The sequence below is a fragment of the Lycium barbarum genome, chromosome 11 (genome assembly GCF_019175385.1).
Source record: "Lycium barbarum isolate Lr01 chromosome 11, ASM1917538v2, whole genome shotgun sequence".
Taxonomy (NCBI): Eukaryota; Viridiplantae; Streptophyta; class Magnoliopsida; order Solanales; family Solanaceae; genus Lycium; species Lycium barbarum.
In genome coordinates, this window is record NC_083347.1 from 12,773,735 (window position 1) to 12,917,913 (window position 144,179).

Here is a 144,179-nt window from a genome sequence, read left to right on the forward strand (position 1 = left end):
TTTATTTTGAATATAAATCTAATTCAATTAGATAAAAACATAGTTAAAAAATATAGGAGAAAGAGTAGTTATAAATTGGTGAAAGAGTAGTTGTAAATTGGTGAAACTTTAAACAGTCATAACTTTGCGCTCGGATATCCGATTTATGCAATTTTTTTTTTGATTTTGCATATTTTTCCGAGATCTAGCAGCGCAAACCGCCATGGCCGGGCCGATTTTCTAGAAAACCTCTTTTTTCCCTTCCAATTTTAATTTTTCCCCAAATTGGAGGGAAATTTTCAGTTTTCTTTACTTATGATGATGTGCAATAGACTTCAACATAAAAATTTCGGAGTAATGTAGCTGTGAATGTCAATTTCACTTATGTGGTTTCAATTTTTGAAAATAAAGCGGACTAATTTTCTCGACATATAGGATAAAACTAATTTTTTTTATCCTATATCGTTTTTTAATACACGAAATGCAAAAAATAATAATTATATATATATATATATATATATATATATATATTGTATTTCGTTGATCTACCAACGAAATGCAAAAAAAAAAAAAAAAATATATATATATATATATATATATATATATATTTATTTTTTTTTTCCAATTTCGTTTTTAGATGAACGAAATAAAATAAAATAAAACTATTTCGTTCATTGATTCACGAAATGCAAAAAAAAAAAAAGAAGGTATATTTCTTATTGGTCAACGAAATAAAAAAAACAGTTTCTTTCATTAATTTCACGAAATGCAAAAAAAAAAAAAAAAAGTCTATTTCTTATTGGTCAACGAAAAAAAATAAGTCTATTTCGTTCATTGATTCACGAAATGCAAAAAAATAAAAACAATTTTTTTCATTAGTTTCACGAATTGCAAAAAAAAAAAAAGGGAATATTTCGTGAATTGCACAACGAAATGCAATTCACTAAAAAAAAATGAGGTCAATTGCATGCACACACAGTTTCTTTCACGAATTGCAAAAAAAAAAAAAATTGTCGCATTTCGCTACATGTGTAGCGAAATGCAACAATTTATTCGGCACGGAACAGTGTATGTGTGGGTATTTCGTTGGTTATCCAACGAAATACCCATTTTAGTCTAAAAAAAAAGCATACTATTTTGGACTAATGGCTGCAAAAATACGTCATTTTGGCTCCGGACTCTATTCTACTTGGCTATTACAACCTGTGAAGATTTGTTGAACATTGTTTGATTGTGAAAAGAAATAAGGAAATGATATTCCCCGATTTCAATAGTACAAAATATTGATGATATTGTTTTAATTAAGTTAATCGTTTTGCCTTCATTTTCAATAAACTAAAATCTTTCTTTTCTCTAAAGGTCCGCCTTTGTCTCTTCTTTGAGAGTTGATTGTTTGACTTGAGCTTTACTCTCAAATTTGAAGAGATGTCACGACTGATGTCGTCCTTTTTTATCTGGACTTGTCCCAAAAGTGTTGTCCAGGACGTCTTTTTTTGTTTTTTTCTCTTCTATATATGATGATTTTCTATATATGTTAAGTGTTTTATTTCTCTTTATGGATCCCTTTGTATATGAACTCCAAATAGGCGTTTGGTCATTCAATTTGGATCTTAAATTTGACATTTAGCTTTTTATGACATTTGAACAAATATTCAACTTTAATTGACAAGTCATGATATATTTCAAATCTCAAATTCTCCTAAAAGTAGGATTTCAATTCTAATTTAGTGATTTCGATTTTTCAAAAATTTAAAACTTGATTCATAAGTTTATAATTTGCAAAAAGGGATTCATAAGTTTAAATTTAGCAAAAAAGACTCAAGACGTGAAGAGATTGTCTGTATCATATGGGAAAATTATATTAAAGAATAACTAGTTGATATTATTACTGATTCATTGGACCAATGGATCTTTGTAAAATTATGTGTATTTAAAAATTTCTAATAACATGCAATTGCAAGCATTACATTTTATAAAAGGAACATGAAGATACGTAATTTATTAATGTGCCGCATTAAAATATCTCGGTGTCTTGTTTATGAACTATGATTTGCTCATTTAGAAAGATTATATAAGAGTTGGAAAAGTTTTGATAGTTTTCACAAATTGTGGGGTTTTATGTTTATGTGAACTTTTTGAGATCCAAATTGCAGATTCAAACAAAATTTCAACTTCAACTGAATCTGATTTCAAATCATGATCAAACGGATCATAAATGATATTAAATTGAAAATTTTATTTTCTTAAACCTAATACAGATTATACTACAGTAATGGCCAGGGATTGAGTTAAACGGACTCAAAGATTCAATTGAATTTCCTTCACCGAAAAATTAAATTGCACAAATAGAATAAAAATTCTCTTGATATAGAGGAGATTCTAGTAAAGTGACAAAGGAGTTCAAAAATTATCATAAATTCAAATTGTATGACACCCTATTATTTATTTTGAATTTTATTGTATGAATTTTCAACTCCTCCACTGACAGTTGCCACAATCATATTTGAGCCGTGCATTAATAAGTTACTTAAATCATAAGGAAATGAAGTTTAAATCATACATTTTGATATAATACACCTATTACAGCTAGTTTTCTCATACGAATAAAGTTGAGTAGTAGCTTTCATAGTAGCAGGAAAACTGTATGAAAGAGTTGCAGTGGAATCTACGACTCGCTTTTTACGTGTGAACCGTTACAGAAATAAATGTTGTGTTCCACGGCCACTCAATCATGAAAAGTAAATTACCATGTGAAAGGTTTTGTAATCACCTACCTAACTGATTAGTAATTAAAGAGCACCCACGCGAAAAAGTGCTTCTCTTTTTCAAATTAGTGTTCATCTTTTTCACTTTTCAAGATATATGGTTGGTGCACTAGCAATTTATAGATGCTTTATATCATTAGGTTAATTTAGTTTACAATAACATGTAGTAATTCTTAAAAATTCATTGTATGTTTGGTGCACTATTAGTGAAAAAATCTCAAATGAATTAATATTGCCACCTCTGTATACTATGCATTTTCACACAAATTGCCGATTGAATATACTATTTATTTTTTCTAGCCGATATACATAAATTATATATGGTAATACACATATATAATAATTATGCACCCATCGGCTATTTTTATTATTTAAGCGGTTGGGTGAATAACTATTTAGATTAACTCCTCATTTTTCTTATTTAGTAACCAAACCAAATTTAAATGAGTTGGATTGTGATTCAACAAATTGAACCTGATATGACTTACTAAGCGTTCTATATACAAAATCAAGTTTGAAAATTAAGAATAAAGTAAAATTTGAAAAGCTTAAGAACTTAGGAAAAACACAAAAGTTAACTTTTTTCCCCAAGAAGCAAAACAACAAAAGGAGGGGGAGATAAGGTTATATTGGGTTATGACTTATTATTTGATGCAACTTATTTTGTTCCGACCAAACTTTGTATGTGTAGTGTCAATAATTTATTCATTGATTTGATCCGTTTTACCACGTCACATTTATACCATCCTCATATAGTATCCAATAATAATAACAACATACCCAGTGGACCAACGTAATCTCACAAATGGGGTTTGGAGAGAGTAGAGTGTAAGCAAATCTTGCCCCTATTTGAAAGGTAGAGAGGTTGCTTCCGATAGACCCTCTTCTCAAAGAAAAGTAAACAGAAGTATTTCGGACAAAGAAATAACAAAAATAAAGAAACAACATATAATAACGAAAATCAGTATGAACGGAGGAATAGTAGCACAACTGTCACCAAATCATATGATAATCGAAGGACAGAAAACACCGGATAATATCCAGAAAATAAAATAACAATCTATTATCTTCGACTAAATTAAAAACGTTCTAATTTTTTTTAGTGCATAACTTATATTCATTAGGGAAGTATACCAAATCCATACACACACTGATACAAGATGTCATAATTATATGCTGACTTGTCTACATATTATGGTACATTGTGGCTTTCACCATGTGCTACTTGTTCCTCCCTCTCTGCTTTCCCCTGCTCTCCCAAACCCCCACCCCGACCCCCCACCCCCGCCACTCCCTCCCTTTATATATACACTGTATTAGTACTTCCATTTGAATTTCAAGGCACAAGCTGAAAATGGGGTTTCTATTTCTCTCCCTGTTATTCCTATTTTCAGTAGAAACAAAAGCAAAAGCAGAGCATTATTATCCAAACAACACAAGTAGCAACTCCATAGATGGCAGAGAGTTACTAGGTATTAGAAGTAGTTGTAATGTTTACAGAGGAAAATGGGTTTATGATTCATCTTATCCTCTCTATGATTCCTCAAAATGTCCTTTTATTGATGATGAATTCAACTGCCAGAAGTACAAAAGGCCTGATAACTTGTACCTCAAATACAGATGGCAACCTTTTTCTTGTAACTTGCCAAGGTATGTAGAGATATTATGCTTGATCCCTTTTTTGACTCATTCTGTTATTATTAGCACATAGTACATTTTTTTTTGTCTTTTCTTTAATTGTTTTGAAAAATGTTGTTTGCAGGTTTAATGGACTGGTTTTCTTGGAGAAATACAGGGGGAAGAAGATAATGTTTGTGGGCGATTCACTAAGTTTGAATATGTGGGAATCGTTAGCTTGTATGATTCATTCATGGGTTCCAAGGGCCAGAACTGCCGTCATTAGGAAAGAGGGACTTCGTGAAATTGCATTTCTGGTAAGTCAATTTTAATTAGTTCTAACCATGCTTGTATTTTTTTTAATGTTTTTTTTGGGTATCATAGTAATTCACATATTGTTCAGTTTAACTTAAACGTGCTAAAAAATATGTAAAATTAAGTAACAATATGTTAAGTTAAAACCTCATTCTAATCTTGTTCTTCTGGTTCAACTATATTTTCTTTTAATATTTGGCGAAAATGTTGGAGTAGCTTTATTTAAGACATGCTTGTCTTGTCCTTATCTCTATGTAAAGTTCTGAGTGCCAGTGAAATTTTAGCTAGAGAAAGATACACGGCATAAGTTAAAATTAATGACAAAGATTTAATTTACTAAAGTATGGCCCTAATCTTAGTTTAGATAATTAATAACTTGTCCATAAATATATTAAAAGTTTTTTCTCTCTCTTCCTACTTATTTTCCGACGATACTAGTGTTGGAATTTTTTAATATTTAGTATTCTTGAATTTAATATAATATCACAAAAACCAAAAATAAAAACTATTATAGTAATACCTATATAAACTAATAGTTGTTGAATTTTTGTCTGCAATATTTCATAAGTAAATACTTTCTCAATTTCGTTTAGTATTTTAAAAGTAATAGTTTTTCTCATTTTTTCATTAGACTTAGACCTTAATCCAAAAAAATTCCAAGCACCAAAGAGAGGAAGAGAACGCCAAAGAAACAAAAAAAAAAAAGTAGGAAGAGAGAGAAACTTTTAACATATTTATGGACAAGTTATTAATTATCTAAACCATGGTTGAGGCCTTATTTTAGTAAATTAAATTTTAACCATTAATTTTAACATATGTCATGTGTCCGTAATCTAAGCTACAAATGGAGAGAAGAGAAATGAAGAGGAGCTCAATCCGAAAAAGATGAGAGTAATTTTTGCAACATGCATGCATTCAAGTTATGCTTTGTTTCTTTTATCAATTTTAGTAATGCCTTGTGATATTTTTGGAAACATGAAGTTTTGAGTAATCAAAATTTAATATGACATAGGGTGTATTTGTTACAGAGGAAAACACCAAATGTATTTTTCAATATCTCATATTTGATTGATCAAACTGTTTTAGAAAATGCTTCTTTAGAAAAAACGTTTTTCAAGAACCACGAAAATGACTTCCCTTGAGGAAATAGGGAAAACAAGTCCTTAAATGCCATCGAGGTCACCGCCACTACTTAACCCCATCTTCACCCTAATAATATATTTTTAGATATATATATACATGCTTTTGAAATATTATTTTTTGCTTATTTTCTAAACATCGGTATAAGTAAGAAATTGTTTTTAATTTTTTTTAATGAAAACATACGCTATGAAAAATATAAAACGCACCCATAGTCATTACTCATTCGGATAAAATTATATCCTTTTTTTCAGAGAAAAAGTGTTGCTTCTACCACATAGGATGCTTATTCATAATAATATGAGTAATTATGGACTTATGGTGCATGCTTTAGCCTTTAATTACAACATGGGAATATGTTCTTTCCGACTGTATTTTATTTCACAACTTAAATAACCAAGTGGTTGGATTTAGGAACACTTGTTTATGATAAATTGGTGTTTCAAGCATTGAAATTGAATGGCCAGTTGTAATAGAGCTTTTAGGAATTATCGTGAACTTTTTTATTTTGCAACTATTAAGAGGTGACAATATATCATAATTGTGGAAAAATAAGGCCCAGCGTGTTTCAAGTTTCACTTTATTTGCTGTTTGGCATAATAAGGGCAATGTGATTGCCGCTCCATATTTTATTGCTTTCTCATTTTTCACACAGAGGTGAGAAGTTTAATTTAAAAAAAAAATGAATAAATATATCTAGCAAATCACTGAAGCATTTATGAGAATTGAATTTTTTTGTCGGAATTTAAATTCTACTGCCTGTTTTTTTGTTTGTCGCTTTTCTTTGAGTCTTTAAAATCGTCAAACATTCTCATTTTTCACACAGAGGTGAGAAGTTTAATTTTAAGAAAATGAATAAATATATCTAGCAAATGACTGAAGCATTTATGAGAATTGAATTTTTTTTGTCGGAATTTAAATTCTACCGCCTGTTTTTTTGTTTGTCGCTTTTCTTTGAATCTTTAAAATAGTCAAACATTTCTAAAGCTGGATTTGACAAAGTAAGAAAAAAGAACACACGGCAATCATGACTAAATTTGAACACAATTTTCTCTTCGGATCTAAAAGCTATTGATTTGTCATCTATTTTGCCGGAGATCACGTCGAAATTGAGTTTGTATCTAGTGACACAAATACATATTGACTTTTGTATGATGTAAGATTTATGAGCTCAATCTTTAAGTTTTTAGGGGTTGTTTGGTAGCTGATTAGGATTATGCATGTATTAGTAACGCAAGAATTGATATTGCAGGTATTTGTAACACAGATATTAGTTATGCAAATATTAATAATGCAGGTTTAGTAATGCAGATATTAGTTATGCAGGGTTTATTTATGCACAAATTATTTCTTTAGATGTTGGTTTGCCAAGTTAAAATTTTTGTTTAACTTCATAATATTTAAAGTTATAAAATAGTTAATTGTATAAAAATATTTATATAATCAAGTCATTTCTAGGTAATTATATTTAAATTTCTTGATAAATATTAATCTATAGTCCGATAAAAATGATAACTTACAAATTATGTCAAGTTAAATTTTGACTGATAATGTAAAAAATTTACGCCCTAAGTTTTATATAATTTGGAGTATATGGACTAAATTATGCAGAGGAGGTCCTACACCTTAGTAGTTGGACTGTCCTTGTTTGAAACAGACCAAGACAATATGTAGGTTTGGTAACCCATTAATTACGTACTTCATAGTCTTCTCTAATGTCTAAAGTTTATGGCCAACAACACACTTGGACCACTTCTTTACTTTTGCTAACTATTTAATTGCATTGTTTTTTTGTGTGTGAAAAAACATCACACTTCCTCTTGCCAGGTTAACTTTTTTCCATGGTAAAAAAGATATTTGCATGTGCAGTGTAGTTTTTTGACAAACTAACGATTTTATTTTCTAGATCTTACTAATGTTATTTACTTTGGCCATGTGTAACGCAGGATTATGGAGTTAGATTGCTATTGTACCGCACGCCTTATTTGGTGGACATGGTGAGAGAAAATGTTGGAACTGTTCTAAAACTGGACTCTATTCGAAGTGGCCGCGCTTGGAGAGGAATGGACGTCTTGATTTTCAACAGCTGGCATTGGTGGACCCACACCAAAAGTTCTCAGCCGTAAGATCATTTCTTTTTTGGTGATGCATTTAACGACTCTCAATTCAAATATTTTCGAGATATAGTCGAATTAAACCGGTCAAATGGTTCGAGGGAAGGTCAATTAATGATTGATAGGCTATTTCCTCCCTATCTCAATTACCAAAAATTATTTCATATACACGAACATTCTTCTATATTGTCCCCTAATACAACATATTTAAGAGAGCGATTTCCAGGAGCGACATCCTCACAATTTAACCCCATTAAATTAAATTGACCAATTTTCTAGTGCAACCCCTTTAAAGCATGGGTTGGTCCGACTATCTTAAATAAAGGAACAGGACCGGTTCTGCAATCTTAAACCATGTTGGATCCGGCCCGAGACCTGTTGATGGCCCATAAATGCAAAAATCCTTAAAAACAAATGATGGACCCCCAGTTCATAAAAGCTATAGTAATTTTTGTCCTAGAAAATTTCTTTCTCAGTTGTAAATATTTGAAATCTTGGGTAACTAATTGTGGAGGCGGGTGTTTTAATTTCCATATGAAAATCATGAGGAGAATTGTAAATTCGAGAAGTTAGAGAGTGCCAAGTAGACTACCGAACGATTTACTTGTCAAGTAAAAGAAGCAAACAAGTGCTTGATAGCTTACAAACTTACAATTTGGTTGGAGTTGTAACTAATTTGCTTCGAGGATGATATTTGACCACACCTCTCTCCCCTGAGATCCCCAACTTTAAGTCATACATTTTCAAGCTTTTAAATCATAACGATTGTGAAATAACATGATATGTGTGGTTTACTTTTTCACCCATATTTCCTTACTATTATACGTATCACGATACCTCATAACTTTTCCAATCATTGTAGTTTACGAGATTGAATTTTAATAACTAGCTTCTTTATCATCTATTACATCATAATCTTATATATTTGCAGGTGGGATTACATGCAAGAAGGGAACAAAGTATTCAAAGATATGAACCGTTTGGTAGCTTATTACAAAGGGATGTACACGTGGGCAAAATGGGTTGACCGAAATGTTGACCCAACTAAAACCAAAGTGATCTTCCAGGGAATTTCCCCAACTCATTACGAGTAAGCAACTCTCTATATAATAATTCCAATTCACTAATTAGTAGGAGTATAATTTTTTTTGAGGGTATTTTCTTCGGTCGCTTTCCAAATTATAGATAATTACATTTAAGGGTGTCAAATCAGGGAATTAAGTTGAATTTGAACGGTTAAACTGAGATAAGTTAGTAAATGGGTGGATCATTAACCACCTAAATGTTAGTTGGGCTAAAATGAAGTGGACCAAGATTGACTAAACAATAGGGTCTAGAACACCCCATCCAACTCTTACTAGGTTTTAATTTCCCTGTTTATTTTTTTTATAATTTGTTTAATTACCTAATAATTTTTTTTTTTTGACTTTATTGTGGCTCTATATAAGATATATCAAACAAAATTTAAAAAATATTATTAAAAATATTTTGACAAAGTTTTTCATGGGTCAATTTGTCACATATTTAGCCCAGGCCAACTTTTAGATGACTTGAATTTGATAGGTCAAATGTCCGCCCAAACTTAAACGGAGCGGACGAATCATGTTTTTATTAATTGATTTTACCAGTTCTTATTACATGACTTTCCTTTTTTAACATCTTATCATTGTAAACATATCAGGGGAAAAGATTGGAATGAACCAACAAAATCATGCAAAGCAGAAACACAACCATTCTTTGGCATGAGGTATCCAGCAGGGACAACTGCAGGAGCCATTGTGGTTAACAAAGTACTAAGCAGAATAAAAAAGCCAGTTCATTTATTGGACCTTACAACACTTTCTCAATATAGAAAAGATGCACATCCAACCTATTACAGTGATCACAATACTTTGGATTGCAGCCATTGGTGTCTCCCTGGATTGCCTGATACTTGGAACCTTCTTCTTTACAAATCACTCATCGGTTGAAACACAACAAACACAGAAAAAAAATGGTCTCTTCTTGATTTGTGATGTTGTGTTTAGGAATTTGTTTGACTTTAAATTGCTCAATTGGTAGTCACAAAATAAGAAGGGTGAGTGAGTGATGAGGGTAATATAGAAAAATGATTTTTAGGCATGAGAGGATGCCTTAGTTAGTTGAATTGATGAGGCATATTGCCTCTTGAATTTGTACTTTAATTGTGTAGATTCAACAGATGTTGTAAGATTATTTTTATGCTAATTTAAATTGAAAATTATAAATTTGTTTTATTTATGGCTTAGCAGTTTTTGGACATTTATGTTTACACAATTTTTTATGGCTTTCTTCTATTCTATTATACACATGAATCACTAAGTGGTCAAGAGATTGCAATTCAAATCACCACTTTCAAATTTGAAATTTCTTGCAGATGCTATCCAGTTAAGTCCTGTATCTATAAAATGGTGAACTTTGTAATAGAAGACTTTCCCATAGTTAATGTTGATGTTTCCACTATTTTTATTTAAAAATATGTGGATGATGAAACGTGCAGCTTAATTATATTTGTAAGAGTCTCGACACGAAGGTTGAAGGTGCATGACCACCAAAGACTGTAAGACATTTTGCATCAACAATCATCTCTAATTAAATATAATTATGAATAATAATTTTTAACAGAGAACTAGAACTAATCAGTCAATGAGTAGAGACAGAGAATAATTGAACAAGAGAACAGATGCAACCGTGCAAGGTTTCTTTCCTATTGCTAAATTAAAGTAATGTGACGAGGAGAAAAGGTTATTCGTTAATAGTTTCATTCCTTACACATCAGTTGATGAGGAAAATACGTGGCGTATGTACGAGGTTCTAAATATATAAATACAATGGGCTGGCCTCCTCAATCCAAAATCCAAATGCTCAGTAAGGCCAAAAACTTCAAACTCCATTGTTGTTGTCTGTTGTGGATAGACTTGATAACACAATTAGAACTCTCTGGTAGTTGGGCAAGTGATTGCATTAGCGGTGGTGGGTTAGCGTTATCTTGTGTCTCGCAAGAAATTTAACAGTTGACATGGAATTGATATAATCAATTCGAAACATATGTTGCATTTATTTGCTTTTTTTCCTTTCTATTTGATGACCCCTCTAATAAATTTCATTGTTCATGATATTTTGTTGAACACATCTACAAATTGCCTATTGTGCATAGTGATGTTGGATCCAATGATTCATATATACAGCTCTTATTTGTATCAACATTAGTACTTTCGGTTTTTTTTTGTTTTTTTGTTTTTTGCTTTTTTTTTTTTTGGCGCCTCTACTTGGTAGCCGATCGAAGCCAATCATCTCTACTGTATAAGTCTAGAACGAGTTTTCTATTATATATCAACTGAATTCTTGTCGACGAAAAATTGTACTGTTATAGGAATGTTTCCTTCGAAAAGAGGGCAATCCAAAGAGTTGGCTTGAGTGCCAATTATCTAAAAGCGTCTCAATTCATGTGACACGTTTCGCTTTTAGAAATTTAATTTATGTAAATTTTAATTAATATATTAGAATAATATTTTTATTTTATATGAATGTATTTTATTTATTAAAAAATTGTAATTTATAATATTTTTATACGGAGTATAATTTTTGCTTAAATATGAAATTAAATTACTCTCGGGAAGCAACAATCTGAGACAAAGGACTAGTTCCATCTAAAACTTTGAATCCACCTACGATAACCATTGGACTAAGCTATTGCAGTACAGATAGAGTCAAACGCGACCGCATAATGACACGTTAGCATGTAGCTGCTGAGTCATCCACAAATCAGCCACCTTGATCACCACGTTGCATGAGAAATTGCTCACCTATAGCCAAAACCGAACCACCTGTCAATTCTCATGAAATACTTATCCCATTCTTAAAGCGTAACCGTTTACAATCTCAAGAGTTGAGTCTTTCTTATAAATGCATCGTGTGTTATTAATTCATCATCATCAAACTCGCAGTCACATACTTCAAACAAACATCTTGTAGAACCAAAACTCAACTAATCCAACAGAATTACTACTTTTATTAACAATGGCTTCACAGCAAGCGAGAAGAGAGAATGTTACTGATGAGCGCAAAATCGAAGTTGAGAAAGCTAGAGTTCCCAAAATGGCTAGCCATTTTGAGTCTCTAGCTGACCAAGTTCAGGGCGCAACTGATGTTCATCCTGGTGCTGTTCATGTCAAGAGTACTGTTACTACTGTTCCTGATCAGGGCACACATCAAACGAAATCCCGTCATCATGATCAAAAATCTCAACCAATACAACAAGCTCAAAGGGAGAAACAACAATCTTCTGATGTTGTTACTCAGGGGAGAAAACAACAGGGATTTGAAGAAAAACCTGGAGGTGTCAAGTTTGATGTTCATGGACAAGAACACAAAAATTTAGACACAACCAGAGGAACCCAAATGCAAAAACAAGGAGTTGGTGCAGGTGGCCAACATGAGAGAACTACAGAAGCACAAGCAAGAGGCCAAGGTGAAAACGTAGCACATCATGAAGGTGGTGGTACTAAAGGTCCATCTTTGGACGAAATTTCTCAATACAGGCAAACAGCACAGCAAAATTCAATGGACACCATAAGAGCAGCTGAAGAGCGTTATGAAAAAGCCAAAGAAAAGGGTGCTTCAACATTGCAAAATGTTAAAGAATCAGCAACTCATGGACTTGGTGCTGCAACAGAAAAGGGTGCACAAGCTAAAGACACTCTCACTCATAGCCTTCAAAAGGCTAAAGACACTGCACTTGAGAAAGGTCAACAAGCTTATGAAGCAACCAAAGATAACCTTTCAGGTGCTGGACAAACAGCAGCCCAATCAGCACAACAAGCTAAAGATTACACTATGCAAAAGACAGGGGAAGCAAAAGATTATGCTGCACCAAAAACAGGGGAGGTTCAAGAACAGGGCAAGGGTGCAGCAAGTTATGTAGGGGAAAAAGCTGCTCAAGTAAAAGATGCTACAGTTGAAACTGGGAAAGGTGCAGTGGGATATGCAGGGAAAGTAGCTGGAGCAGTTAAGGATACAGCAGTAGTGGCTGGTTTAGGAGCTGCACATTTAACTGCAAAAGCAGCAGCAGAGGCCACAAAAGCTACGGCTAGTGCTGTTTCTACTGTTGCAGGTAAGGGTTTTCAAAATTAGCTCATGAAAAATCACCTCCACTGATTTATTAACTTAAGCCTATTTCATATTTCAGTTTAATTTATTACAATATGTAATGCAATTTGACTCATACATATCTTGTCAAAATATTTTTAAAAATTGAAGGCATAATTTTTTGATTTGATATACTCCGTCCAGTCCTAATTTATGCCACAATTTATGTGGCGTGGCACAAAGTTGCCCTTTGACTTGTGCGGACTTGGCACAAAGATGAAAGAAATGGCTATCTATTATTTCATTAGAGGTGGTAAAAAGGAAAATTTGAAGTTACGTGACATTCCTTTTGAACAGAGGCTAAACAGGAAATGTGCGAGCCACATTCTTTTTGGACAGAGAAGGTGCCACATAAAACAAAAAATTAATACTTTGTGAAAAACTGGGCAGGTCATGTTATACTTAACACGTATCTTAACCCATTTTATATCAACTCATTTCAACCCCCATTTTAGTCCCATCCAAATTCAACCAATCCAATCATTTGAAACCTGACACCGGGCCATTTGACACATCTGGTTACAGGGTATGCGGGAGAGAAAACAGTGGCCGCGAAGGATTTAGTTGCTGATGCTGGGAAGAAAACAGCGGGATATGCAGGGGACAAGTTGGCAGCAGCAAAGGATTATGTTGTTTCAGCTGAAGAAAGTGCAGCAGAGTATGCAGCTAGGAAAAAGGCTGAAGCAGAGAGAGAAATAGAGGCTAGAAAATCACAAGACACGACCAAGGTAAATACACGGTAATTGGTTTTCCTTAAATAAATATCTAGTGTCCAATCAATGGATCATTTATGTTCAATCATGTTTGTAACCAATATTTATCAGCGTGTATGTTGTATATTAAATGATTTGGCTAACTTATAGTAACTAATAAGTAATTAGAGATGAGTCTTTCTATTGATAGCCTAGTATATGGAGCCAAGTGACGTCAGAGATAAATCTTTCCATTTGTAACCTAGTATATGGAGGAGTCAAGTGATTAGAGATAAATCTTTCTATTGGTAACCTAGTATGTGGAGCAAGTGATTAGGGGTAATCTTTCTATTGGTAACCTAGTTTATAAGTTATTAAGGATGGATCTTTCTATTTGTGATCTAGTAAAAAAGTGCAACTAACTTATTACTCAAATCAGTTTTAATTTGCGTGCCACGCTTCGAGGAGGAGCGGAGTTTGGGATGGGAAGGAAGAACGAGATACTTGAAACGTAGACTAAAACATGTCTTATGTACAAGTTATTTGGGTAAGATGAAAATTTTGTAAATATAAATATATAGGAGTGAGACATTTTTTAGGACAAAAATAAATAAGAGTGTGTCACGTAAATTGGTATATTGAAAGATGAAGTATACACCTTGACCTACACTATATAGGAAAGTAGGAAACATAAATTGGTATACAGATGAAATATGAAGTATACACCTTGACCTACACTCATATCTTTTATCCTTAAAACTGTACTCAATAGGTTAAAGGTTGAAATCTCTTTACTGTCCGTCATGTTCCACTTAGATTGTGATTTTATTCCACTATGTTTTGGTTAATTTGCACCTGAAAATATGTTTTACAGGGAGAAAGCAGAGGAGGAGATGTCAGCGGAGAAACACGAGAATCAAAGGTGGAAGGAAAAGAGAGTGGATTCCAACCAAAGAAAGTGGAAGAAACCTTCCAGGAAGAAACAGGAGGAGGAAAGGAAAGCAAGCAGCCGGAGGAAGGAGCGGCGGTGGTGCTGCATGCCATTGGCGAAACTATAATGGAGATTGGCAAAACAACCACTGATCTTGTTGCTGGTCCCCGCGGGTCTCAAACTGGAGATGAACCTGCAGTAGTGACCAAGAAAGAGTCCACCACAATAAAGAAAGCTTGAGATGAACATATTCTGAGCCACTTCACTTTGTTTTTTGGAAATATTAGAATTTTGAAGTTGGTTTGTTTATTTTGGAAGGGTGGTTTGCAGGATGTGAGATTGTCTAATAATTAGCGTAAATAGCGTAAATCGCAAAGACTTGGCTTTCTATGTATGTTCGCGTCGATAATATGTTTTTGAAACTTCCTTTGGTGTGACGTTTAGCTATTGTTTGTTCCAATGTCGTGTATGACTAGTAGATGCAGGTATTAGAATACAAGAGAGGTGAATGTTAATCTTTGTTCTTCTTTCAAGTTCGTACTTCCCAAGAATTGGCTAACGCCCAATAGCTAAAGTAAGCTCAGCGAAGAAAGGCTAACTATAGATGTAAGGAAGCCCAAAAGAAAGGCTTAAGGTATGCATTTACACAGCTGAGGCTCATATAACAACTGTATATATACCGCCGTTTCAGGTTAAATAAGCTTATTAAACATTTTAATAACAACCTTTTCAGGATATGAAATGTTAAGTCTTAACTTATAGTCTTCCGAAGCCCATTTTTTTCTTATTTACAAACACCTTGGAACTCGATCTCGAACTTTGTTTGAGCCTGTCCTAATGCTTTTGCCCGTTTATGGGTCGATTTGCTATAATTACTCACAGATTTGAAGATGCACACATAAAATGAAGCCAGTGAGATCTTGTGGCTGTTAATATTAAGATGATATAGGCGGCAGACGATGAGTCTTCAGATTAACCCATAAATTTTAGTGATGGACATGTGAATCGAGTGAGAGTGTTAGATGTTCGGACGAGTTCCATTTTTTGGGTATTTTATCCCAAGACATAAATAAAAAGGAAGAGAGACAAATCTACTCCTCAGCACGATATATAGTAACACGCAATCACAATTCGTCAGTTTGTTTGGGCAGTTATTAAAGGAAAAAACATTTTAAAGTATAGATAAAGTTTTTGAAAATGGACCATGTGCCTTTTATCCTCTGACGATCGATGTATACCTTTAGCGTGGATTTTTCGTAGGATTCACGCATTTGAGGGCTTTTAGTGCCTAATTTTTAATTCCTAAACATTACTTTAATCTATCCTTGACTAGGGCAACGTATAAGGATACCTAGTGACGTGCTAACTTTCATTTGGTGTCACTGTCACAGGATCTTTGTATCCATCGTTGTTTTATCCACAAATTAAAATTGTCGTACAATGTGGTTCCTTTTTATTCTTTTCCCTTAGTGACGATACCCTTTTTTTTGGGCAGTGTAGCTTGTAACTCTACATGAATGACTTGGATAATGTTAGTACACTAAACAATATAGTATAGCTTAATTGCTCATTGAATTAACCAGTTCTACTTACCTGTTATAACTTGTAACGTAGAATTACCTAGATAGTTACTGTTATAACTTGTAACGTAGAATTACCTAGATAGTTACTGTTTGGGTCAAAAATCGTACTTTGCCCAAATAGTTAAAGTCTTGTTAAAAGTTAAATAAGGTTAATCACAGTTGATAGTAATTTGATAAAGATGATTTAACTCGTACAAGATAAATGATATGAATGAATGAATAATTGAACTAAATAATAAAGATGAAGGAAACTTATGCTATCTTCTAATGAAATGTAGCCAAATCTCCTTTGAGTGAATTTCTCCCAGATATATTGATCTCCCAAAATATAAGAACAATAAAAAATACAAGTAAGAATTCTTTCTTTTTCAGTGAATATTCGATGCCTCTACAATACTATTCATTTGGTATTTATAGGCCATGGGGTGAGTCTTCCCGTTATGGTGTAACGGTTCTCATTAAAGGTGCATTTAATGAGATGTAGTTAATGCCTTTATCTCCGCTTTTCGTTTTGGTAATAATTAGCATTTATTCCTTCTTTCCGCGTATCACGTTCCTGTTGGATTCTTCTAAGTTGACTTCTTCTCGTCATGGCATCACGTTAACGTCGTAATATCGGCGTTGTGCTGATGCCGTTAGGTCGGCATCACCATTAATCTTCTTTTGCGACTTACCATGCTATTCTTGCAATTTTAGATTTCTACCCATACAGATAGTCCCTCAATTTTTCCGGTTCATCAAAAAGATGTTCCCGAGGAATTGTCTTGCCGATTTTCATCAATCTTTCTTTGATCAAACATTTGAATTGTTTCATTGTGGAATAGAAAACGTCGTAACTGATGTTAGATCGTGGCCCATTAACGTGATGGGTACGTGGCGTAACCGCAGAAGTTGAAAAGACTCGCCTTAATGACGAAGTTAGACGTAGGGCACGTGGCCGTTACCACGCCCTTTATTTTCTCGCCAGTTCCCAAGGCAATGATGACTCCTCTGTAAAAGCGAATTTTTACCCTCTCATTTTTCATTTCCAATTCACGCTCCAATTTTCGAATCTCTTTGCTGCTTCTTCTTCTTCTTCTTCTTCTTCTTCTTCTTCTTCTTCTTCTTCTTCTTCTTCTTCTTCTTCTTCTTCTTCTTCTTCGATTTTCAACCATGTCTTCTCCTTCATCTTCTCGAAATATCTCACCAGAAAAGACTGCCATTGTTGATGCTCTTCCTCCCAGTGTGGGTGTTGAAAAACCTAAGAACAGATTGCCTCTTAAAAAAATTATGGGTGTCGCTATTGCTGCTATTGCTATTTCCAGGCTTTCATCTTCACCAACTTCTGATGTTGATGATGATGAAACTGATATGGTGAATGTGAATCTCCCTTCTGTTGATAGTGTGATTCCGAAGAATCCTTCTCATACTATAGATTTGAAGATTGTCCTTCCGAAAGGCGATAACCGTGATGTTTCAGAGCTAGACGGGGAAAGGATGGTCTTAGTTTATTCAATTACTTCTCATGTCACTGAGGAGTCTCTTAATTCTATTCGAGAAAGGTGCCACTGGACAAATCGTGATCTCGACATCATGGTTCGCAGAAAGGATATGTCCGCAACTACTCATCTTTTCGGATATTCTGCGGTGTACATCTATCCTTTCACTATCGGCTCTACTTTGCCTCTTTCGCCTTTGATAGATGAATTTTGCCGCCGTTTGAAAATTTGTGTGGCACAAATTACTCTCGGGGTTTGGCGATATCTGCTCATCTTGCCGGGGTAAATATTACTCTTGACCATATTTTATATCTGAATTCAATCCGTTTTATCTGAGGCTCTATGATTATGTTTAGAGCTCGGGAATCCAGTAAATTGTTTGAAGATCCGAGGATGGTCATGATCAGCGTTGGTTTGACGAATTCGTATTTATTCCTACTGCTCAACTGGTGAGCGGGGATGCTAGCACCTTCCCGGAGAAGTGGAACGCGAGAGGTAATGTTATTTTTATTAATTTTCTTCATTCCCTCATTCTTCTCTTCTTAAACTTCTCCTTTGTTCAACAACTTTTAACCCTGAATTGGTTAAATCTTCAAACATAAGGGAGTTCACTGAAGCCGTGATTCAAGCTTCGGCGAGTGTTCGGACTTGGGGGGCGTATGCCATTTCGAAAGGTATTCGTACCCTTAAAGACATGAAGCCGGATGGAGCCTCTGCGAAGGGTAGATGTAAAGATACCGAAGAATTACCTTGCTTTGTAATGGTGAAAGAGTTTATCTTACATCCATTTTATTTTTCTCATGTCCTTCGAAAAAGGTGAAACACATAGCAAAGAAATGACTGACTCTTCCGAGTGATAAAGGGTCGGCATTAGAAAACATAAGATCTCTTACCGGTAAGAGATCTAATGCCGAAGTTAAAGATTCCAAGGATGCTAACGAGCCTGGCTTGAAGAACAAAAGATTGAGAAAACAATTTGTTGCGGGATCGTCAGATGCTGTTCTCGAGAAGACAGGAAGTATGCCAAGTGAGTTCAGGCTAATTGATGAGAGTACTGATTCTGAAGAAGAATCCTCTTTAGTTTTATGTCGTAAAAGGCGGGTTGAGTTTCCAACTTCCTCTGATATTGTTGTCGTTTCAGATGAGTCTCCGATGAAGGAGATGGAGAAATTAACTACTGCAATTAAGAGTCATAATGAAGGTGATATTGTGGTTCTCGGGGTGGATATCATCGATAATATTATTTCTGGAGTTGCCGATGAGCTTAAAACCTGTCATCCTGGTGGCGTTGGTGAAGCTGAAGTTGAAATTGAAGGTAATCTTTTGGCCAATCCTCACGTGATGAGTCGTTTTGCTCATAACTATATTGGTCCCAAGGAGAATATGATTTTGAAAGATATACGACATGGTTTCCCTCAGGCTCACGATTCAGGTATATGTTTTCCCTTCCCTTCTTCTCTTTTCTTGTTACTTCTCTTCATTGTATACTCTGACCCCTATTAATTTTGATATAGGCTCAAACATACTTATGTGGGAGTCTTGAACGTTCCAAAGGTGAGGCTAAGCTCATTCAGAAGCTTCGTGAGAAGAATGTCGTACTCACTCAGGAAGTGAAGATTTTGAAGGCGGAGCGCCATTCTTCCGTCGAGGAGTTGGAGAGGGCCAAAGCCAAAATTATGGCGCATCGGGCTGATAAAAGAAATTTTCGGAAGCAAATTGTTGATCTCGAAAAAGAAAAAGCTGAAGCTTTTCGCATAGACAAGCAGGAAGAGTTGGCCATCGGTGATCTGAAGCAGAAATTAGTGGAGTCGAATCAACTAAAAGATGATTTCATAAATAAATTTTAGGATCAAAGTGCCAAACTCAAAAAAATTGAATCTGACTTCAATGTTTTAAAATTGAACAACGTCAAAGACTCCGGAGAGCTTGCATAGGCTTTGATTGATCTAAATTAAAGTAAACATGACATTCAAGCTCTCCAAAAAGAGTTGACGGATAAAGATCGGGATCCCAAAAAGAAAAATGTTATGTTGGAGGAAAGCCACAAAAAGTTCTCGGAGGTTCTGGATTGTGCTAAGAAATTGCGTGAATTTGCAAAGCAACTTTGGGGTCGGAAAGGAAAGTACAAATAGAAGATTGAAGATATGGAGAAGGGTTTTGAAGATGAAAAACAGAAGATTCTCAGTTGGGCTGTTATCAAAGCTCGATATGAGTTTTTGAAGAATTTCAACCCTTCTTCTTTTTATCATGCTCAGGCTCTCGCCGTTGCTGAGTAGAACATCAAAGAATCCAATGAAATCCTCGAATATGAATCCATGGCGGAGGAAGAAATGACTGAAGAGGAAGATGACGTTGGCACCTTAGATGAAGTAGATATGTTATCCGGAGATGTAGCTCTCCTGCCCCTGAGGATGCCATAATGGGGGAGGATTTAAATGTTGATTCCAATGCCGGGGATGTTCCCGAGAATACTTCTGAGCAAATTGCCAAAGATGTCCCCTTTCCTCCTTCATCGACAGTCCCTTCTTCTCATGTTTAAATGTTTGTACGTTGTGTCTTTATTTTGTAAGGCTTTACTTTTATGAATAAAATTTCTTTCATTCATGTTTTGCCTTCATTATAAACATTCTCTTGGAAAATTTCTTCAATTAAAACCTTTCACGGTTGATCAATCCGATTAAGAATTTTAATATCAGAGTTCTCATAAGTAGACTTTTGTCTTTTCGGGAAGCTTACTATAGTTTCCCGAGTAATTCAAATGACTTATCGGATTATGAACAAGTCATCTAAACAGGTAATTGAGAGGTACTATTCAAAGATGACTTTGAATTTCCACATTAAACAGGTAATTGAGAGATACTATTCAAAAATGACTTTGAATTTCCACACAAACAAGAAATCTTAATCACTTAGATTTCAACATAAATAAGAAATCTTAACTGATGGGTTTTTTCGTCAACAAGAAGTCTCAGTTAGTGGATTTCCACACAAACAAGAAATCTTAGTTTGAAATACTAAGACAAGAATATAAGATGTTACAAACAGACTTATATGTCAAATTCTGCCGTTATTAATCCAGAGAGGTTCCTAACGGAATCGGAATTAGTGAAATTCCATTGTTGTTAACCCGGAGATGTTCCTAATGGAATTGGAATCTTCATCATGTGTATATAACCGACATTACAAATTTAACTTAGATATGCATTACTATTATGTATATATGATCGGAATCATGGATACATCATTTGTACAATTGGAAAAGGTGATATGTGTATGATCAGAATCATGAATATATCATACAAACTTATAAAACACAAAGATGACGTAATAATCAATCTCATTGCTAATATTATTATAAGTTTACAAATTGAGCCCAAAGGCCTTTTCCATACATTTTTGGGGTGATAATCTCTATTGTCAGTCCCTAGTGATAGTCCCCCATTGTTTTGTTGTGAAGTATAAAGAACTAAGCAATGATGCCCGTAATTCATTCCTGTACATTCTACTTACTGCCTCGTTAAAAACCTTCCCGGTAAAACCCAAACGGGATAAAACTCGAGTAAGGTAAAAAGAGTACAGCTTGTCGAATGCAACTAGATGTTAGAAATGGAAGAGCTTTAAATTGCTTATGTTGTAGTTGCTGGAGACCACCTTCCCAACCAAAGTTTCTAATTGAAATGCTCCTTTTCCTGCATCAGCTATAACTCTATAAGGTCCTTCCCAATTTAGTTTGCCCTCGTTCGGTATCTTGGTGGATGGAGTTACCATTTGCATGACCAAATCTCCAAGTTTAATTTGACGCAATTTGGTCTTATTGTTATAGTATTTTTCCACTTGTTGTTTCTGTGCCATTAACTTGATCAGAGTCAATTCTCAGTGTTCTTCCAATAGATCAAGTCCATCCGTCATTGCTTCTATGTTCTCCGTATCTATAGCATGTGCATATCTTATGCTCGGATCCATTACTTCAATTGGAACCAATGCCTCTGCTCCATAGACTAATGAAAAAGGCGTTTCTCCGGTACTAGTCTTGTGCGTAACACAATAAGACTAAAGAACTTCGGGGAGGACATCAGGCTAACTTCCTTTAGCATTTCCGATTCGTCTTGTTTGTTGATTCTGCTTATCTGTTGCAGGACGAATGATATGGTGAAGATTTTTTCCTTTTGATACCAAGATTCTGGAGAAAATTTGTTAACTTCGCTCCAACAAATTGCTTCATGTTATCGCAACTTATTTCCTTAGGGATACCGAATCGACATATGATGTCTTTCCAAAGGAAATTAATAACTTGCTCTTGTCCAATTTTTGTGTATGCCTTTGCTTCAACCTACTTAGAAAAATAATCAGTTGCAACAAGCAAAAACTTAAATTTACCTTTGGTTTGTGGGAACGGTCCCATAATGTCGAGTCCCCATTTCATGAATGGCCATGGGGTAATGACTGAATGAAGAGGCTCTACAGGTTCATGTATTGTAGATGCATACGTTTGACACTCTTTGCATCGTCGTACAAAGTTTTGTGAATCTTTGCCCATTGTATTCCAATAATAACCTGCACGCAATAAACACCGGGCTAGTGATCTCCAACCGGAATGATTTCCACAATATCCACTATGTACGTGTTGCAGAGTGGGTTCTGTGTCCGTTGGGCCTAAACACTTGGCGAGCAGCCCTCCAAATGTTCTTCGATATAGCTCCCCGTATACCAAGCAATATCTAGTTGCTTTTACTCGTAACTTTCGTGCTTCTTTCTTATCTGTAGGTAGAGTCCCTTGTTGCAAATAATCAAGTATCTCATTTCTCCAATCATGTGTTAAACCGTTGCACGTACTTCAATTTCGCAACTAATTGGATGCAATAAATGGATCACACTTCTGCTTCCTGGCTCTCCGGGATCAGTAGCTGATGCCAATTTTGCTAAGCCATCGACCTCTGCATTGCTTTCCCATGGAATCTGCTCCAGTCCCCAGTCTTTGTTTTTGGCAAAAAGGTCTGATATCTGCGTTTGATATTTCTGCATTTGTGGTTCTTTTATACTGAAAATTCCATTCACTTGATTAACCATCAATTGCGAATCACAATGTACCTTGATGCTCCCTACTCCATATTCCAAAGCAAGTTTTAAACCTGTAATAACAGCCTCATAATCGGCTTCATTGTTAGTAATTTTCGGGCATTTAATGGCTTGGCGGATAATTTCTCCGCCAAGTACTTTAAGTACTAAGCCTAATCCCGACCCACTTTCATCTGATGCCCCATCCGTGTATAGGGTCCACATCCCGGAGGATGACCCTGAAGTTGTGATGGTTTCTTTTTCTGCCGCCGAAGTTAATTTTGAACAAAAGGCTGCTACAAAATCGGCAAGAACTTGCGATTTTATAGCATTTCTAGGTTGATAAGTAATATCAAATTCACTAAGTTCAATTGCCCATTTAGCCAATCTAGCTGATAATTCCGGCCTGTGGAGAATACTCCGTAAGGGGAATGTTGTTACCACGGCAATTGGATGACTTTGAAAATAATGTTTTAATTTTCTAGCAGCATGCATTAAAGCTAAAGCCAATTTTTCTAAGTGCGGGTATCTTTCTTCAGCATCTAAAAGTGTTTTACTAACATAATGAATTGGAGATTGTTTACCTTCTTCTTCCCGTACTGGAACTGCGCTTGCCGATACCTTTGAAACGGAAAGCTATAGAAATAGCTTTTCCTCGGGGTTGGGTTTTGACAGCAATGGCGGACTTGAAAGATACCTTTTGTGCTCCTGCAATGCTTGTTTACATTCCGACGTCCACTCAAAATCTTACTGCTTTTTTAGTACCGTGAAGAATTTGTGGCACCTCTCCGATAACCTTGAAATAAATCAGGATAGCGCTGCTACTCGATCAGTCAAACTTTGAACCTCCTTTTTGCTATTGAGATCATCGATAATGTTTTCTATCGCCTTTATCTGGTCTGAATTTACCTCTATTTCTCGCTTTGAAACCATGAATCCCAAGAACTTTCTTGAGGCCACGCCAAATGCGCATTTCTCGGGGTTCAGCTTCATGTTGAATTGTCTTAATATTGCAACGACTTTTTTTAAATGAATCAAGTGATCTTCAGCCCTTTCCGACTTCACAACCATATCGTCAATGTACACCTCCATTGTTTTTCCCAATTGATTTTTGAACATTGCTGTCACTAACCGTTGATATGTTGCACCGGCGTTGTTGAGTCCAAACGGCATCACATTATAACAATGTAAACTCCTCGGTTTTATAAATGTTATTTTTGTTTGATCCGCAGGATTCATCTTGATTTGATTGTATCTTGCTCCAACCGACGATCAATGTGGCGAACATGCTCCTTAATTTTGTCCTGCTCTTTCCTAATATCTGTGATCGCCTGAGTGTAGGGTGCCATGGCTGCCTCAATTGCCTCTTTCACAAAATTGGGAAGCCTCTCAAACAACCAATTAACTTTAGCATCTGGTGCTCGGAGTACTCGTAGACCCTCGGTAGACACTCCACGGGCTGCTGTGGTGGATGGCGGAACCGTGTCAATGGGAACTGTAGTGGAAGAACTTGGAGGGTCAGACCTCGGTGCTTGAGGGGCAGTGCTGGGAGCTGTCTCCTCATCATCGGTGGCCAAGTCTTCGGGCTCAAGAATATGAGCATCAAGTGTTGTTCCCGAAGCTCTTGGCTCTGTGCTCACCCGCTTTCGCGTCCTAGTCCCCGGTTCTAATTTGGTGTAATCAATCATTTGATCAGCCGGTAAATTCCTGTCCACCCGAGGAATATCACAAACCTCTTTCCGGTGGCATAATGTAGTGATCACACAAGGAAAAGGGAGCGATGTGTTCTTTTGAGTGGACCTATTCTTGATCTCGTCTCGGATAATTACCCCCACGTTGACAAGGTATCCGGACATGAGTGATGCAATGAGAATACACTTTGTAATGGGTATGTCAGTGCTATGCTTGGAAGGGATCATCTGCGATGATACTAGGGATAGCCAAAACTTGGCTTCGCGGTTGAAAGTGTTCTTCTCAATCGGGACAGATGGATCCAGCCATGGTGGAGTCCCTGAGGCGATCACTGAAGCAACCCAGTGTCGGTGTTCCTCCGGGTTTTCCATCTTCAAATCATATTCCGAACTGACCGGAGGCCAACCTTCAACAAGGTCTGTTTCGCTGCGTTGCTCATATAGGATAGATGTTATGGTGTCTGCAGCACAATCAATCTCCTTCCCCCGAACTGGAACCCAACAGAGGTGCTCCATGTTTTTCTTTAGTGTGCGGCGCGTCCTCTTTGCATTCAATGTGGCCGCATAAGCTGCATAGAATTCCATTACCAGGGTCGGACAGTATTCAGCAGGTTGCATGAAATAGGTCCATCTCAAGGCCTCAAGCTTGCGAATGATGCCCGGGCATTGATCTTGCAGCCCCTGTAGAGTGACTCTCTTTTCGACAATGAGGCCCCGGACTGGATTCCCATCAGGTTTAATTGTATTCCAAGCCTTATACAGTTCCCTGGATCCAGGCACGGTGAACCATTGCTCCATTGCCTCCCTTCGTTGACCTCTGGTGATGGCATCCTCGGGCTCAGGAGAGGAATCTCCATGTGTCCCCTCTTCAGACTAGGGGACGGGATCAGCCGATGCCTTTTCTGTTCTTCTAGAGGTGGAGGTTTGTCGTGTTGTTCGTCTTCCTCCACTTTGAGGTTTATTTGATCGAACCATCCTGCACAACGTACAAAAATATACTCATTATTTATGGTGTTCATTTAGCAACAATAAGGAGGTATATATAAGAAAAACAAAAACAAAGCATTTAAGGATGGCACCACCCGCGAAACATCACATGTGAGTCGCATGTGTGACCTACGACTCACAGGTAGTGTCGCGGATGATGCCAGGAAACTTGTTCTTCATTGTTAACACCTGCTGCAGCGGGTGCGATTCACATGTCAAACATGCGAATCGCGGATGCTGCTTGCAGGTGAGACACTTGATTTCATCATTTTTTTTTACACAACACAGATGACCACACACCAAAACATATTTACGTAACTTTTTCCCTTAAGAGCATTGTCACCCCGTCAATCATTAGGAGAATCTATTCAATTACCCACACCTATGTTCGATGGTTGTCCCTCACAAAAGACAATGACACTTCGTAACTCAGAAGGCATCACGGGTCCTATTTTACAGGTAATGTGCCAAGGGTACTCAAGAATTCCCCATGTTGGCGAATGATCCTATTTCCACAACATTTAAACACTCACATAGTCTTTTAGGCATTTCGTCAAACACGTGGCGAGCGTGCGTCAACTATTAGTTCTTACCACAAATGGATACCCAAGAATTCCCTAGTTGCTATCTAATTTAGCATCAACAACCACTTCCTAGAAGGACTACACTAGCATGGGTACTCAAGACTTCCCCATTTTCCATCAATTTCCAACAACCCACTCATTACATAAGGGAAATCTAGTCAACTAACTAATTACATCAAGTGTTAAGGCATGATAATACATGGGATTGAGCAGTTCGAAAGTTCCACATAATGTAAAGAAAAGCAAAGTTGACATACCTTGAGAATTAATGGAAGTTGGAAACCTTGAAATCTTTTTTTTTTCAGGGTAAAAGGAATGGGATCACTATATAAGATTTGGTGATGTGAATTAGAGTGATTGAAGTAAAATGGAATAATGGGATGATATAGGAGAGAAGAGGGAAAAAGGGGGAGAGGGAAACTGAAGGTCGTAATTGATGTTTTCAATCAGTTACGATTCCTTTATTTAAAATTGAACCGATTCGAGTCGAGTCGGGCAACTCGCGAATCTCACTTACCTGCACAACATGTGACTCGCGGATGATGTCGCATGTTGTGCCATTCCATCGCAGATGCTGACAGAGAGTTTGGCTCTCATGAACTGAATTTTGGCATCACCTGCGATTCGCAGGTGAATTCGCGGACATGACCTGCGAATCGCAGGTGATGTCGCATGTCATGCCTATTGGCATTTTTCAAACTCTTCTTCTTTGTACACACATTTTATTCCTACACACTTGGACACACATCAAAAACATCACAAAAGTAAAAACAACAATACATGAAAATGAAACTTGGGTTGCCTCCCAAAAAGCGCTTGATTTTACGTCGCAGCACGACGTTGATACCTGTTCAGCCCTTTCATGGCTCATTGAGGAGGAAGACCTCAATAATCTTTGCTTCATTCTGAGATCCCAAGTAATGTTTCACCCTTTGCCCATTCACTTTGATTTTATTACCACTTGGGCAAACCAGTTCAATTGCTCCAGATGGGAACACTTGTGTGATTTTAAACGGGCCGAACCATTTGGATTTCAACTTTCCGGGAAACAACCGGAGCCTGGAGTTAAACAACAATACGCGATCCCCGATGCTGAACTCTCTTAGCAAGATCTTCTTGTCATGGAAATGTTTCATGCGGGCCTTGTAGAGTGCAGAACTCGCATATGCTTTCAGTCGAAATTCATCGAGCTCGTTAATCTGCTCCAACGTCAAGTTTGAGGCATCACCCCATTCAAGATTCAACTTTTTCAAGGCCCACAATGCCTTATGTTTGAGTTTCACCGAAAGATGACAAGCTTTTCCAAATACGAATTGATATGGAGACATGCCAATTGGGGTCTTATAGGCTGTTCGGTATGCCTATAGAGCATCATCCAATTTCTTTGACCAATCAGTCCGGTTAGCATTCACTGTTTTGGAAAGTATGCTCTTGATCTGCCTATTTGAAACCTCAACTTGGCCACTTGTTTGGGGATGATACGGGGTGGCAACTTTATGCTTGACCCCATACTTCTCAAGAAGAGTCTTGAATAATCGATTGCAGAAATGAGAGCCCCCGTCACTAATGATTGCCCTTGGAGTTCCGAACATTGAGAAGATAACCCTTTTTAAAAATGCAGTGACACTTCTTTCTTTGTTGTTGGGGAGTGCTACAGCTTCCACCCATTTGGACACGTAGTCTACTACCAAGAGAATGTACTTGTTGCTGTAGGAGCTTACAAATGGACCCATAAAATCAATGCCCCATACATCGAACAATTCAACTTCGAGAATCGGTGTCATTGGTAGCTCATGCCTTCTCGATATGCCCCCATGCCTTTGACATTGATTACAAGCTTTTACAAAGTCATGAGCATCTTGATAGATTGTCGGCCAATAAAAACCACTTTGAAGCACCTTGGCTGCCGTTCTTGAGCTACTATGATGTCCACCAACCGGTGATGAGTGACAAGCTTCGATGATGGGCATCATTTCTACTTCGGGTATGCACCTCCTTATGATGTTGTTGGCGCAAACCCTAAATAGATATGGCTCGTCCCAATAGAATTTCCGGGCACACTCAAAAACCTTTTCTTTTGGTGGAAGTTCAAATCCACCGGCATAATGCTACTTGCATGGAAGTTAGCAAAATCGGCATACCACGGGATCATGTCATGCGACCTCGCCATTACTTGCTCATCCGGAAATGACTCATTGATTTCTAGGCCATCCAATGGACGCCCCCCCTCTTCAAGACGAGACAAGTGGTCCGCCACTTGATTTTCACACCCTTTTCTATCTTTGACTTCAAAGTCAAAATCTTGCAGGAGAAGGACCCAACGTATTAACCTCGGTTTTGCATCTTTCTTTGTCATGAGGTAACGTAAGGTTGCATGATCGGTGTGAACAATCACATGGGTGCCCAACAAATAAGCCCGAAACTTCTCGAAGGCAAACACAATAGCTAGCAACTCTTGTTTTGTGACAGTGTAATTTATTTGGGCACTGTTCAGAGTCTTGCTTGCGTAGTAAATTGGGGGAAAGATCTTATCACGCTTCTGGCCAATAACAACCCCCATGGAAAAGCCACTTGCATCACACATCAGCTCAAAGGGTTGAGACCAGTCTGGTGCAATGATGATAGGAGCCGATGTGCGTCTCTCTTTCAAAGCCTCAAATGCCTTCAAACAAGCATCATCAAATACAAACTTCGACTCCTTCTCCAACAACTTGCATAGAGAGTTGGCTATTTTCGAGAAATTCTTGATAAATATTCTATAAAACCCAGCATGCCCAAGGAAGCTACGAACACCTTTAACGGAAATTGGAGGGGGGAGCTTAACAATAACCTCAATTTTAACTTGATTGACTTCAAGCCCCTTTTCCGAAATCTTGTGCCCAAGACGATTCCTTCTCTAACCATGATGAGGCACTTCTCCCAATTTAGAACCAAATTTGTCTCTTCACATCGTTTCAATACTTGGGCAAGATTCTGCAAGCATTCATCAAAGGAATCCCCAGTTACGGAAAAGTCATCCATGAAGATTTCAATGGACTCCTCAACCATATCGAAGAAAATAGACATCATGCAACGTTGAAATGTTGCGGGTGCATTACATAACCCAAAAGACATTCTCTTGAAAGCAAAAGTCCCATAAGGACAAGTGAAGGTAGTTTTCTCTTGGTCCTCGGGGGCAATGGTGATTTGGTTGTACCCGGAATACCCATCAAGAAAACAATAATAATCTCTGCCCGCAAGCCTATCAAGCATTTGATCCATGAATGGCATTGGGAAGTGGTCTTTTTTGGTCCACTTATTCAGCTTCCGATAATCCATGCAAACACGCCATACGGTAACCTTGCGAGTGGGAATCAACTCATTTTTATCATTCGCAACCACGGTGATCCCACCTTTTTTTGGTACGCATTGAATCGGACTCACCCATGAGCTATCCGAAATGGGGTACACAACCCCGACATCTAACCACTTGATTATCTCAACCTTTACAACCTCTTGCATGGGAGGATTTAACCTCCTTTGATGTTCAACGCTTGGCTCACAGTCTTCATCAAGCTGAATTTTATGCGTACAAATACCGGGTGGAATCCCTTGAATATCCGCAATACTCCACCCGATAGCTTTTTTGTATCTTCTCAAGATCACCATCAACCTCTATCTTTGCTCATCCGTCAACCGAGCAGATATAATCACGGGCATTGTATTGTTGAGTCCAAGAAACTCATACCTCAAATGTAAAGGAAGAGGTTTGAGTTCAAAAGTAGGAGGCTCAATAATTGAAGGTTTTGCAGGAGGAGTTGCTCGGTTTTCCAAGTCAAGATCGAGTCTCTTTGGATTGAGGTGGTAAGACCCCATTCCAATCAATGCATTGACCATCTTCTCAAATTCTTTTTCGTCATCCCATTCATAGTTCATTATCACCGCAGCCAACATATCCCCTATATGCTCATATTCTATGGTTGTCTCCATTGCTTCATCAATTGTGTCAATAACCGACACAACACTCATATCCGCTGGTTGCTTCATTGACTTGCAAATATGGAAAGTGATCTCTTCATCATTCATTCTAAATTTTAGATCACCTCTTTCCACATCCACGAGGGCACGCCCCGTGGCTAGGAATGGTCTTCCCAAGATTATGGGAACTTCAAAGTCAACTTCACAATCCAAGATCACAAAATGGGCCGGGAAAATAAATTGATCCACTCTTACAAGCATATCATAAAGAATACCAATGGGTCTCTTTACGGTTCTATCCGCCATAAGTAATCTCATTGTGGTAGGACGGGGGGTGCCCAATCCCAACTTGTTGAATATAGAAAGCGGCATCAAATTGATGCTTGCTCCAAGATCACATCAAAACTTTAGCAAACTTGTATTTACCGATGGTGCATGGAATTGTGAATGCTCCGGGGTCTTCTTTTTTGTGCACCAAAGCTTTTGTGACTATTGCACTACAATGATGAGTGCCCCCCAATGTTTCAATGCCAGGACTCCTTCTTTTGGTCACGAGATCTTTCATGAACTTCGCATAACCGGGCATTTGTTCAAGTGCCTCAACCAATGGAATATTTATTGAGAGCCCCTTTAATCGATCGATGAACTTGAGGAATTTTCCATTTTCCGCTTGGTTTGCCAATCGTTGGGGAAAAGGAGAGGAATGCCTCATAACGGGCGGTGAAGCCCTTGGTACCTCCTCCGCCGCTTCCTTACTTTCCGAGGCATCATTGATTTCTGGAAGGTCCTCGTTAACGATGGGATTTTCAACAACAACCCGCATATTCTTTGGGTTTGCTTCTTCTTCAATAATCATGGGTTCTTCAACCATTTCCTCTTCATCACCCAACACATTCTCTTTGGCCAACACCTTTTCCCCAATTGTTTTGCCACTCCTCGTAGTAATTGCATTGCATTTATGTTCACCATCGTTCCTTGGATTTGCAACTGTGTCACTAGGGAGTGAGCCTTTCTGCCTTTGGTTTAGGATTACCGAGATTTGGCCAAGTTGAGACTCCAATTGTTTAATGGAGGTGGAGTGTGAACTTACAACTTGACCCATAGATTTGACCTCATCTCTAGTCTCCTTGCAAAAGGTGTTGGTGGACTCCACTTTCCTCAATACCTTTGACAACATATCTTCAATTTTTGAACTAGCGGGGTCGCTATTGGGCGGTTGACCAGAGCTTGGTTGATTTCCCTCTGGAGGGACGGATTTGTGCTCCGATGATTGTTGTAATTGCTATTGTAACCCTCTTGATTGTTGTCACGATTATCTCTCCAATTAGAGTGACCTTGTTCTTTGTTCCAACCTTGATTCCCTTGACCTTGCCGCCAAGATCCTTGACCCGGACCTTGGTAGTTCGGACAGGAACCCTCCCTTAGATTGTTGACATAACTCGCTTCCTCGTCATACATTTGGAAACAATGCTAATCCGGATGACCCCCTTCACAGTATTCTACCGCGTTCACCTTTTTGCTTCCGCCACCCATGACATGTTTTGTCAGAAGGTCCATTTGGGTGACAAGTTTGGCCATGGACACATCTCTCTCTTCCTCCTTCTTAATCATCTCACGAGTGAACACATGTTTGGAGGAACTTCCGCCACCCACTTCCAAATCCCTAGTGTGCCATGCTTCATTAGTTTCGGTTAATTTATCCAACAATTCACAAACGGTGGCATAAGAGTTATCCATAATAGACCCCTCTACAATGTTGTTTGCTACTGATTTGTTGACCGAATCCAGAGACCTATAAAATGTTTGTAGAAGCACACCATCGGGAAACCCATACTTGGGACAACTTTTGACTTTCTTTTTAAAACGAATCCAAGTTTCATGGAGAGCCTCATCAGGAAGTTGACGAAAGTTGTTGATTTCGTCACGGAGTTGTAACATCCACGATGGAGGGAAGAACTTCTTGAGGACTGCTTCAGTCAGTTCCTCCCAAGTAGTGATGGACTCGGAAGGTAGATCATCTAACCAAGTTGTGGCTTCCCCCGTTAGGGAGTACGGGAAGAGCCTTAGCTTGACTGCTTCAATTGAGACGCCCGGGTGCACATTGGTAGAACAGACCCCAAGAAAGTTCCTAAGGTGCCTATTCGGGTCATCTTTGGGTAGACCACCGAACAGACCCTTAGTGTTGAGCAGGTGAAGCATTGTGTTGGTTATATGGAAACTCGAGTTTCCAATTAAAGGCGGGGGCTGAATTGCAGCTGAATAGCCTGCCCCCGCAGCTTCTTCACCGATTGCTACTGCTGGATTTTGGACTTGGATCCTTCCTCATCCATATTGCCCGCACAACACACAACAACAAAAAGGAAATAAGAAATGAAATAAAGACTACGAGTAAAGTTTTACATTAGTTAGTAAATTTCTAGACCGTAATCCCCGGCAACTGCGCCAAAATTTGATACGCTCAAATTACACCTTTGAGATCAGGAGTAAGCGGTCGTTGTCAAGTATAGAACCCAACAAGGTTGGGGTCGAATCCCACAGGGAATACAATGAAGAAATGTACTCAATAAGTGTAACACCCGACTATTAGTCTATATTTCAAGGGGGAAAGAAATATAATAGGAGTTTGATTGTTGTTTGTTCATTAAAAACTGAGAATGGTTATAGGATGTAAATAATTGGTAAATGGGACTAAGTTTGTGGTTCCCATGGAGAGTAATGCGTTTGGGTATCAATTCAACTTATTTATATGCCTAGGTGCATTAAGCCAAGGGTCACGCGATTCTTGCCAAAAGTTTTCCAACCAAATCAGCAAATTTCATCCTAAGCTTTTCCAAGCCCTAGGATGTTTTATAAGAGAGCACCCATGTAGCCTCAACTAGCTTTCCTATTCCTAGCTCAAGCTATTAGATGGATTTAATGACCCAAATTGTTGCTATTAACTCTTTTCCTAACCTCTACTTTCTTTTCCAAGCAAAGTAATGGTATTAAGGCACAAGTAATGTTGTACACCATCACAAGATATTGATGCTTGAAGAGTTAATAGAAAACACCATTAGCATATAAATGTAGTATGAATATGAAACCCAATAACATAACTAACACATTGGATCCCACAACCTTAGCTGAAAGATTAGCTACTAATATTCATTAAAAGTAAATCAATCAAGTAAAGTGTATTCATAAATCTTACAAAAGTGTTGGATGGAGAAGATGACAAAGCCAAAAGAAATCTCTTAAATGATTCACCAATCAACTGTAAATGACTCCACAAGAGCCTATGCCAAAAACTGCAGAATAATCCAATCCAAAACCCTAGAAAATCTATTTATAGCATGTCCAAAATGGGAACAATTTTCAGACGAAAATGCCCCTGCGCATAGGGTGCGATTCGCACATAGTATCGCATGTTCAACCCGCGAGTCGCAGGTTTCACCAGACCATCGCAGGTGTCGCATCTTCAGTTATTTGTTGATCAGCATCTGCGACACCAGACGCGATTCACATGTGCCACCTGCGACTCGCAGGTGGTGTCGCATGTGGTGTCTTATTTGGTCCTCTCTGTCAACAGGTGCTGCACCACCTGCGACTCGCATGTAGTACCCGTGATTCGCAGGTGGTGCCCTTGTTCAGTTTTGCTGGGTTTTCACTTCATTTTGCTTCGTTTTGCTTCAAGTTGCTTCAGGCACATGTTATTCTACAAATTGACTAAAAAACACGAGAAACGACATCAAAAGTACTTGGGGATTTACAAAATACTAAGTAGTTGGCGTCGAATGAGCCGTAATTTCACGACTCATCACCAACCCTTCGTCATTGACGTTTTTATTTTCGTCAATGGGTGTAGGTGTGACTCCTATCATATCTGAATGCAAAAACAGAAGAAAATGCCAATGTAGTAACACTTGTGTGAAGTAAACCAAAATACAAGGCCAACTGTAGAATTCCCACAGACGGCACCAAACTGTTTGGGTAAAAAATCGTATTTTGCCCAAATATTTAAATTCGTGTTAAAAGTTAACTAAGGTTAACCATAGTTGGTAGTAATTTGATAAAGATGATTTAACTCGTACAAGATAAATGATATGAATAAATGAATAATTGAACTAAATAATAAAAGATGAAGGAAACTTATGCTATCTTCTAATGAAATGTAGCCAAATCTCCTTTGATAGTGAATTTCTTCCAATCTGATATATTGATCTCTCAAAATATAAGAACAATAAAAAATACAAGTAAGAATTCTTTCTTTTTCGATGGATATTCGATGCCTCTACTATACTATTCATTTGGTATTTATAGGCCATGGGGTGAGTCTTCCCATTATGGTGTAACGGTTCTCATTAAAGGTGCATTTTAATGAGATGTAGTTAATTCCTTGATCTCCGCTGTCCGTTTTGATAATAATTAGCATATATTCCTTCTTTCCGTGTATCGCGTTCCTGTTGGATTCTTCTAAGTTGACTTCTTCTCGTCACGGCATCACGTTAACGCCGTAATATCGGCGTTGTGCTGATGCCGTTAGGTCGACATCACCATTAATCTTCTTTTGCGACTTACCATGCTATTTTTGCAATTTTAGCTTTCTACCCATAGAATTATCCTAACTTTAATAGACTCTTATTTGTAGTTATCATTTAGATGTCACTAACTAGTAATCGTATCAGCCTAAAAAAATTCATAAGAATTTAACTAATATCCATGGTTGGCGTGCACTTCTTTTTATCCTGTCAGGTAATTTTGACGGATAATAACCAGAGATCTATCATTCTTGATATATCCAAATCATAGGACCCGACACCTATTTTTCTTAGAGGACCTTCTTAAAATATGAAGCTAGTTAGGGGATTGAGCTCCTCTCCATTTCCCTTCTTTTCAGTTTTTCCAAGTTCTATCTTGGATTAGAGACACATGACATGTATTAGAATTAATGGCTAAGATTTAATTGACTAAAACAAGGTCCTAACCATGATTACATAATTAATAACTTATCCATAAATATATTAGAATATTTTTCTCTCTCTTCCTAGTTTTTTTGTTTTTGAATAAAGTCCACTAGGCTTTTGGCCTAGGGCTGATTTTATATATTTTTTTTCAAAAACAAATCCCAAAAGTCTTTACAAATGTAGCCAAAGGCTAATATGAAATGAAGAATTAAACTAATGATCAACTTAGGATTTATAGATATCCTAAGTTGATATTACAAATAACTAACCAATAATCTAAATAATAAAGCAACTAGAACTGCTCCAAAGATTGTGTGAACTGCTCTAATGTCTTGTGAAGATGTAACTTGCATAAGCCCAATACATTTTCCAAGTACTGTCTCGCCCTCAGTGGAATGAGTACCATAGAGTACTAATACCACCACTGAGGAAGATTCAATAAGTAGATCATTTATGACCTTATAAAATTCTGCAAATTTGCAAAGTTTACCAATTACACCACCAAATGTATCATGTATATCATTAATATATTTGTGTATATCAGTCTCAGAACTCCTGCAAAGATTCATGTGTGTAATAATGACGCCCTTACAGACCATCAGTGTGAAAGATACCGGTCCTATCCGACAGTATACAGATGATATACTGCAATATACATGAAGTATATTGCAGCATATCCCCAACCTGCAAACTCTAGTAGTACCAGCAGTAACACGAGCAACACTAATCTGGCATATTTTCTTGCAGTGTTGCTCATCATGCTAGTACTCTACACTGCATTAGTAGAACTGCAGTGTATCTCAGCAATGTAGTTAGTAAAAATACAGCAGCCTATGTCATGTGTCCTGTGATTCCAACTGCTGCATATTCATTGTTAACCTTATTGTCTTTAATGATGCCAGGTCCCAGTTTTACTTCAAAATGCAACCTGCAAAAAAAAAAAAAGGAAACTAGGTTAGTAGAAAAATACACCACCATACTCTCCTCTATAAAGATTTGAGTACGATGGCAAGTGCTCCTCCCCTTCAAATCACCACCAGGTCTCAACATTGTCATGTATTGCTTATTTCGACCTGCTATTAACACCAGCAAATTCCATCTTAAGCAGATTTATAGAAATTCTACAATTGCCTTCATCACCCATATTTCACACCTTCCTCTACATGAAACACTATTTTCTTCATCCATTGTCATTTCCACAGTGGAATGAGCACTAGGTGCTAATGCCACACACTGTGGATTAGTCAATGGACAGGTCCAATATGCCTTTGTATCAGGTCTGTGACTTCTCAAACTCCCAGCAGCTGCTGTAAATATCCTCCTGAAGCCTGCACTATATATTTCATCACCCACAGCAGGTAACTCCATACAGCAGTACCAGACTACACAAAAGTACCAAACCAGTATCCCTGCATGTTCTTCCAAAAGTAATTCCCCTCCTGGTGCACATCAGCAGCTAAATTCTGCATTTATGCCCACCAACAGCAAAGCAACTTGTGCAGCAACAACAACCAAAAAGGCTGCAATGACAGTACCAAGTTGTTCCTGTGATGCATATTTGAAAAAAAGGCCAGCAGTAGAAAATTCTACTGCTGCTGCCCTATTGTAACTCCCGTACCTTAGGAAGCCAAAATTCCACCTGAAAATCAGTGACAAATAGTCCCCTTTCTTGTAGTTCCTTCTTGTAATTTCCTCTAGTTGTACACTCAACTGAGGAACTAACAGCAGGTGCCATAATTCATCTGAGCAGAAGGCACCATCAGCAGCCATTTGTTCACAAAATTCTAACTATAGCCTATTTTTCTGGTGTTTCTAGGCTGATGTTCCTTCATGTATTCCTTGTTGGCCTTCCTTGCTCCAAACCAGCTTGTCCCCAAATGTCCTTATGAGTTCCCTTGAAGCCATATATGCACCATCTTATTTCCCATGCATAAAGACATGATAGTGCACTATCACCGAAAACACCAGGTCTGAGCCACCAAGCTTACTGATGTCTTTGTTGTTCCATCTATTAAGTGTTGCAATTGCCTAAAAACTTCCTTCTATCCAGTACCAAGCAAATTTGCACCTCAGCATGACTTGTTAGTCTGCTAGTGTACTTGATCAGTACATCTGAATTGCCCCAGTATTCTTCAACATATACCAGGTCATGTCCAACCTGTATCATGAGTTGGCATTATCCTGAGACAACTCAATTCTTGTTTTGATCCCATGCCATATTTGTTGTAAACCAGCATTGCACCAGAGAAAACAGACCAGAATTCCCCGTTGGTTGTAACTTCAATGCATCAGACTTCATCTGTGCTAGTTTCTTCATGTGACCAACTGCCCTCATCTATCAGTCATGATCTGCAGATTGTGTACACCAGAACCACCCCTTATGCCTACAACTCTAAATTCCAGTTGCACCAAATTAGCTATAAAGAGTGAGCTGCTACTTACACAGCCAGCAACCAATTCCAACCCCACAACCTCCCATATACCTAGAATCCAGGTTCTCCACCCAAACCAGTTGTGAATGAATGGTTCCTTCAATCTGTATCTTCCCATCAACCGTTTCCAACCAAAAAACCATATTTCCTATTTTGCCCCTGATCATGAAAAAACCAGTCTTGATATTCCAAACCATCAGGTTCTCCAACAACATATTTTAAATGAGTGTAAACATCTTTATCCATCATCCGAACAGATTTTCGGCCTAAAAAAATCATATTTCCCATTTTGCCCCTCATTAAGAAATACTAATGAACTCCACCCTCCTTCTACTTATTGTCAAATATCAGTAGAATGGGCAAACAACACACTGATATTCTGTCAATAAGCACTCCAGCATTCATCAATATCTCTTTTGAGTTCTAATTCTCAAATAGGGACAATGCAACTTGTCACTATTGAGAATCTTTCTTCCCACTGGATCCAAATCTATAAAGGAATTCGCAATCACTTCCCCATGATCGAGGGCATAATTAGCCAAGTGATCAACTAATTGATTGCCCTCTCTCATGATATGCAACACCTGGACATCAGCATTATCAATAATCTCCAAAATCTCCTCTACAGCAAAGGATATATTCCAAGGAGGTTTCCACTGCCTCTCCAAAATGTTTTTCAATAAGAGTGAATCAGTCTCTAGTATGAAAGAATACACATGTTGAGAAAGACAGTATCTTGCAGCTTCAAGAAGTGCCATAGTTACTTTTCCTACCCAGTAAAATATCTTTTCTGATTTACCCGATTATTTTTTGCCACTTAATTTTCTTCCCTAATAGACCCATTATTCAATTGGTGATATTTTCCATTTTTTCAATTATGATGCTTACTAATTCACATAATATAGACCTCATTATTCAATTGATAATTGTATATTTCTGAAAGAGTTGTCTATATTCTGGAAAATATCACCATTAAAGAGTTGTCCTGATTGAAAAAAAGATGGAAAATTAAAATAGGAAGAGAGAGAAAATATTTTAATATATTTATGGATAAGTTATTAATTATATAAACTATGGTTAGGGCCTTGTTTTAGTCAATTAAATCTTAGTCATTTATTCTTACCCATGCCATGTGTCTCTAATCTAAGATAGAAATTGGGGAAAATGGAGAGATGGGAAATGGAGAGGAGCCCAATCCCTAGTTAGGCATTACACTAAAATTTGTCGTATAAATTATGGATGCAATTTTAATTTGTGGCTACTGAAAAACAAAAGTTTCTCATGATCAACTTGATAATGAAATTATGATTATACTCCTCATGTCTCAATTTATGTAGCACAATTCGAACTTCGAGAGTCATTGTAACATCTCGGTCTTCGGGCTACGGTTTAACGCATAATATGGGGGGTATAATGGAACCAATATGAGAGATATAGAAAGTGTTTTGAAAACTAATCAAGTCATAAGAAGAGTCTTTGGGCAAAACAAAGTTGGAAGCCAGTTTACGGGGCATGTTTTCAAGTGAGTTTGTAGAAGGTCTTACTTGCAACGACCATAACCCCTTTATTATTTGGGAATTTGGGAAAACTTCCTTGATAAAAATTGTAGAGCTTTGAAATACCTTTCCAACGATATATTATGGAGGTCAAGCAGACATCTGTACAAAAAGTTATGGCTATTTTACTGAAGAGTCGCAGAGCAGTCCAGAAAATACGACCCATATTATGAAATACGGACCGTATTTAGTGGCCATATAATTTACGACCCAGAACAGTATATATTCGTCTATATCAGTCCAAATTATTATTTTTCTTTCCTTCAAGCCCTAGAATGACCTCCTACCCTCTCCTATCATCAAGAACACCAAGGTAAGCCTATTATAAGCCTTCTAAGTCAATTCTAACATGTATCCATGGATTCTAAACAAGAATTCATCATTCTTAACCTAGGGTTTTCAAGAAAACCCAATTAAAGGGAATTCAAGAGTGGGCTTTGGGATTCTTCTTTCAAGTTCAGATTTTTAATACAAGTTGGAGCATTACCAGGTATGTAGAGTTTCTATCCACGTGTGGGAATATCTTTGTTCTTCCCCACACCACGTTTTTCCATGATTATACGCAATTCATCCAAAAACTAGGGTTTTAGCCATGTTCATGATAACCCTAGGTCCATGTACTATATTATATTAAGCTTTGTGATATAATCTCGTTGTTGTGTTCTTGATATTTCATTTTGATTATTGAGAATCTGTCTGTAATCCATGAACACCCATATCTCGTATTCCATGGGTTCTTGTATGCATGTTTTTAAATAAAAATGCTTATTTCATGAATATCCTACATGTCTACAAGTTTTCATGCAATTGTATTATATAATTACCTTTCTTCCATGATTCAAGATACATACATGCTAAATACAAGTTATTTCATGAAACCATGTTTACAAGTTATTTTCGTGAAATCATGATTACAAGTCATTTACAAGTTAATTCACGAAAATCATGGGCTTCTTAGCCAACTATATCATGTTCATATTTTTGGGAGTTGCACAAGTTACCAAGAAGGCTCAGATAGCCTGAAACTACGTAGCCACCGTAGGACAAGGATCGCTCCACCCAGTTAGGACGATTCCTTAATTTTACACTGACTGGATCCATCAGGCACGTTACACCTCATACCCTGGCAAGGTATGGGGGCTCTTGTCACGCCCCAAAACCCACCCTAGACGTGACCGGCATCCGACGTCATGAACAACATCGGAAGAACCTAAACAACACAATAATTACTTGAACCCGCCAGGTTCAACATTCGCCTCCAACAGTTTATAAATTAAATGTAACACATCATGAATTTATGAATTAAGTCAGCAGAAGTCTTTATAAGTAAATAGCCATAAACGTGGCAAACACCCATTAAGTCGTACGAGACTTTGACAATCTACTCACAATTCTGACAACTATCTATGGAGCTTCTAAGAGATAAAACAGTCATCTAACTTCGGGACGCAGCCCGGAAATTTGGAATAGTAAATGAAACAGGAAGTGTCCCACGAACAAGGATGTGGGCTCGCCAATTCAACAGCAGCAGCAAGTTCTCCTCAGCGTCGAGAGTATCACGAACCTGCTCTTCTTTGTTACCTAACATACCATCAAAAACAACAATGGTATGCCTGAGTACTTTCATACTCAGTGAGTGTCTCGGGAACAACAAGTAATATGAACATAAATTCTAATAATATATAAAGAAATCAGTCCAGAAAAGATAGTATAAAAACAGTTATTCCACCTTGTGATTCTTAATATCATTTGCTAAACAGTTTATAAGCCATTTCAAAATCCCAATTCCTTTTAATTATGCTTTCCAAATTGATCATGATTGTCAACAACAGACCCATGAGAGAATAAGAATATCACACATGTCAATATAGGCCCAAGAATCAATCACATCGAAGGGATGACCGTAGAGGTTCCCTAAACACTGCGCAATACACCGAAATATGAAATCCTCGGTGACCACTCATCCTCCCGAATGGCTAGGCATAGATACGCCGGACTATGAAATCCTCGGTGACCACTCATCTTCCCGAATGGCTAGGCATAAATACACCGGACTGTGAAATCCTCGGTGACCACTCATTCCCGAATGGCTAGGTATAAATACACCAGAATATGAAATCCTCGGTGACCACTCATCCTCCCGAATGGCCAAGCATAAATACACCGGAATATGAAATCCTCGGTGACCACTCATCCTCCCGAATGGCTAGGCATAAATACACCGGAATATGAAATCCTCGGTGACCACTCATCCTCCCGAATGGCTAGGTATAAATCACATCAACAGAGTTCATAGCTTAAAAGTCGAATTACAATTTTTCTCAAAGTAGTCACACCATCAAATAGCATCAAAGCTCATTATGACATTACGAAAATGCATAATTTCATAGATAATCATGAAAACGTTTCCACTTCTTTAAACAAGATTACTTTGTCATAGTTCCCTTGTAAAATCATCAATACCAAAAATTAACCATCACTATTAAGCATCTCGCATAGAGGAAAAAATTCATAATATCTTATACATATATAGGGTTTGTACAATCTAGGTTTAATGTGGGTTTGTCCCCTCACACACATTAACCACCATTTAGACATGAATTAGAGTTCAAGAAACATGAAAAGATTACGTTTCCTTTCATTCACCAAAGAATCTTGAATAAAATTTATACTTCCAACAATAGGTTCAAAAGTGATTTTCATTCCAAAATAAGTTTCCAAAAAGAGAAACATACAAACCATCCTTATAGCCAAAATAGGATTTTTAAAAGAGACATACATCCAAAATAAGGTTTTTAAAAGGCAGACATACCTTAATATGCTAAACAAAGTTTAACAATTTACTTTCCTAATGAAGAACACCCAAACCCTAGCTTGAATCACTTTAGGAAGAATTATGCTGCAAACCCTAGGTTTTGATCACAAGAATCATGGTAAGAATCATGGGTTTGATGTTAGAATAGATTACTAATGTTAAGGGTGTTCTTACCTTTGATTTGAAGACTTGGAGAGATGATTTGCGTGCTTAGGGTTTGGAAGGATGAAAAAAAATGGGAACAAAATAAGACCATACCCATGTTAAACCCAATTTTCTGCCAGAAACGGAGAAAATACGGCCTACAAAGTACGTCCCATACTTTGAAGTACGTCACGTACATGTAGCCCGTATTTAGGCTGCCCAGACCAGTGAGTAACGGAAGAAGTACGTCCAAAAGGACGTCCCGTACTTTAAAGTACGGCCCGTACTTTCCGGGCGTACTTTGGGCGAATTCTCCAGCTATTGTGCCCTTCAGTAAAACGGGCATAACTTTTTGTACATAGCTTTGCTCGGGATGGACGACCTACCGTTGGAAATCTATTTCAAATATCTAAAACTTTCATCAAGGAAGGTTTTACAAATTTGCAACATATTTTCGTGAAAATCGCCCAGAAGACAGACCTACCAAAACTTAGGCGAAGTTAAGAGCCCTTAAGAACTTCAATTGTTGGTTTGACTTCAAAACGACCATCTTCCACCCGAATTCATCAAGAATGGATTCATATAGATATAATATCATGTTAACACTAGATTTTTACACATTCACACCTAACTCGGATTTACGGGATGTTACAGCTCTGCTGGTCCGGCGAGGTACCAGACTCCACGTACTCACATGGTGATATCATGATGCCGGTTTATGAAATGCTTTCCCTACTTACCATGTTTTATATATATGTGTGTGTATATATATATATATATATATATATATATATATGTGTGTGTGTGTGTGTGTGTGTGTATACATGTATATATGTATTCATGCTCATGTCCATGACCAGGTTTTCAGTTTCACTTCTTATCGTGTTATTCCATGTCCCATGTTATTTCCTCCAGTTGCTTTACATACCAGTACATTCAATGTGTTGACGTCTCCTTTTATCGCCCGGGGCCTGCATTTCACGATGCAGGTACAGATTTACAGGACGACGCATTTTCTTAGTAGGACTCTACACGTATCAGCTTATTAGTGAGCCTAATCTCTTTCGAGGTGTTAGTCAGTTATCTTTATTTTATTAGTCATGCATTTAAAGGTATGCTGGAGGCCTTGTCCTAGCGAGTACATTTTCCAGTCAAGACTCATGATTAAAGGTTTCATAGATTAGTTAGTCAGTTATGTCAAATACTCAGAGTCGTGTAGCCATCTTTGGCTCAATATTATGATATTTCTGCATTCATGATTTAAACAAGTATTTCATTAAATTATTATGATATCTCATGTTTTATAAAAGCTTATCACATTTCATGTTATATTCCGCTCATGTTATGCCTCATGATGATTCAGCAAACCATGTGGTTCGCTCGGTCACATACAGTAAGGCACCGAGTGCCGTGTTTCGCCCATGCCATGGTTCGGGGCGTGACAGTCATACTTTTAAATTTTGAACATGAAATTTTTAATTTTTTTTGAAATAAAATTTACATATTTGGAAACTACGTGAACAGTACATAAGTTACAATAATTGATGATTCAAAATATGTAAAATGTATGTGAAAAAACTGTGGTCAAAGGAAAACTCATTTGACTCTCAAAATCCGAAAGGTTCCACGTAAATTGAGACGAGGGGAGTATCTTTTTTCAACCGAGAGAAAACTGTTGTGGCGTTACTATGATGAAAACTTGGTCAAAAGTTGCCCTAGCTAGAAGTTTAGGTGCAGTTTTAATGGCTATCTAATTGATCACATAAAACTGATGTGATCAATTAGATATGCAGTTTTATGTGATCAATTAGATAGCCATTAAAACTGCATCCAAATTTACATTCCTCCTTTTATGTCGCTAAGTTGCTACTGCAAGATTTTATTCAAGACATTAAACTTCCCAGGAATATCCCTCAATATACTGTGCACACTATCATTAATATATTGAGTTTAATTTGTATATATTGATAGTTTAAAGAATTTTTGTACTATCAGGTCATCTCTACCTGTAGTAGAAGGTAACCTGTGGTATTTCAAGATTATAAGACCACCTTTATGAAGGTCTTTGGAATCTAGATGACTTGCAGATAGCGTAAAATTATTTGAAGTGTTATGTATTTATGTTCCATTACATTTTGTGTGATCTTTCACAACAACAAAAAAAAGGAGGTCCAGATGAGCCTCTAAGGCTCAAACATGGACAAAGACTCATTTCATAACGGACAATTCTCATTAAAAGATCATCTCTCATCTGATTAGTTACAGAAGATGGATGCAGGATGCATTTTTGTCAATATTACATCACAGGATCATGCAAAAAAGCACTGATTCTCACTGATGCCTTCCTAGCACAAAGGAAATAAGACAAAAAAAACTGAAAAAAACACACACACAGGAACTGCCCTAGAACAAAGTCCCTTATCCATTTTCAACAAGATAACCAGTACTGCATGATTGGATCTTCCAAAAATATCATGTCAGTTCACAAAAAAATTATATGTTTTTGGATGATTTGAACACGAATAATGTGACAAGCATTTTTAGAGGATCCGAGCAGTATATGTTGGCATGCTAGTTAGCCACCGGAGGCAATGAGTGATGGTGAGGGTCAGGTCCACCAGGTGCAACTCTATCCGAACCGCCTTTTAGAGACCGCCTTGTATACTCCTCAATCTCTTTTCGGCTAAATCCTGCCTTACTAAGAACAAAATGGCTATCATATTTGTTCTTAGCATCTTGAATATTACAAAGTATGCGAGCCTCCGTAGTCATGAAGTGGCAAAAAAAGAACAAGATGAAGAGAAGTACTAGCATTAATGATTTTGAAGAAATTGATGAATTAGCCGTGATAATGGAAGATTAATTAATTAAGCAAAGGATAATGAGGGGCTTTGGCTAGGTTGAGTTGCAAGAGGATACAAGTGTTATTGTGTGAGGTCCAGTCCCCTATCCCATATTTTAAGGAAGGAAGATTTTTCTTCCTTTGACAAAATCACATTTGTAGCAATTGTGGAATTGGCCAACAAGCCAATTCTTTTGTTCACATTTTCGTGATGTAAGCGCTTACCTCATCATAGTCGTGACGTAAGCGCTTACCTCATCATAGTCGTGATGTAAGCGCTTACCTCATCATAGTCGTGATGTAAGCGCTTACCTCATCATAGGAAATTCATTCCTATAAATAGGCAGCTTATGGTTCATTTGTAACATACGAAGATCATTTGCTATACACATCAAAATCTCAGACAATACATCTGAGTGAGAGCAAAGTGAGGTGTTCCATAGACTGTAAGAAAATAGTCTGTGAAGAAAAATAGAGTGTGAGTGATATTATAGTGAGGTGGGAAAATCAAATCAGTTTTTCTTTTGAGGGTGTAGTGGTCTTAGGAGTATTTGTACTCGTTACTACACAGTGTAAAATTCCTTACTATAGTGATATCAGCTGTTCCTCTTGGCCGTGGTTTTTCCCTTATTCAGAAGGGTTTCCACGTAAAATCTTGGTGACGTTATTGCTGCATTTTATTCTTGCTGATTTAACCATAACTCAGTGTGCCGCGTTTATCACTAATACCGTGAATATTATTTTTGCGGGTCTATTTTATTCCCATCAAGTGGTATCAGAGCCAAGGTTCTGTCTGAGTATGCTCTGTGGTTGCAGCACAGTCTGAACTTCCACATCAGAAAAGAATTACTTTGGTCTTCGAATAAAATAGTATTTGTATTTGTGATAAACGATGGAAGCCAACACTAGTAGAATGGTTACTTTGAGTGGCGTAAATTATGCCATTTGGAAGGGCAAAATGGAAGATTTGCTCTATGTCAAGAATTTTCATCAACCTGTCTTTGGAAATAAAAAGCCTGATAATAAATCAGATGAAGAGTGGAATTTGTTGCATCGGCAGGTTTGCGGCTTTATTAGACAGTGGGTTGACGATAATGTGTTGAACCATATTTCTGGAGAGACACATGCTCGGACCTTATGGGAGCATCTTGAAAGTTTGTATGCTCGAAAAACTGGTAACAACAAGATGTTTCTGATAAAGCAAATGCTGGGTTTAAAATACCACGATGGTTTCGCAATGACAGATCATCTGAATATTTTTCAGGGGATCATGAACCAGTTATCTGCTATGGGCATTAATTTTGACGAAGAAATTCAAGGCTTGTTTCTACTTGGTTCCCTACCAGATTCTTGGGAAATTATTAGAACTTCATTATCAAATTCTGCTCCGGATGGTGTGATCTCTATGGATCTTGCCAAGAGCAGTCTTTTAAATGAAGAGATGAGAAGAAAATCTCAAGGTTCCTCCTCATCAGATGTCTTGGTGACTGACACTAGGGGGAGAGGCAAGAATCGTGGTTCTCAAAATAGAGAACATCATAGAAGCAAATCCAGAAGCAGACTTAAAGATATTGAGTGCTATCATTGCGGGAAGAAAGGGCACACAAAGAAGTTCTGCCGGATTTTGAAAAAAGAGAATAGAGAAAAGGAGGAAAAGAAAGAAGATGGCAATCGTGTTGCCGCTGTCACTACAGAAGATCTTGTTACTGTCCTTGATGCGGATCTGATAAATATTGCTTGTGATGAGTCAAGCTGGGTTGTGGACAGTGGTGCCGCATCTCATGTGACATCAAGGAAGGAACTTTTCTCATCCTATACTCCGGGTGACTTTGGAACTTTGAGTATGGGTAATGAGACTGTATCTAGGGTGGCTGGTGTTGGAACGATTTGTTTGAAAACTAGTATTGAAACTAAACTAGTTTTAAACAATGTAAAGCATGCACCTGATGTTCGTTTGCACTTGATCTCTGTTGGTGTTTTGGATGATGAGGGATATGTCAGTACCAATGGTGCTGGAAGGTGGAAGCTTACTAAAGGTTCCATGATTGTGGCTCGTGGCGAAACGCGTCGTGGTCTATACTGGACTACGACCTCTACTTGTGTTGATATGGTGAATGCAGTTGAGAGCAATAGCTCTTCAACGTTATGGCATAAGAGGCTTAGCCACATTAGCGAGAAAGGACTAAATGTTCTGGCCAAAAAGAAATTATTGTCAAATTTCGAAAGTGCTAAATTAGAAAAGTGTGAGCACTGCTTAGCTGGAAAACAAAATAAAGTTTCTTTCAAGTCTCATCCTCCTTCAAGAAAGACAGAGTTGCTTGAGTTGGTGCATTCAGATTTATGTGGTCCAATGAATACAAGGACCTTGGGTGGTGCTATTTATTTTGCTACCTTTATTGATGATTGCTCAAGGAAACTTTGGGTCTACGTCTTAAAGACTAAAGACCAAGTGTTTGGTGTCTTTAAGCAGTTTCAGGCCTCAGTTGAAAGGGAAACTGGAAAGAAGCTGAAGTGTATTCGTACTGATAACGGTGGTGAATATTGTGGACCGTTTGATGAATACTGCAAGCAACAGGGTATCAGACACCAGAAGACTCCTCCTAAGACTCCCCAGCTTAATGGTTTAGCAGAGAGGATGAACAGGACCTTGATGGAAAGAGTCAGATGTTTGCTTTCTGAAGCAAAGTTGCCGAATTCCTTTTGGGGTGAGGCTTTATTGACCGCCGCACATGTTATTAATCTATCCCCTGCGGTTGTTTTGCAAAGTGATGTTCCAAACAGAGTTTGGTATGGCAAGGATGTTTCCTATGACCACTTGAAGGTGTTTGGTTGCAAAGCTTTTGTACATGTGCCTAAATATGAGAGGTCAAAATTAACTGCCAAGACAAGGCAGTGCATCTTCATTGGTTATGGCCTTGATGAGTTTGGTTACAGGCTATATGATCCAATTGAGAAGAAGGTCGTGAGAAGCCCTGATGTTATCTTTGTGGAGGATCAAACCATTGAAGATATTAACAAAGCAGAGAAGATAAAATCTTCAAGTTCTGAAGGTTTAGTTAATCTTGATCAAGTCCCTCATACAAATGTTGATGACGTTGGTGGGCTCGATGACGATAGTGATGCCCAGAATCATGTTCCAGATCAGCATGTTGATGATGATAATGATGCTGATATTGATGAGGTAGATGCTCCTACTCATGAAGTCGTGGATGAGTCAGATATTCCACTTAGAAGGTCTACTAGACAGCATGTTCCTTCTTCCCGTTATTCACCTAATGAGTATGTATTACTCACTGATGGGGGAGAACCTGAATGTTATGAGGAGGCCATGGAAGATGAGCACAAGGATCAATGGATTGAAGCCATGCAAGATGAGATGAAATCTCTGCGTGAGAACCATACTTATGAGTTGGTGAAATTGCCTAAGGGCATGAGAGCTTTGAAGAACAAGTGGGTGTTCAAATTTAAAGCCGAAGAACACAGCTTGAAGCCCAGATACAAAGCTAGATTGGTTGTTAAGGGATTTGGTCAAAGGAAAGGTATTGACTTTGACGAAATATTTTCGCCTGTCGTGAAAATGTCCTCCATTCGGACAGTTCTTGGTTTGACTGCTAGTCTTGATTTGGAGATTGAGCAGATGGATGTGAAGACTGCTTTTCTTCACGGTGACTTAGAAGAGGAGATTTATATGGAACAACCTGAGGGCTTCAAGGCAAAAGGTAAAGAAAATCTTGTATGCAAACTCAAGAAGAGTCTATATGGATTGAAGCAAGCTCCCAGACAGTGGTACAAGAAGTTTGAGTCTGTTATGGAGGAGCAAGGCTATAAGAAGACTTCTTCATATCACTGTGTGATTGTACAAAGATTTTCTGATTATGACTTTATCATCCTTCTGCTATATGTGGATGATATGTTGATTGTAGGCAAAAATGCTTCCAGGATTGACGAGTTGAAGAAACAGTTGAGTAAGTCTTTTGCAATGAAAGACTTGGGTCATGCTAAGCAGATTTTGGGCATGAGAATTACTCGTTCGAGAGATGAAAACAAGCTTTATTTGTCGCAGAAAAAGTACATAGAACGTGTACTAGAGCGCTTCAATATGAAGAGTGCTAAGTGGGTTAGCACACCTCTTCCTGGTCATCTGAAATTGAGCAAAAAGATGTGTCCTACAAAAACAGAGGAAAAAGAGAGAATGGCCAAGATTCCTTATTCCTCTGCCGTCGGAAGTTTAATGTATGCAATGGTATGCACTCGACCAGATATTGCTCATGCAGTCGGTGTTGTTAGCAGATTTCTCGAAAATCCAGGGAAAGAGCATTGGGAAGCTGTGAAGTGGATACTCAGGTATCTAAGAGGAAGCTCAGATGAATGCTTGTGTTTTGGAGAATCAAATCCAATTTTGAAGGGCTATACAGATTCTGATATGGCAGGTGACCTTGATAACAGAAAATCCACTACTGGATATTTGTTTACTTTTTCAGGGGGAGCTATATCATGGCAGTCTAAGTTACAGAAGTGTGTCGCACTGTCTACAACGGAAGCAGAGTATATTGCGGCTACTGAAGCTGGCAAAGAGATGATATGGCTCAAGAGATTCCTTCAAGAACTTGGATTGCAGCAAATGGAGTATGTTGTCTATTGTGACAGTCAGAGTGCAATAGACTTGAGCAAGAACTCCATGTACCATGCGAGAACAAAACACATCGATGTCAGATATCATTGGATTCGTGAGCAATTGCAAAGCGAATTGTTCCAAGTCAAGAAGATTCACACGAATGAAAATCCTGCAGATATGCTGACCAAGGCGGTACCGAAAGACAAGTTCGAATCGTGCAAAGAACTTGTCGGTATGCACTCAAATTAGAAGCCAGTGTACCCTCCTTCAGGTGAATGGGACTGGAGGGGGAGATTTGTGAGGTCCAGTCCCCTATCCCATATTTTAAGGAAGGAAGATTTTTCTTCCTTTGACAAAATCACATTTGTAGCAATTGTGGAATTGGCCAACAAGCCAATTCTTTTGTTCACATTTTCGTGATGTAAGCGCTTACCTCATCATAGTCGTGACGTAAGCGCTTACCTCATCATAGTCGTGATGTAAGCGCTTACCTCATCATAGTCGTGATGTAAGCGCTTACCTCATCATAGGAAATTCATTCCTATAAATAGGCAGCTTATGGTTCATTTGTAACATACGAAGATCATTTGCTATACACATCAAAATCTCAGACAATACATCTGAGTGAGAGCAAAGTGAGGTGTTCCATAGACTGTAAGAAAATAGTCTGTGAAGAAAAATAGAGTGTGAGTGATATTATAGTGAGGTGGGAAAATCAAATCAGTTTTTCTTTTGAGGGTGTAGTGGTCTTAGGAGTATTTGTACTCGTTACTACACAGTGTAAAATTCCTTACTATAGTGATATCAGCTGTTCCTCTTGGCCGTGGTTTTTCCCTTATTCAGAAGGGTTTCCACGTAAAATCTTGGTGTCATTATTGCTGCATTTTATTCTTGCTGATTTAACCATAACTCAGTGTTCCGCGTTTATCACTAATACCGTGAATATTATTTTTGCGGGTCTATTTTATTCCCATCATATTGTTGTTGCATGGAGTTTATTATCGAGAAGACTATTTATAAGGAAGCAATAGTGAAGAAAAAGGGCTATATGATGGTGATGATAATGGAGAGAACAAGATCAAATTTTATAGTTAAGTGACTAAACCGACAAAGCTCCAGCATGGATTCTCCATCATCATAAAGATTTTAATCTTTTCTCATTTTTTAATGTGTCTAAAAAAGGGTGTCTTTTAGGTATAAGGATGTTTGTAATATTCATTGGAGAATAAGTTCATCCTCAACCTCCCACTTCTGCTCCACCAAATGAAAAAACATAACCTAGGATACATGGAAGCTTTGTCAATTCAGAAGGAGGAACCTATATGACATTATGTGATTATATAGACCAGTGGTGGAGCTAGCTTGTGGCAAGGTGGTTCCATTGAAATATCGAATTCGTTGATTGAAAAATTATATTGTACGTGCAAATGAAGTAAAAATAAATGTATTTTTGAAATATAAATTGTTGAATCTCTTTGATATAAGGGAAGATACTAATTTAGTGGCAAAGGAGGTTCAAAATTGCTTTTGGTTACTAGTTTAAATTCTAGGTGTGACATTTTAGTAATTTTTTGAATCTCATATGAAATTCTGAATCCATCACGGACCTAGGCTTTTCTTTTTTTCTTCTTTTTCTATTTTGTGTATGTGAAAAAGGTATAGTAATACCTAAATGCTCTATCTAGTGCAAGTAATATTCACTTAGCCTAGCTAATCTCATAGGAGTAAATATATGTTAGCTCGTTCAACCTATTTTCTTGACTACCATGCATGTTAAGTCATTCGGGGTTAGTCGATCGAATGGATTTCACAATCTGAATCGATTAATCTTTTCGTGTCAAAGTTCATTCAAACAAAACAAACGTATAATACTCATGTTTGATGCTTCAACATATATATAGCTTGTCGGAGTACCACATTGATTGAGGGATGAGCCGTTATCTTCTTATATGTTTTGGAAAAATTTCAGCTCATTAATTAACTAGGTTTCGGAGTATAATTAGTCTTAATATTATTTTCTTAAAATAGTATACGAGTCAGGTTAATCCTTATTATTCATTGACCCAAATTTTAGGCCCCTATTCGAGTCCCATATTGGTGGACTGTTAAACATTCCTCATCTCATGAACTCAACATTTTGATTAAACTCAAGGTCCATTTTCTTAACAGACTTAGACGACCTTTTTTTTCTTCCTTGCTATGGCATATATATAGAGATTCGCCAACTTATATCAACGCTAATACTTTTCTCTTCAGTATGGGTATATTAATGACTCAGTCTCTTCTTGTGCTGCGATACCACATCCTTGATATGCATATCCAACTTGAGGATGAGGATGACAAACCTATATGGAAACTCTCCACCTCTGGCACTTTCTTTGTTGGTAGTGCTTGGAGATCTATTAGAGCTACCAGACCGGAGAGACCTCTCTTAACCAAGATTTGGGTTAAAAAGATCCCTTTCAAAGTTTCTTTCCTGACATGGAGGGTAATTCACAAGAAAGTTCCTATTGGTGATATTTTATCCAAGTTTGGCATCGATAGTTCTCTATTATGTATCTGCTGCAGAAATCAACAAACTAAGAGCATTAAGCATGTTTTTTACGATGGTACTTTGGCCAATGCACTTTGGAATTTCTTTTGTCCTATTTTTGGGATCAGAAGGAATGACAATTCCCTTATCACCATGCTCTCCAACTGGTGGAATCAAAAACCTGTTAACAGCATCATAGCGTTTATAATCAAGATTGCTCCAAATTTTATTATTTGGGAACTTTGGAAAAGCAGATGCCGTGGAAGGTATGGCACTTCAAAACCTTACACTCCTAAGCTCATTTTCCAATTTTGCCAAAGTATTCTTATGTCTGTTAGGCTACAGTTTCCCAATTTCAAAGAATCTCTTTCTTGGAATGATATTGTTGGTTTAACGGACAAAAAGTTGGTTAACAAAGTCTGTAAAGTAGTATGTTGGACTATGCCCCCTCCCAATGTTTATAAGCTCAATTGTGATGGTAGTTTTAGGGAGGGGAAATGTGGTTGGGGAGGCATTGTTAGAGACTGGGAAGGAAACTTTATCATGGCCTTCACTGTCCAGTTCATGGGAAATTCTAGCTTAATTGCTGAAACTAAAGCCCTTCTATATGGTCTATATTGATGCAAGATCAATGGTGTTACTCACCTCAATCTGGAGACTGACTCATTGGTACTCTTGTCATGCATTAGAGAGGTCTACAAAATCCCATGGAAAGTGGCACCTTTGATTACGATCCAGAACATCCTTCATGGTATTCATTGGAGTATTAATCATTGCTATAGGGAAGCAAATCAAGTTGCGGACAAGCTGGCTGCTCTGAGCTTCACCTATCAAAGAGATAAATTATTCTTAACTAGACGTGAATTACCCCTCCAGGTGAGAGGCTTAATGAATATGGATAAATGGAAGATTCCTAACTTTCGAGTTAGGACAAAAAGGCACCACGAATTATCTCATGCTGATATTGATTAAGTTGTACATTTGTGGTCTTTTGTATAGGACTTTAAACAGTTATCAGAGGTGGAATACTCCCTTAATTTTCTCTAAACCCCCCTGTAAAGTTCCTCCTAGTACCACTGGTTATCGTTTGCTCTTAAATTGTAAAGACATGTGCATGTCCATAGTCTTCTATCTTTTTGGAGAGGTTGGGTTTTACATCCCTCTCGCCCATGTATTTTGCTACGTATTATTAATATATGAGGTAGGGGTCATGCCTAACCCCCACCACGAAGGTGGCTATGAATATATATATATATATATATATATATATATATATATAAGGGAATGTTAGGTCTGATACTGTGAATTCTAAATTCTAGTCAGCCTTTTGCTCAGTTTTAACTTGACTGTTATAATGACTTTTAAAGCTATATCAAGTTGTTGGCCTGCAAGAAACCCTAGTACTCTAGCTAGCTCCTACTCCCACAAAAGCTAAGTATGCAGCTAGAATCACGGACTAATTAAACTCATGTTTCTATAATCAATTGGATCCCTTTATTGACTAGCCTCGCTCTATATATCCCAAATAAGTTTGAATCGGATATATAAATCCTTATTTGTCTTTTTTTTTTTTTTTTAATTCTCACTAGTCATGTTAATTACTCCAATTAATCTCATCTAGTAGTAGTAATATATCATCGATATATCCAGTCCCATGTGTGAATGATCTACCATTAGTTATACCTCCCTCATAATTTTATTTCATCCTTCCTCTAATAGAATCAACATACTGTTTAGTTCTTTTATTAGTGTAAGTTATGTGCGTGCACTGAGAATGTTTAAATTTCTTACAAGACCACCAGGTTAAGTTAGCTATAATTATATGTTAAAATTTGTGATTATCTCATCTAAGAAAATTAAATATATTTCTTCTATTCTTTTATTATCTAATCTGATACCACGTTAAAATATGAGATCATAGCATATAAGAAACTTAAATTATTAGATAAAATACAGTACAGGCAAAGACTCGCCTAAACTTGATGCATTTTATCCACATCCCTCCTAAACTATCAGAAGCCAAGTTCAGGGGGTAATTAAAACTACTGATGGTATAGGGGGATCTGATTAAAACGCAACAAATTAAAAAGGGTCTTTAGGTACTACCTACAATATAAAGATATATACTTTTCATAGAAAATCTGATATGATAAATCTGGAAATGGTTAAAACCCTGCTTTACATTGTTTATAACATATTCGGATCATGTAGAAATTATTTACATTGTCAAATGTATGAACGTAATTAATCAGGTATATCTACCTAAGATATCCTATGATAAAAGCTCCTATCTAGTGGTTGGACGGCTGGTATTGGCAGTTGGCTAGGCCAACGTTCACCTGACAAGCAGTTGCAAAATGGACAATTTTACTGTCTGTTGGTCGTAAAGTTCTCTCCATTGTTTATGCATTATTATTCGTCCTAATTTGGACTGTTGCATTATCCTCAAAATTACAATTAAATGTTAATTTATTCTAAAACAGAATTGAAAATTTCGCCCTTGGGGAAGGTTAAGGTTTTTATATTTTTCTGCTACTCAATTTAAGCATAATGGGGCACCACCATTTGTAGTTTGTACACATGGTCCTGGAGAAAATGCTAATTTGTTGATATACTAACATATGTTTAAAAGAAAACATTGTATCATGCGTTGGCGGCGCCATTATTTTTTAAAGTTTCAAAGCATCATTCGATTAGCCTATATACTTCAATTTTAGTGAATTTATACTAGATCATAGGCTTTGAGCAACATAAAACTATCTACCTTTAATGAAATAGGCGTGGCGCCACGTCCTTTTAGATTTGAGGTAGTGAGTTTCACATGAGATGTTGGCATCTTTTAGTGATCATACATTAATACTTGCATCAGCAGAAACAAGCAAATGATAAAGGTTCCATTTTTTTTTTTTTTTGTTATTAATCATCTCCTATCTGAAATTCAGTGACCGACTAGTTTAAATCCGCGTCGCATAAACCATTTAAGAGGAAAAATGTTTTTTTTATCAAGAATTTTTCCATTTCAAAGCTCGAATTCGAGATCTTTAATTAAGGGCGGAGGATCTCATCCATCTCACCATACTTGTTGAGGCATGGTAGCAACAGATAAAGGTGCATCATTGTTATGTGGACGTGTTTGATGTGCAACAAGGTTACATGTGTTGGTAGTTGAAACGATTGGAAAGTCATGTATAAAGTGTAGGTATATTCTTAATTAATGATGTGATGACTTTTGGAAGAATCTGGTAGGCTTGACTCAAATCAAATAATATTATGGGTACCATGTTAAGAGTATTAAGGCCTCATTTGTTTTCATTAAGATTAAGACGTCTGAATCTGAATGCACATCTGAATCATTAAGATGTTGTCTCTTGGTCTGAACACTGAATGATTAAGACTGTTTGTTTTTCAATATCTGAATGTGCATAATGTATTTATTTAAACATAATAAATATACAATTCAAATTAAAAAGTAATTAAATAGTAGAAAATAAATACAAATTTAATAAAATAAAATACTATTTGATAAAAAATATATATTTATGTTCACTAGTAATGGCGGAGATGTTGTGTAGTCGTGGTAGGGTGGTGAGTGGGGGTGGAAGGGTGAGTGGGTGGTTGGGGCGAGGGGTAGGAGGTAGTGGGTGTGGCGGGGAGTGGGGGTGGGGTTAGTGGTGGGAGGTGGGGGTAGTAGGGAGTGGGGGTGGGTGATGTGGGGTAGGGGTTGATGGTGGGGTTGGTGGGGAGCGAGGGTTGGGTTGGTGGTGGGAGGTGGGGGTGGTACTGGGGTTGGCGAGGAGTGGGGGTGGGTGGTGTGGGGTGGGATTGGGGTTGGTTGTGAGGTGGGGGTGGTGGGGAGTGGGGGTTGGAGTGGAGAGTGGGTAGTTGGTGGGGTGGGGTTCAGGTGGATGGGTGGGGTTGGAGTGGAGAGTGGGTGGGGGTGGGGTTGAGGTGGAGGGTTGGGTTTGGGGTTGGAGCTGGTGATAAAAAAGTACATACAAAAGTACCTCTTAATGGTATTAAGATTTGGTTCAAGATCTTAATGATTAAGACTTATTCAGACTCAATAAGTGCTTAGATCTTAATGTAATCAAATGCACTTAATGGCTTAAGATTTGAACCATTCAGATTCAGACCTCCAATAAGTGCAAACAAATGAGGCCTAAATATATTTGGGCTAACTTAACTGATCAATAACTGATATCAAAGCTAATGATTCAACTATAGACGTATAGAAATGACATAATAATGGCATGGGGCTCAGTTTATACCTGCCAAAGATAGCATGAGACGCATGTGCACAAGATGAAAAGTTAGTATAAATATGTATTCTAAAGGGTTCAAAATAATGTATAGGCGTGTGCATGTGTCCGAATAAAATGCAGTAGGCAGGTGAAACCACACCATTTATGAGTTAAAATTTTATTTGCACTCATTAAATCAATGAATGGTGTCTTGGTCAAGTAATATGTTTTTTATATGTTAAAATTAAATTATTTGATTAGATATGAATAAGGGAAAATTCAGAGACCTCCCCTCACGTTTTACTTCGTTTCACTGATCTCCCCTCACGTTTACAATATTACGGCTACCTCCCCTATTTTAACTTTTTTGTAACAACTATTTTATTCTATTTAGCACTAATAGAATAAAATAGTATATATGGACTGATTTGCCCTGCCAAAGATAAAGTTCTTTTGATTAAATCTTATTTTATCAATCTCCTTGAAAAAGTTATTTCCCAGGAATATTAAAATTGAATACCATGGTTTATTCTCATGTTCCCAGCGTTTTACCTTTTTTCCTCTTCATCAACCATGTTTTGACTTTTTGAAACTAAATTTTGTATATTAAAAATATAAATGCATGACGTATTGCCAGCAATTTATGTCATTCTCCATCCCTGTTCATCCGCTTTCATTTTTGCTTCAAAAAAGAAAAATGGTAAAGCTCCATTCTGATTCTTTTTCTCCATTGGCGATAGCTCAACTATTTATTTGAGAAAATAAGACAAATTAAAGTGCAAAAATCTGAAAGGCTTTATTATTATAGATTTGTGTAATTAACGATATGAGCATGAATTAGCTTTCAGCTAGCTCGTGTAGTGTCAACAAATAGGTTTAAATGTAGTTCATACAAACCGAGTTCCTTATCGAGTATTGGTGCAACTGAAAATTCATATTTATTTAATTGGGTATTGAAAGGATTCCTTGTTGTTCTCTCCTTCTTGCACATCGTTACATAGTCGTGTATTGTAATGTGATTGCATAAGTGGAATTTGATTAATTTTAGCGTCTGTGGAATCTGATTTCTCTCCAATGTAGATTTTATATTGTAGAAGTAAGATTTGATTATAATGTTGGGAACTGATGAATAACCCATTGCATTCCTTTTAATATTCCTAGGAAATAACTTTTTCAAGGAGATATTGATAAAATAAAATTTAACCAAAAGAGCATGTTGTTAGGGAGGGCAAATAAGTCCATATATACTACTTTTTTATTAGTAATAAATAGAATAAAATAGATGTTACATAAAAGTTAAAATAAGTGAGGTAGCCGTAATATTGCAAACGTGAGGGAGGTCATTGAAACGAAGTAAAACGTGAGGGGGGGTCTCTGAAATTTTCCCTATCAATAAATATTTACCTGTTACCGTCAGGTTGAATGTGCTCAGATAACTAATCATACAGGGACCTCAGACGGTTGAATGTGCTCAGATAACTAATCATACAGGGACCTCACTCGGTCGTACTTAGATGACTGTTGACTCAAATGTAACTAGAAACGACCAGAAAATATGAATTTGCTTTTGTTAGATGCCAAAATTGATTTTAAAAAAAATGGTCGAAAGGGTTGATAAATTTCTAAGTAGATAATATTAGGCATCTTTTAAAAATTAATGATATGAAAAAATATTTGCTGGAGAATGAAAGTCTGTCAAGTGGGCCGGGCCATATAAATGCGGGTCACATGGGGCCAGGCCGGGGGCCGGCCGGGCCATAGTTAGTGGGCCTGGTTGGGGGCCGGGTTGGAGGAGGAAAAGGGGTGTCCAGCCCAGCCCCCTGCTCGGGTAGGGGTACATAGTGGGCTAAGTGAGCCGGGCCGGATTTTAATTATTTTTAAGAAAATTCTAATACTAAAATTTATTAAGTTTGATACTTTAAAATTTAGTTGTTGTCAACTTTATTTTAACCATCAAGTTCCTTAAATTATACTTTGGCCCTACTTTCGATCTATAAATACCCTTCATTATTCTCCATATTATCTCACAATTCCCTACTCTCCTCTTTCCCTAAATTTTCTAATCATATAAATCTCTCTCTCTCTCTCTCTCTCTCTCTCTCTCTCTCTCTCTCTCTCTCTCTCTCTTCCAACTTCCAAGTTCAAATTTCAAAATTTAAATTTAATGGATAATGATAATCCTCCACCTCCTTCTTCAGTCCAAAGATCAATTTTAAGTCCGGTGTGGTTGCATTTTGAACGAGTAGACGAGGAACATGTTAAATGTCAACATTGTGTTCAGATATATCTCCATAAGTACGAACCGGTTTTTGGGGGTACCGGTCTGTTACGTAGGCACTTGGACAAAAGGCACAAAATTGAACTTTGAAGTTTATCTCTTTAAATTTCTCCATCGATGCTAGCGTTTTGAACTTTTCATTTGTAATAAGTTAACCGTTCAACTTTGTATGTTTTAAATTTGCAATGTTAACAATTTAAGTTTGAAGTTTTATTTTAAATTACTTATGTAGTCTTGTATCACATTCTCAACTTTTTATAATTTTTAGCACTTAAATATCCGTTGGGAGTCTTCATTCCAACAACATATTCAAGATATACACAAATATACCATTAACATATACAAGATATACATAAATTAGGATTTTTTTTTGCTATAAATAAGCTAATCTTTTTAACCCAAAAAAAGAAGAAGGTTGAAATGAAATCACACAGTAACTAAATGGGAACAATGCACATGAGTTTTGATACTAAACCAAAGTTCTTAATTTAATTATCTCATCTGATCCTAAGTCCTAATGTCATGTGCAGATTGTCACCTCTCCATCATCAGTGGAGACATTTCAAATACGCAAAAAAATATTTAATTATTATTATATATAAAATATTTGAAACTAATAAGATCTTAGACATTGGTTGTTCTACATTTTCGTACTTCATCACAATCTATCTTCCAATTTCTCTGTGAGTTGATCCTTTTATTTCATTTTAACGATTCTATAAACTCAACTATCAGTAGGGATGACTGATGACACATGATTTTGAAATAACTATCTTCCTTTTAATTATGCTAATTGATTATTTTTATAATAATATTTATGATGCTCAATAGTGTTATTATATTAATTTGCTTGAATCATGTTCACAAAAAGATATTTTCTCTGCCGCCATAATTTTTGGTGTTACCAACTTATTTTTTACAGCAAATAGGAGAAAAAAGAAGAAATGGTGGAAATTACGAAATCTGTCATATATATGTAAAAATGCCTATTTATGTTTTTTTTTAAAAAAAAATTAATTCGAAGTGGGCCGGGCAGGGACGAGCCCCCGGCGGGCCAGAACCCGGGCTGTTGGTGGGCGGGGATGCCGGGCTAAATGGCATGTCCGGCCCAGCCGTCTAATTTTTTTCACTAGCCCAGCCCACCACCCTCTTACTGGGTTGGGGGCTGGGCCGAGTTAGGTGAGCGGTCCCGGGCCAACCCGGCCCAATTGACAGGCTTAGCATGAAAGCACCGACTTTCACGTCTTGTGCATGTGGATTTTGTTCTAGGTTAGATGTTCCCATTTCTTCATTTCTTGACAATGAGCGCTAATTTTCACGTCTTTTGGTCGCGTATTTGAAAAATAATTAAATATGTAGTTTCATAAATATATTTATGGATTAATCCGTAGGGATTAGGGGCTGTAACCATGCCGTAGGGATTATGGTTTAAAGCCGTTAACACTGCTGGTGCTGTTACACCTCAGAAAAAAAAAAAATTGAGTCCATGAAATAATTCTGCGGGTGAACAGTAGACGCGGATGAACAGTAGACGCGGAGGAACAGTACCGATGAACAGTAAAAATCAGAGATTAAAAAAACGAAAAAAAATCTGATTTTTTTTCATTTTCTACCCCTCTCTCTCACTCTAAACTCTCTCTAAACCCTCCCAAAACCCTCCTAAAAGCTCTCTAAATCTTTCAAGTTGAACTCCTCCAAATCAAAGCAAGATTTCATCTTAGGAAATTGGAAACTAGTTAGGAAAGGATTATAGTATTTGGTGCTTGATGTGTGGCTGATTATTGAAGCTTGGAGCTAGGATTTTAGTTAAGTTTTCTGGGCAATAAGGTATGTAATATACTCTATTCTTGTTAATTAAGTTATTCATGGGAGAATTCCCTAGTTTAAAGTGAAGGGAATTATGTTATGAAGTCATAGATTAGTTGGTTCATATGGTTGCCTTGAGGGTTGTTTTTTTTATTGGAACTTTGAGAGATTTCTAGGTGCTTATATTGCTATATGAGGTTGTTGATATTGTTGTTGATGTTGTTGATAAGTTGTTGTTCTTGAATTTGGGAGAATAAAGTGTATAAAGATATTGTATACAAAGCGTATACCGGGCTATTTTGTGCCGATATTTGGGGCTATTTTATGTAATTTTCGTGGCTGTTTTGTGACAATATTTTGGAGCGGTTTTATGTAATTTTCGTGGTTATTTTGTGACTATATTTTGGAGCTGTTTGGTATAATATTTGTGGTTGTTTTGCGATGATATTTTGGGGACTGTTTTATAGTCGTTATGGACTGTTTTGTGGGCTGGAATATTGGGGGATTGGCTGTAGTTGTTGTTGTTATATTATGGATATACAGAAATAAGGAAGTGTATACAAGCATTGGCATCCAAATGCATGTTGGGTTGTTTTGGGAGTAATTTAAGAATGGATTTAATCCTAGTTTGATATGAAATTGTTGGTATTGTTGTTGTTGGTATTTTGATTGATGTTTGGCTAAGTTGGAATTTCGAGGATTGTTAAGTTTACAGGGGAAATGCTGCCCAATTTTCTCTAGAATTTACGACCCGTTCTTATAGTCGATTAACTAATGTTAATACAAATTCTCCCGTGAAGGTAACGACGTGACATTGGGGGAGAGCAAGTGAACGATAACATAGCTAAACGACAAAGGTATGTGAGGCTAGTCCTTTCTTTCTAATGGCATGAATCCTATAGCATAAGTTCTTTTCCTCTTCATGAGTTCCTATTTTCCGGAAAGCTAGAAGCCTAAGTCCATAAATGTCTATATAAGATAAGAGATAAGAGATATGATATGATGATGCCATATTGATAATGATGCTATTTATTTCTTACACTCACCTTATGTACTAATTCCTTCAAGGTGAGGCAGAATGTCAATAATTGCTCCATAATGAAATCGGGGGATCACGACCTTACGCCACCCCGACAGAGTATAGTTGATCTTGAGTCTTATGCATGTACTATGATAAGCATACTATGATAAGCATATTATTACAAGTATTTTTTTATGAGCATGCATGATCATATTACACCGCGCCTAGTTGGCCGGGCAGTCACCGCCAAGGCGGGCAGCTATGCGGATACACCATGACCTTTTGGCATGGGCAGACACCACTAGTGGGCGGCATGAGATGGTACCCCGGACGCGGGCTAATGTTATTGATTATTACACCGTTCCGATATGGACCGGCAGCTTGCATATTATGCATACATGAAATTATGATGAGTATGAGTAAGACAGCATGCATTACATCTTTTATGATTGTCATTCAGATTTAGATGTTTCATATTGATGTTCACATTATATTAACACTGTCTTTCTTTATTATTTATGCCTCTCATACTCAGTACAATGTTCGTACTGACGTCCGTTTTCTTTGGACGCTGTGTTCATGCCCACAGGTAGACAGGGAGGTGAGCTTGGTCCAGACCCTTAGTAGCTGTCAGCTGATTGAGAGCACTCCATTGTCCGGAGATGCTTATGATTCTTCTTTTGGTATATATGCATATTTTGGGCACGACGGAGTCTTGTGCCGTCTATATGTTTAGTATGTCAGTAGAGGCTCGTAGATACGCAGTGTGGGTCAGATGGTCTCACAAGATGTTATTATTATGTATATATTATTTTGATGACCGAGAGGCAAATGTATATAAGTATTTATGTTTCTATATAAAATATGATTTTCCTACAATTCGTGTATAAAATTGGTAAAAGGGCATTAAATGAGTAAGATGAGTATTAGAATGAGTGGTGCTCGGTGGCTAGCCCCAGGTACCCGTCACGGCCCCTAGCTGGGTCGTGACAGGTGCGGGGGGGGGGGGGGGGGGGGGGTTCTGATCCCATCAGCAAGGGTGTCATGAGAGGCGGATCCAGGATTTGAAAGTTTCGGGTGCCATACCGCTTTAACGTATGTACTCCCTCCGTCTCAATTTGTTTTACAGTTTTCGCTTTTTGAGAGTCAAACGAGTTGTTCTTTTACCGTAATTATCTCATATGTCTTTTAAATATTTTAAATTATTAATTATGGTGACTTATAGTACTTATTACGTAGTTTCCAAATATGTAAATTTTATTTTGAAAAATTTTAAAATTAACACACGATCAAAATTAAAAAGTCTGATTCACGAAAAGCGAAAAATGTCAAACAAATTGGGACAGAAGGAGTAGCATTTTGCGTAAACGATGTTAGTATTTACAGAGGTTTATAATAACATATCACATCTTCCGTTTATTCATGAATGAGCTTTGGTTCGTTGGTTTGGGTCAGTCTAAAGTTCGGGACGTCCAGGATTCAACCTACTTTAACCACGAATTTTTATTAACGGGTCACTGAAAGTATTTACCGAGATAATTGGGTTAGAACCTTTGACCACCATAGATAAAGTCAAACTACTAACCAGCTCGCCAGGAGGCACTAAGCTGGTGTGTATCATAGCTGGAGTGGGCTAAAGTTCTATATGCAGCTAGCTAAAATAATTTAAAATAATTTAAAAAAATTGTATCGAAAGGGCTTCGAACTAGCGACCTTAAGACAGGAATATCCGACCTCTTACCACGGGCACAGAGCAGTCACTTGTAAGTTAGGGTGGCAGGACCAATATATATACGAGTTCTTATATATATATATATATAGAATTTCACCCAAGATATTCGGGTGGCGTGGCATCCCCACGCTTCTACATGGATCCACCCCTGCGTGTCATAGATCATAATCGCATTCAGAATTTAGATTGTAATTAAGGTTAAATTACAATAAACACTTTTATAAAATTTAATTGCAAATATACCTCTGTTGTTTCTTTACTTTTGTTACTTCTTTTTCCAGACTGCTTTGGTTTGCTTTCTCTGAGCCGAAGGTCTATCAGAAACAATTACATCTCTACCTTTTAAGGTAGGGGTAAGGTCTGTGTACACTCTACCTCTCCAGACTTCACTTGTGGATTACATCGGATATGTTGTTATTGTTGCAAATAAACATTTGTATTTAAAGATTAAAAAGTTAATCATGTAAAGGTAAAACCAACGTTACTTTCATTGATCATATATGAGGTATTTATACAATAGTTGATACATATACAATTACATAAATAACCCTTAATAGATACATTAACTAATACTTAAATACCATACTTATCACTCCCCCTCAAGTCGAATTAGGTATAAGGTTTAACTTGCCACGTAAATCACAAAAACGATCCTTCAAGAGAGGTTTGGTAAGAATATCCGGGAGCCGGTCATGTGAAGAAATATACTGAATCCGAAATTCCTTTTTGTGCACAAGATCCCAAATAAACCGAAAATCGTTCTCCATATGTTTGATGCGAGAGTGGAACATCGGGTTAACGGTAAAATAGGTCGCACATAAATTGTCACACCGCAAGGAAGACATGGAACCAGAAGAAAAAGACCAACTTCTTTCAACAATTGACGAATTCATGGTGGCATGATGTTCGGCCAAAAATGTATATATTTATCCATTGTTGTCTCACATTCTAGTATTTTTAATTGTCTTATGAATATTAATTATAATGATTTGTGCTAATATTATATTTTTATTATTTAAGAATAAAGCAGTGTGAAGATGAAGAGATTTGGAGCAAAATTGAATAAAACGCTGGAAGAGAAGAAAAGAAAAAAAGAGGGGAGATGACCAAAGAGACATAATGATTACTATATGATGTTGGGTTATGATGTAATGATTACCCCCTTTGAAGACACAAGAAAAGTGTACAATTGAAATTTAAGTTGACAAGCAGAATGAAAGAAAACGTACCTGGAGCTTCGGCGTGCAATCAAGCAGGCGATCAACACGCGTCGTGGCTGTGCTGCAAGCAAAGAGGCTCTTTGAATAAATATTGGTTGTGCGCGTGCGCAGGTGGTGCAGCCCCCAAGTTTTTTCGGTCCGAATTGGATTTGATTTTTAAAAGCCCAGGCCTTTTAGTACTCAATAAAGGGCAATTTGCAGGATTGTCCTTCGCTGGGGTGATCTTTAATTTTTACCCCTCAAAATGGTGGTCTTTAAATTCTACCCTTCAGGCAGAATTTGGCCTGCACAGGCAGAACTTCTACCCGTGCAAATTCTGCCTTAAGGCAGAAATTGGCAGAATTTGCATGGGCAGAAATTCTGCCTGTGCAGGCAGAAATTTGCAAAATCTGTCTTGCGAAATTTTGCCTTGCGATTTTTTTTTTAACTGAGCTGGGGTTCGAACCCACAACCTTGGGGTGTTAGGCGAGGGGTAAAATTTAAAGACCACCAATTTGAAGGGCAAAAATTAAAGACCACCCCAAATAAAGGGCAATCCGCGCAAAAAAAAAAAAGAAGCTCTATAAATACATATTCTACATGGTTTTTACATAACTTTGGATAGCTTGAATCCCTTAGTTCAAAACTTTTGACCTAGAAAGAGCTTAAAGTCGTCGTGGAGGCCGGAGTTACACGGTTTTATCTTTTCTTCTTTGTAATTCTTATTTTTACGTTTTTATTGAAGATTTGTTGTTTTTCCTCCATGTCTATGTGGAGCTAAACTCTTTAGTTCTAGGGTTTTGACGCTAGCACGAAAGTTGACGTTTGATTATCGTTTATATCTATTGATTTTTCATCTTTGAGTTATTTATTTATTCTTGGTCTTAATTAAGCCTGTCAAGTGGGCCGGGCTCCCCACCGGCCAGGCACAGACCCACTAAGAGTTGTAAGGAGCTGGGCTAGGTGGGATTTATTAGGGGGATGGGCTGGACAAGGTGGACAGCCCCCTAGCCCGGCCCACCAGTAGCTCGGGTGATGGCCCATCGGGGCACCGACCCGGCCCGACCCACTTCAAATTAAAAAAAAATAGATAAGTACTACATTTATTACTAATAATAAATATTTTAAAAGTATTGTATCCCAATAAATTAGGAGTCTCTTTTTACGGAGCATTTTAGTTTTCTTTAAAATTGTATTTTAAAGCTAGACAATCTTATTTTCTCATCAAATATACCTTTGATACATTTTTAGTATATAGTATATATTAGATTGTATATTAGATTGTTATAGTTTTATATAAAATTAAAATTCCATTAGCATGTCATATATACTGTGGATACGTAGATTATATCAAATATAATACTCCCTCCATTTCAATTTACGCGAACCTTTTTCTTTATTAGTCCGTGCTAAAAAGAATGACATCTTTCTATATTTGGAAACAATTTACCTTTATGCAATGATTTATAGCCACACAAAATATATGTGACTCATTTAACATCACAAGTTTGAAAGTCTTCTCTTCTTTCTTAAACTTCGTGTCCAGTCAAATAGACATATCAAAATCTACATATAATTTAAAATAAAACTTAAAACTTAAATTGATAACATTGCAAATTCAAAACATACAAACTTGAACGGCGAAGTATTACAAATCAAAAGTTCAAAACTTACAAAACATACAAACTTGAACGACAAAGTATTGCAAATCAAAAGTTCAAAACATACAAATTAAACGGCTAACATTGATGGACAAATTTAAAGAAGAGATAAACTTCAAAGTTCAATTTAGTGCCTTTTCAGAAGTGCCTACGCAAAACACCGGTACCTCTTTCCGCCCTCCCCCCCCACTCCCCCTAATAGGCTAATACTCGGCGCTCCGGACTTGTGGAGATATATGTCACCACAACGTTCACATTTAACATGTTCCTCATTTAGTCGCTCAAAATGCATCTACACCGCACTTGAAGTTGATCTTCGAACTCGAGGAGAAGGTGGAGGTGAAGTAATGTACACTAGTTGAATAACAAATTTAGATAAAGAGAGAATTATGGAAGAATTGTGTGAAAATTAAGAAGAATGGAGGGGTATTTATAGTTTGAAAATATGACCAAAGTGTAGTTATTCATAAATTTAGGGGTTCAAATAAAATTGGCAACGACTAATTTTTTAAATTTACGACGACTAAAATTTTTTTTAGTTTAGCAATTTTATCATTAGATGTAAATGTTAATTTTATTATTAGTAGTAAATGTAAATGTCTATTTTAGTCTTAGAACTTAAAAAAAAAAAAAAAAAAAAAAAAGGCCCGGCCCACTAACTAAAACCCGGACCGGCCCGGTTAGCCCGAGGTGTAGCCCCTATCCGTGTAGGGCTGGGCTAGACATCCTTTTCCCTCCCCAAGCCCGGCCTCGAGCCCGACCCATTTGACAGGCTTAGTCTTAATTGTTTGATTATTTGACGAAATAATTGAGCACTATCTGTGGCGTGTGAATTGAACTAAGAATAAATAGGGCTTGTTCGATATAATCGTTTCGCTAATGAGGATAGGAATATATCCTTTAGCTTGGCTTAGTTGAATACGGAGAATTAAATGCGTTATTGTTACCTCTAGTGACCATAGGAATATAGGCGTTATAGTAGCATCTACAGGCTTGTGAGCAACTCGAAAGATACTCATACAGTTATAATTAACCCGTCAACTAGTAACCCGTAGGTAGAACGATTTGAAGACTCAACTGGATTGTTAGTGGTCATAGCCCTAAATCTATCTCTTCTCCGATAAAAATTCATTCTTTCTTGGTTGAAGTTCATTATTTGCTTTCTTTTATTTTTTATTTAGTTTACAAATATAAATTTGGATTTTGTTTCTTGTTTAGATAATTAGCATTAGTTTAATTTAGTAAATAGTTAATCATAAGTCCATCTGGGTACAATATCTGGACTTTAAATCCTATATTACTTGTACAACCGCGTATACTTGCGTGTGCGTTTGGGAGCAACATGGCAGCAGCAAGAGAGCGATATTCAGCCTCAGTAGTGGAGCGCGAGACAGATCGTTATTTGCGAGAACACCAAGAAACGAGCGCTTAGCCTAAGAAGATTGCAAAACCAGTAGTAGACTTCTGATCATCTATATTTGCTCCCCAATCGGCGTCACAATATCCTTGTAATTAGAGAGAGTTCTGATATGGAAAGAAAATATTGTAAGCCACCACCGTCGATAGAGACTATCATCAAGGAATTGAGCGTTGTCACTTGCGTGTAACTTATTACTCGTGCACATGGGAGTAGAAATATCACTACAAGTTAACATGCTACTCCGTTCCAAGAGATCATGTGTATATTTAGACTGATGTAACAACACCCCATCAGATCGCCACGTAGCTTCAATACCCCAAAAGTAATTTACCTTAAGCAAGTCGCGCAAGGAGAAACGAATTTCCAACTGTTGCAGCAATGAAGCAACTAGATGCATAGATGTGCCCAAGACTATAATGTCATCAACATAGATCAAACAAAATAGTTTTTCAGTGCCTTTGCTTCGAAAAAATAGTGAGGAATCTGTTTTGGAGCCTTGGAAACCAAGCCCACGCAAGGTAAACACACGGTAATTGGTTTATCCTTAAATATGTACCTAGTGTCCAATCATTGGTTCATTTCTGTTCCAACATGTTTATAACCATATTTATTAGCGTGTATGTTGTATATAAATGATTTGGGTAACTAATAAGTAATTAATTAGAGATGAGTCTTTCTATTTGGTAGCCTAGTATAGGGAGCCAAGTGATTAGAGACAAATCTTTCTATTGGTAACCTAGTATATGGAGGAGCCAAGTGATTAGAGATAAATCTGTGATTAGAGATAAATCTTTCTATGGGTAACCTAGTATATGGAGGAGCCAAGTGATTAGAGATAAATCTTTCTATCGGTAACCTAGTATATGGAGGAGCCAAGTGATTAGAGATAAATCTTTCTATTGGTAACCTAGTATATGGAGGAGCCAAGTGATTAGAGATAAATCTTTCTATCGGTAACCTAGTATGTGGAGCAAGTGATTAGAGGCACTACAAGAAATTATAGAAATCGCAACAATTTTTTTTATATTTGACAACAACTTAGTTTTATTGTTGGCAAATGATTTTTTTTTTTTGCCAAAGAATTTAATTTTGTTGCCATAGTATTGATTATTGTTGCAAAAAGTACTTTTGGCAACAAAAAAAAAATTGTTGCACGTTATTGCAATAACAGCCGTTGGGAAAAGTTCATGCAACAATTTTTTTTTTTTTTGTTGCCAAAAGTACTTTTTGCAGCAATAATCAAGTTATGGCAGCCAAAAAAATTTTGTTGCCAAATATAGTTTTTCTTGTAGTGAGGTAATCTTTCTATTGGTAACCTAGTTTATAAGTTACTCCCTCCGTCCCAAAAAATTGTCTTAGTTTGACTTGGCATAAAGTTTAAGAAATGAAGGAAGACTTTTGAAATGTGTAGTTCAAAACAAGCCTTAGATATTTGTGTGGCCACTACAAGAAAGAAGATACTGGGCAACAAAAAAAAATTGTTTCCATAGATAGGTTATTGTTGCAAAAAATACTTTTTGCAACAACATTTTTTTTGTTGTTGCATAAATTTTTCTCAACGACTGTTATTACAACGACGGGCAACAACATTTTTTTAGTTGTCAAAAGTACTTTTTGCAACAATAGTCAATACTATATGACAACAATATTAAATTTTTGGCAACAAAAAAAATTCATTTTTAAAAGATTCATCATATATGTCAACAATAAAACTAAGTTGTTGTCAGATATTGACTCTTGCCAACTATATTATGTTTGTTGCCAAAAGAGCTGTTGCAATTTCTATACTTTCTTGTAGTGGGCTGTAAATCACCTCATAAAGTTAAATTATTTTTAAAAATAGAAAGATGTCAATCTTTTTGGGACAGACTAAAAAGGAAAGGAAGACAATCTTTTAAATTGTTTCTAAATATAGAAAGGTGTCAATCTATTTGGAACAGACTAAAAAAGAAAGAAAGACAATCTTTTTGGGACGGAGGGAGTATTAAAAAAGGATCCTCCTATTTGTGATCTAGTAAAAAAGTGCAACTAACTTATTACTCAAATCAGTTTTAATTTATCTGTCACTCTCCGGGGAGGAGCGGAGTTTGGGATTGGAAGGAAAGAAAGAGATACTTGAAACGTAGACTGAAACAAGTCTTATGTACAAGTTATTTGGGTTTTAATAGATTGGAAGGAACTGAAGATGGGAAATGGCTGAACATAGAGTATGAAGGAGTACCTAGCTATTGCACTGTGTGTTCATTACAAGGTCACTCTGAGAAACAATGCAGAGTCAAGATGGAAAAAGAAGAGAAAATCAAGAGAGCCAATGTTGATAAAGGAAACAAGGATGGGGAAAATAATTCAGGAGTTAATAATTCAACCAAGAATGGTGGAGGGCAATATGAAAAAGGAAAACCAAGTTTGACAAAAGAGGAAAATCAATGGGAGCAACCAAAAAGAAAGAAAAGGAGCAGGACGAAGAATCATATGGGAAAAGGAGACATGGATAGTGGCAATGACGATAATGAGCCTCCAACAATACAGAAGGGCCAGGGGAAAAAACAAAGCAAGGGGATTGTGATAAATGAGCTTGATCCAAATCAGGGCAGAACAATAAAAAATAAGGAAACACAGGGAAAAGAAAAATCTGCAATGGAACAAAATACAGTTCTAGGGAGCAGCAAGAAGGAAAAGGTGAAAAATATAAAGAAAAGACAAGGAAACCAAGAAATAAGTGGAGTTACAAAGCAGAACATTACAAAACAAAACCAAATTAAGGGACCAACATTAAAGAAAGCACACAACAGATGGAAAATCAAGGGACACAAAGGCAACAAAAGAGTCTAATACAGAGGGAGGAGAAAACAAATACAAATACAAATGCAAATGAAGGAAATCAAGCACAAAAACTATTCCATGACTGCACACAAGATACAGAAGATACCCAACAGGCCTTACTATTAATGATCCCAGAATCACCTCAACCACCTGATCTACCAGAAAACCACATCATTCCACAACCAACATCACCAACAGCAATTCAAGTCATGAGAGGCAATACAATCTCTGATAAGGAGGCTGGTATGATAAGTGCTAGTGAAGAAGAAGAAGAAGAAGAAGAAGAAGAAGAAGAAGAAGAAGAAGAAGAAGAGGACAACTCTGATCAAGAATATGAGGAGGAGGAAAGTGGAAGTGATGAGTCAGAAAGTGGGGAGGAAGAATCCAGCTCAGATGAAGAAACCGCTAACAAGTAAATAGAAGAAGAAGAAGAAGAAGAAGAAGAAGAAGAAGAAGAAGAGGACAACTCTGATCAAGAATATGAGGAGGAGGAAAGTGGAAGTGATGAGTCAGAAAGTGGGGAGGAAGAATCCAGCTCAGATGAAGAAACCGCTAACAAGTAAATAGAAGTATTCACTTCTAAATCAGCCCCAGACAATGAAGTTGATAGAGCTTTTGGGGAGGTGATTGAGCAAGGTCCCTTATCACCTAGAGGTAATACTCCAAGTAGAGGAGGAAGAAATAATAGAGGAGGTAGAAGAGGTAGAGGAGGAAGATCAAATGGATAGTCAACTGTGATTTTACAATCAAAGGTTACCCCTAAACAAACCTTTTAATGATTAAGTCAATCTTTTAGAATATAAGGGGTACCAGAAGCCAAGGTGCCTTTGACAGATTGATAAGAATGAAGAAAGCTCACCAAATTCCTTTCATTGCTCTTATGGAACCATTTAGTAAACCTAAGAAAATGAGGAGATGTAGGGCCAGAATAGGATGTGGGTTTGGGTATACAAACTGTAACAACAAGATATGGATCTTTTGTGAAGACTGGTTGGATTGTAAGGTCATAGAGGATACTGAACAACACGTGACTTGTTTATTGGCTATGGGTGGTAATGAGTTACTTACAACTGTAGTATATGCCAAGTGTGATGCCCAACTCAGACATGAGCTTTGGGATAACATTAGGAACATAGCTGCAAAGTTTGACATACCATGGATGGGAAGAGGAGATTTCAACTATATCTTGGCTCCTCAAGAAAAATTAAGAGGCAATATGCATAGATTGTCAAAAAGTATGGACTTTTTGAATTGCATGATTGACACTGATCTAGTGGATGCTGGGTTCCATGGATCTATTTTCACTTGGTACAATAGTTGGGAGGCTAGCAAGAGGGTGTGGAAAAGATTAGATAGAACTTTGGTGAATCAAAAATTGTTACAACACTTTGATAAAACTGCAGCGACTCATCTCATAAGAACTGGATCAGATCACTCACCACTGTTTGCTCAAGCTGAAATTGTGGAGAATGAGACCCCTAGGTACTTCAAGTTTCTGGATTTGTGGGTGGATGAACCATCCTTCCTAGAGACGGTGGCTGAACCTTGGCAGGTAGAGGTGGTGGGAAATCCTATGTGGAAGTTTAATCTGAAACTTAAAAATACCTGTAAAAAGCTTTCCTGGTGATCTAAGAATGTAGTGGAGAATATTTTTGAAAAAACAAAGCAACTGGAAGAAAGTGTCAAGCAAATGGAGGAACAAATAATTATCCACAATAATGATAATCAAAGAATGGCCCTCAACAAAGCCAATGCTGAACTGATAAGACATAACAAAGTGGAAGAGAAATTGCTTAGACAGAAAGTTGGAGTTAAATGGTTTGTGGAAGGAGTGATTAATTCTAAGTTCTATCATTCAGTGATAAAGGGGAAAAAGACAAGGTTACAGCTATCCAAAATGAAGAAAGAAGATGGAACTTGGATAGAAGGGGAACAACAGTTGGCTGATGAAGCAATAACTGTTTTTCAAAATCAATTCAGAAGTGATATTAAAGAGAGGGATTTTTCAGTACTTAACTGCCTTCCTAGAGTGGTTAATGCTGAGGATAACAAGAAATTGATCATCCCTCCAAAGATGGAAGAAGTTAAAGAAGTGGTGTTTTCTATGAGTACTTCAAGTGCTCCTGGACCAGATGGCATCTCAGCAAAGTTTTACCAAGCTTGCTGGGATATCATTTCTGGGGATTTACTACTAATGATATGTCACGACCCGACTAGGGGGCCGCGACGAGCACCCGGTGCTAGCCCACCCGGGCACCCCTTTAGCTTACACTTATGCTTACATCTAGGTGAGCCATATAATTAAACATGCATTTCCAGTCATTCGTCAAATTAGTCCCCTTGGACGACATTTCCATTGTATCATAATTGGCAATTATGCCACATCAATGTACATGGGCCAACATGGCCGACAAAATGATATACAAAACATGGGCCAACAAGGCCGGACATATCTAATCATATACACGTGACTACGAGCCTCTAAGAAGTGTATGACATAACACATGAGCAGGACAGGACCCCGCTATGCCCATAACTATATACACAAAAGAATAGGTACCCAAAAGTTATGGCTCCGAAGGAAGTGGAGCTCTCTCTGCAATCTCAGAATAAGCAGCTATGGATCAAGTCTGTCTCCCTGTGCACCTGCGGGCATGGCGTAGCGTCCACAAACAAAAGGACGTCAGTACGAAGAATGTACTGAGTATGTAAAGCATGATCAACATCAATATGAAAGCATAATAGACAACATATGAAGTAGCATAGAAGGGGAGACAATAATATCATCGTCATAGCACTTACTTACCTTTCATAGGGACTTTCCAGTTCTCATACGTATTTGTACACATACGTCATCGTCCGTATTTCATAATAGTACTCATACCATACTTGTGCTCATGTTCGTATACATGTCCTTATTCGTATTCATATACATAGTCTTATCACATTCATATTCATATTATATACTTAGTCATTACATATACATAATGTTTACATAGCGTACCCGACCATATAGGATCGGTGTTTCATACATATCCTTACATAACATACCCGACCATAGAGGTTCGGTGTTTCATACATACCTGTCCAACCAAGGCTCAGTGTTACACGTACCTGGCCCTACCAAGGCTTCAGGGTTATCCGTACCACCTGCAGATGTGTGCGCGCATTTCGTAATCGTATACATACTCTATACATATTCAAATACATGTATTCTACCCGGCATTATAAGCTCGGGGTTTTCATTATAGTCCTTCATAGGCACATATAAGTATAATAGCCCGTAGGCACCTTTAGCATCATTATTATTATCATCGTCATCACTATCATCATCATTGTCGTTACATCTATATCTTAGGCTTACTCGTCATATGAGGTGCGTAGTACAATCGTGGTACATATCAAGGATTGTGAGCTTATGAGCTCGGAACATCAATCATTTGGAAACAACATACTCATGTAGAGGAATTAGGAAATTGGCCAAGAACCATGCCTTATGAAAGAAGGGTTAGCCTTACATACCTTTTCGTCGAATTATTCTACACTTGCACGTACTCCTTCGATGCTCACGTTTCTACCTTCATTAAGGTCATACTATCATTAGAATCGATAACTAGCACATATGGCTAAAGCTAAAGAAAATCGGACAGCATCTCCTTTATTTATACCACATTCGCCCATATCGTAATTCAACTCCCAAACGTCTACAATACATTCACTATATCATAACAATAGCCATTAACCATCCACACTACCCACATTATCTAAATTTCTCAATTCGCTTCTAATTCACCCACATTCATGGTCATAACACCCAACTTCGTCCCTTCGTCTAAAATGTCTAGTTCATGGTCTTAACGTCATTCATAGCACATTTATATCACAACTCAACAACAATCATGATTCAATTCAAACTATTTCTCAAAACGTCACTATTCATCATGATGACCCATTTTGCTACACTCTTTTAATGATCAAGCATTTCAACTATCAAACACCTTAAACAACATGAAAATATCATGAATCTTACCTTAGATATCGTAGGAACGAGCCTTAGTTGATAACACTCCACCTCGAGCAAAACCCTAGTTTTCCTCCATTTGGATTTCTTGACTTTAGATGATCTTTGATGGGTTCTTACTCTTGATTCACTTGTTTAATGTTGTTGATGACTAATAATCCTCGAAAACTTGTATAATAATTGTGGAGAGATGTTTCTAGAGAGAAGGGGTGAAAAGGAAATGAAATGAAATTAACTTGGTCCCTTACATTTATTGAACCAAAAGTTGCCCGACCAAATATACGGACCAACATACGGTCCGTATAAAATCTATGGACCGTATGTCCTGGCCGTATGTTTGGTCCAGAGAGTTTGGTCAAGCTGGGTTGAATATACGGTGCAGACATACGGACCGTATAAATTATACGGCCGGTATGTTTGGCCATATAATCCCCAGTGATCCCGAATTTCGTTTCGTCGATTCGTTTGATCTCCAATCCTTATGGAACCTTCTTAACACTTGTTCAACACTTCAATACCAATCCAAGGTACGTTGTCACTCTTCTCCAAGTCATCATTAAGTGCTCGCTAACTCGTTACTCGCATTTCCTTTCCGATACTTATCATATACTTTGCCTTATCTAACCAACTTTCTCGTCTTACGTCGGATGCCTTTGAAATCTCACTTAGGGTCATCAAATGCCATTTCTTACTTACACATTTATCGTATACTCGTACTCCCTACTATTTCATCCACTTGCATACCAACAGAGGATTTTCCGAGGTGTAACATGATACTTTCATTTTTTGCAGGTACATAAAAGTTATTTATGTCAAGTCTTAAGGCAGATGGGATTCTCTGAAGTATGGGTGGATAGAGTTTGGAGATTGATAGCAAATGTATGGTACTCCATAATCATCAATGGTAGGAGACATGGATTTTTCAACTCATCCAGGGGTTTAAAACAAGGTGATCCACTTTCCCCATATTTGTTTGTGATTGGAGCAGAACTTCTCTCCAGATTTATGGACCAGATCACTGACCAAGGATTCATACCATACTCTGTTGATAGAAGAGGGCTTGTGATTACTCATATGTGTTATGTCGATGATACTATATTGTTCTCTTCAGGAGATGAGCATTCACTTCAACTGATGATGGAAAAATTTGCTACATATGAGTCTGTATCTGGTCAACTAGTCAACAAAGCAAAATCATGCTTCCTTATGGGCCTTGGCACAGAGGAAGTAAGACTGGAAGAGATAAAAAATCTTACAGGATTCAGATATGCAGAATTCCCTTTCCAATATCTTGGGTGTCCAATTTATTTGGGAAGAAAGAAGATTGTATACTTCAATGAGATGATAGTGAAAGTGGCTAATAGAATCTAAGGATGGCAAGGGAAACTATTGTCATTTGGTGATAAGGCAGTGTTAATCCAGTCAGTTCTACAATCACTTCCTTTATATCTGTTGTCAGCCATCAGTCCTCCTAAAACTGTGCTGAACAATATGGAGAAACTTATAGCTAGATTTTTTTGAGGATCAAATAATGGTGATACAAAGTATCATTGGAAGTCCTCGGAAGATCTATGCTATCCAACTACAAAGGGTGGTATTAGATTCAGAAGCCTACATGATATAGCTTTGGCCTTTGCTGCTAAAACTTGGTGGACTTTCAGAACCGACAATATAATATTTAAATCCTTTTTGGAGGCTATATACTGCAAAAGGGGTCATCCAATTTCTTATACATGGAGATCAGGTCAGTCTCAAAACTAGAAAAGGCTATTGGAGATCAAAGAAGAGGTGGAAAAGTTCATATTATGGAAAGTAAGTAGTGGTGAGTTATCATTTTGGTGGGACAACTGGACTGGACAGGGAGCTTTGGCTGAAATGGGAGTGCAAGGGAAAACTCCTAAAGGAGTTAGAGTTCATCGCCTCATCACTATGGAGAACGGTGGGACATCAACAAGCTACAAAATATTTTACCGGATCATTTGGTGAGATTGGTAAGAGGTGTCAAGATTCATCCTATGGAAAAAGACAAACCAGTCTCGACACTTGAAGTGACAGGGAATTTCTCATGTAAATTAGCATGGAATGAGCTTAGAGATGTTAGAAATCAGTCCCTAATAGGTAACAAAATACGACATTCAAAATTACCTTTCAAAGTATCATTTTTCATGTTGAGACTGCTAGAAAAAAGGCTACCAACAGATGAGGTAATCACCAAGAAATTTAAGATTTCTTGCACTTCCAAATGCTCATGCTTTGTTCTGCCTGGAAGTGAAACAATTGATCATCTTTTTGCTGACAGTCAAGTGGCAAGAAAAGTATGGAGCTTTTTCTGCAATTCTTGTGGTGTGAATTCTCAGCATAACAGTGTAAGAGCCACAGCAATGAGGTGGTGGTTAACCAAACCCAAGCACAAAGTTCATGCAGTGGTGTTTCAATTCCTGCCTACTGTCATATGTTGGCATATATGGAAAGCAAGGTGTAATTTTGTACTTGAAGATATGAGATACAATGCTGGGCAAGTCATTCAGAGCATATGTCATCTCATGCTTTTGCTGTTACATAGTGCTTTTCCATCTGTTGATTTCCATGGTGATTGGAACAAAACTGTATGCTTAATTGAAACTCTGCAGCAAAGGCTCGTTATCAAGACGGTGAAATGGGATAAACCAGACTTTGGATGGGTAAAGTTGAATGTTGATGGGTATAGCAAAGGGAATCTAGGAAGGGCAGGAGGAGGAGGTATATTGAGAGATCATAATAGGCAATTCATAATGGCCTTCTCAGCATATTTTGGAAGATGCTCTAATATGTAGCGGAGGCCAAAGCTATGTTAATGGGAATCAAATGGTGTAAAGAAAAAAATTATAAAAACCTGGTGGTGGAGACAGACTTTGAAGTGGTGAGGAAACTAGTCACTGATGAAACAAAAACCTATTGGGAACTCTTTTATGTGATTCACAAAATCAGATCTCTTGCTAAATCATCTAATATGAAGTTTATTCATATTTGGAGAGAGGGGAATATGGTGGCAGATCTCATGGAAAATTGGGGAGAAAAATCTAGAAGGAAGTCTTTCTTCACTGAAGTTGTTTCCTTACCTTCACAAATGACAGCTGCAATAAAGAATGACCAAGAAGCAAGATGTAATTTTAGAATTAGATCTAAGAATGGTTTCTTCTCTGTTAAGGATTTCATTAGCTAGAGTTTGTTCTTTTTGTGCAGTAGGACTCAAGTACTATGATGCAGTAATTGAGTCAAGTGTATAGAGGTGCATTCCTCTCAAAATTGTAACTGAAGAGGTAGGCCAAACCCTTCCCTTTATAACTTTTATTGCGGTGATGGAATAAACTCAGGGTCCCAACTGGGATCTTGAAATGGTTAAGGAAAAAAAAATGTACAAGTTATTTGGGTAAGATGATTTTTTTTTTGGAATTATAAATATATAGGTGAGACATTTTTTAGGACAAAAATAAAAAAGAGTGTGCCACATAAATTGGTATATTGAAAGATGAAGTATACGCCTTGACCTACATTATATAGGAAAGTGACATTGTTTTAGGATAGAATTAAAAAAGAGTGTAACATAAATTGGTATACAGATGAAATATGAAGTATACACCACTTACATTCATAAGTTATCTTTTATCCTTAAAACTGTACTCAAATATAGGTTAAAGGTTGAAATCTCTTTACTGTTCGTCATGTTCACTTAGATTGTGATTTTATTTCACTATGTTTTGGTTAATTTGCACCTGAAAATATGTTTTACAGGGAGAAAGCAGAGGAGGAGATGTTAGCGGAGAAACACGAGAATCAAAGGTGGAGGGAAAAGAGAGTGGATTCCAACCAAAGGGGAAAGTTGAAGAAACCTTCTAGGAAGAATCAGAAGGAGGAAAGGAAAGCAAGCAGCCGGAGGAAAGAGCGGCGGTGGTGCTGCATGCCATTGGCGAAACTATAATGGAGATTGGCAAAAAAACCACTGATCTTGTTCCTGGTCCCCCCGGGTCTCAAACTGGAGATGAAGTTGCAGTAGTAACCGAGAAAGAGTCCACCACCACAATAAAGAAAGCTTGAGATGAACATGTTCTGAGCCACTTCACTTTGTTTTTTGGAAAGATTAGAATTTTGAAGTTGGTTTGTTTATTTTGGAAGGGTGGTTTGCAGGATGTGGGATTGTCTAATAATTAGCGTAAATCGCGAAGACTTGGTGTTCTATGTATGTTCGTGTCGATAATATGTTTTTGAAACTTCCTTTGGTGTGACGCTTAGCTATTGTTTGTTCCAATGTCGTGTACGACTAGTAGATCACTACTAAAAAAAGAGGATTTCCCGACCTCAAAAAAATGGCTATTACCGACCTCATGAGGTCAACCTTAATTCGACAAACAGTGGGTCCGAAATTTTACCGACCTCATGAGGTCGCAAAAAACCGATCTCATGAGGTCGGTAAGATTTTTAAGCTAGATAAAAGTTTTTTAATTTACCGACCTCATGAGGTCGGTATAGTAATATATATTTTTTTTTTACAAAATCATTACCGACCTCACAGGGTCGGTATATTGACTTATTTTTTATTTTATTTTTAAACTTTCTGACCTCACGAGGTCGGTATAGACAAAATAATTTTTATTTATTTAATTATACCGACCTCATTAGGTCGGTTAATTATATGAATAATATAATTATATGAGTTTACCGACATCATGAGGTCGGTAATTTATATGAATATATAATATTGTTTTAGATTACTGACCACGTGAGGTTGGTATATTGCAATTTCTGAATTTTTTTTACAAAACCCTGACCTCATGAGGTCGGTAATTTGCAGTTTCTAGGAATATTTTGCAAAAAACCGACCTCATGAGGTCGGTAATTTTCAGTTTCTGGGAATATTTTGCAGGAGACCAACCTCATGAGGTCGGTAATTTACAATTTCTGGAAATATTTTGCAGGAGACCGACCTCATGAGGTCGGTATTCTGCAAAAAAAAATTGGTAGGATCTAGCTGCTTTTGCAACTGCCCACCTGTCAAGATGAAAACAATTTTATACTCAACTAAAACTAGCTCAAATAGCTGCCAACAATTCACCAAACTAATACAAATACATAAAATATTAAACAACTTCAACAAACACATCTATACAACTCGCACTACATCAAATTCAATTCGAAACTACTTCAAAGTTGAATAAAAACATCATGCAAACATTCACAAGAGACATTAAACTACTTCAACTTTTTCAAACATCCACAAAACATTAGACTACTTCAACCTTCGGAAACATCCACAAAACATTAAATTAGTCTACACTAAGTTAGTCTACAACATTAGACTACTAAGTTAGTCTACAACATTAGACTACTTATACAATCCACAAATCCACCACAACATTAACATTCTAACATGCCTCTGTGTGTTTGACATGTGAGTCCCATCATCATCCCCCCCCCCCCCCCGAAGCAAGTAATGTGTCTAATTGGGTCCTCATACCGTCAAACTGCACGTCCCTCTGCCTTCCCCTTTCCTCCGAGGCTTGTAGCTGGCTAGATAGCTCAGAAATCTTTTGCTTCATGGCCATAGCACTCACTCTATCGAACGACTCAGTATTGGAAGACTCTTGGCCTTCTAGAGGCGATCGGTATTGACAAAATGCACGATGTGGCATTTCGTAAGCTGTGCCAAACTTAGTGGGACCACCAACACTCCCAAGCCATCTTTCATCCATTTGTTCTTGTGTCAGCTGTGTGTTGGATGGCTGAGTACGAAGAAACTCCGCCTTTGATTGTTGATTTTGATTATGAAATTAGAAGGTAAAATTAGCAACCAACATAAATCTCGAATTCAACAGAAAAAACTAAGCTAAAAAATAATAGATAGACTCTTCAAAATCTTGATCTACAAGACTGACTAATACACAAAATGCAAGGAGGTCATTTATAGCAGGAACATGTTCAATGATACAACATAATTGAAGAACTTGAATTATTTCCTTTAAATTGAAATAACAAAAAAAAAAAAAAAGATCCACTCAAAAAAATGTACAGTGATTAAAGAACCCTGAGGTTCTTTTTTCAAGTGCGATGTTTATGAGAGATTTATCTTAGTATTATAACCTCGGCTTCTATATTTACTCTTTGTATGTTATGAAGATATTATTGGTCAGTACTAAGATTTGGTTATCGGAGCTTGTGCTCTTTGTATATCACATTAACAAAGGGGCCAGCATATATTAGGTGAAATTAAGCCAGTGTGCTTCTTCTTTGGACCAGGCAATGCTGAAAGTTAATCCAAGTCTGAAAATTCAACTTCACCATTCAACTTAAAACTCCAACCAAACACATTAATGAAAATGAAAAAACAGTGCCATTAGTTGAGTTCTTGAATTGCAAAGAACCCACCATCAAGCAAACAACACCATTGACCACCACAAGAAAACGGACTAGTATTTCTTTACCTAACACTTCAACCAACATGGACTTCTCACATATTGAAATAACACCTACCACATGACATTCTATAGCTAAACCAAAACCCGAATGGATCATGTGTATGTGTAACTATTGACCTATCATCCATTCTGGACTGTTTTCATTGTGAAAAATAAAAGGATGCTTATGTAGGTCTGATCAACAATCATTTGCTTGATCTCTTACCCGAATATCGAAATCAAAACATAAGAAAACATGTGGCTAAACCCAAGTAGAGAAATGACTGAAAGTTAAAGAACAATCAAGTAAAGAGCAAACCGACCTTAATCGGAAATGATCAAACTCTGACCTTAAAAAGTAAGTATTTTGACTCTCGTATTCTGAACTACGTCATACAAATTAGGTGTTTAGTCACTAGCTCTCATTTGTATTTTGATAATAAGTCTTATGAGGTACAAGCTATATTTAGCAAAAACATTTATTACCAGCTAAATACTTCTTCCCTTAACTCTTTATTTTTCCCTCTTAGCACCCATAGGTAAAAACTTAACCGTATCAAGTGTTTACACTTACACTAATAGAAAATCACATTTTTCCGACTACCAAAATAGTCGGAAAGTAGTCGGAACATGGGGTTTTTGGAACACACTTATGAAGAAAAGATGAACTTTTGACTACTAATGCCACTTCCTTTTATTTACCTACTAGGGCCTGGAACCCCAACAACCTCTCAAAGAAAATCTGAATAATCTTCAAGATTCATCTATTTACCAGCTACGGCCTGGAACCTGTTATATCATTAACAATCATAATTACTACCAAAAACTCATCACCAAACTACCTTGAAAAGCTTCCTCTGAGATCCTTAAATCCAAGTGAATGACCATGATCCAACTCTTTGTATGGGAAACTAACTGTGACTTTAAAGTAAAGCTATAGGAATAGATTCAAGTGTATCAAGATTGTTCAAGCAACTCTACATAATGTTTCATATAATTGCTCCAATCAGTTAACAAGTAGAAAACATATACTACTTGTTTTTTCCTAAATCAATAAGCAAGAAGACATTCACTGTTGGTCTATTATAGCAGTTCATTACCTGAGATCCATCGCAGAACTGGCCCCAATAAACACTTCAAAACCACCTTCTTCAATCCTGTTATCATAATTAAAATTATTTGTAGCAGAGTGCAACTCCTTCAGAGAAAAAACCCTCCATGTTGGCTCCTTCTTCGCTTGCCCTTTTTTGTATTATTTCAAATCAAAAATCAATAACAACTAGTACAACTAGTCCCAACCAAGTTCGAGTTCGGCTATATGAATCCCCACTTCTTCATTTAAGGTTCATTTCAAATGCAAAATCGAAAATCAATTCAGTGTAAAGGGGAAAAGAGAAAGAGGTTCCTGCACTTCAATAAGCAGTATTTCCCAAATCAACACAGCAAGAAATTATTCAAATAAAACTAGAGGCTTTCAGTTCAATATATCATTCCAACAAATGCAACAGTGTCTAGAGAAGTCTAGTACAAAACTTGTAAAAACAACTTAACATAAAGCTTAATTAGAACAATACCGTGATAAAGGTAATAGCTTTGAAGGAATTTAGTAAACATACCGTTCTGAACCCTGACGCTCCAAAATATGGAGGAAAAAGCCATAGCTTTGGATTTTGAAACACCTAAACTCAACTTCCCCTTTCTTAACACAATTATATATCAAATTAACAAATGTCAAATACAAAAAATAAGCACGTCAATCAAGAATCAATCTTTAGAACCCCATATCACAAAAGAAGTAAACAGAGATAAGGCTAAAATTCATAATTGATCACTGAGTAATTATCTTGTAATTAGTTTCCTGAATATTTTAATTTTCAGATATACTTCAACAGAATTTGTGAAGAATGGAAGATAATACACCACAAAATAAATAAATTATCTGCACCTTCAAGCTTGGATAAGTTCCCTATATTCCTTTACATTATCTCCATTTTCCCAACCAAAATTTCCAAAAGTTCACTCTATCTTAATTTGTCTTCCAAGTCCTACTACTCCTTAGTTCCTACTATATATCTATTCCTAGAAAACACTGCAATGATAACATGTGAAACGACTCTAATCTAACTCATAAAAAAGGTACCAAAACTGCTCAAACTACTAGTGTTCAAAGTGATATATAATAGACATAAAGAAATACTTGTAATTATTAATTTGACTCAAAAGTACTATTAATTTTTTTGACGGTATCTCTGTTCTGACATTTTATCAAACACCTCATAGGCTTCTTTAAGTCACCCTCTGGAAGAAAACACTACAGGTGATCTAGTATAAGCAAATAAATCAAAATTGGACCAAATCAAAAACTGTATATATTGAAACAAATGAATCAGACTAAAGTTAGTCTCCAAACATAAACAAAATAAACAAAAGTACCCTATTTTGACTCTCATATTCTGAACTACTTCACACAAATTAGGTATTTAGTCACTAGCTCACATTTGTATTTTGATAATAAATCTTATGAGGTACAAGCTATATATATCTGAAACAAGCTTTTTTCAACTGGTCCTCCTAGCAAATTTCTTAGCCAAGAAAATAAAGAAAGCATACTTCAAATGGTTGACCATGGACGGTGAAAACAATGACGGTACTGGGTAGGGACGGCGGCGACGGTGACCAGCAGGAATGATGGTGACGACGTTATTAGGGTTAAGAGAGAAAGGGGGAGAGAAATGGTGAGAGGAAAAGATAGAATAATGGGAAAAACAAGGGTTTGGGTCTGATTTTAATTTTATTTGACTAGTTACACCGACCTCGTGAGGTCGGTATATTTACTTATTTTATTTTTAATTTTAAATAATACCGACCTCATGAGGTCGGTTTATTAAAAATAATTTATAATATTTTTAATTAAATAAACTGACCTCATGATGTCGGTAATTTTAATTATTTTATTTTTAATTTAAAAGAATACCGACCTCACCAGGTCGGTTTATTAAAAATAATTTATAATACTTAGTATCAAATAAATTTCCGACCTAGTGAAGTCGGTATATTATTTTTTCAAATTTTAGTACAATATTACCGACCTCATGAGGTCGGTTTATTTTTAAAAAAATTGAAAAATAAATATTACTACTTTACCGACCTCATGAGGTCGATTTTTTTCTGACCTCAACTGAAGTCGGGAAATCTTTTTTTTTTCTTTTAAGTAGTGGATGCAGGTATTAGATTACAAGAGAGGTGAATGTTAATCTTTGTTCTTCTTTCAAGTTTGTACTTCCCAAGAATTGGCTAACGCCCAATAGCTAAAGTAACCTTAGCTAAGAAAGGCTAACCATAGATGTAAGAAGCCCAAAAGAAAGGCTTAACAAACATTTCTTATGTGAGCCTAGTTCATTATTCGACAAGCGGACTCATGGGTCTCACAAGCTACTTTTTAAACAAAAAATAAAAACAACATTATTGAAGTCTACATTTTTCCTTATTAAGATGCTTAGCTAAAAGGAAATTAAAACCTAAAAATAAGATTGGATACTAAAAGGGCATTACTTTTGCATAAGTGTATATTTGCAATACTAAGATATTACTATTAGGACATTTGAAACGTGATGCCGGTCTACGTGATTTACTTTTAACAAATTCAAAAAATGTTATTTCAATTCAAATATTTTTATCTTTCGATTTAAATTCAAGAACTTTATCTATGGATTCCCTTTTAATTCAAAAAAAAAAACCTATGAAAGATAGGAAAAAGAAATTGGTATTTATATCTATAATTTTAGTCCAACAAAGTCGTAAAAATTGTCGATTTGCTTCTGCTATACCTCTAACTATGCTGAAAGGAAAAAAGAAAAATGAAAAAGAAGTAGACATGAAGAATTGACATACCAAACTGGATTTGATGTGCTACAATTGTTTTTTGAAATTTAATTGTCATACTTTAAATTACATTGGATCCTAAAATGCAAGAACTTCAATTAAAAATTATAATGAGAGCAAAGAGAGACCTTGCAGCAATTAAAAGTTTCAAACGATTTGTTAGGATGCCGTCGAAGTTGAGATTGAAAAAACATTTTTAAGTTTTAATTTGCTTTTAGCTAAAGCATATTAATAAGGAAAAATGTAGACTTTAATAATGTTTTTTAATTTTTTGTTTAAAAAGAAGCTTGTGGGACCCATGAGTCCACTTGTTGAATAATGAACTAGACTCATATAAGTAATGCTGGTTATATGACTCACAAAATAAAATTTCTCTAACAACTGTGTATATACTGCCTTTCAGGTTAGGCTGTCGTCCAAGTTAACTTATAGACTTCCGTATATACATCCAAAGCCCATTCTTTTCTTCACAGACACCTTTGAACTCGATCTCGAACCTTGTTTGGGAAATCTAGAACAAGATTCGATTTGATCCACTCCCTATCTTATCGAAATCATCTAATTAGATGTTATTCAAAGAAGGAAAAGAAAACTTGAAACGATTATTCAAGTTCTTTCTAATTTGCCATTCTATATATAATCTACGGAAAAGGGCCAAAATTACCCCTGAACTTTGGAAAATAGTTTAGTCATATCCTTCGTTATACTTTAGGGCCAATTATACCTTTACCGTTATACTATGGGGTCAATTATACCCTTATGTCTAACAGCTGTCACGTGACATCATCCCAGCTCTTCAAAATTATTTTCCCCTCAAATAATTTTTTACCCACTAAAATAACCCAACCCGACCCGAATTTTTTTTTCCAGCCAAACTGATACGGACCCAACCCAATACCCCTTGGCTGGAAAGAAAAAAAAAATCGGGTCGGGTTGAGTTATTTTAGTGGGTAAAAAATTATTTGAGGGAAAAATAATTTTGAAGGGCTGGGATGATGCCACGTGGCAGCTGTTAAACATAAGAGTATAATTGACCCCATAGTATAACGGTAAGGGTATAATTGGCTCTAAAGTATAACGAAGGGTATGAATGAACTATTTCCCAAAGTTCAGGGGTAATTTTGGCCATTTTCCGTATAATCTATCCTGGTTGCTATATATATATATATATATATAGCAGCATTTTCAGAAAAGGAACTTAGGCGGAATCAGGAACATTAACATGTCTGTAATAAGTTATCACTGATTATTCACTCTTGAGTTTGCTGAACAGTAATTAAGGATTTTTATTTATTTATAGAGATTATATGTATTGATTTTGCGAACCCTCCTTTCTCGCGCCGTCAAAATAAGATGTACAGTCAAATAATTGAGTTCGAAGGAAATAACGATCTAACATATTCACACAATTTAAATAGACGTGAGATATAGAAATTTTCTTTTCGTAGTTGTGAAAGCAGTTAAATTGTCATATTGATAGTCGAAAAGAAAAGAATGTTACCTTTAATGGAGTGTGATTTTTTGAAGAAAAACCCATAGTAATATCATTTCATATAGAGGATATTTTTGGATTATTTTAGCTAAACAACTTATATCAGACTTAATAGTTTTGCAGCAAGAGTCTGAAGATGGCTATATGATAGGGTTGAGCCTGTCCTAATGCTTTTGCCCGTTTATGGGTCAATTTGCTAGATTTACTCACAGATTTGAAGATGTACACATAAAATGAAGCCAGTGAGATCTTGTGGCTGTTAATATTAGGATGATATAGGCGGCAGACGATGAATCTCCAGATTAACCCATAAATTTTTAGTGATGGACATGTGAAACTTAGGAACCGTTTGGACATGATCATGAGATGAAATTATATTTGGATATGCAATTTGAATTTCTTAAGTTACAGCTTTTTTTACAAACATAAAAACCCCACAAGTTGTGAAAATCATCAAAAATTTTCCAATTCTTATACAATCTTACCAAATGAGTAAATCATAGTTCATAATAAAATTAATACGCTACTAGAAGGTCTTTCTAAAAAATACAACATCAATTGATCAAACTTTAGTTCAATATAAAGGAAAATTTAACATGAATAGTAATGTAACTACTCTTTAATATAATCCTCTCATATGGTAAACATGATTGGTAAATATATTTTACCAACTTGCAGATTAATATTTAATACAAATGGTTGGTAAATATGATTGATACATATATCTACCAACTTATGAGTCTTTTTTTTACAAAATATGTCCAAACGCCGATTTCATCAAATCGCATGTCGAAACGCCAACTTAGTTCGAGTGAAATTGTTTGATGTTTGGATGAGGTCCATTTTTTGAGTATTTTATCACAAGACATAAATAAAAAGGAAGAGAGACAAATCTACTCCTCAGCACGATAGTAACACGTAATCACAATTCGTCAGTTTGTTTGGGCAATTATTAAAGGACAAAACATCTAAAGTATAGATAAAGTTCTTGAAAATGGACCATGTGCCTTTTATCCTCTGACGATCGACGTATACCTTTAGCGCGGGTTTTAGGTAGGATTTCACATATTTTAGGGATTTTAGTGCCTAATATTTAATTCGGAAAACATTACTTTAATCTATCCTTGACTAGAGCATCGTATTAAGAAAACCTAGTGATGTGCTAACTTTCATTTGGCGTCACTGTCACAGTATCTTTGTATCCATCGTTGTTTTATCCACAAATTAAAATTGTCGTACAATGGGGTTCCTTTTTTATTCTTTTCCCTTAATGATGCTTCCCTTTTGTTTTGGGCAGTGTAGCTTGTAACTGTACATGAATGACTTGGATAATGGTAGTACACTAAACAATATAGAATGGCTTAATTGCTCACTGAGTTAACCATTTCTTGTTTTGGAGCTCCACTACTTAGCTGTTGTAACTTGTAACGTAGATTACCTACATAGTTATCCTAACTTTAATAGACTACCAGTTAACTTCATCGCGCTTCGCGCGGTTATAAAAAATATCAATGAAATATTGCAATTAAAGTAATTTTTATGCATCATAGTGGAATATATATATATATATATATATATATATATATATATATAATGATTTACTTGTGTTATTATACTTATTATAATAAATAAAAGAGTAGTTCCATCAAATTTAATAAAAACTCTCGAAAATATTTAAATATTATGTTGTAATACATGACCAACGGCATTATGGCCGATTACTTTTTGTTATTAAATTTTCTTTTAAGAAAAAAGAAAAAGATTTCTTAAGAAATTTTTTCTTGTTTCTATACAACTTAAAAAGAAATTTAAGGATCTATTACTTATATATGTGTCTGTGGCGCTTGTTACTTGTTCGTGCATTTTTTTTTTTTTTTAACTCTATGACTAATACATATTAGAAAAAGACATGCACACACATTTTGATTTCTTACAATTCTTTCAATAGAAAATAAAATAACCTCATTGTTCTTTCTTCGATTCAACATCTGTAATTTCCTTCTCAATTGTCTACTCAATCTAGAAATTAAATTAAGTAGTTAATGAATTCAAAGTACCTTTTTACCGGATCTTCGATTCTCTCATTTCTACCGAGTAGTCCAGCCGCAGGTAAAAGGGTTATCAATTCATGTTAATAACATACACATATAAATATACAAAAAAAGAAGGATGATTTAATTATAAAAAGAAGAAGACATATGGAAAAGAACGACATTAAGCATCGTAGGAATATTTCATTTCCTGTGAATCTGTATCAGGCGTCAAGACAGTCGGAATCCATACTATGACTCTTCATTAACTTTATTTTTTTAACTGCATGGATATCCATGAAACATGAGACAGTGAATGCGGGTTGAACACACTTTCTCTCTATATATATACATCTATAAAAAATGTAACCGGCCTCTTCTAATTTATTTTGAGAACCATCCACCTATGGGTTATTTTAGAGCTTTTAAAATCTATATATTATTAAAAAGAGGATAGTTTGCCCTAGGATCTTGACAAGTGGCAGCATAGGATTATGACACATGATAGTTTTAAGACAAAAAATAGTTAATTAGTTAATAATTAGGTATTAGTTATTGTTTAGAATTTTTTTTAAAATAAATTGTATTTGTATCTTTTTTGTATCTTTTAAAGAAAAGCTGCACGTAACTCCCCATTTACTCAATCCCACGTCTCCATATTAAAATTAATAGCCTGTTTGGTCAAGTTTCTAAAATCCGCTTATTTTAAAAAGTACTTTTCAAAAAAACACTTTTGGCAAAAAACAGTCTGTGTTTGGTCAATTAATTAAAAAACACTTTTGAGCAGCAATTAGTGTTTGGCCAAGCTTTTAAAAAGTGCTTCTATTTGTATTTTTCTCAAAAGTACTTTTCAAAAAAGTGCTTTTGGGCAAAAACTGTTTTTTTAGCTTCTGAAAAACTGCTTCTGCTACTCTCCAGAAGTACTTATTTTCTCCCAAAATCTTGGCCAGACACCTCACTTTTTTTTTCTTCAAATAAACACTTATTGAAAAAATAAGTACTTTTGGGGGAAAAATAAGTTTGGCCAAACATGCCATAAATCTGGGAAAAAAAAATGCAAAAAAAGAATATCTACGAAAAGGAGGTAGTTTATCCATAAAAGGAGGTAGTTTTTCTTTCATACTTACGAGGGAAGTTATATTTATCTTCAGAGTAGAGTAGTGAATGCTTCAAGATTTACCACTTTCACAAAATGGGGAGAAACCCCCCTGCACGATGCGGTAGTTCATAACATTAAAAAAAAGTACTTTATTCAAAATAAATCACGTTTTCCACAAAAGAAGTGTTTGCGCATGCAGTTTTGAAACTGCTGGTGCACTCATATATGCTTTTAATCAATAATTAATAATAGTAATAATTTGGCTACAGTTAAGTGTGGTCAGTTTTAAACCTCTAAGAACTTTTTGAAAGCATCGAACAAGTAACTTGAAAGTTCTTTTGGTTATAGAATCCGGTTAAGATTTATTTTAATTTTGTCCGTCAGCAGTATATTAGTTTTGTTTTCACTGTGGTATTAATACTTGGAGCAAGTAGATAACATGCTCAAATACTTGGTATTTTGACTCTTTATTTTTTACTGATCTAAATATTGCCTTGACTTTATCATCACGATGAAGTTATTGATTTTTGTGACTAGCTGTTAGTCCATGCCTTTGAATGATGCTTAGTTCCTTTCTTATTAATCTTAGGTGGCAATGATCAAGCAAAAACGAGGGTACAAGGACCCGTGGCTATGGAGCATAAAGTTATACACAGATGAAAAAGGAAATAAGTAACAAAGAGAAGGTTGTTTTGTCATATGAAGACGATCCTTCTACAGCGCACTCGACTGGAGGCTTTTTTTAAAAGTAAAGAATTGTAGTAAAATGATTTATTTTGACCTTAATTATGCACTATATGCCCTACCTGCTAACCATGAATATGTTCACAAGATTACGACTTCAGAGGTTATAAGATCAGTAGTGCAATGGCTGAAAAGTCTGATCCAGAGGCTCCCCCGGCATATGGTTTTTTGTAAGTCATAGAGAGTTATCCTTTTTCAATTCTTTTTAAATTTATTTTCTTTCATTTCACATGACTTCCAGTTTTATCTTTTTGTTTCTTCTAACAGAACTGTTCAGAATAGTTTTAACAATATGAAGCCATATAAAGAAATCCTCCTTTTCCTCTTAATATATCATGTTGACATGTTATGCCTTATCATCATATGTGGTGCAAAGGTAAAAGCAGATCATTATATGCTCGACGGGTGCCCAGAAGAAGGAGCAATTTGACATTTGATGAGTCGTGAAATTACGCGATATTCGACGCTAATTCCTTAAGCTTTTGTGACTCCTTAAGCACTTTTGTTGTTACTTTTTGTGTTTTTATGTTGTTTTGTAGGAAAAGATGCTCGGAGATCAAAACGGAGCAAAACGGACCAAAGTAGAGCAAAAATAGAACAAATTCATACTTTCTGGCACCATATGCTACACGCAGAGTATAGCATATGGCGCAGCATGTGCAACATGCGAGCAGCATATGGTGCAGCATGTGGTGACAGAGAAAATTGTCACCACATGCTACGGTTTTGGCACCACATGCGATTAGCATGTTGAACATGCGAATAGCATGTGGTGCAGCATGTTGTGCAAGAGGGTATTTTGGTCCAGATTTTGTTCCCGTTTTTTGGAATGATATAAATACTCTTTTAGGGTTTGTAATATTTATCTTTGGCAGTTTTTCATCAAGTTTGGAGACTAGTTTTTACACCACACTTTGGGGTTAAAGATTTGAAGATTTGGTTGAGTATTTCTTAAACCTTTAATTCATTTCTTCAATTCCTTGCTTTGTATTGTATATCTAAGTGTGTAGCTTTCTATTCCATAACTTGAATCTCGTTTATGAAAGTATTCTTGATTAAAGTTTGGTTTGAAACTCTTGTTATGCTTATGTATTGAATGATTCTTATTGCTATTGAAGTGGGTCTTTGTTGATTTAATTAATCTCGTTCTTGAATGTTTCCAAAGGGATTAGCTAACCCTAGGACTCACCCATTTACTTAGATTGAGCTCGGAAGAGGAAATATAGGTTGGGAAAGATTAATTAACAAGAATTTGGGTCATTAAACTCATATAATAACTTGAGCTCGGAAGAGGATAGCTACTTGAGGTTAAATTGATTGTGCCTAATATCACACTCTAAGGCTTGGAAAAGCATAGAGTGAAATTCATTGATTTGGTTGGAAGACTTTCAATGAGATTTTAGATATCATTATCTATCAACACAAACCCGATCTTAGTTGTAAAATCGTAAAGTACGTTGGATCGTTACTTGAGTGTAATCTCCTATTATCCATGCTTGTGGCCATTGATCATTTTACTCGCTTTCTAGGTTAGTTTACATTTCCGCATTAGTTATAATCTTTCTCCAAAAAACCAAAATATCATTTATCGTTTGGCTTTAGCGTAGTTGGTGAAAGTTCCTTACTTTCTTAATCGCCTAGCATATTGTTCCCTGTGGGATCGACCCCGACTCATAGTTGGGTAAATATATTGCATACGACCGTGTACACTTTCTCTTTGAGGAGTGTATTTGGACGTTATCAAAAATGGTGCCACTGCCGGGGAACAATTTGGCGTATTTGAGTTAGTTTGGGATTTAAGCTAACTTGCTTTGGTTCAAACTTTCATTGCTTTATTTTATTTAAAAAAAAAAAAACATGGCATCTTGGAATGAAAATGAAAATGGGTTTTATGGTTGCAATCCATATTTTGATGACCCATGCCCATATTGTGAAGGACCCCACTTTTGGAAAGATTGTGAATATGCTCCCGGGAGAGAGATGTGTGCACCATCTCAATCCTTTTATGAGAGTATTTGTAATATATGTGGTGGCCAAGGTGGACATTGGGGTGATTGTCCCAATTATTTTGCTTCCCCTCCCCCAAGTTGTTCTAACGAAAATGCTAGTTGGGCTTTTGAGCTTGACAGGGACAATGACATGGCAAATGAAGAACAAAGTGCCGGATATGAAGGCATCATGGCAATGCTCCAAACATACTTAGATCGAGAAGCTAAAATGGAGGAAGAGCGAAAACTCGTCCAACAATCCATTTTAGAAAATGGAGAAGCTATGAAAAGAATGAATGATTCATTTGAGGATGCCAATTCCTCAATTGTCATGGAAGTGTCGACTCCTCAAAATGAAATGGTGGAAGAAGAGATTTCAAGTTTACAAGATGAACCCGAAAATTCTTGTGACCAGGACGAAAGTTGTGAAATTGAAGAAATGGTTCAACTTGAAGAAGAAGAGCATAATCTTGAAGAAGAAATCTCCAATTCTCAAAAAGAAGAAGTTGAGGAAATTTTGAAAAGCATAATGGGGAGGAATGAACAATATGGGCAAGTCTTGACCAAATTGTGGGAAGAAGTTCAACATGGAGATGATGAAACTATCCAAAAGGTATATCTCACCATGGATGGATTTTTACAAGAGTTGGACGACTCTCACAATGAAGAAAATCTTGACAAAATGGAAATTTTGAGCCAAGATTGGCTAATGAATCAAGCTCAACAACTTGAAGCCTATGGAAATCACCGTGAAGGCATCTCATGAATGATGGAAGAATTTATAAAAATGCATGTTGAGCAAAGTCAAGAAGTGGAGCTACTTAAAATTGCTATCCAAACATTGGAGGCCGAACTGAATGCAAAGATTGAGGCATGTGATGCTCAATATCAAAGGGCCATGGATTGTAGTTTTGAGTTGGTTTCCAATGAAGAAGAGGTCAAGATCGATTTTCATGAGCTAATGGTAAATTGCCAGCCTACCAACCCAAAAATAGTAAATGATGTCGAGATTGAAGAAATGATACTAGAGTTGCATAAAAAAGTTCATGAAATGGTTTTTGAAGACTCTAGTTCATTTTTGGGTGAGGATGTCAAAACTCATGCAAATTTGGAATTTGAGCGCGTTGGACCTCATTCCAACCATTTTTCAACATTATGCTTGGTTAGTGAAATGGAAGTTGAACTAACCGAGCCTATGGAGAATTTTGGAGATGAAGATCAAAGCGTTTTCATTTTGAAGTTTGCTATGCCAAGAAGACAAAATGGCATGCCTCACTTACGGGCCAAGAAGTGCAAAATGCGACACCCGAGAGTTGGCCTCTTTCCTTTCATACCACCGCCTCACTAGCATCACCGGAATCTTGATTCAAAGTTGGGGCGCAAATTCATATCTTCCAAATGGAAGGAAAAGTGGTAAAGGTAACCGTCGTGCCGCGACGTTAAATCAAGCACTTGGTGGGAGGTAACCCATCGTTTTAAAAGTTTTAAATCGTTTTTGAAATTTTATTTTTTAGAATAGTTTAGTTTATGGTTTTTGACTAATCTGCAAAGTTTCAGAATTTTTGGAGTTATTTTGAGCATATCGGATATCCGGACAACCCCCAAAACCAGTAAAAGCTGCAAAAAAAAAATGTTTTCTGGTGTCATAACATGCGATTCGCATGTCATACATGTGAATCGCATGTAGTGTCGCACATGGTGACAGAGAGAGCAAAAAAAAAAAAAAAACTTTTTCCTGGTGACATCACATGCGACTCGCATGTCATACATGCGAATCGCGTGTGGGGTCGCATGTCATGCCAAAAAAAAAATTCCTTTTCTATTTTTATGTTTTGTTTCGATTATGTGCAGCGAGGACACTGCAATGTTTATAGTTGGGGGTGGCACGCGGTAGCGCATTATATTTTGAAACTTGCTCAAATTTTTTGAAAATTTTGTTCTTTTGACATGTTTTGGATTAGTCACTCTTATTATTTTATTTTCTTTCTTAGCTTCTTTCATTAGTCTTGTAAGTTTAGGTGTAGGTTCTCCTTTGAGGAAAAATGTAAAAACTCTTGGCTTGTTTGGTACTAATAGAATTTGTCTCTTGCATGTGAAATTGAAATGTGAATACCTCTCCAAATTGTTGTGAAAGTTAAAAAGCAAGGTGCATAGGAAAGAATGATCTTTGTGACAACTTTTTGGCTCATTTTGTGACTTTTTACCTACTAGTGTGTTGACTTTGGATTATGAGATATTGCGCTAGTTGTTCTTGCTTGGGAAGTGAAATTGATCCATCTTGACTAGTTCATATGACATGTGTGTGAGTGTTTGTTGAATAATTCTTGTGTTTACTTTTATCATCTAGAACTTGCCCGGTTAGTCGTTCATTGCTAATTTTGATTATGTTGGTTGGAGAGATGACCTTGGGCTATCTTTGTGATTTTTGAAAAAGTCTCTTTAGCCTTTCTAGCCTACCATTGCATAAATAATATCACTAGTAACCTCATTTGAGCTTATGACCTTTTCTTTGATTGCCCCATTACAAGCCTTTATCCTGTTCGATGAAAAGTCTTTCTTTTGAACCTTTCCCTCCTTGAACATGAAATTGTGAATTTGAGGCCAAAAGCCTAAGTTGGGGGTGTTAGTGTTGCTTGAGAGTGGTGAAGGTTGGTGTTGTGAAAAAGTCAAAAGAAAAGAAGAAAATTTGAAAATACAAAAAGGTTGCAAACTTTTTGTGCAAAAAAATGTATCTTTGTAAAAAAAAAAAAAAAAAAAAAAATTGCAGGTGGCATCACCTGCGACTCGCATTTCAGACATGCGATTCGCATGTGGGGTCGCAGGTGGCGTGTGTAAAAAAAAAAAAAAAATTTCTCTGTTTTGATTATGTGCAGTGAGGACACTGCAATATTTATAGTTGGGGGTGGAATGTGCTAGCACATTATATTTTGAAACTTTATAAAGGAAGTGTGAATAATTGGGGAAACTGGTATGCAAAGGAAGGAGTGATATTTCGAAATGAAGAGGAAAGTGGACATAAAGTATGTGTAGTGTTCAAGGAGGGCGTAGTCACTTGTATCCCAAATACTTATCCTACCCTTCCCTAAGCCTACATTACAAGCTTAAAAAGCGCCTATGTGATCTCCAACCGAATGTTCTTGAGTTAGTGATAAACGAAAATAAGGGCAAGCTTATGGTGTGATATTTGTTAGCACTAGAACTTCTTTGTTGAGTGTGAGCGACTTTTGTGTATTTGTCCCTTGTGTCGTTACTGTGAATATTGTGATTTTGGGACTTTCTTTCTTGTGAGGGCATATGGATTACGATAGATTGGTGATGTTGAAAAATCCAAAGTTGAGTCAACTGAGCATATCTAGTAAGCTAGTGGTTTTGAGTCACTTATTGAGGCTTGAGTGTTGTTGCTTGATTGTTTTAAATCTCTAATGCATTCTTAAAATTGTATTTTGAAACGAGGGAGCTATTTCGTTGAAGCTTCACATGCTTGTAGCCTAATTATTGGTACCAACCAAAGTCATGTTTTTGTGCTTAAAATGGATCCTCATTGAGATTTTTGTTTTAGTTTGCTTGAGGACAAGCAAAGACTTTAAGTTGGGGGTGTTGATGAGTCGTGAAATTACGCGATATTCGACGCTAATTCCTTAAGCTTTTGTGACTCCTTAAGCACTTTTGTTGTTACTTTTTGTGTTTTTATGTTGTTTTGTAGGAAAAGATGCCCGGAGAGCAAAACGGAGCAAAACGGACCAAAATAGAGTAAAAATAGAACAAATTCATACTTTCTGGCACCATATGCTACACGCAGAGTATAGCATATGGCGCAGCATGTGCAACATGCGAGCAGCATATGGTGCAGCATGTGGTGACAGAGAAAATTGTCACCACATGCTACGGTTTTGGCACCACATGCGATTAGCATGTTGAACATGCGAATAGCATGTGGTGCAGCATGTTGTGCAAGAGGGTATTTTGGTCCAGATTTTGTTCCCGTTTTTTGGAATGATATAAATACTCTTTTAGGGTTTGTAATATTTATCTTTGGCAGTTTTTCATCAAGTTTGGAGACTAGTTTTTACACCACACTTTGGGGTTAAAGATTTGAAGATTTGGTTGAGTATTTCTTAAACCTTTAATTCATTTCTTCAATTCCTTGCTTTGTATTGTATATCTAAGTGTGTAGCTTTATTAGGCACAATCAATTTAACCTCAAGTAACTATCCTCTTCCGAGCTCAAGTTATTAGATGAGTTTAATGACCCAAATTCTTGTTAATTAATCTTTCCCAACCTAGATTTCCTCTTCCGAGCTCAATCTAAGTAAATGGGTGAGTCCTAGGGTTAGCTAATCCCTTTGGAAACATTCAAGAACGAGATTAATTAAATCAACAAAGACCCACTTCAATAGCAATAAGAATCATTCAATACATAAGCATAACAAGAGTTTCAAACCAAACTTTAATCAAGAATACTTTCATAAACGAGATTCAAGTAATGGAATAGAAAGCTACACACTTAGATATACAATACAAAGCAAGGAATTGAAGAAATGAATTAAAGGTTTAAGAAATACTCAACCAAATCTTCAAATCTTTAACCCCAAAGTGTGGTGTAAAAACTAGTCTCCAAACTTGATGAAAAACTGCCAAAGATAAATATTACAAACCCTAAAAGAGTATTTATATCATTCCAAAAAACGGGAACAAAATCTGGACCAAAATACCCTCTTGCACAACATGCTGCACCACATGCTATTCGCATGTTCAACATGCTAATCGCATGTGGTGCCAAAACCGTAGCATGTGGTGACAATTTTCTCTGTCACCACATGCTGCACCATATGCTGCTCGCATGTTGCACATGCTGCGCCATATGCTATACTCTGCGTGTAGCATATGGTGCCAGAAAGTATGAATTTGTTCTATTTTTGCTCTATTTTGGTCCGTTTTGCTCCGTTTTGCTCTCCGGGCATCTTTTCCTACAAAACAACATAAAAACACAAAAAGTAACAACAAAAGTGCTTAAGGAGTCACAAAAGCTTAAGGAATTAGCGTCGAATATCGCGTAATTTCACGACTCATCAACACTCCCAACTTAAAGTCTTTGCTTGTCCTCAAGCAAACTAAAACAAAAATCTCAATGAGGATCCATTTTAAGCACAAAAACATGACTTTGGTTGGTACCAATAATTAGGCTACAAGCATGTGAAGCTTCAACGAAATAGCTCCCTCGTTTCAAAATACAATTTTAAGAATGCATTAGAGATTTAAAACAATCAAGCAACAACACTCAAGCCTCAATAAGTGACTCAAAACCACTAGCTTACTAGATATGCTCAGTTGACTCAACTTTGGATTTTTCAACATCACCAATCTATCGTAATCCATATGCCCTCACAAGAAAGAAAGTCCCAAAATCACAATATTCACAGCAACGACACAAGGGACAAATACACAAAAGTCGCTCACACTCAACAAAGAAGTTCTAGTGCTAATAAATATCACACCATAAGCTTGCCCTTATTTTCGTTTATCACTAACTCAAGAACATTCGGTTGGAGATCACATAGGCGCTTTTTAAGCTTGTAATGTAGGCTTAGGGAAGGGTAGGATAAGTATTTGGGATACAAGTGACTACGCCCTCCTTGAACACTACACATACTTTATGTCCACTTTCCTCTTCATTTCGAAATATCACTCCTTCCTTTGCATACCAGTTTCCCCAATTATTCACACTTCCTTTATAAAGTTTCAAAATATAATGTGCTAGCAACATTCCAAAGTTTCAAATATTGCAAAGGAGCTCCAGGTAATGATTTAAATTATGTATTGCCTTCCAAATGAAGGAGATTTATGACTCAAAGATTTATTTCTTGAACGAGGTAATTTAAACCAATATGTAATGAAATATAAAAGCGTTTGTGGTGCGATTATCGCAGATTCCATAACATGATAATCCAAACATGTCTTTCTCTCTTTAACTAATTAAAGAAGGAAACATATAAAATAATTTTTTATTATACATATATTTGGATAATACTTATTTGAACTTTTTTTTAAGAGTATTTTGAATTGGCACAAGAAAAGTTGTACTATGAATAAGATCATGTAACTAAAATTTTAATAGATAAAGTTGAAAATAAATGTAAGATTTAATAATTAAAAAATGCCAAGCGAAAAAATAAAATTATAAAATATAATTGATATCTCAAATAGGAAATTTAAATAATTTCTTATTGCATATAATACTAAACTAATAATTATTAAAAATATTAATAGATTTATGATAAATTAATAAAAAATTATCTATTTATACTTTTAAAAAATTGGAATCACAATAATACATATACCATTTTTCGCGTCATAGGTAAAACCTAATTAAAATACTATAGTAGCAAAAAAAAAAAACAATGTATGCGTAGGAGAATTAGAGAAAATATTAATAGAATTTCAAGAAATAGAATAAATGTTTAAAAATAAATAAAATTTCAAAAGTAAGAAAAATTATACTTATCTATATTAAACAGGAAATAATGAGCAATAATATAAATCAAGTGAAAAGCTAATGAAAATCAAAATAAGACCTTCTTAATCAAAATAAAGTTTATATCAGAAAAATATATCAACTGTCAAGTAACTTTCTATGGTGATTGAAGGAATTTCAACATTATTTTAAATTCTACTCAGGAAAGGAAAAAGAAAAGAAAAAAGAGAAGGTGGTTTAAGAAGGAAATAAGAAAGAAAGAAAGTGGCAAGAAGTCAATTTTAGGACGATATAGAATTTTCAATTTGTTTTGAAGGAGTAAAAAATTTAAATTGAGATAATAAAAATAAAAAACTAACCTAACTCACCCCACTTGCACGTCCTCCTTCCCTATTTTATCCCCACGTTCTCACCAAACACTCACCCCACTAAACACACACATTAACACACGATATACACTCCATACAAAAGCACATATATATCATCATATACATCTCTTGGTATCTTTTTGATTAATCAGTGTTTTGATATTATTGCTTATGCCGCATGTTATTTTAAGAAATACTGAGGCTCGAAATGTTTTATGTTATTAGTGGCATTCAGTTTCCTGCTTTTATTTGCTAATTATACGTGTTATCAGTTTATATTGTTCAGTAATTAAGATGGTATGCATTTGGCATGGCATTATTGTATCCGAAATGTAGCGTTTTTAGCCTCATGACATCTAAAATTCTGAATTATATTAATTTTGTATTTGTAGGTGGCTATCCAAAAAGAAAACTTGCAACAAAAGTGTGGTATGTAAAAGATATGTGCTCTATATTCAGTCTTATATATTTTATTTTTATTTTTTAGCTACTCTTTCTTATATGAAAAATTAGAGACTCATTAGTTTCTATTTCAACACCATTGTAGTGATCTCCAATTTCCTGAGAAGGCATAAAAGGAATGTAGCCTTCCAGCTACTTTGTACTTTGGTTCTACTAGAAGGATGGGTAGTAAAGAAGCATACATCTTTTGCACTTGGTTTGCCTTCTGCTTTCAATTGTTTTAATTTGGGAACATTTGCAATAAATGTATTTAGGATGTACATTGAGTTTTCATAAGCAGTTATGACTTATGAGGATATATATGATGATCTAATAGTTGTCAAAATAGTCATTCAAGCCGACAAAAGATTTATAGCTTTAGTAATTTAAAGACAAAATTAATTATAGTTCAAGTAATTAAACTAATTATGATAGTTTTCATATGCTTATATCTTATGGAGTAATATATAATTTTTTGGTCACACATGATCTTTATAATGTGTAAAAATATTATAGGTCATGCACATCTAAGTTTTCAGAATAATTGTCAAGGTATATTGTTCATGCTTAATTTAATTTTTTTCTTTTTTATTGTCTACAATTAATATTATATTTATCTTTTGTCACAAATATAATTAAGGAATCTGAAGTTATCATATATTAGATGTATACATATATCTCACAAAAGCGAAATAAATATTTGAAAAATCAACAAGAAAAATGGACAACCCAAATATATAAAGAAGTTTTACTAAATTATTTGTGTAACGAATGATTGTAAATATATTATGTGTGTACAAGATGGGTGTAGAATATTACAACGGAAGGAGTCATCTTAGTAGTAATGCCATAGATATGAAGTAATGCGATCGGGTAATCCTGCCAATATTTTGATGTCTAGCCAAATTTATGTAAGCAGTTACCCACTCCTAAGATTGAGACAATGCTTTAATTCTATCTTCTTTGAGGACACCTTTTTTCATATCTAAATCTGGCCAAAAAGGCACCATCTTTGTACTTCATGACTCATGTTTGTTTATCAACTTTTTACGTTTCTTTTTTTCTTTTGTTCTATTGAAAGTTATAACTTGATCTTTTACTCCCCACATAGTATAATTTTTGGATTCTTGCATACTTTGTTTTGTAGACATTCGTATATGAAGCAATCCACAATTATCCTAATTTTATTTGAACAATATATACAATTAGAAAAGTTTTATATATGTACCCTAAAGATGTTTCGGTAGGTAATATTTGACTTTGACATGAAATGAGAATTTTTTAACATGACTGGAAGATAACTTTTTCTTGAATTTTAATTAAAGACAATAATTTCATAGATAAAAACTATTTTTGCTATCTTAACCAATTTAAGTTAAAAATTATGTCCTTTACTGTTCATATTTCAGATATATATATATATATATATATATATATATATATATATATAGAAATTGATTATTATTTTGAATTTCAGTATAAAATTCAGAATTAGGTTTTACATCACCGATGTCACTTTAAATATATTCCGAGGTACGATAAAAATTATTATTAGATTTAAATAAAATAATAATTTGTTATAATTAGTTTGATTTAATATATAATATAAATAATTGGTAACTTATATATATATTTGGTAACCTTCAGGAATGCATTTAAATTACATATAGAAAATCAATACAATACGTGTTGCTTGGTAATCTTAGCCTAGAATCTATGTGTAACTTATGAACGAATTATTAAAAAATTATAATGATTCCTTAATAAACCTCTGAATGTTATTACACATAACACAATATTACTACATAATTTAAGTTGGGGGGAAAAGAATTTTCCTTTGCTATTAGCCTTCTTATCAGAGTTCAAGAATTAAAACTTTCCAGTTAATCTAATAATAGAAATTAAATTTGAAAACTCTGGATACATTGTATCCGCTTTTGTGATTGCACTTTTGAACCTTTGAACATTCAATAATTTATACAATGTGCAGGTTGATGAGTAATCGATTAGAAGAGAGAAAGTAATTTTGTCTAACAGGCAAGTAGGGAGGGCTACCTTTTCATCATAGACATTATATTAATTCAATGTTCTTTTCTTCTTGTGTGATAAAAGTGAAATGCTGCAATAAATATTGTTAAGGAGTACAAAATGATTATTTATATTATATTAAAAGAGGCGTGTTAGGCAAGGACATAAGTAAAAAACTAATAAATAATCGTATGAAAAAGTAACTAAAAATGCAAACATAATAAATATGGAACAAGAAAAATAAAAAGTATTTAAAAAAAAAATATAGTATTGTTAAAAAATTGTAAGTATTAACTATTTTAACATGTCGAGGTGCTAAATATGTTAACATTCTCTCAGATGAGCTTTATAACATTATTTTACAACAGACTGAATCTTAAAAATGTTCAATAAACCTGTATATTCATGATTATACGTATTAACTGACTGCGCATCGCGCGGGTACATATACTAGTCTAGTTAATGGAAAGAAACTTTTCAAGATGAAACGGTTAGTACTTTCTAATTAAAAATGAAAAGAAAATAGCAACACTACAACAGACGTTAATGATATGCCATTAGGTTGTTTGCAATTTCTTTCCTACTGTTTTACTTCTCTCTCCTTGTGCTACTCTTATTTATCAAGGCAGAGAGATGCGTTTCCTCTTTTATTTTCAGTAAAGGTATATTAATTGTTCAATTTAATAGGAGATTAATTGGTTGTTAATACATAGACATTAAAAATGAGCAAAATCGCTATACAATAATATAGAAAAAGATGAAAAGCCTAGTGATTAAATACGTATAAATTGTTCTGCATAACAAAATTGATTATGGAGGGAAGAGGCTTTTAGACTTTTTAATATTTAATATAAGCTAAACTAATAGGATGGAGGAGAAACAAATGCAAAAAAAAATAAAAAAAAATAAAATAGGATTTTTGGCCAAAGAAAGGTGCCAAAAAAAAAAAAAATTTCATAATCTAAAAGTACTAAGTCATGCTACAATAAATACAACTAATTTATAAGGCACGTAGAAAATGATCATAATCTCAGGGGTCGTTTGGTTCATAACGGACAATTATCATTAAAAATCATCTCTCATCTGATCAGTTACAGAAGATGGATGCAAGATGCATTTTTTTCAATATTGCATCACGGGATCATGCAAAAAAGCTTTGATTCTCACCGATGCCTTCTTAACACAAAGGAAATATAAAACAAAACAACACACACAGGACACTTCAAAAAGTAACATAAACGAAATTTGAAAAAGCAATTAACAGACTCCAGTCACCTTCTTCTCCCACTGGACACTGCCCTAGAACAAAGTCCCTTATCCATTTTCAACAAGATAACCGGTACTGTATACTTGAATCCTCCAAAAATATCGTGTCAGTTCACAAAAAAAAAATTATACGTTTTTGGATGATTCGAACACGAATAATGTGACAAGCAATTTTAGAGGATCCGAGCAGTATATGTCGGCATGCTAGGTAGCCACCGGAGGCAATGAGTGATGGTGAGGGTCAGGTCCACCAGGTGCAACTCTATCCGAACCGCTGTTTAGAGACCGCCTTGTATACTCCTCAATCTCTTTTCGGCTAAATCCTGCCTTACTAAGAACAAAATGGCTGTCATGTTTGTTCTTAACATCTTGAATATGATCACCAAGTATGCGAGCTTCCAAAGTCATGAAGTAGCAAAAAGAGAAGAAGAAAATGAAGAGAACTACTAGCATTAATGTTTTTGAAGAAATTGATGAACCAGCCATGATAAATGGAAGATTAATTAATTAAGCAAAGGATAATGAGGAGCTTTGGCTAGGTTGAGTTGCAAGAGGATACGAGTGTAGTTGTTGCGTGGAGTTTATGATCGAGATGACTATTTATAAGGAAGCAATGGTGAAGGAAAAGGGCTATGTGATGGTGATGATAATGGAGAGAACATGATCAAATTTTGTAGTTAAGTGACTAAACCGACAAAGCTCCAGCTTGGATTCTCCATCATTAAAAAGATTTTAATCTTTACTCATTTTTTAATGTGTCTAAAGTTGGAATTCTTTTAGGTATAAGGATGTTTCTAATATTCATTGGAGAATAATTTCATCCTCAACCTCCCACTCCTTCTCCAACAAATGAAAAAAACATAACCTAGGATACATGGAAGCTTTGTCATCAGACTTGATTACATAGGCCAGTGATGGAGCTAGCTTGTGGCCAGGCGGTTCACTTTGAAATATCGAATTCCTTGGTCAAAAAATTATACCGTGCAAATAAAGTAAAAATAATTTGCTTTTTGGAATATATAAACTGCTGAATTTCTTTGATATAAGGGAACATGCAAATTTAGTGGCAAAGGAGGTTCAAATTTGCTTGTGGTTACAAGTTTATTCAAGATGTGATATTTTAGTAATTTTTTTGAATTTCCTTGTATAAATTCTGACTTGGCCACTGACCTAGGCCTAGTCATCCAATTTTTTTTTTCTTTCTATTTTGTGTGTGTGAAAAAGGCAGTAATACCTAATGCTCCATATAGTGCTAGTAATATTCACTTAGCGTAGCTAATATCATAGGAGTAAAGGCAATGCTTATTTCCAGCTATGTCAGCTCGTTCAACCCATTTTCTTGACTACCATGCATGTTAGGCCATTTAAGGTTAGTCGATCGAACGGATTTTGCAATCTGAATCAATTAATCTTTTCATGTCAAAGTTCATTCGAACACAACAAACGTATAATACTCATGTTAATGCTTCACGTTTATATAGTTTCTCGGAGTCCCACATTGATTGATGGGATGAGTCATCTTCTTATATGTCTCGGAAACAACTCAGGTCACTAATTAACTAGCTTTTTGAGTATAATTAGTCTCAATATTTATTTCCTTAATATAGTATCAGAGTCCGGTTAATCCTTATTCTTCATTGACCCAAATTCTAGGCCCCCATCTAAGTCCCACATTGGTGGACTGTTGCACATTCCTCATGGCATGAGCTTAGCATTTGGATTAAACCAATGTTCATTCTCTAAACAGATTTAGATGACCTTTTTTTCCTTCCTTGTTTTGGCATACTAATCAAAAGATTAGGCAAACTTATTCAACACTAATATTTCTCTTCAGTATGGGTCTACGACTACTAGTGACTCAATCTGTTCTTGTGCTGAGATTCTACACTTCATAAAGAAGAATAGTGACTAAAACTACCCAAATGTTAGGTCTGATACTGTGAATTCTAAATTCTTGTCAGCCTTTTGCTCAGTTTTAATTAAGTTGTGTAGTAAATTACTAGTTAATTAAAGGACCAACTTGACTGTTAATTATAATGACTTATAAAGCTATATCAATTTGTTAGCCTACAAGAAACCCTAGTACTCTAGCTAGCACCTACGCCTCCCAACAAAAGCTAAGTATGCAGCTAGATATAACAATAAATCGACTAATCAAATTCATGTTTCTATATAATCAATTTGATCCCCTTATTGACTAGCCTCAATCCCAAATAAATTAGAATTGGCTATGTTAATTAATCCTCATTTGTCATATTTGAATTCTCACAAGTCATATTAATCCATTTAATCTCATCTAGTAGTAATAATTTTTCATCAATATCCGGTGCATGTGTGAATGATCTACCATTAATTATACCTCCCCCATAATTTTATTTCATCCTTCGTCTAATACAACCAACATACTATTTAATGCCTTTATTTGTCAAAGTTATGTGCATGCACTGACAATGTTTAAATTTCTTACAATACCACCGGGTTAAGTTTGTCATGTCAAAGTTTGTAATTTTCTCATCTAGAATATTAAATATATTTCTTCTGATTCTTTTATTATCTATTTTGGTACCACCTTAAAGCAGAGGCAGAGTTTGAATTTGAAGCTTGTGGGTTCCGAATTCAAACCCTTTAAATTACTGGGTTCTAAATTACTAATTTATACATATTACATGAATTTCTTAAGACAAATATAAGATTTGAACAAAAGCTTGTGGGTTCGGCCAAACCCACCTTCAACACTGTGGCTCCGCCACTACCTTAAAACACACCAAATTTAAGGGGGTCTTTAGGTATTCTACCTAGGGGTGTCAATGGTTTTCAAAAAACCAATCGAACTGTACCGTACTAAACTGATTTTTAGGTTTCCTTTAATAAAACTGACGATTTTTATAAAATTTTATAACTGTATCGAATAATTGGGTTGATTTTTAATTTTATAAAAATAAACCGAAAAAATACCGAACCATACCGAATAAATTGAAATGTGTAAAATATATATTATATTTAAATATAACAAAATATTAAGTAAAATTTTCGACTTGGGTTCGGGATGATGAAATAATTAACACCTAAAGTTCAAATTCTGAAACCTATTATACTACTCCTATTGAAATTAAATTAGTTTTAACGTATTGAGTAGTAACTAGCTTGTAAGCTACAAGGTATTCCACCGATCTTGAATAGAAAGCTACAAAGTATTAGATATTTTTCCTCTCATATGATTTTAAATTTCTCTTATTGGATATTTAATCTTAGTAGTCTCAGCTCTTGAGTCACACCATAAGAGCCATTTATTATCTTTCTTTGATTCCAGAGCAAAGATGAATTTCATCTATATTATATATTGATTTCTATATAGATTATATATCTATATTATATTAAGTAGATTGTAGATTTTATATCTAATCCGATCGTGGCTTCATGTACCAAACATTTCAATATCGTTGCATCCGGTATTTTTGTTTTGTTCCAACAGTGTGATGAAGGATAGATCCGAGAAAGAGACTTTCATTTCCAATACCCTCTTTATTTATTTTTATTGAATTTTAGATTTTCTAAGAGGAAAAATAGTGGATTATCTCTTTTTCTAACAGAAAAAATAATCTAAAAATAAATATTCGATCGAACTGTCTTTTTTCCTTCGATCCGTGGAAAGATATACTCTGTGGTTTTAGATTTATTTATATGAAGTATGCCCCTCGTGCGATATAAATTATACTTTTTGTCTTTGCTTAATATTGTTTTACACTACCGTAAAAATAGTGAGATCAATCTTTATTCTTGTTGTCTTTCATGTTTTCTTGATTCATTAGCTTTTAAAAAGTAAAAATGTCTAGAATTTTTGCCAAAGTCCTATAGAAGTATGCATGATATCGTGTCCTTAACTTTTACTAGTGACTATGACATGATATTGTTTTGTTAAAAAAAAACCAAAAATTAAACGGACCGTACCGATACCGAAGAGAAATCGAGATGATGGGAATGTTTTGGAAATCTAATTTTGGTTCTGCAAAATGAAATAACCAAAAAATTGGTATGGTATAAATTTTATAAAATAACCGCTCGAACCGTACCATTGACACCCCTAATTCTACCTACAATATATAAATACTTTTCATAGAAAATCTGATATGATAAACCTGGAAAATTGGTTAAAACCCTGCTTTACATAGTTTATAACATGGATAATGTAAAAAAAAAAAAATTACATTGTCAATGTTTAAACGTAATTAAGCAGGTATCCACCTAAGATATCCTATGATAAAAGCTCCTATCTAGTGGTTGGACGGCTGGTATTGGCAGTCGGCTAGGCCAACGTTCACCTGACAAGCAGTTGTAAATGGACAATTTTGCTGTCTGTTGGTCAGAAAGTTCTCTGCATTGTTTATACATTATTATTTGTCCTTCAAATTTGGACTGCTGCATTATCCTCAAAATTACAATTAAATGATAATTTATTCTAAAACAGAATTGAAATTTTTCCCCTTGGGGAATTGGTTAACGTTTTGAATTTTTCTGCTTCTCAATATAAGCATAATGGGGCACCACCATTGCTTGTAGTTTGTACACATGGTCCATGGAGAAAATGCTAATTTGTTGATATACTAATATATTTTTAAAAGAAAACCTTGTATCATGCGTTGGCGGCGCCATTATTTTTTTAAGTTTCAAGATCATTCGATTAGCCTATATACTTCAATTTTAGTGAATATATACTTGATCATAGGCTTTGACCCTTTGTGCTACATAAAACTATCTACCTTTAATGAAATAGGCGTGGCGCCACGTCCGTCTTTTAGATTTGAGGTAGTGAGTTTCACATGAGATGTTGGCATCTTTTAGTGATCATACATTAATCCTTGCATCAGCAGAAACAAGCAAATAATAAAAGGTTCCTTTTTTTTTTTTTTTTGTTATTAATCATCTCGTATCCGAAAGTTCATGACCGACTAATTTAAATCCGCGTTGCGTAAGTCTTATAAGAGGGAAAATATTTCCTATCAAGAATTTCTCCATTCCAGAGCTCGAACTCGAAATATTTAATTAAGGGTTGAGGATCTCATCCATCTCACCACAGCTGTTGATGCATGGTAGCAACAAATAAAGGTGGATTATTGTTATGTGGTCGTGTTTTGTGTGCAACAAGGTTACACGTTAGTAGTTGAAAAGATTGAGAAGTTATATCTAAGTGTAGGGATGTCCTTAATTAATGATGTGATGACTTTTGGGAGAAACAGGTAGATTTGACCCAAATCAAACAATATCATACATGTGTACCATGTTAAGAGTATATTTGAACTGACTTAACTCAATAACTGATATCAAAGTTAATGATTCAACGATAGATGTATAGAAATGACATAATAATAGCATGGGGCTCAGTTTATACCTGCCAAAGAAAGCAGAGAGTATTTGGCTTTGAAGCCACTCCCTTAGTTTAATTTGCAAAAGGGCCACTCATTTTCTTTTTCCTTTATTTTTTCATTTTAGGGTTAAGGGTTGTGGCCCTAGGGTCACTTTATAATTTTAAAAACTTTGGAGTTTACAACTTATACACTTAAGTCCTTTTACTTATTATTAAAATATACAAGAGCCCCTTCTCTCTCCCCACTTCTTCCCAACTCCAGCTCTAAAAAAAAAATTGAAGTTTCCATCAGAATTTCCCCTCTCCCCCACTCTTGATAACGTTCCTGCCGTCCCTTCCATGTATTTTTTTTTAATTTAGCAACTCCTCTAGAGCATTTAGAGCTCCATTTTGCCATGAAAGTTGTTATTATTTTACGAACTCAATAGAACCCCAGTGTTCATAAAGTTGAGATTTTTTTTCCAATATTTTGGAAGTTTCGCCTGTTTTTTGCTAGAAATGTGTGTTATTTCTACTTATTTTGCTTGTTTCGATCTTTATTTTTCTGTTTTTGCTTTTGTAAAGTATGGTCTATTAATAGACTTTTGGTCGATTATTCTTGTTTTTTTGTCGTGGCTGATCAATATCATTGTGTTGTTTGTATATAGATTATAAAAAATGGTTAGAACTAGAGGAAGAGGAGGGCACATAATTCAAACCCGTTCTAGCGCCACATCTGATGATATAAAAAGAAAAGGTAGAGAAGTTAGCCGAGAAGGTAAAAGAAGAAAAACTGTAGAACCTGAAAATGAAGCGTACTCGGAGGAGAATAATGATATGTATAGTGTCGAGGAAGGTGAAAGAGATGATCCCCATATTTCTGAGGAGTCTGGTGGTGATGAAAATGCTGATCCCTTGTCGTTGCCATATTGTGCAAGGACAATTTACATCGACAAGTATGGTCTGATCAATTGGCTGGATGATTACGAATCGTTTCCAGCAAAAGTTTCGGTTAGGAGTAGGCTGACATTGCTTGCTGATTTTAAAACATTGATAAAAGATCATAAACTTAGGAAAATGTTCAGGCATTCCTATTTTGGTCACTTAAGAAAAATATCAAAACACTTTAATAGACTCAATGGAATATTGGTGCACTATACGGTTCTTCATCATGTGGTTCATAAGAAGAAGCGCGGGATGTGGTTCTTGGCGAATGACAAGCCCGTGTGTTTTGGCTTGAATGAGTTTGCTTTGATCACTGGTCTAAACTGTGGATCATATCCCAACCGAACTAGAGAGGAAAGGCCACTTAAGAAAGGGGCAGCATTCTGCATAAAAGTTTGTCGCGATAGAAAGATTTCTGTAGAAAAGTTGTTGGCGGTGATCAAAGAGCCTAGGCCGACCAAAGTGGAAAAGCTCAAATGTTGTCTAGTGTGCTTTTTGCATACAATATTGCTTGCCAAAGATTTGTCGAGGGGTGTGGATCATGACACGATAAAAATAGCAGACGATTTGGAGTTCTTCAGTAGCTATCCTTGGGGAAAGGAATTATTTGAACTCACTCTGGACTACTTGAAAAACAAGATAGACATTTCCAAGCACCACCAAGTGCACGCGGAGAAAAGGGTTGCATCATATGCTCTCTATGGCTTCCCCTGGGCATCCATGGTAAATATTATAGACCACCGATGCAGTAGAGTATAGACAGTGTCTTGTTTATTTTTCACTCAGTTTTTATTTCTGTGATTACAGGTCTGGGCATATGAACCTTTTCCTGCACTTGGAAGAAATGCTGGAAAATCAGAGGAGGTTCCTTTCCCTATTCCTAGGATTCTTAGGTGGCACCCGAAGAAAATAGAGCGATTCGTTGAAGGAGATCCATTTAAGAGAGCTGGAGTTATCGAGGTATAAATTTGGAGTCTATTATTAATTGTTTAGCAAAAAGATAAGCTTAATGTTAATATTTTCTTTATTTGTAGATGGTGCACCCTTACCTCATCCCTATAGTGCGTGAGTTGGAGCGGGATTACATGAAAAATTTGCTGCCCTATGATGATGAAAATAATGATCCAATCATTGATGAGTTGGAGCGTGAACTTGAAGGCGTGACTATTTTGATTACACCAAAGAATTCCTCGAAGGCTTCTAGTAGGAAAGGGAAGGAGTCCATGGAGAATTTTGACGAGGACGAGGATAGTCATTCGGAAGATCTTGGTATTTTAGCCGCAAAAGATAATGTTGGTGTTAGGACATCTATAGTTCGTGCTGCACCAAGTGGGCAAGTGGAGCATGAGCAACTGAAGTAGCGTGTGGAGAAGATTGGGGAGTCTTTGAAGGTCCTTGTCGCTTATGTTGAGGGGGAAAGAATTAGATAGAGCGAGAAGGCGAAGAAGAAGAAGAAGGAGACTCTCAATGAAGTTGCTGGTGAGGTTGATGTTGATCAGCTAATTACTCGACATGTCAATATGCCAAATGCTCAAGACGTCTATGTGCCAAGTGCTCAAGGTCTCTCTATGCCAACTGATCAATATCTCCCTGCTGCTATGTCTGCTACTGAAGTTGAGAAGGAGTCTGCTGCTAAAGTTGCGAATGAAAAAAAAGTCCCTGCTGTTGAAGTTGAGGTAGAAAAAGAAGTCCCCAATGATGAAGCTGAGAATGAAAAAGAAGTTCTTAATAATGAAGCTAATGTTGAGTTTGACGCTGACAAAGCTGTGTCGATTGTTGTCGAGGAAATTAATGTGGGTGTGTTGGATGATAACAATTAATTTGTGTGCGGTGGATGATAACAAATAATTTTATTGCCTAGTTTTAACTGTCTTTTACTTTAACAAATAATTTATGACAACTGTGTTGTTGCCTTGTGAATTTGGATAGGCAAATTTTCGTAAGTAGTAACTTATGACAAGGTTGGAGCATTGCAACATTTGTATTTAACTGTGTCGTTGCTCTGTGAATTTGAATGTGCTTTTGTTTATTATAGACTTGAGTTAATTTTTATGATTATCGACTGTGAGTATGTATTGAATGTTTATTATAGACGTGATCATTATTATAGACTATGACTAAGATTTATACGCAAACTCATATAAATAAAATTTGCTTCATATTCTTAATAGTTCATCATACATACGCACAAAATGAAAGACCCAATCCCACTACAGACCCATTAGACATTTCCAAATGGCAAACATTGCTAATGAACCATACAACAACATCCTAAGTCTAAATAGCAGTTGATATATAAACCAAGCCACTAGTTGCCTAAAAAGGCTATAATTAAATAAAAAGACTTGATGCTATTTTAACACTATATTTACACTTGATTATTATTATTAGAGTCCCCATGCATTATACACATGATCCAAAGATCTTTAGAACAAGAAAAAATGGTCCTTAATCATCAAATATTTGCCTAAAAAGGCTCTAATTAAATAAAATAAAATAAATAAAAAGACTTGATGCTATTTTAACACTATATTATTATTATTATTATTATTATTATTATTATTATTATTATTATTATTATTATTATTAGTATTATTATTATTATTATTATTATTATTATTATCCCATCCATTATACACATGATCCAAACAGCTTTAGAACAAGTAATAGTCCTTAATCATCAAATATTTGCCTAAAAAGGCTATAATTAAATTAAATAAAATAAATAAAAAGACTTGATGCTATTTTAACACTATATTAACACTTGATTACATCATATTAGAGTCCCCATCCATTATACACATGATCCAAAGAGCTTTAGAACAACTAATGGTAATCATAACACTACTATCCAATAAGTCTGACAATAAGTCAATGTTCTCAAAGCACAACCTTATTCCAACGAGGACCATTACTTGTTCTAAAGATCTTTGGATCATGTGTATAATGGATGGGGACTCTAATATGATGTATTCAATTTTTAATATAGTGTTAAAATAGCATCAAGTCTTTTTATTTATTTTATTTAATTTAATTATAGCCTTTTTAGGCAAATATTTGATGATTAAGGACTATTACTTGTTCTAAAGCTGTTTGGATCATGTGTATAATGGATGGGACTCTAATATGATGTAATAAAGTGTTAATATAGTGTTAAAATAGTATCAAGTCTTTTTATTTATTTTATTTTATTTTATTATAGCCTTTTTAGGCAAATATTTGATGATTAAGGACCATTACTTGTTCTAAAGCTCTTTGGATCATGTGTATAATAGATGGGGACTCTAATAATAATAATAATCAAGTGTTAATATAGTGTTAAAATAGCATCAAGTCTTTTTATTTATTTATTTTTATTTAATTATAGCCTTTTTATGCTAATAGTGACCTGGTTTATATATCAATTGCAGTAGAGTATAGACAAACTACGAAATCTATAATATACTATACTCATTGAAGATTATACACTTTTGGTATATTATAGACCTAGCCACGGTCCCTTAGATTTACGCAGCTTGGGGTTTGGGGTTTGACTTTTTTTTTAAAAAAAAAAAATTTAAAATTTTTTGTATGAGCTTTACATTCACCAGGCTTCTCATTCCAGAATAGTCCCCTTTATTTACTTGGTCTATAATATACCGATGGTCTATAGGGGGGTATATCTTGTGGTTATTATAGATATTGTATTGGTTATTAATCTACTTAGCTTGTGGTTATTATAGATATGGTAGTTGTTTGGTTATTAATCGACTCGTCAAACAACATTAAATCAACAGTATGTAGAAAATAAAGTAAGAACACAAAGATCATAACATAAACTATTTTCATTAATATGGTGGATTTTTACATAACAAACCCCAAAACACCACCCAAAGCTTTCAGCGATGAAAGTCCAAAAACTTCCATCTACCACTTTCATCACTGAAAGCTTATACAAAACTAATATTCTAGAGAGATGGTTGGTGGGGGGGGGGGGGGGGGAGGGGGGTATCAGAGCATTGGGGTCAACACCCTCGAGCTCAAGAAGCACACGCAGGATGCGCGCGATTCTGCATTTCTGCGGATGGCAGTTTCCATCCGCTCCCTATCCTTATCGAGGCCCCTAAAGAGCCTCTGGAAATCGTTCCTGAGGAGTAGGAACTCAGGATGTGGTGCTCTGAAATGAGGGTGACGGTTTGCTCTGTTCCTAATCCTTCTCACCATTGTTGATCAGAAAGTTTTTAGGAGTTTTTTGTGATGAGGGAGATGAGATGGTGTATTTGAAATAGGCTTAGGTGATTTATAGACTGATGACCTAGGTTTATTGAATCGACGATTAATGGGATAGCTACACGTGTCAATGCGCATGGAGGTAGCGTTTAATATTGCGTTTGATTAGACATAACCGCAGGCTTTTTGAATTTTAATTAGTGGTGCTTAGCGGTTCAGCAGTCCATGGGCTTTAAATGAGAATATATATCATATATGTTATCTAGTATAGACTGATATTAAGTTTATTATTTACTATACCTAGTAGATATATAGAACACAGTCTTGGGTTATTATATACAATTATACAGTTGATTAATATTGAACTTACATTCAAGAAAAACACAATGAAATATTTAATTGAAGAACCAAAAACTGCAAAGTAAAAGAAAAACATATTTAATTGAAAAACCAAAAACTGCAAAGTACAAGAAAAGCACAATGAAATACATTGAAAAGTACATCAAGTTCATCCATCTCTATTTCGGCACGTTGTTCTCTTGTGGCAGCTTCCCTTGCAAATTGAGCACTTGTTTCTCCTCCCTTTTACACGTCTTTTGGGCTTAAAAGATTTTGCGATGCCAGGGATACACTTTATTCTCTTCCTTCCAAGTTGGTTTGGCTGCCCATCACACTCTTCGACATCAACATCATAATCATCCATATCCATTGAATGATCACCCATGCTCTCATTTTGCATTGAATTTGCATCCACTGGTTGTTGTGGCTGCGGTGGGGGTGGGGGTGGTGCTGCTGATGTTGACGCTGCTTGAGACCTCTCAACAACATTTATTCTCAAAACAGGCCTACAACCATCAAGCAGCAACATCAAGTACAACACCACATGCCTGTCATTCGTTATGAAACAAGGGTGAGCTTTTCCCCTAGTGGGCAGAGCATTAATCATATAACTAATGTGCAAGTCGCTGGGGTCACATTCTAACTCCCCGCTTTCCTTTACGCTCTCAACCAAATCGTTATGCGTACCATTGCGACGCACGGCGATTGGCACTGTCACCTTGCTCGCAGAATTCCAAATCCCACATTTTAGGGTCTCCACATATTCACCCATGTAATCACCACCTACTATAACATATTCTCCAATAGACGCCATATTAAAGATATAATAGATTATTACTATGGTCTATAATTGGTCGATGCCTAGACTTAGAACAGTACCAGATTCAGGCAAAAAAAAAGGCAGGGATACGACTCTTTTAATGGAGAATTGACTCCACAAGAGGATTAGAACAAAAACAAACTCCACTACCAGTAGACGCGGATGGAATTGGCACCTAATAATTGAGCTTTGACAACAATGGTGAAAATAATTCGAGTTTCTTTTCAATGATTTCTAAGAGATTTAAGTTACAATGACTGAAGTGGGGAAGAAACCCGTCATTTGGGACTGATTTTCAGATGAAAAGCCGAAAATTTGGCCGAAAACAGGATCGAAAAAGTGCATAAATGGGAAGCAACAAGCTTTTGGAGGGAGGGAACAAAAAAATTTGGGCTGCTAAATTGGGGTAATTAAGTGTTGGTGGTTGGGGGCTGTTTTGCATTTTTTAAAACTTTGGGTATAGGGGTGACAACATGGGAGACTTCATTTGATGATGTCATAAATAGTAGCTCTTTAGCCAATTCTTTGAGACTTATGGCCTTTTGTCAAAATAAGTGTTGAGAGTGGCCTTTTAGCAAACTCCCCCAAGATAGCATGAGACGCATGTGCACAACATGAAAAGTTAGTATAAATATGTACTCTAAAGGGTTCAAAATAATGTTTTGGGCGTGTGCATGTGTTCGAATAAAATGCAGTAGGCAGGTGAATGCACTCCTTTTATGAGTTAAAATTTTTTTTGCAGTTGATGTTTATATTAAATCAATGAATGCAATATATACATATTTGGTCAAGTAAAATGTTTTTTATATGTTAAATTATTTGATTAGATATGGATAAATATTTACCTGTTACCGTCAGGCTGAATGTGCTCAGATAACTAATCATATAGGGACCTCACTCGGTCGTACTTAGATGATTGTTGACTCAAATGTAACTAGAAAGGACATGAAATTATGAGTTTGCTTGTTTGATGTTTACTTTTCTTAGATGCCAAAATTGATTTTAAAAGATTGGTCGAAAAAGTTGATAAATTTCTTAGTAAGCAGATAATCTTAGGCATGTTTAAAAAGTTAATGATATGAAAAATATTTGCAGGAGCGTGAAAGCACCGACTTTTGCATGTGGATTTTGTTCTAGGTTAGATGTTCCCATTTCTTCATTCACGTCTTTTGGTCGCGTATTTGAAAAATAAAATATGTTGTTTCATAAATATATTTTATGTTCGTTATTTTTCAAAAACAATATATTTTATGTTCGTTACTTTTAACTATGTTCTCGATGCGGTTCAAAAATTGATAATCAGCAATAAGCTAAGAGATGCATGTGCTTAAACTGTTTATGTAAAATGAGATCATGAGTATAGTTCCATCTACTATATTTTTTTCATTGTTATTTAATTGTTATGATAAATATAATGAAATAAAATATGAAATAACACTTAACTTAAGCTATTTGATCATAAGAAAAATTATATGATATAAAATTCCTTATACATATATAAAATTAAGTTGTTGTATAAGAAAAAAATAACCTTCTGATAATCAATGTAGTGTTTGATTGGTGGTACCAAATTTTCCATTATATGTCAGCAATTGGTAGAATATTAGTATTAAATTTATGTTTTAGTATATGCATAAGAAAATTTATGCATTACTTTATACGGGATAGAATGTGAATATATATATATATATATATATATATATATATATATATATATATATATATATATATATATATATATATATAAGAATTGACAGCATTCTATTACTTAATAAAATATACCAATTAAGTATTTTAGTAATATAAATACGGTTATCGAACACCGGATAGAAAATCATAAAAAATACATTTTATTTGTGAAATTAATCATATTATAAGAATATTGAAATATACCCTACTATCCTTCCTGCGTCGAGTCGCATCACACAGATTTGCCTCTTTGCTTTTCTATTTATATGAATGTGGTCGTCCTCACGGGGTCTTTCAGGAGTTGTGTTTCTTTATTGTTTTATGGGTACAATTTCAAATCCTTGTAAGCTTACACATGGGTGCTATAATTTAGCTTTTCCATGCATTACCCTCATTCAATAATGAAGACCAGACCCTCATAGACCTTTTTAAATTGGATCCCACGTCCATTCAACTTTTGCTGGTTATTTATTGCCCTTGCTTTCCATTTTATTACTTTAATTGTCTTGTATATTTTCGTATATAAGTCCATCTTTACATGCCTTTCTATAAGGCTTAATTGATACTACCCCTACTCCAAAAAAATTATCTTATTTTCCTTATTAATTCGTTCCAAAAAAATTGAGATTTTTCTATAGTTAGAAATAATTTAACTTTATGAAATGATTTACAGGCATATAAATATCTAAGATTTATTTTGAACCACACATTTTATTTATTTCTTAAATTTCGTGTCAAATCATACTAGGACAAATTTTTTGAAACGGAGGGAATATATTTTCCGTGTAAGAGATGACATGACCTTCTGATGTGGGTTTTCTTTTAAGCCTTCTTTTAAAATGTTTGACAGTAGACACTAGAGGCAATTCAGCGATCAGCAACCTTAAATTTCTATTTCTAAAGTATTTTTGATCTAATATAGCATTTTCTTTATAATCAACAATTTTAGAATTACATTTAAAAGTTTTAAAAATAATTCTAATCCTTCACCAATTTGTGCAGTAAGTTTACTTTGGAGTAAACGTTTAACTTTTATAGTTAACTTTGGAGTATGCGTTTAACTTTTATAGCTAGTCCAAAATAAATTACTTTTAATATTTTTATTTAGATAAGTAAATTTAACATGACTAAGAACCCATATTAAATTAGTTCTATTTAATTAAGAATAATTTAGTAAAAGCGCTTCTTACTTTTTTGGGGTGAGTAATTTCTTAAGGAGTGTGCTCAAGCTAAAAACATCTATAATAGGGACTGGAGAGTACCTTTTACGTTATTTGTCCTTACACATTAATTTAGATAACTTTGGAGCAAATTTTTTTTTTAACTGATGCATTATTAGGTCTTACTTTACATTTAATATGTTCTATGTCGTATGTTTCTCTCCATATTTTACTCTCTATTTGTTTTAAACCTCCAAATTTTTGCTTCTTTAGCAAGCTCATATATATGTGCTTATAAATATAGAAAGGAAAATTATTACATGGTGTCGTATAGTATTGAAAATGAAGGTAGCGTATCAATCAAGATCGGATTATTTTATAAATCTCTTGTTTGGTTAATCAAGAATTAAAAATTTTAAGCATAAAATATAAATAAGAGCTAAACTGATTCTTGAGGTTCGTTTTAATCAACTTAGGTCATTTCTTGAATTTCGTCTAAAACTAAAGTTAAAAACCACATTTAATAAAATAATGAATGAAAAATAATAAAGAATCAAACGAAATTTATTTCTATCTATAAATAAAAATTAAATGCTCACAAATTCATTAAAATACAAAAATAATCTTTAATTTATAATATTCGTGACTTAGAATTATCATATATACTTTATCATGTTAGTTTATAGAATACCTAATCACTTGCATCCCTTTGGTATTAGCTAATTTTTCTACTAAACGTGCTTCCTCATCAATATATTGTCTTTGAAAATTATCGAATTATACTACGAAGAGACTTTAATATTTATGAAAAATTATCAACGAGATATGTTTAACCTACAATTACATTAAATTATTTATCTGATAGAAAAATATAACACAAAATACTTATTTAAGAAAAATTACATATTATATTTTTATCTTGAGTTTGGGCCCGGGCTTAAAGCGGGCCTTCTGCAACTAGTATTTATTTATATGTGAAGAATATTAAGCATAGACAACATATATGAAAATTGAAGAGTCAAAGTTTGAAACTAAAATATTGATCGCAGTGTTCTTTTTTTTTTTTTTTTTTTTGCCCCTTCAGAAAGAGAAGTGCTTTTGTTGTTAAAGGTTACCTTACCTCCATGGCCTACGTGCATCGAATTTATATATTTCTCCTTTATATCTTAAGCAGCTTGATTTTTGTAAAAGAAAAAAAAAATCGTAATAGGCTTCGCCCAAGAATTTGGAAAGTAAATCAGAAACTTTTTTTTCCTTTTTAAATTCAAATTTATATTTATAGTTGTTATAAACTACTTAGAGCCCGTTTGGATTAGCTGAAAAAATTAAAAGTGACTTTTAAGCATAAGTGGTTAAAGTACTTTTAAGTGCTGAAAGTTATTTTATAAATAAGCAGTTACGTGTTTGGATAAAAGTGCTTAAAGGGTTTTTAGAAGTAAGGGTAGTATTGGAATTAACAGAAAATATAAGAGATAAAAGGGTAAAGTTGTTGGTCAAACCAAAATGGCTTTTAAGCCCCCCCCCCCCCCCCCCCCCCCCCCCAAAAAAAATGGGGTTGAGCAACTTCTTGGTTTTGGCTTATTTTAAGCACTTTTTTACTTAATTTAAGCGTTTTCTATTTTTGCCAAACACCCAAATAAGTTAAAAATGGCTTATAAGCTGGTTTGACTAACTTATAAGCTGGTTTGACTAACTTATAAGCTAATCCAAACGGGCTCTTACTCCCTTGGTCCCAATCTATCATGTGGTACGTTTCGGAGAGTCAAATAATTTTTCTTCAGACACGATTTTTTTTTTTAATGCTTTATACATATTTTTGAATTATCAATTATAGTAACTTATAATACTTTTTACATAATTTCCAAATATGTACATTTTATTTAAAAAAATTTAAAGAGTTCATGTTCAATTTCACGGACAAATTGAAAATTTTGAATCTTAAAATCCGAATGGTGCCGCATAAATTGGGATAGAGGGAGTAATATATCAAAAAAATATAAGTCATTTATTACTTGTTTTTAGATTTACCCTATTTTTTTAATTAGTAATGCTAAATAAGTGAGATGTTTAGAGGTATAAGGAAATTAGAAAAATACTCCTATTTTTGCATTATCCTTCTAGCGAATTCAGATTCTGTGCTTAAACTGATGTCGTTAGGTAGCTGGTTAGATTATGCAGGTATTAGTTAGGCAAGTATTAGTAATGCAGGTAATAGTTATGCAGGTATTAGTTATGCATGGTTTAGTTATGCAAGGTTTAGCTATGCATAAATTATTTCTTTAGATGTTGGTTTGTTATATTAAAAATTAATAAATATTTTATACTTCTTAAAATTAATTTAAAAATTAATAAATATTCTATACTTCTTAAAATTAATTTGTTTACAATTAAATTAAAATATAATTTATTTGAAAAATATTAAAATATTATATTAAAAAACTATATAAAAATATGGTTTAGAGAAGGAAAGCATTTAACTGGGGAATGATAAGTAATATATATTGTCATTTCAACTTTTTATTCATGTATTAGCTATCCATGTATTAGTTATTCCATCTTCTACCCCGCATAAATAATATATAGATTCCCTCATAACTTATACATGTATTAGTTAAGCGGGTTCCTAAATTGCAAATCAAACGTCGGACTAATTTTATACATAACTTATTCCTAACTAGCTACCAAACACGGTATAAGTATTCAAAAATTAATACATGAATAAGATGTCTCTTTAGTAGCTACCAAACATGGTATAAGTTAATGCAGAAATTAATACATGAATAACTTGTCTCTTATCCACCTACCAAACCACAATGGACAACTATGCGTTGATCCAAACAGTCAAACACTATGTTTAAAGCTTATCTAAATTGGGGGAACGGACCAAACAAGGTAACATCTGTATATTCTCTTGCAGTTTTAAAATTTTCTTCTTTTTGAACTTCAGTTTCCTGCTCTGTGATATCACTATCTCATACATTTGTTTGGTGAGATTCTGCACAGTTCAAACGTAAACAAAGTGTTGCTTATTTTTTGTCAAAATCAAACGTCGACTATCCAACAACCTTGCCATGTATAATAAGTATTGAATTGTTGTCCAACTTTTCCTTTTAATCTGCTATGTGATATATTATGTCACGGGTTCCAACTTAAGTTGTGGATCAGTCACTGATCCTTGCGTCAGGTAAATTGCCTGCATTAGACCCGTGGAGTGCGACCCTTTCCAAGAGTGGCCCATGCGAAGATATTTCGTGCACGGAACGGTTTGTTTTTTCTTTTTAATCAGCTGCTAGGATATTCTTTGGTTGACTGCACTCAATTTAATAGCAGAATCAAATTTTATACAGGAAGACACTAGCTGCAGGAAAATCTTGACCAGATATTCACTCTTGCAAGTTGCAACTTAAGAAAAACGTAAATTTCAAATATTAGTTTATTTTTTAAAAAATAAGTTATTGCTTTTTCTCAAAGTTTAAAGTTGCTAAATATTTCAGGAAAAACGCACTGATTAACGCAAATGAACCCCACATGAATATACCAATGTCAGAGAGTGCGATTTCTACGTGGAAAATTGATGGATAATAGAAGATACTAAAGTGATTTTTGTCTAACCCTAATGTTAGTTAATAAATAAATCCTAAAGCTAATAAGTAAAAAGCAGGTGTCAATGTTTTTCTGTTGGCTAATCAAGGAATAATATGACATGTCAGAAATGATAATATTGTCTCTTTAGTTTGTCACCGACCAACATATGACATTGTAAGAAAACACAAGGGATGACTAGATTGTGCTCTTTGTTTATGCATGATGACCTCTCACTGAGATGAAGGGGTAGAGAAGGAGAAAAACACACCCACCCCATAGAAATGGAAGCCATTACATTTTGTCTCCAAAGTAATGATGTAAAAAATATTTATACAATCACGTCATTTAAAAGGTCATTGCAGGTAACACCATCTAATAACATTGATTATTGATATGTAAAATATAACTCAATTCCTTATGAATCCGTTGAGGTAATCTAATATTTCTAATGAGTTTATAATACTGTCAATGTTTTCGTCTTCGAGTTATTAATAAAAGGGACGAGTCTGTTAAGTTTTAACCCTAGTTTATAGAAGTTTCTATTTTATTTTTTATTTTTTTTAAAAGAAGGAATGTTTTGGCCGTAACTTGTTCTTTCAATTTGCCTTTTTTGAATAACTTCTTATGACTTTTGATGTTCACAGTGGGAAGTGATATTGAACCTATATAACCAAAAATAAGACTCCAAAGTAGGACCAGTTTCAAACTTTTAATCCATATATCCTCTTAAGCGGATGTAATTTGAATTCAATAAAGATCAAAATAGCTAAATATAGCCGAGCTTGAGTTTACGCGCCAGGTGTTTTAGTTAACTCTATTCACCACCCCTCGTGATAGCTAGTACAGTTTTGACTACCTTTTATCTCGTATGTTAAATTATTATTAACATAAAGTAAAAAGGAGGGTGACACAAACCTAACTTCCAGTTCTAATGGTTGTTAGTAGTTACATTAGTAAATTATTGTTAAAGAGGGTCTAGCTAGTCAACAAAAGAACTATTGGAGTGTGTAGTAGGACTACAGTCTACATAGACCTAAGATTAGAGGATTCCTCTTATTTACAATTGGCCCTATTAAAGTAAATGATGGAGACTGTTCCCTTACATCACAAAAGAAAAAGAAAAAAAAACATATAGTACTATAGCTAAGGTTAATATATATCAAAAAGGTACATATGAAGCATTCTTCTAATGCTATGTGTAAGTGTATGAAGGTTACGTTATTCATTAGCGTTATAACCTGTTTGTACATGGCAATAGCCACTACACAAGGAAGAAATACAAAAAGTAAGTTTTCAAAAAGGAATACATAAACATGTACAAATTTATCTTCATTATGGAGGTTAGAGATTTTTGGTCTTCTTGAATTTGACTTCTCGAATATAATATGTTCCCTAACCTGACTAGGGAGCTCATGAATATAGTTACAGTCAAAGGACCGGATTTTACTGAATTTTGACTGAGTTTAAATAAGGAATTTGTCACTGTATTTGCTTCTCTGTAGCAGTATTGGACGTCAATGGAGTTGAATTGATCACTCATACTTTTAATTCTGTTGAGTATCGATTGCAGATGTCATGATGGACTATGACTTGATCCAATGAACCATCACACTGGTCAGTTTCCAACCACAATATAATACAATTTGCTTCCCTGTGGTTTTGATTATTATTAAGATACCACAATATATATTGTTTAACTTTTTTTTATTGTATAACAAATCTTTATTGATGAAAAATAAAGAGATTATCAAAAAGATAAACCAAATTGACCATGTCTTTAAGCCTGACTCATGTTCTCGCACTGGATAAGACACTTCGAAAAGTTTGTTTTCCCCTGAACTCCCTAGAATCGAAGAGAAAAGATCGAAATCAAGTTAGAGTTAGAGTTAATATAGTTAGTTCATGCTATGGCCTTTTGCTGATGATGAGACAAGCTTGCAGAGCTGAGTGGATTCACAATTCAATTGAGTTATGGCCTATGGATTATTGTTCATTTATTGTAGACTACTTTAGATCCAATCTGTTTCCTCTGTTTTTGTTTTTGATAAGTTTAAACCAATTTGTACTTGATTTTCTTAGTGATTCATGCATCAACAATCTCCACCATTTACATTGAGCTTAGAAGTGTCAACCTCTGTAAGCCATTATTCACCTATAGAAGGGAAATACTGGAAAGTCGTAGAATATGTCAAGGTAAGCATACAAAAATAAATCTTCAATATTCTACATATGAGCATCCGCTTGCTGTTAAATTTAGTTTTCTGTCAGAAGAAACAAGAGCTGCCTCGGTAATGAACTTATTTATCTTTAATAATCAATGGACCTTGTAACCTGTCGAGGGCACATCATTTTATCAAGAGATAACATTCAATATTACCTCACTATACCAGTTTCCTGTTTGTTCTGTTGGGAGAAAACGATAAATCTTCCTGATTTCAGAAATTTATGTAAATCTTCATTAACATGATGATTAGATAAAGTTCAACAGCAGTACTCTGCATCACCCTCTTCATTAATATTCCACTGGCTTGAGAATATTTTATGAAGCAAGAGTGAGAGCGTCATCTATGCTTCTTTTCTTCTTGCAGCCTTCCAAAAAAATGCGCCATATTAGAGCATTTGGAGGGAAAGGCATCCCATTGATTAACTGCTCGGCTTCTGTCAAATAGCCATACCTAGCCAGCAAGTCCACTGCAATAAGATAGTGATCCATCTCTGGTTCTACCCCATAGTTCCCTTTCATCTGCCCAAACAATTCCATCCCCTCTTTCACTAATCCAACGTGTCTACATGCTGAAAGCACAGCTATGAAAGCAACCTTATCAGGTTGAATCCCCGTCATATCCATCTCCTTGAATTTCTCCAATGCCTCATATGCATAACCGTGAAGTCCAAGGGCTGAAACAATGGCTGTCCACGAGATCACATTTCTACTCGTCATTTCATTGAAGATCTTGATAGAACTTGCAAGACTCCCGCATTTGCCATACATGTCAATCATTATATTGCAGACAAATGTGTCACAACGCTTAATATCAGTCTTTACACTGAGGCCATGAAGTGAGCTACCTAGACCGAGGTTACAAAGCTTGGTGCACACACTAAAGAGGCTAACATACGTGTATTTATCAGGAGAGACCCTAGCTAGCCGCATATGCCCAAGGAGTTCAAAAACTTCTTCATAATCACCATTTCGAGAACAGGCCGCAATCAAAATATTCCAAGATACAGCATCCGGATTTTCAAGGTCAGAAAACAATTCTTGAGTCTTATCAAATTGCCCGTTTCTGTTATAAATATTTGCGATCATATTGGATGCAACAACAGGAAGTGGCATGTCATTGGCAGTGACAAAACTTAGGGCATCATCAACCGAACCAGTTTTTGCATATGAAGAAATGAGACTGCTAGAGACATAATCATTATCAATGTAACCCATTTTTATAGACAAGGAATGGAGCTGAAGTACTTCCAATAGTCCAGACGATTTCACAGCAATAGAAAATGTAAACTCAGTTGGATGATAACCCGATAGAATCATTTGTCGAAGCAGCGAAATAGTATAAGAAGAACCTTTACTTGAGTAACCCAGCATTAAGGTATTCCAAGAAACCACATTCTTCTCGGATATTTCATCAAAGCAAAAATGAGCATCATCCAATTTATCACACTTAAAATAAAAGTCAAGTAAAGCACTACCAACATATACATCGGATTCAAACTTTCTCTGGATTACTTTCGCATGGATGGACTTCCCAAGCAATCGAAACTGCTGGCTAGTGCAGCAGTTTAGGGCACTCACATAAGTCGTATCATTAGGCAATACACCACTTACACACATTTTCCTGAAAACAATCAATGCTCTATCCGCTTTTTCACTCTTTGCCATTGCACTAATCATTGTATTCCATGACACAACATCCTTAACAGGAACTTCCTCAAACATTTTCTCCACCATATGTGTATCAGAGCATTTCGCATACATATTAATCAATGAATTACTCACTAAAACAGAAAAATTAAGTCCATTTTTCACTACCAACCCGTGTACTTGTTCCCCTAATACTAAACCAAGTTCCCCTACAAAACCAGACAATATGCCCACGAAAGTGCTCTCAGAAGGACCCATCCCGCCCCTTATTAACTTCCTGAACACGAGCATCGCCTCTTCAACACATTCATTCTGTCCAAGCAATGATATCATACAATTCAAAGTCACCAAATTCCTTTTAGGCATTTCATCAAACACCTGCATAGCTTCATCTAAGCATCCTAGCCTGCCAAATAAACCCAATAATGCAGTCCCTGTATAAGCATCAACATGAAAAAGACCCAATTTTTCAGCCAATGCTTGCAACTGAAATCCTTCAATAATATCCAAACACTCACAACCCAAGATTCCACCAAAAGTAAACTGAGTTGGCACATATCCACAACCCCTCATCTCAGAAAACAGTTCCCAAGCTTCTAATAAACTTCCATTGCGACTATAAGCACTAATCATTGTATTATATGACACAACATTTCTTTTAGACATTTTATCAAACACTTGGCGTGCAATGCGGATATCACCGAATGTAGAATATTTAGACATAATGGTATTATGAGCCAAAAAGGGTTGAGTTGGGTCCGGCCCCATTGTGAAAGTGAGTGCATGAAGGGCCTTGGTTGTGTTGAGGGGTTGAACCACAAGTGGTTCTTGAAGTAATTGAATGAGCCTTTGGTATTTGATATTTTGTCCATGAGAAAGGTTTATAGTTGAGTTTGAGGAGTGAAATTTCAGAGCATACTTAGAGAAATATTTTTGGATGTTAGAATGATTCGAAATCGTTGATAATGAAGTAGCTTTCCTCATGCAGCACTGGCCAAAGAGCAAAACTCTTTCGGCCCCTTCATTTACTGGTTAACATTACTGGACAACATAGGCACACGTGATAGTTAATTTGACTAATTTTTATAGACAAATTAGATTATATCAATTTAACATTTTAAAATTAAAATTTAGATATTTAAAAGTAATACGAAAAGTATTGTCAATTGCAATTTTTCTCATTTCAATATGATGATTGTTTACTCCGAATTTGGGTAATCAATTGAATTTGTAAGTGAGGTATAGGATATGTGGATGAGTTTTAATCTATTTGGTTGGAAGAAAATATATATGGATCTGCTATGAGCAAGTGAATCGAAATCGGTGATTTACACTAAATATATGTATTAAATAATATATGAATATTGTTTGAATAAATATAGCTAAAGAAGAACACACAAATCCGGACCAATATCAGAGAGAGAAAGAGGGAGAGATTTTATATATTTTGCTATTACAATGTTCTAGATCTGAAAAAGCTAATCCTTGAAAGTAGGGTAATGCCCCCTATTTATAGTTTTGCCTTATGGGCCTCCTATACAACATAAAACCCTTTTGAATAAAGTAAACCCTAAAAAGATAAGGTTGGGTCGTACGGTCTAACACCCGTACGATTGGCAGTACAATATGACAGAACGGTCTTGACGTGTGGCAATTGTGTAACGGATCAACCGGACCAACGACCACGAACACCCGGACCAACGGCCGCGAACACCCGTACCAACGGCCACGATTAACCCGCCTATGGAGAAACCGGACCAAACGATTTCCTTCGCTTTCTTCCGATCAACCACTTCTAGTGCGATACCTCCGGTCTGAAAGAAAGTCTTCATGCTCGTGTTTGTTTCTTTCTTCCCTCGATTCCTGGTCTCACCGGTCTAACATAAGTCCGATTTTTACCGTATATAGATAGTCCCCACACTTTTCGGACCGTAGTTTTACGGGAGTAACGGGAAGTGGATGAATCACGAAACCAGTGGTTCCATAAGCTCGTTATTATCTTTTCATTTTGGCGGGAACAGTTGTGTCGCGTCCCTCTATCATCAGCCATGTGTCTCATCCCGAACGGCCAGCTCTGGCAACCGCCGTAACGCACGTCATTTCAAATCACTTCTCATTAATTGTGGGACACGTGGCATCCCCCGGTTGGCTGGGATCTGTAACCACCTCGGTTCCCATGCCTATATAAGGCCTTCAGCCCCTTCATTTCTTCATTTTACTTCTCTCCACTTCTAATCATCTTCCATCCCATATCTCCCACTGATTCAAAACGTTTTATCCCCTTGATTCATTGCTTATATTGTGTGAAAGAAAACCAACTCTGTCAACTTCCTCATTTGCTGTTTTCCTATCGAAAGTATTGCTTTGTTTCTTCACTTTGCCATTTTGAATTTTTTCGACTGCTCCTTTACTCCTATTTTTTAACTTCTCCCTTTTCGAATTCGCCAATCTCTCTTTCCATAACTTCTAAATGTCTGCCAACACCGAAACCACCTCCTATGATGTTCCCTCAGTTTCTTCTCAAGGAACCGAGCCTACTTCTCCGCCTAAGGGAAAAATCGCCTTTGAGCCCACTGCTTTGGATATTATACCGTCCAAACCCAACTATAACAAGGATTTTGAAGTTGAGAAGCCTTCTCTGGTTTCTGATAGAGGGTTTGATGTAAGACGGTACCCATCGTCAATTACCAAGGATAAACTTGATCAAGTCCGGGCTGATTGCGGATGGGATAACCGTCCGGTACAAGTTTTTTCCCACGGACCTAATGAATCAATCACCGATCATCGGAAGGGCTTCTTATACGTTTACACCTATCCTTTCACACTGAAGCTCGACCCCTCAATCGACCCAGTTATTTTAGATATGTGCCGGACAGACAATGTAACCCTGGCCCAGATTGGTCTGATTGTCTGGAGGACCGTGGCCTGCCTCCAGCTATTGGCCAATAACTTGAAAAGGGAGTTCACGCTGGCTCACTTCATCCGGTTATATTCCCCGAGATTGTTCCGGGGGGGTCTAATAAAGCTCGCCAAGCGAAGCTGGAACCCAATCTTTTCGAAGATGGATAAAGATAGAGACTGGGGATGGCTAGAGCGCTACGTCCGGGTGAGGACCGTGGACATCATTCCGGCCAACTATATGCCCTTTCCGGAGAGGTGGAATGATAACCGTAAGTGTCTCAATTCTTTTAATAGTTACTTTTGAATGCTTTGTCAGACAGTCCTTTCACATTCTCACTATTTGTCCCCTTCTTTATACCAGCCGTGGCATGGATACCTCCGGCTGTCCGGAACATGAACGTATGGGGTTGTGCTCTCCTTAGCCAACACACCCATGAAGCACGGACGTGGGGACTCCTGTCGCGTGGCCGATGGGTCACTCAAAACCACGGTAATACTTTGCTTCAATCGGTATTCATTGCATTTTGTACCTTTCCATTTTATAACATCTTCGGCATTCAGGTTTACCCAAGGGCTCGGTGAACCCAAGACCGGAGCCAGCGGCCGAACCCGCTGTGTCGGCACCCGAATTTGATTCAGCAGGTACAACCCGTATTATTGTTGCCGCCAACAAGAGAAAAAATCCCTCGGACAAAGGGCAGAAACCGAAGAAAAGGGCGAGGAGCGTCGTTCGGACTCTAAGAGACGAAACAGAGCCCGATTTCCTCGTTCGGAGGATCGGTGTGACCCCCTACGTTGCTTCTTTTCCGGATGAGGGTACCATCATTTCATCACTTCCTTCAGCCGGGGAAAGACCGTCAGCTCCGGCATTGCACACAGGTGGGGAAGAAGTTCATTACCCGACTCCTCTAAGGTCGATTGAATTTGTTGATATTTCAGGTGATGCTTCTTCTGAGGAAACCCCCCTGCAAAGGACCAAAAGGTCCGGGCATGCACCAGCTGCCGAAGCCGATCAGAGGGCCGAGCCGGTCCCCGAGACCGAAGTTCCAGTAGATGTTGGTCCACTACTCGGCTATGAGACTGCTGCCACTTCCGAGATCCCTGCCTCTACCGAAGCTGCTGAGGCCGCTCCGAGTTCTCCAACTCCAGCTTCAAGGTCGGATAATTTTGATGACATCTTCTCGGACACTCCTCCTGCTACCGGGGAAGCTGCTGGTTTTGGACATATCCCTATCCCTCGAGTCACGAAGGCGGCTAGCCGGTCCACCGAGACTGGTGCTACGGATAGCCTGGTGCGCATCTTCCCGGCCCCAAGTATGGAACCTAGGAGGACAAGATCGGCCGTGATCACAGTCCCCGAGGACTGCAGCATTTTGTCTCGTCCGGTGGGAGTAACAAGATACCTGAGGCCCCTCGTCTCGGACTCGGACGAACGGAAGATGAACGGAGTCCCCTGGCAGAGTCTCATTAACTAGGGCATGCACGCGGGCAATCGAGTAAGTTTATCAGCCACCCTTATAATTCATTTGGAATTTTAGTTTCTCATTTATCCGAGTTTTAACTTCTTATTTCTTTTATAGAGTGTGGTGCTTGTTAACGAAGCCTTCGTCCACGTTCAGCAAGAAGTTGACGATCTTAAGGGCCAGCTGGATGCCCAAGGTCGAGAAACGGAGAAGTTCCAACACCTTTTACGGGTGGAGGAGGATGAATTGAACCAAGTTGTTGCCCTTTCCAACCTTCAACCCGAGCTCGACGTGGCGAAGGCCGAAAACCTTCTATTAAAGAATGAGTTGACCGAGATGGTCGAGAAGAACCGACTTCTAGAAGCGGACAAGTTTGACCTTAGCCAAGACAACGCTCGTTTTTCTTCGAGGCTTGGTGAGCTCAAACCCACTATCTCTCAACTCTTTCCGAGAACATGGCCGAGAGGCATCGGCTGCTTGAATCTGAGAGTGCTAAGTACAAAAAGAGGATGAGGGTGTTCGAGCAAAAAGCCGAGGACAGGGCCAGGATATGTGACGAGCTGAAAATCGAACTCGATGAGACGGCCGAGGCTAATGACCTTCTCAAAGCCGAGCTCGAGTCGGCCACTCAAATCCAAAGAGTCTTTGATGAAGTGCTGGATGAATTAGTGGCCAAGCTAGCCCAGGCTGAGGCCGATTTGGCAGAAGCCCTTAGTAGTGTGGAGGCTGCCGAGGCTCATACCACGATTGCGGTGGAGTATGAATGGTGGAAGTCTCGGAGGGTCACCCTTGAGCAAGCCGAGCATGGCTTTGCGGATCTCCCGACCCTGATACTCGAAGCTAAAAGGGTCGAGGAAGAAGTTAAGAGAGCCCTCGATACTGACTCCGAAGATTCCGAGCGGACAGTGTCCGAACACTCCGGATCCAGCCATACCAGATAGACCAGGGCCTGTATTTAGCCTTTGTTTTGTTTTTTTCCTTTTTGGCTTGATTTTTGTTTTTCGACTTCGTAGGGGTTTCCGGTGTAAAAACCTTATATAAACGGAACATGCATTTTTCTTGATTTTCTTTATTCGTTAGCTTGAATGCTTGTTATGACTTTTGCCCGAATTGTCGGTCCGTTTTAAGGACAAGCAGAGACTCGGAGTCATTATTTCGGACTGTGTTTGAATATTGGCTTTTCTATTCGTCCGGTACGCTTTGTCCGGGAATTAGATCGAGTTTTTTGCCTGTGGGACTTATCTAATGCTTTGTGAATTCAGACGTCTCTGAATCACGTTAGGCATTTTTTAGGGCCGGTATTTTTCGGCTATTCACTTGTCATAGATTAGGTTCGGACACCTGAATCCCAGCCTTAGCAAATTTTGATGTAGCAGTCCCCATTCGAGGGTGTTAAAGATTTTGGCACAGTTCATTGTGACCTTGTTGCCTTTGTCGAATTTCGACCGTAGTGCCCAGAATAGGATATATGAATGAAGCGATGCCGAAATACGACGGTAATCACCGGGGTAGGGTGTTTTAACAAGAAGACATATCCGAAATACAGTAATCCGAACTTTCGATAATCTTTGTATTGCAAGTATTTGTATGTACATGATATAAGGATTTTTTTCATTTCCTTTTGTTTTTTGCCGCAGCAAATACTAAATGGACACGATTCATTCTGATCGTTTTGGTCCTTACATCGAAACGTAATATAGAAGGTCCGATTTTGATTTTGCTGTAGCAAATACTAAGTGGACACGATTCATTCTGATCGTTTGGTCCTTACATCGAAACCTAATACAGAAGGTCCGGTTTTGGTTTGTTGAGCTCCTCCGTTTTCGACTAACCGGGGTAAACCTCGATGTAGGTATAATAGTCCCCTAGTGCTTATCCGAGCTACAAGATCGGGTAAGCGCTATCAAGTCCCCACTCGTAGGGTGTTGCCCCGAGTTTCCGGGCGTTTGTCCTTGTCTTTGTCAAGCAACACGTTGTACTTGTTGCCTCATTAAAAACCTTGTCGAAAAATCCATTTTGGGACAAAACTGTACTAAGGAAAAGAGTGCAACACGTGTTTTCAAACCTAGATCCTAACTTTATCCGGTACCTGACTTCCTACAAAAAAGAAAAAGGTTAATAGATAAACACGAGGTGTCCATACCTTAGCAGTGGTATCTCTTCAAATGAACCACATTCCAGTTATTGGGCAACCGTTGCCCGTCCATGGATTCCAGCTGATACGATCCTTTGCCCGTTACCTCAGTTATCTTGTACGGTACTTCCCAGTTCGGACCCAGTTTTCCATCGTTGGGATTCTTGGTGTTCAAGGTAACTTTCCGAAGCACCAAATCCCTAACTTGAAAATATCGAAAATTGACCCTCCGGTTGTAGTACATTTCCATTCTCTACTTCTGGGCTGCAATATGGACCAACGCGTTTTCGCGAAGTTCATCCGTGAGATCGAGTTTTACGGCCATGGCCTCCTCGTTTGACTCCTCGGTGGAGTACTTGAGTCGGAGACTCGGTTCACCAACTTCTACGGGAATGAGGGCTTCGGCCCCGTAGACCAACGAGAAAGGTTTTTCTCCCGTGCTTGATTTCGATGTGGTTCTGTAAGCCCACAATACCTCCGGTAGTACTTCCCTCCTGTGGTGCTTTGACGCTTCAAGTCTTTTCCTCAGATTTTGAATTATTATTTTATTCGTGGATTCCGCCTGTCCGTTCGCACACGGGTGATATGGAGTTGATATGATTTTCTTGATCTTCAACCCTTCGAGAAAATCATTGACTTTGCCACCCACAAACTGAGGACTATTATCACAAGTTATCTCAGCCGGGATGCCGAAACGACAAATAATGTGGTCCCATATGAATTCAATAACTTCCTTCTCTCTAATTTTTTCGAAGGCCTGCGCTTCAACCCCTTTGGATAAATAGTCAGTCATAAACAAAATAAAACGGGCTTTACCTGGTGCCCATGGCAATGGACAGACAATGCCCATTCCCCACTTCATGAAGGGCCAAGGTGACACCACCGAATGCGACAACTCACCGGGCTGATGAATCATCGGGGCATCTCTTTGACACCCGTCAAATTTTCGGACAAAATTCTTCGAATCTTCCTCCATCCGGTTCCAATAGTAACCGGCTCTGATAATTTTTCGGACCAAGGCTTCAGCACCGGAGTGATTGCCGCAAGTCCCCTCGTGCACTTCTCTCATCACATACTCCGTTTCTCCGAGACCCAAACACTTGGCCCGGGGTCCGAAGAAAGACCGTCAATACAATTGGTCATCTACCAAGCAAAAACGCGTAGCTTTTGTCCTTAGTGACCGTGATTCTTTGGGTCACTCGAGAGCTTTCCATCTCGCAAGTAGTTGATATACTTGTTGCGCCAATCCCAAGTTAAACCCATTGTGTTTATTTCAGCATGTCCGTTTTCTATCGCTGAATTCATCAAGTGCACCGTAGTCCCGGGGTTGATTTCTTCCCCTTCCACTGAAGATCCCAAATTGGCCAATGCATCGGCTTCGCTGTTCTGCTCCCTCGGTATATGCTGCATGGTCCATTCTTTAAACTGATGTAGTATCACTTAGATTTTTTCCAGATACCTTTGCATCCGTTCGTCCTTAACCTCGAAGACGCCATTCACTTGGTTAACGACCAAGAGAGAATCACACTTTGCTTCAATTATTTCGGCCCTCATACTCCGAGCTAATTCCAAACCTGCGATCATAGCCTCGTACTCGGCTTCATTGTTAGTCAATTTAACAGTTCTAATGGATTGTTGAACGGTATCCCCGGTGGGGGTTCTAAGGACGATTCCAAGCCTGGAACCTTTGAGGTTCGAGGCCCCATCCGTATGTAGCGACTAAATACCTGAAGCTTTCCCCGAGGTTAGCAGAAGTTCTTTCTCAACCTCGGGGACCATAGCTGGGGTGAAGTCCGCCACAAAATCGGCCAAGATCTGGGACTTAATGGTCGTCTGAGGCTTGTATTCGATATCATATCCGCTAATCTCTACGACCCATTTGGTTAGTCTACCCGATAATTCCGGTTTATACATGATGTTCTTTAGGGGGTAAGTAGTCACTACATGTCACACCCCATTTTAACCGGGTTGATTTAAGGAGTATGACGTATTGGTGATTCCTATTTTTATTTTATTTGAGGAGTCGCCACCTAATTAATTTAACGGTGAATTAGGACACCTAGATGCTAACTAAGGCAAAGTTAAAACTAAACCTCAATTAATAGTCTGCTTAACCAATGTGATTCTAGGTAAGGGCTCTATATTATCCTAAAGGGAAGGGGTTAGGCATCCTTTAGAATCCGTTAACTTACGGTTATCCGACCAACTTAGATTAATTAATTAAATTAAATGTAGGATTAAATTTTAGAAAAATGACTTTAAAATATTGCTAAAGTTTTAAGAAGAAAATCATGTTAATTAAAATAAGATTTACAGAAAAGAGATAATAATTTGTATAAAAGAACTTTAAATACCATTTTAGAATAAGACTTATAAAGATTATTAAGGCTTTAAATAAGAGACTATTGAAAGTAAGACTAATATTATGTATAAAGGGGAATTTTAGGATGCTATTTGAAATAAAATTTATAATCGTTAATAATAGTTTCAAAGGAAGTGGCATAAAAATGAAGTTTGCAAAATATGATGATTTACATATAAATAGAAGAAGATGCGAACTTACGCGATAAATATTTGAACGAACTAAGCAATGAGGTATTAATTAAACTTGAATTTTAGAAATGCGAATAAAACATAAAAGTGTTAAATAGATTTCTTTCATTCATTTTTATTATCTTTATCTACTATGCTTAATTAAGAAATGCGTGACTGACTCTAAATTCAAAGAGTTGTTTAAAATATGTTTGAATTTATATTTGCATATTAATGAGAAGTAGATATTGTGGATACTACAAATAACTTTTTAATATAAAAAGAAACAAATGAATTTTGTGGAAACTAATCGTTGAATTTCCTTAAATTAACTACCCCTTATTAAAACTAAACCTACTAATTAATTAGGATTTATCTAAACTAATAAACAAAACCAACAAAAAGTTAGTTGAATAATACAAATTGATATGTATAAAATAAAAGAGCAAATATAATTGAAATGGGATTCAGCCCATTTTTGGGGCTGCTTCGATTCGTGGGCTACTGGGCTTCGGCCCAGAATTGCTCTTTCTTTAGAATGGGCTGCGGACAGGGATGGATTGAGAAGAGATCTCGTTGGGCTTTTAGCCCAACATCGAATGCGGAGGAAGAACGAGTCTCTCGGACTCGTATGCGATGTTCATGCCTTCTCCGGGTGCAGCGAAGTGGGTGCGAGTCTTCGATTTACACTCGAACACTTCAAATTCGATGTCGCGAGACTCGAATTCGCGACAAACGCAGAGTAGACGAAAAAAAATTGTTTAAATATTTTTTTTTGATTCGATGTTTTCGGGATATTGTGACAGCTAAAAGAAATTACTTTGCAAAGGATTCCTTGAACCGAAAATCAGTTATTTAGGAAACTTTCAGAATCAAGGATTTCGTTCTTTTGGGGGTTTTCTCGATTTTAAGGTTTCAATCCTTGGGGGGCTTCCTGAATCCAAAAATCCTCCCTTTCTGTGACTGGAAAACGATTATTTATAGGGGATTGTCAGGGTTTTTCGTGTGAAGAAGAGAGAGAGGAGCGTGAGGAACAAAATTGAGTGGGGATGACAGTGGTGTGGGTGTCGTGGTGTAGTGGAGGGTGTCAGAGGAGTGGTGGGAGTGGCGTCAGACGCGTGGTGTAGTGGAGTGATGGGTGTGACAGAGGTGTCGGAGGCGAGTGGAGATGATGATGGTGGAGACAGGTGTGGTGCGGCGTGGGGTGTGTCAGAGGTGTCGGTGATGGGGATCACGTGATGAAGATGGAGGTATGGGTGTAGGTGAGGTAACGTGGGGTATGGGGTGTCGGAGTGATGGAGGAGATGGAGGTGTGAAGGTGACGATGGGGAGGTGGAGATGTGAAGGTGACGATGGGTAGGTGGAGAGAATCGACGGGAAGGTGGGGAGGCGGAAGAGAGAGTGAGAGAGAGGAAGAGAGAGACGGCGGAGGGGCGAAAAATGATAAGGAAACCCTAAAGGGTTTTCCTTATCCTGAACGAAAATGGGCTGGACCCGGTCCATAAAATGGACCAGGTCAATTTTTTGGACCGGGTATTAAAAGAATGAGCTAGCGAATTAAAACACGGACTATTCCAAAAAATTGAGATCAAAATATGGGCTAGTCAGGAAATATTTATGAGTTGATTGGGCTTTGATTTGGGATCCGATAAATCAAAATACGGACTGAGTGCAAGAAATAGTTTGGCTTCTAAATTTGGATAAAGAGACCCATTTCAATTAATGATATACCGAGGGTGACAAAATATTGCTTAATACCAAAAAATGTGTGATTATTAGACTCGGGTAATAAGATCATATTGTGTTATAATAGCCGTGTAATAATATATATTATTTTCTTCAAAAATCCGCAGTAAAATAAATACTTTTTTTTTATTTAATTATACAAAGATAAATGCGATGCGTGCGCGTAAGCTGGTAAAATGCCGAAATGATAAAAAATTATGAATTATAATAATAGTAATAAATAATAATAATGATAATAATAATAATAATAATAATAATAATAATAATAATAATACTAATAATAATAATAAAATGCGGTAATAGTAATAAGAATAATTAATAGAATAATGCAATAGCGGTATTGATAAGAGGCTAATAATTATAGTAAACATAATATATATATTTTATTTTTTCCAAAAATATTAGAAACGCAAAAAAAAATAGGTATTTCGGAGGAGAGGCGGGACAAAATTGGGTGTTAACAACTTGTCCCTCTTTGCCCGGTAATGATGAAAAGAGTTGTCGGGCAAAGACGTTGACTCGATAGCCTATTTTGTCCCGGCTAAAGGAAGCTTGAGAAAATTATGACCGAACTCCGGTCTCTGAGTTGCCTACATATCTCGGGCTGTACGAGAATCAGGTCGAGTGTAGTTCTGGGATACTTACGACACTTGAACCCCGATTGGCGCGAAGCTTGCAAAATATTGTCCAGTGTTGAATTGTGACAAACTAGGTATTATGATAGAAACTTGAGAATTCTGAACATTGAATTGCTGGAACGCAAGAGAATGCTTGTAATTAGAGACGAGTGTTCGAGGTAGATCTTTGACCCGTGTTGGGAAGTCTGATTATCCTTCCCGACAAATTGTCCCAGTTCGCTGCCGAAGAAATAGTTCCACGATTTGATGTGTGATGCCAACTTTGATATTGTCAAAAGCCATCAGCTAAAAACAAGTGTTAGCAATAAAGGCAGGGTTGGAGAAGTTACACTTGCAGCCCCTGTTTCGAAAGTTGAATCCATATTCGGAGGTGGGTGCCTGAATGAAATGTAAGATATCCGCATTCGGAGGTGGATGCTTGAACTGAAATATAAGATACCCGCATTCGGAGGTGGGTGCCTGAACTTGAAATATAAGATACCCGCATTCGGAGGTGGGTGCCTGAACTGAAATATAAGATACCCGCATTCGGAGGTGGGTGCCTGAACTTGAAATATAAGATACCCGCATTCGGAGGTGGGTGCCTGAACTGAAATATAAGATACCCGCATTCGGAGGTGGGTGCCTGAACTTGAAATATAAGATACCCGCATTCGGAGGTGGGTGCCTGAACTTGAAATATAAGATACCCGCATTCGGAGGTGGGTGCCTGAACTTGAAATATAAGATACCCGCATTCGGAGGTGGGTGCCTGAACTTGAAATATAAGATACCCGCATTCGGAGGTGGGTGCCTGAACTGAACATTGAAATACCCGCATTCTAAGGTGGGCGCCTAAATTGAAAATTGGCATACCCGCATTCTAAGGTGGGTGCCTAATTTGAACATTGAAATACCCGCATTCTAAGGTGGGTGCCTGAATTGAACATTGAAATACCCGCATTCTAAGGTGGGTGCCTGAATTGAACATTGAAATACCCGCATTCTAAGGTGGGTGCCTGAATTGAACATTGAAATACCCGCATTCTAAGGTGGGTGCCTGGATTGAAAATATACATACCCGCATTCTAAGGTGGGTGCCCAAATTAAATTTTGAAATACCCGCATTCTAAGGTGGGTGCCTAAATTGAAAATTGACATACCCGCATTCTAAGGTGGGTGCCTGGATTGAAATTGACATACCCGCATTCTAAGGTGGGTGCCTAAAATTGAAAATTGACATACCCGCATTCTAAGGTGGGTGCCCAAATTAAATTTTGAAATACCCGCATTCTAAGGTGGGTGCCTAAATTGAAAATTGACATACCCGCATTCTAAGGTGGGTGCCTAATTTGAATTTTGAAATACCCGCATTCTAAGGTGGGTGCCTAATTTGAATTTTGAAATACCCGCATTTTAAGGTGGGTGCCTATATCATGTCCACTTCCCATGGTGCAAAAAATGTAAATCCACATCCACTTTCAGGGTGCAGAAAAATAAATCCAAGTTCACTTTCACAGTTCAAAATATAAATCTACGTCCGCATTTCACGGTACAAAATATAAATCCACGTCGACTTTGACGTCCGTATTATACGGTACAACAGTAAATTTACATCTACTTTCACGTCTGCATTATACGGCGCAAAAATAAATTTACTTTTACTTTCGAAACATAAATCTGTATCCACTTTCTACAATTATATGTATATTTGTTTTGTAATATAATTCTATTTCCACTTCCATGCTCGCATCCACAATGTAAATGTAAATCCACGTCCACTTTAGAAATAGTATTGTAAAAAGATATCCACATCTTAATCCATGTCCCGTTGTGACGAAAGTTAAATATATAATTAACCCCCACAATTTGATATACGATGCAATATTTCGATCTTGTTATCTTATTAACATACTTCATTCTAAAAGAATTTGATAATGATTTGAACATGTATGAAGTGATGACGAAATTGAGGAATTCTAACCAATAACAGGTGATCAAGGTCAGTGTCCATGATTATATGTATTCGATCCATCGATGAATGTCACGAGCTAAAACAACTGTTAGTGATAAGAATCAATAGCTGGGTCTAAAAGAATTATACTTACAGCCCTTGGTTGAGAAGATGAACTTGTGTCCACTGTTGCAATTGAAATTTCGTGATGAGTGGAACGACGCCCACCGTTCGGCATAAGCTACCTTTGCATCCACGCTGAAGAGTATTTGCATTTTGAAGAAAGTTAACTTTTTGATCACGCCCATAATTTAATACATGCACCGTGTTCATGTTAATTGGACCTGTCTCAACAAAGAAAAATTGTGAGTTTAAAAGAAAATTGGTTGACTTGTGCATGTCGGGGAACTTGGCCCTTGAATTGACCTTTGTCTCGGTCGCGTCCACGTTCTTCGATGTCTCACCACATATCTTGCTTTGCCGGGGAGTTTCAGTTATAAAAAAAAATGTATTTTGAAAATAAAAGTAATGAGATTTGGATGACTTTGAAAGGAAATACTTAGTGGCTCTAATATGTAACATGACTAAGAAGACTCGATTTTTGAATTTATTCACATTTTAGAAATATGGATGGACTTTTGTTTAAGACCACTTTTATGCTACTTCTAAAAATTTATCCCAGTTTCAGTCTTAGAGATGCTTGATTCTGGACAATTGAAAAATAAGAACTTATAATGAAAGTTTTCGAAAGTGATTTGACCGACTTCGAAATTTGTCCCAGTTTCAAGTCCTGGAAACGCTTGGTTCTAAACGATCGAAAAGTGAGAAAGTTGTAATGAAAAATTTTTGAAAGTGATTTGACCGATTTCAAAAATTTGTCCCGGTTTCAAGATACTAAAACACATGAATTTAAACGGTGGGAAGACCAAGTCTTGTATAAAAATCCATATGTATTTTATAGGAACCAAAATGTTTGGACAAACTGAAGATAAAAATTTTAAGATAGAAGGGCCGAACCCGCCTCGGGTTGCCTACGTATCCCAAAGGAATCAGGCCAGACGTAGTTCGTGATGAACATAAAGATTTTTGAGTTTGTTTTGTTTTTTAATAAAGGGGCCGAACCCTATGTGGGTTGCCTACGTATCCAAAAGGAAATCAGGCCATACGTAGTTCCACTCATACAACAAAACACTGAAATATTTTGAAAAAGTGGCCGAACCCGATGTGGGCTGCCTACGTATCCAACAGGAAGTCAGGCCAAACGTAGTTCGTTCCAAACAAAATGACAGAATCTTAATTTAAAAAAGGCCGTAACAAAACATAGAGGCAACATGACAAAAGGAACTAAATGTTCTAGTTGATGCCTCCGGCCTACTACAAAAAGGAAATTTAAACTTAAAATACTGAAACTCCCGGCGAACCGGGGCTAAGATAGAAGTCCAATTTTGCAACTCAGGTCCCGGCTCACCAGCCTATAAAGTCAATATTTCAGCAAAGTCTTTGATTATCATAGCATGATCATCTTCATCTTCCACGAACAAGTTCTTGACTCCTTCCACGATATCATCATAGGCAACTTCAACAATAAGATCTGAAGGTTTTAAGAAAGTTTGATCAATGGTAGGAATGGGTTTTGGCAATGCAATCTCCTTCCTTTTATTCTTTCGTGCTTTCTTCACTTCTTCCTCAGTTGGCTCATATCCCAAACCGAATGTAAATTGTTGCGTAGAGAGAACGACTGGCTCAACTTGCCCATTTAGTGTTTTCCCTAGCCCAAATCCAGGTTGGTACCCATTTCTCAGCATTTCTTTTGCAACCATAATTGCGGCGCACGATCTTTTGAACTCTTGAGTTTGACACACTTCACTCTCTTTAGTGACATTCACAACCTCCCAAGCGTGGTAAGCTGCTCCGTCGAACCCTCCTTCTGCCTCGATGAATGGGGTGGATTGCTCTAGATAGAAAGACGTGTCCCCTTCTCCATGTATACATATTTGTTGTTGATCCCACTCGAATTTGACAGTTTGGTGCAAAGTAGATGGTACGGCCCCAGCCAAATGGATCCACGGTCTACCTAACAACATGTTGTATGTCGTGGAAATATCAAGTACTTGAAAATCCATAATGAATTCAACAGGGCCAATCAACACTTTCAACTCTATTTCTCCAATAGGGCGCCTTTGAGCCCCATCAAATGCTCGAATATTCATATCACTGGTCTTGAGCTCACTAACATTATATCCGATCTTCTTCAGACTTGCTGATGGACAGATGTTGAGTCCAGAACCCCCATCAATCAATACTTTAGCCACAAACATGTTACGACACTTGACAGTTATATAGAGTGCTTTGTTATGCATACATCCTTCTGGCGGCAGTTCTTCATTATCGAAGCTGATTCGATGGCTGTCAAGTACGCGCTCAATCATCCCAGCTAACGCCTCACTAGTTGTTTCGCTTGGAACATACGCTTCATTCAAGATCTTCAACAATGCATTCCTGTGCATATCTGAACTCAAAAGCAAAGAGAGAATAGGAATTTGAGCATTGGTCTTTTTCAACTGATCCACAACTGAGTACTCACTAGCCTTGATCTTCCTCAAAAATTCTTCTGCTTCGGTTTCTGTCACGACCCTTTTGGGAGGCGCATTGGTTTCTTTATCTTGCCCCAATCTAACTAGCTCTTCTGGAGAATAGCATCTTCCAGACCTTGTCATTCCTGATGTCTTAACCTTGTCAGTGATCGTGTCCTTTCCTCGACATTCCATCACCGTTTGTTGATAATTCCATGGTACGGCTTTTGTATCGAGCACTGGTAACTGATTTGGTGCTTGAACTACTTCCACAGGCGTTGATGAAGCTCCTAATATCTCGACAGGCACACAACCCCTTATCACTACAGCCGGAGAAGCAACGGCTACAAGATCATGATCCTCCACACGATCCACAGGCACTATAAATTCGGCTGGGTCATCAACATTTTCATCTATTCCAATCATATTTATCGTGGCCCCATCATGGGTCGGGAGTGGATTGTTAACCACATTTGGTGTTGGTGGTTTGACCGTGATCTGTTTTGCTTCAATAAGATCCTCAACCTTATGCTTCAATGCGTAACAACGATCCGTGGAATGGCCTTTTACCCCCGAATGATATGCACATGTCTTAGTGGGATCAAAGCTTCTGGGTAATGGATCTGGAATTCTACCTTCCACAGGATATACTAAGCCTGAAGCTTGCAGCCTTTCAAAAACAACGCTCAGTGGCTCTCCTAATGGTGTGAAATTGCGAAACGGTTTATTTGGGCGAGGTGCGGATGCATTGTTTGGATGATGAGTTTGTGATGGTGGAGCTGGATATGTTGGTGGTCGTGGAGCTCGATATGCTGGTTGTGTGTTGTAAACGGGGTAGGATATTTGTGGTGATTGAGGTTGGTAAGATGACAAAGTTTGGTCGTATGGATATGGAGAATATTGGAAATATTGTGAGTGAGGAGCGTTAGGCTGGTATCGTGGTGGTTGTTGATGGCGGTACGAGGTGTTTCCCAAAGCCATTACCGAGGCTGCTTCCTTTTCTTTTTTCTTTCCGTTTCCGAGAGTACCTGTTTGTATAGCCCTACTAGTAGACTGCAAAGCCGCAAGACTTGTTATTCTCCCTGTCTTAATGCCATCTTCGATCATGTCCCCAGCTTTGATCACTTCTGCAAAAGTTTTTCCACCCATTGTCACCAAACGTTCATAGTATTCCGGTTCTAGTGCTTGAATGAAGAAAATAACCATTTCGGTCTCCTCCATGGGTGGGTGTACCCTAGATGCTTCTTCTCTCCACCGTATAGCATATTCTCGAAATGATTCGATCGACTTTTTCTGCAACTTTGTAATTGAGATTCTATCAGGAGCGATCTCAACATGAAACTTGTAGTGATCCACAAAAGCATTTGCCAAATCATCCCAAGTACGCCATTTGGTTGTATCTTGCTTGGAATACCATTCCAAGGCTTTTCCACTCAAACTTTGATTGAATAGTTTGACTCTTATCCCTTCATTCTTTCCTACGCCAATCAACTTTTCACAATAAACTTTCAAATGAAAGAAAGGGTTTCCCGACCCATCAAACTTCTCAAATTTTGGGATCTTGTAACCTGGTGGCAATTCTACCTCAGGAAATGCACATAATTCTTCATATCTCACGCTTTGATTACTACCCAGTCCACGCAAACTTCTCATGGCATCTTCCAAACTTTTGAGCTTTCTATTTATCATTTCATCATTAACTGACCGTGCCTCATTTTCAACTTCGACATAATGATCAACATCTGTGCGACATTGTCCTTGAATCTGTGTCATGGGTGGAGCTGTGGTATAAGTATACACTGGCGGAACTTGATGTGTATTGGTAACATCATGTGTCGGCGGTATGAACTGAGCTTTTGAAGAGGTGGCTGTAAATAAAAAAGGAGCATTTTGAGTGAGGTGTTCGGAACGAACTGGCTGAGAAGTGGTGAAATAATTTGCTTGGTTAAATTCGTCCAAATTTGGGAATGGAGGTGGCACAGGCAAAGTCTGACGAACTCCCTGGGACGGAGTCATATGTGGCGGTGTTTGAGAAAATGACCGGTTATGAAGTACCATATGACTTAGTTCGGCAACTCGTCGCTCCAGACGAGCAATGGTCTCCAAATGTGTTTCTGGTTCATTAGAGGATGTGGGATCACTCGTGATTGGTAAACTAAGAGATGGCTCAGATGAAGTGGTTGCATTGATCAAACTTTGCTCCATTTTAGAACGAGTCCTTTTAGTTAACCAGACGATTAGTGATGAGTCAGAGTCTGATTTCTTGGCTCTAGACCGTGTGAAATATGGATGCTCCGCCAGTTCCCCTTTAGCACAAGTCAACCTTTTTTGTTTTGAAAATAAGTTTAAAAAGAAAAAAGATAAAAACAAGAAAAAGAAAAGGAAAATGAGTCAGTATACGGTAAGGATAATATTATTGCATATAAACACATTATTGCACATAATACATCGCGTTTTATAATGCAAGGGACCTCTTTATGCCAGAGGTAGGCCTAACGAACATTGAAGGACAAACATGTCTTTTATGTATCATTCCATAACTCTTCTTACAACTAATTTACAAGAAAATAAAATTTATTACATGCCAGTTTAATAATACAATTTAAAGTTGATCTAGGATATCTAACGCTTTATCTCCACTAATTTCTTTTAATTGTCTTCAACCTCCGGCATTAATTTTATATGCTCCACGTCAACCTGCAACAAAAGGTCAGTTTTTCTTGAAATACTTATCTATAGAGTACTAGGTCTACATATTCCACATATTTGTCCTTCAAATAATGCACATAGATAGTGAGTAGTGTCACTTAGAGTCATAGACTCTTTTGGACATTTGGTAAGGTTGACTAATGAACTTAATACACCAAGGGTATTAAGCCTCCTAGGTTTAAAATGATGCATGTCCTTACAAGGTTTTGGCTTCGCTCTACCCTAAGTAGACTAAGAATGGGTTTACTAGACGCAAGGTTCCCAAGCGGACTGCTCGAGTGAGAAGGCTACGCGGTCCCCGTTACTCGGGCACCCCGCGCATACGCCAACTCTCCTAAAATTTGGATTCTACGAAAGAAATTTGCGGGTGCGCAAAACACACCTCGCGTGTACGTGTGATAGTGTGAGTTTCCAGAAGTGGAAGAAATATGAACGGAATGACAGTTTAAGGAAAGCAGTAATGTACATATTACATAGAAAAAATGCACATAAGGAATGAAATACAAACATTTAAAAGCATATAAAGCAACAATATAGGGAAAATAAAGCAAAACAAACAAAATGTCCCACAGATTATTTATTAACCTAAGTTGTTATGGTTAGAGCCTAAGTTCCCCAGCGGAGTCGCCAAGCTGTCACACCCCATTTTAACCGGGTTGATTTAAGGAGTATGACGTATTGGTGATTCCTATTTATTTTATTTGAGGAGTCGCCACCTAATTAATTTAACGGTGAATTAGGACACCTAGATGCTAACTAAGGCAAAGTTAAAACTAAACCTCAATTAATAGTCTGCTTAACCAATGTGATTCTAGGTAAGGGCTCTATATTATCCTAAAGGGAAGGGGTTAGGCATCCTTTAGAATCCGTTAACTTACGGTTATCCGACCAACTTAGATTAATTAATTAAATTAAATGTAGGATTAAATTTTAGAAAAATGACTTTAAAATATTGCTAAAGTTTTAAGAAGAAAATCATGTTAATTAAAATAAGATTTACAGAAAAGAGATAATAATTTGTATAAAAGAACTTTAAATACCATTTTAGAATAAGACTTATAAAGATTATTAAGGCTTTAAATAAGAGACTATTGAAAGTAAGACTAATATTATGTATAAAGGGGAATTTTAGGATGCTATTTGAAATAAAATTTATAATCGTTAATAATAGTTTCAAAGGAAGTGGCATAAAAATGAAGTTTGCAAAATATGATGAT

At 36.5% G+C, this 144,179-nt stretch overlaps 3 protein-coding genes across 6 annotated transcripts; 2 read left to right on the forward strand and 1 right to left on the reverse strand.

The window, feature by feature from the left end:
- Window positions 1-4,064: 4,064 nt before the first annotated feature.
- Window positions 4,065-10,187, forward strand: LOC132617970 (protein trichome birefringence-like 39). The gene is made up of 5 exons (XM_060333044.1): window positions 4,065-4,394; window positions 4,507-4,678; window positions 7,763-7,938; window positions 8,862-9,020; window positions 9,612-10,187. The coding sequence occupies exons 1-5, from the start codon at window positions 4,099-4,101 to the stop codon at window positions 9,898-9,900; spliced, it is 1,092 nt and encodes a 363-aa protein (XP_060189027.1). The 5' UTR covers window positions 4,065-4,098; the 3' UTR covers window positions 9,901-10,187.
- Window positions 10,188-11,858: 1,671 nt separating this feature from the next.
- Window positions 11,859-78,098, forward strand: LOC132617118 (seed biotin-containing protein SBP65-like). 4 transcript variants are annotated; one of them, XM_060332034.1, is made up of 3 exons: window positions 11,859-13,061; window positions 13,622-13,835; window positions 77,908-78,098. In XM_060332034.1, the coding sequence occupies exons 1-3, from the start codon at window positions 11,969-11,971 to the stop codon at window positions 78,092-78,094; spliced, it is 1,494 nt and encodes a 497-aa protein (XP_060188017.1). In that variant the 5' UTR covers window positions 11,859-11,968; the 3' UTR covers window positions 78,095-78,098. The 4 variants fall into 4 exon arrangements, with proteins under 4 accessions (XP_060188017.1, XP_060188019.1, XP_060188018.1 ...); XM_060332036.1 differs by having other exon boundaries at window positions 11,861-13,061; window positions 13,622-13,824; XM_060332035.1 differs by lacking the exon at window positions 77,908-78,098 and adding an exon at window positions 14,663-15,145 and having other exon boundaries at window positions 11,862-13,061.
- Window positions 78,099-122,751: 44,653 nt separating this feature from the next.
- Window positions 122,752-125,485, reverse strand: LOC132618573 (pentatricopeptide repeat-containing protein At3g58590). The gene has a single exon (XM_060333600.1). The coding sequence runs from the start codon at window positions 125,315-125,317 to the stop codon at window positions 123,002-123,004; it is 2,316 nt and encodes a 771-aa protein (XP_060189583.1). The 5' UTR covers window positions 125,318-125,485; the 3' UTR covers window positions 122,752-123,001.
- Between the last annotated feature and the right edge of the window lie 18,694 nt (window positions 125,486-144,179).

Bases quoted from the DNA above. Each gene is read 5' to 3' on its own strand.
- LOC132617970 (XM_060333044.1), top strand. From the start codon at position 4,099: ATGGGGTTTCTATTTCTCTCCCTGTTATTCCTATTTTCAGTAGAAACA. The intron at 4,395-4,506 runs GTATGTAGAGAT...TGTTGTTTGCAG, and splicing joins TTTTCTTGTAACTTGCCAAG to GTTTAATGGACTGGTTTTCT. The intron at 9,021-9,611 runs GTAAGCAACTCT...TAAACATATCAG, and splicing joins ATTTCCCCAACTCATTACGA to GGGAAAAGATTGGAATGAAC.
- LOC132617118 (XM_060332033.1), top strand. From the start codon at position 11,969: ATGGCTTCACAGCAAGCGAGAAGAGAGAATGTTACTGATGAGCGCAAA. The intron at 13,062-13,621 runs GTAAGGGTTTTC...ATCTGGTTACAG, and splicing joins TGCTGTTTCTACTGTTGCAG to GGTATGCGGGAGAGAAAACA. The intron at 13,825-14,662 runs GTAAATACACGG...TATGTTTTACAG, and splicing joins AATCACAAGACACGACCAAG to GGAGAAAGCAGAGGAGGAGA.
- LOC132618573 (XM_060333600.1), bottom strand. From the start codon at position 125,317: ATGAGGAAAGCTACTTCATTATCAACGATTTCGAATCATTCTAACATC.